At 40.3% G+C, this 121993-nt stretch overlaps 3 protein-coding genes and 1 long non-coding RNA gene across 16 annotated transcripts; 2 read left to right on the top strand and 2 right to left on the bottom strand.

The window, feature by feature from the left end:
* Positions 1–5845: 5845 nt before the first annotated feature.
* On the bottom strand, positions 5846–32710 carry CLTRN (collectrin, amino acid transport regulator). 8 transcript variants are annotated; one of them, XM_090125163.1, is made up of 7 exons: positions 32296–32710; positions 26241–26299; positions 24308–24347; positions 22062–22147; positions 15776–15892; positions 12769–12963; positions 5846–8625 (listed from the first exon to the last, which is right to left on the bottom strand). In XM_090125163.1, exons 1-7 carry the CDS (start codon positions 32326–32328, stop codon positions 8469–8471), a joined length of 687 nt encoding a protein of 228 aa, XP_089981289.1. In that variant the 5' UTR covers positions 32329–32710; the 3' UTR covers positions 5846–8468. The 8 variants fall into 8 exon arrangements, with proteins under 8 accessions (XP_089981289.1, XP_089981292.1, XP_089981297.1 ...); XM_090125166.1 differs by having other exon boundaries at positions 32520–32710; XM_090125171.1 differs by lacking the exon at positions 32296–32710 and adding an exon at positions 30351–30923.
* Positions 32711–32894: 184 nt separating this feature from the next.
* Positions 32895–49224, top strand: ZRSR2 (zinc finger CCCH-type, RNA binding motif and serine/arginine rich 2). Its single transcript, XM_090125155.1, has 11 exons — positions 32895–32994; positions 34770–34849; positions 34976–35072; positions 35349–35457; positions 35798–35884; positions 37983–38021; positions 39606–39721; positions 44552–44765; positions 47106–47161; positions 47344–47453; positions 48087–49224. Exons 1-11 carry the CDS (start codon positions 32948–32950, stop codon positions 48566–48568), a joined length of 1437 nt encoding a protein of 478 aa, XP_089981281.1. The 5' UTR covers positions 32895–32947; the 3' UTR covers positions 48569–49224.
* A 4222-nt stretch (positions 49225–53446) lies between these two features.
* AP1S2 (adaptor related protein complex 1 subunit sigma 2) lies at positions 53447–86683 on the bottom strand. Of its 6 annotated transcripts, none has more exons than XM_090125211.1 (6): positions 86494–86683; positions 85834–86000; positions 85179–85357; positions 76693–76801; positions 75637–75774; positions 53447–55419 (listed from the first exon to the last, which is right to left on the bottom strand). In XM_090125211.1, exons 3-6 carry the CDS (start codon positions 85355–85357, stop codon positions 55372–55374), a joined length of 474 nt encoding a protein of 157 aa, XP_089981337.1. In that variant the 5' UTR covers positions 85834–86000; positions 86494–86683; the 3' UTR covers positions 53447–55371. The 6 variants fall into 6 exon arrangements, with proteins under 6 accessions (XP_089981337.1, XP_089981343.1, XP_089981345.1 ...); XM_090125217.1 differs by having other exon boundaries at positions 85865–86000; XM_090125219.1 differs by lacking the exon at positions 85834–86000 and adding an exon at positions 66351–66445 and having other exon boundaries at positions 86494–86682.
* A 1402-nt stretch (positions 86684–88085) lies between these two features.
* On the top strand, positions 88086–93140 carry LOC149920005 (uncharacterized). Its single transcript, XR_016463360.1, has 3 exons — positions 88086–88440; positions 89993–90110; positions 90203–93140. It is a non-coding gene; the product is annotated as an uncharacterized LOC149920005 (long non-coding RNA).
* The last annotated feature ends 28853 nt before the right edge of the window (positions 93141–121993 follow it).

Below are 121993 nucleotides of genomic sequence, written 5' to 3'. Positions count from 1 at the left end.
TGGGATCATAGCCTCTGGTGTAGTGATCTAACCTTAACTATAAATCAACTGGATTTAAGTACTAAGATTACTAAGATGATTTCACTTAAATATCTAAATATCTTTGCTAATCTAGCTAGGAACTTAGTACTTACTGCAAATCAATGGGAAAATCGATGTATGAATTCGTTCTGTAAATGTAGCTTGGGTTGAGTGTTATTGATCAGACAGTACCTCAGTACTTCGTAAATTAGCCCATTTCTGTTCAGGATAATGCAGAGGGGGGTGGGAACACATTTTAAGATGTAGCTGCAGCCACATCCATGGGGTTGGTTTCTTGTTTCTCAGCAGAGCTTCTCTGAAAACATTGCAAGTCTGTAACACAGAGAAGCAGCAACCAGACGCTTCACTGCCAAATCTCTCCTGTCTGCACAGGGCTGAGCACAACGTGGCCTCATCAGGGCCACAACCGGCAGAGGCCCCAGCAAGCAAAGCCTCAAGGGATCAGCCCATCCAGATGTTTGCTGAGAACATGGATTATTCCTGAGTTCTCCTTTCAGAGTGTTACCTTAACCTCATCTCACAGACCTTTGACAAAGAGGAACTCATTGCTTTTCTTGGATCATTCATTCCAGTGTCTTTGCTGTCAGCTCAGTTTTTTTTTTCTTTTTTCTCAATATCTCCTGATACCCATGTCCAATGCACCAAGGATAAGTGATCTCTGTCATCTGTGCAGAATCTTCCAAGAATCTTCTTTTCCCAAAAGAAAGACAACAGCGTTCCTGCAGCCCTTCCTCAGTGGTCACGCTCTCTCGTTGCATGTTTTTCTTGCTGATGCCATTCAGACCCTCCACAATTTGTGCTTTTTCAGAGATGATTTCCAAAACTGATCATAACTGAAACCTTATCAGTCATCAGTACAAGGGTCACTGTCTGTGACTTACACGCTGTACCTTGCTGATACACCCTTCCTTTCTGGAAACAGCCAAAATTGACTCATATTCAGACTGTGAGTTACTTTCTAGTAGCTCTGTTCTCTGTCCAGCCCATCCTCTTTCTCTCTCTGTACACCTGGCACTAGGGCAGCACTAATTACAGCATTTCAGATTTGGCTGAAGTCCATCATGATGATTTCAGATCATTTTTCCAGTTTTTTATGATCATTTGGAATTGTAATCCTTCAAAAGACTCACACGTTGGCAATGCCTGCAAACCTATTACCAGGTTTTCTGTTCTCACATCCAGATCATACAGGATACAGCAAGACCCAGAGAAGCTATCAATTAAAACAGCCCATCTCCTTGACTGATGGGCTGGAGTTTGTTTTTTAGGTAATTATGTGCCTTTTGTGATTCTTGTCTGGCTCATCCTTCCTTAATTTGCTTGTGAGACTGTCATGTGGTGAAGTGTTGACAGTTTTTTTTTAATACCACTTTTGGCTGCTGTTTCTCCCTTACCCATGTGTCCCATTGTCTATTAGAGCAAAGAATGATGTCTATTACCTCGATGTGATTTCTTTTTCAATGGAGAACAGGGACTATGATGACTGTTTGCTTTAACTTTTTTCTTTTCTCTTTTATGCTGGTAAGGTAACTGCACGATCACTGAGCCCAGTACATTTTGGCATGCTAAAACCAGCCCATATGCTCAAAAAATCCAATTTTTCATGCAGGTGCTGTATTTGGATGCAGGACCATTTGTGCCGCAGCACAAAAAGAAACAGGAAACTGAGAAAATGAAGTTCAGTAGGGGCTGTGACGCAGCAGCCATTAGAAGAAAACAAACTGAGAGTTAAGCTCTGGTTGTTATACACAATTGTGGCTGGTCTAGTTGGTTTGTACTGAGACTGAGATATTGCCACCATTGCTGCGCAGAGGCTGAGGTTGCCCTGACATAACAGTATGTGCTCACTCTCCAGTTTGCCAGTCCTCCCCTCCACCCTGGGCTCTGCAGTGTGAGCTGTGGCCCCCAGCTGCTCCCAATCTGCTTAATGAGCTGCCCACCAATGTTTGATGTACCTCGGCTCTGACAGAGCTGCTTCTGCCTCACTATTCACAGTGCTGACTGAGCTGTGCTATGAAATGAGAGCTGTGATAAGAAAGAATTGCATTTAGGACATGCTTCAATAAGAAAGCAGTGCATTGTGCATTGGGCACCACACCCTTCAAATAGCTTAAAATACCATTATCAGGACAGTTTTCCCAGACAGGAGTACCACTTAAGCTCTGCTACTCTTTATCATTCTGCCTTTCTGCTCAGTGCATAAGAGTATTGCTCGGGAACTGATTTGCAGAGAGGGGCTCAGAAGGGACGCAGCTGCAGGGTGCCTGGCCTGGAGTATCCTCAGGAAGACCAAAAGCTATCCTATTGCCTGTGCAGGGCTGTAGCTGCCCTGCTTCTCTGCTGTTTGCTAAAGAGAGGTTCACATCAGTTAAATACCTGGCAGATCCTTGCTCTGACGGCTCCCTGTAAAATGGCTCTGCAGAGGCAGCGAAGGCCCAGGGGTTGCTCATTGCCCTGATGCAGTTCTGAGAGAGGGCTGCACTGCCTCAACTGCTCCTGGGCATCGCCGGGGGCAATCCCAAAGCCTCTCCCTCATCCTCGCACTCCAAACAGGGGCTGGGCAAACAGTCCTTCTAATCCCCAGAGCAGCCTGTTTCCCACATGAGTAACTCTTCGGCATGTGTGGTGTCTGACATTTCTCGGACACAGCCCCTGCGGCTGAGCCAGAGGCAGGATGCTGCATGGCTGCATTCCAGTGACTGGATCTTAGACCTAAAAAGAAGTTGTCACCTCTGCATTGCTCCTTTATGATCCAGGGGCTGACAGCTGCTCAAAGCTTGCTGAGCATCACCTAAGGGTCAAGCAAGTCATGGGCAGGAACAAACCCTGCACCTGAAAACAATACTGAAAGCTAAGGAAAGTTGCTGATAAGAGCGTGAAGCATCAGGAAACGGAAGTGTTTTTGCAAGGTTTAGGATAAAGCAGTGAAGCTGAGTGGTTTTCAGGAAGGCATAGAAGAGCATACAAGCAGGCAGGTTAGTATTATGAAGTGTCCTCATTTGTACTGGGGAAGGCCACTGTCAGTACAATACCTTATAATCATAGAATCACAGAATCTTGAAGGTTGGAAAAAACCTCCAAGATCATCTATCCTGTCAGCCCAACCCTACCATGCCCACTAACCATGTCCCTCAGTGCCACATCCACATGTTCCTTGAACACCTCCAGGGATGGTGACACCACCACCTCCCTGGGCAGCCTGTGCCACTGCATCACCACTCTTTCTGAGAAGAAATTTTTCCTAGTATTCATACTGAATCCTTACACTTTGCCCAATTATAAAGAGCCACTTTGCCCCAACAGCTAAGGGAAAGGTATTAATCTTGTGATATGCAGCTTTTCCTCCAGGCAACCAGCGTTTCACATTTCATGATCACTAAGGAGGCAGCAAGTGGTCTCATTTCATTTTCAAACAGCCTTGTATCCACATATCAGCCTCTGTAGCATTGTTCAGATCATGGAAGAACATAAGTCCAAAGTCTAAAATTCCTGCTGGTCCACAACTGATAAAGGCTGCATATGGTAATTTGTAGCAATTAAGATCTCAAAGATAGGAGAGCAGCAGAAGCTGATAGAGGGATAATGCCAGAAAAAAGCGGAGCTCGTGCCATTTCTCAAAAATTAAATGTTTTCTGTTTAGTTATTGCTGAAGCAAATAAGATGCTCTGACAGCTTCAAGTTGTCATCTCTAAGGAAAAGGGAAACAGAGCAGGAAGAAAGAGATGTGACTAACAAAACCAAACTCTTTTTTAATGATCCTGAGCAAAATCCAGTTCCCGCTGAAGCTCCTGCATTTGCTGAGAGCAAGGTTGAAGCTGTACTATAAAGCTGTAATTCCTCCACATCGTTTTGGGCAGAACTGCCAACATCAATCCAGCCACGAAATATCCAGCTGTAAATGCAAATGCATTATGGTAAGTGCATCTGCAGCAGTGCTTAGTGTATTCAAAAAACTGAATACACTGACAGATTTGTGCCAGCAAGTGTGTGTCACTGACCACTGTCAATGTTCTTCAGCTTTAAGCGATGTGAAAACTACCGAGTTTAGCCCTTCAAACTAGGCGTATCTAACAGTGCAAACTTTACCTTAGCAACTGCCCAGTAGCCTAGAAGCTGCAGCGTCACTCTATTGCACACATCTCTTCTTACACGCCACATTAAAGGGAAACAAAAACCACGAGAGGCCAAAAGAAACCGCTCATACAAAACCAAGCACAGATTGCTCATTGCTAATGGGTTGAGGACAGTTGAACAATGCATTTTCTATAAAAACCCAGCACATTTAAAACAGCTAATTTCATACGTTGCAGGTTATGAAGTGACCAAATGCCTGAGATGTATTTTTATGAGTATCTAGAAGCATAAGCACCAGCTTTTTACTGAGAGTTATTTTCAGTCTTTATTGCAGTTCTTTCCCAAGCTTTAAAGTAGGTATTTTATTTTCCCACATGTGGAAGGTTACACTTGAAAAACTCTTCAAGATATGGTAATGTTCCTTGCTTGGTCAAAAACAACACATGAGTTGTCAAACCAGAAGTTCGTATGCTAATACAGCGATTTGCATTCATTGGAGAATTATTTTATTCTAAGATGATGAAAGAACAAGATCTGAATTTTACCCTACGACTCCTTGTGCCTATTTCACCTTTCTTGTTTGTGAACAGCAGCAGAAACGGTGAAGTGCCTTCCGACGTATCTTCCCCCAAAATACAGAACAAATGAAGCCCTCTGTGAGGGCACAGCCCTCTTCATGGAGGTCAGTATGACCAGCAACTGTTCTACCCGGATGAACAAATAGGAGCATATGGCTGCAAGAGGGGCATGGGGTAACATCTCCAGGATCTTCAGCCCTTGCAGAGCCACAGGGGGAATATTCAGTTCAGGTCTGATTACTAGAATTCAAGAGGGGGTGCATTTAAAGGAGAGTGCTGCAGACAGGCCCCTCCTCCCAGGGATTTTTTCTGGAGGAGAAGAGAATGGTGATGTGACAGCACAGTTTTGTCCAACACACAGTGACATCAGATTGTAGAACAGTTAGATTGCCTTAAAGCAAGTGGCAGAATATGGGTCCAATAAGGTCGTTAGCATCTGCCCAGTTTGTCATCTTCCCTAAATTATAAAGTTATAAGTTAATTTATACAACCAGCCTGTGGTCAATGCAATGCTCAAGGTTCTGTACAGAAAGTGGTTGTGTCAAAATCTGTTCGGTCTGTAATTTAAGGGCAGCGTTTTAAAGTTCCCAGTGTTCTCCAATGCTAGAAGTGCGTAGATACTGAGCGGTAGTGTAAACAATTTACTTGTTCATGATTTGTGCTTATACTAATGCAGACATCAATACCCTCTCACAAGTAAGCAGAACAGAACTGCAGCATCCTTCCTGAAATGTTGACTCATGGGGAATGTGGAGCTGGTGATAAATGTTGCAGATCTTCAAACAGAACTTCTCTGTTTTTGCTGTTCTGTTTAATTGAATTTTCTTCTTTCCTCTCTCTTTTCTCAAAGGCAGCTCCTGAAAATGAAACAGTTCTGTCTCGAGCACACCATGTTCTTTTGCTGAAATTCATTGGCTCAGCACAAATACAACTGACTCATTGTATTAGGAAGTATTTTACTGTATATTCTGTCTCTTGTTTCTTACTTTCTTGTTATTATCAAGTCTTTTGATGGCAGGTGGTTTAGAGAAAAAAAGCAGAAATTACAAATGGTGAAAGTTACACAAAACATCTGGCCAGGTCCTCAACAGATATAAATTGTCTTTGTAACATTTGCAGGTGCTGGAGAACAGGCTTTACCAAATCAAAGCGCTCTTTGTTTTCTAATAGGTTTCTGCTACACAGAGAGACTGGAAAAGAGATTTATTTCCTCTGTAGCAGCATGCCCTTGATTAACCTCATTTGCAGCAGCTATTTCAATTAAAGAGCTAACACCAACACTGACTTCTAAGCGCTGCTAAGTGTGATACCTGTCTGCTCATGTATCATTTACTTCTCTCAAGCCATTTTCTGTCAGTACGGAGACAAGCAAGATGTATGCTGTGGGTGAGTCCCATATCATCATTAGCAGAAAATTACACCAAACTGCTGTAAAGTAATTACACTGCTGAGAGGTGAGCCAGGAGGAAGCCAGTGATTAAATACGTGCCACTAGTGCTAAGCCCACACCACACAGTGTTTTGCTCAGAGGCTTTCAATCTATTTTCCAATTGCTGGCCACTGCCACAGGCTGAATCAGACCTTCACTCAGGCCACGGAAGTATGCTCAGCCCTCTGTCATACTAAATGAATTTTATTCTGGTCTCATACAGCAGAATACAGAACCACGGTAGTTTTTATACAGTAGCTTGGGGTTGCTCTTGCACCATCAAGCTCTTCGTACTGAAATCTTTCACAGGCTATTGCAGAGGTGCTGCTGCTACAGCAGTCTATTGTGGTCGTGCCGCCGTGTAGCTATCTGTCATATAAAGAATGTGAAGAGTGCAAAGGTTTGGAAATGATGCGATCGGAATTACCAACATAAAACTCTGACTGAGTAAAAGACCTGGGAGCAAGGACTGAGGAAGCAATAATAAGACTGTACTCTGTATCTTCCCTCCAAATGATCTTAAACAATAGCAAGCTTAACCTTTGATGTACCTATGAGAAATATGTCTCTGTGTTGTTGAATGCTATTTGATGCAATGAGATGTTATCATCAGTAACTGAGAGGCGAGCAGTGCACCCTACAAAACATGGAGAAGTCACATTCCTTGTCCAGAGAGGCCCATCACTAGGACACAGAAGGAGATCAAGTGAGGCAAATGATTGGTGGGACCACAGTTTTATTTCATACTTTGCCCTCCTCCCCCTACCCTCACCCAGCTCTGCACTCCACTTGCTCAGTGTCCCTGCTTCACCCTGCTGTTTCCCCATTCCCCTCCCCATTCTGCTCACCCCATTCCCAAGAGCCAGAGCCAAGCCAAATGGATAGCCAAAGATGCCTGATACAGCCAAAATGCTAAAGAATTTGTACCTGAGGGCATGAGAAGCCTCCTTAACTTTCAGGACACTGGAAGGTCCTTTACAAAGAGCTTTTATCCTGATTTAACCTGTTCCTATGGGTGAAGGATCCAATTGCATAGAATAACTATAATAAGCAAACGAGTTTTCTAACATTGTCTCCAAACATGGTGCTGAAAATGTGATAGCTAATGGTCAGAACCTACCTCCAGTGATGTGGGCAGCCATTTGGTGACCACAGATGTCCTATTTTACTTCAACATGTTTATATCCTCTGTCTGCAATTACCCACACATGAAACTCTCCTTTACTCAGGCCCAATTCTTCTCAAATCAGCAAGAAATATATCACTGGTTTAAATAGGGAGAAGATTAGGGCATAGATAGCTTAGTCTGTATGTATGGCTGATGGCAAAGTAATCCAGCAACGAAATTTAGTGCCTGGTATCGTTTGATACCTCAGCCTCCAGCCACATACCTAGGAAACCCAGGTCTGAATGCTCTCTGCCCTCAGCCAGGCATGATGTATGAAAAACAGCAGCTGGTGTTTCAAGGGCTGAATGAGCTATCCAGCTGCCACATGAAGATTTCAGTTGACCTTAGGCTCAGGGTCATATAGCTTGGAAATCTGCTTTAGTTTTATTATTAAGAAATGTAAGGAGAATTTTTCAAACAAGTGAAATATGCTCTCAGAAATTCAATGAGAGTTGGGCCACTGGCCACAGGAGGCACCTGTGGAAAATCTCCCTTTCCTTTTAATTTAAAAAAAATCAAAATCTTGCCATTTTTGGTTTCCGGGTCATGTAATTTATGACTTTTTAACATGAAAAATACAGTTATTACAAAATTTTTGCTAGTCCTTAACACTGTAGATGGCCCAGCCACTTATTAACCTGCTTTTACAGAGGCTATCAGAGCTTTTATTCCCCCAAATAAACTAAAAGCTTCAGGCACTGATCACTATTCCATCCAAAAGCATACAGTGTATCAGCAAACAGAACTCAGCTTACAGAGAAAACTTTTGTATATGGCTTAAAAGAAAGCCCAGACAGAATTGACAATGATAGATGATCTCCCCTGTGACAGTCAAGAATAATGCAGTTTCATGTTTATATCAAGGGAAAACAACAATAGACATTTAAATAATCATTAAAATTAAATGCCTGACACAAGGCAGGTTTCAGCTCTGTTGTCACACATCTTTCTGAAATCTTAAATGGCTATAATGTGAGGTCTTCTCATTTGCTTTGCTCACAAACAAAAGCGTTGTAATGGAAGCTCCAGTGTATGTGTTATCAGTAAAAGGTTCTCTCAAGGGAAATTAAGTGAAAGGACATTTTTCTTGTCTTCATGTTTGACATTCAGCAGTAGAGACGAGATAAGGTAGGCACAGGAGTCTTTCAAAAGAGCACCAGATAGCAATGGCAGCATTTCATAAGGACGTGAACCGTTCATCATCTGCTGCAAAGACTCCATTAACGTGGCCTGCTTTTAAATCCAGTGTTTCGCAAGGAATCCCATTTTCTATTGTTATTGTCACTTCGCCTTTCTCTTCTAAATTTTCTCTCTCTGTTGACTCTTTATTCTTTCTAAAAACAAGGAAGAGAAAATTGTCTTATTCTATTGACCTGCAGCACTCCACCGAGATTTCACAGACAGAAAACTGCACACTTAGACAGAAGTTCACTGTAGGTTATGTACTGAAAGGCATAATCTGTCGCAGAGGCTCCCCAGCATTATTTACTCTTCTATTGACTTTAGCTGCATTAGCTCACGACCACCTACAAGTGCAAAAGCAGGCAGCCACGCTCAAAGCCTCCTTGCTGTTGTAAACACACCAACAAAGGTGGGAGGCTTTTCCTTCCTGGGGCAGGAAACTCGGGTTTAAGTGGTTTGAGATCAGGATTGGGAATCAGAAATCCTGGAGTAAAAATGTTGTAAACATACATATCACTTTGGCCCCTTGTTCTGTAAAATGACAGAAGGGTAAAGTTGGTGTAGGAGAAAAATGGAAAAAACCTATTCATCTGTTTTTGCTTGAAGTCAGAAAGGACTGCCCTACACATCTAGCCTGTTATGTATGTCAGAGATTTCAACCAACCTATTTGGATAAATTAAGATATACTTTTTAGAAACAGATCAGCTTTTGACTAAAGCCTCCAGTGATGGAGATCCAGGCACACTCAGACTCCCTGATGATCCGCTCCAAAAGTCAGGCACTCTTAGCACTGTAAATCTGCACTTCTAGTTCTAACTTCATTAACAGCCAGCTTCCAACGCAGTATCTTATTATACTTCTGTTTTCTAGATTAAACAATTGCATAGCTTTCATTTTTATGTGCCACAGTTCTCACAACCATATTAAAATAATAAAAAAAATTACCGAAAATGAAAACTACAAGAAGGCATTATACAGAAATATCAGTCAACATGTCACAGTGTTCCTTTAATTCCAGATTTATTCTAACCTTGAGATCTTCTAGTTCATAGTGGAAAAATGTTCTGTACTTTACAACCTGCAGCATCAGCGGTTTCAGAGGATAAGAAACTCAAAGGTCAGCTCTACTGCTTCTTCCTATCCCGCAACATATACTGTAACAATCTGACTCAGGACAATCATAACAACCTGACTCAGTATAATTGTTAATAACAGTGATATTAAGAATAATAAAATTTTATTGGCCTTTGGGAAATTCTTGGCATTACAAGCCTGCTAAAAATAAACTGTGGGGGTAATGGCAACCTCTGGCTGCCCCTTTTGCTCTTGCAGTGATGAAAGGAGGGTTCTTTAACAGAAAAAGTGTGGACAGAAAAACATAGAGACAGTACTAAGGTGCAGATTCAAAAGAAAAGAGAGGAGTAGAAGATGTGTGGAACTTGTTGCTGTAGTAATTCAGAGAAGCTAAGAATTGCTGAGTTCAAGAGGAGACTCAACAAGTCAAGGGAAGTGAAAACATTATGGGTTATTCAAGGCATACATATCAAATCCAGCTTAGGAGGGCTTTCAACTGCAAAACAGATACTTGGAGAGTAATAAAGGGAAGCCCCGCTGAAAATGGGAAGTAGGGGAAAAGGATATGCCTCACTTTAACCCAGCATAGCCAGTAATGAAGCAAAAGGAGGGGAAGGGAAGGGAAGGGAAGGGAAGGGAAGGGAAGGGAAGGGAAGGGAAGGGAAGGGAAGGGAAGGGAAGGGAAGGGAAGGGAAGGGAAGGGAAGGGAAGGGAAGGGAAGGGAAGGGAAGGGAAGGGAAGGGAAGGGAAGGGAAGGGAAGGGAAGGGAAGGGAAGGGAAGGGATCAGTTGGAAGGGCCCTACAAAGATTGCCACATTCAACTGCCTAATCACTTTGGGACTGAACCAAAAAACAGTCCTGCCCTGCCCATGTGCCAAATCTATTAGTAGAAAAGGAGGTGTCATATCACTGTTGCTAAAGGAGAACAAACATGAAATTGGGAGACAGTGTATCTGATCTAACTCACTGTAAAGTCAATAGCTATAATCACATGGAGCTCTGCTAATGACTTCACGCTGCAAGCAGCTGGGGCCTGGATTTTCACATGTTGGCAGTGATGCACAGTGAAAACCTATTAAGAAAATCTTCCAGTTCAAGAAATGATGCACAAGTCTAACTCATTACTGATACTCCATTAGAGGTCTATCATGTGCTTTCTTGCTAGCTGAGTATGAGCAGTCTGCAGCACATCCTTTAGTGCTTACTTCAGTTGAGTTATTTAACTGGTATTTTAAAGACCAGTAAAGACAAAATGCCAGATTTATGACAAATCAACACCGTCCTTCCAGTCCAGATTTCCAACACAGCTTATTAGGTAACATAGCTGTCAGCTCTGGTCAGGTTTCCAGGAAAACTCATTACCAATGTGCTGAAGACTTTTCACATCACATACTTTGGTACCTGAAAAAGTGATAAGCACTTTTGAAATTCTCCTCTCTTCTTTCAAAAAGCCAAATAGTCCAGACTGTCCCTCTTACCTTCCCAGTCTTTCCATGAGCAGAAGGAACAAATACATACTTGTTTTACCCTTTCTCTCTCTCAGCTCTTCCTGCAGATGCCATTGATTTGAAAGGAGTGTTAGAAATCAACTGTGGATGACTCTACCCTGAGCAAAGACTATGCATAAAGACAGAGTAAGGAAACAGAGAGGGGAGTGAAAGGAGTGTAACAAACTGTTCAAAACTCAGTTGAGCTGATTTGAAAACAGAAAGGGAAAATGCTATCTTTTAGCCTGGTATAAAGCATGAAGGATTATTTTATCTAGAAAAACAAAAATCATGGCTATTTAACATAATTTATTTATATTACACTCATGTGAAATGTTCAAAGACCCCCTTTGAGCTAGATGCTGCACAGAGTCACACAACCATGATACTACACAGGCACACAGAGGGCAGGTATGAGCTCCAGGAAGAAACATTATCGTCCAGTTTTACAGACAAGATTGCCTAGATTCAGGGGATGAAATAACTCAGCCCATATCACATCGAAGACTGCAACAGGACTCACGTGCCTGTCCAGTCTCTCTGCAACAGCAAAGGGGGTTCACAGATTCATGAAGCTCTTCCACATGCAAATAGAACTGAAAGGACTCAAACTATATCTCTCTCTCTGGGCGCTAGTTATTCCTCACAGTAAGTGCTGTTCTTCTGAGATCTTTTTCAGGATGATAACGAGGCAGAAAGGAGAAATCTCAGCAACATGTTTTTCACATGTAACTCCCTGATATATCTGGAGATACAGTTCACAATACATTCAATAATTTTAGTACCATCTAGTACTCAGTTGCTGAAGTCACAATTTTGCATTTAATCTAATCTTCATGGTAGCTGAAGACATGGTAGATCACTATTCATTCTGTAGAGAAGTAGCTCAACTACTACTCACTCCCAGGGCAGAATCTCACCTTAAGTGAGAAATTTCCATTCCTTATTCCCAGATCTGAGCCAACAGAGATGAAGGGATAAAAATATCACCTAATAACCTCTGGCCTGCTCCAACCTGCTCACAACAGGTTGGACTCACATTCACAAAAGGAATGAATGACTTTCTCTGTTTTGCCAGTGCTGTCACAAGGCAGAAACTGAGCAGAAACAAGTGAGTATCTCTTTCATACCCTACGGACATACCTAGGCTCACAGTGACGCATTTGTGAAGGTTCCTTAGGCTCATCAGCGTGACAATCGGGATTTGAGTGGTAGCTGAAATGATGCTCCATTTCACTGGGTAGGCCTTCTTCAGCCATACCTTAATCATTATTGTGTCTTCTACTTAGGCTTCTCAAACTATAGCAGCATCATTTTAGCCATGCCAAGTTTTGACACTACAGCCTTGGAAAGGAGCAGTCACTGACAGCCTGCTCTCCCTTGGTAGCTATTTGGCTAGTCTGTGAGAGGAGATTCACCTACAGCAGTTTAAACACTGAGAAACATGACAGCAAAAGTCTTTGAAAAGCTGTTGTCTCTACTTAGATAGCTGCTAGGATCAGGCTTTTATCCTCCTTGTTTTCTCAGTATACTTCAGCATTACTTAGGCATCTAGTTCACAGCTAATAAAACGTAAACCTTACCCTCAGCAAGGAGCACAAAGGCTCTTTAACTATGGATGGAGCAGGGATACATCAGGGATAAATCTGAGGTGGATTTGAAAAGCAAAACCACCCACCCTGACTTTACTTGCCAGTGTGCTGTTAAACCAGAAGAAAAGCTAAGTTGCTTACTTCTTGTGTTTCCGAATCCCTGAAACAACGAGGAAAACAATTCCAGCCACAATGAGAGAAAGAACAACACCAAATACAATAAGCCAGACAGGTGTGGAGGGCTCAACAGGAGGTGATAAGGTTGTGGATATCTTCAGGAACTGCAGTGTTTTGTCACTCAGCAGGAAGGCGCTGTTGATTCTGTTCCGGTTCATCCTTCATAGAAACACAAAAAAACCATCACAACTCTTTAAAAAGATATTTTATAAATAAAAAAGATAGGAGAAAAAAAAATACTTTCATGTATGTGCTGAAAGTCTGGCAGAGTTGAATTTAATCTAACATGATGTTGGTAGATTGCACAAACCTTCACTTTAGCATAGATTTTGTCAGTAATCCATAGACGAGTGTCTAATAGACAAAGTGCTTGAAAGCACATGCTTACAGGGTGTTGAACATCAGACTGGCACATGTATCTATCTGAAAAACTGGAAAACACTGATGCGATCTGAAGTAAACTAAACTAGTGGTTTCTGGTTTGGACTACATGCTGAAAACAATAATCTGTAATGGTGGCTGTGACAGCTTGTTCATACAGCATTCCACAATTGCATGGCATTGGTAGATCCACCATGCAATGCTCAGAAGATTTTACCACTTCATTTAGTTCCTCAAACAGAACCATACTAAATGTTATGGGCACATATATCTGCTCTTCCTGCTGGAGATTTTCTTAGATCTGTGAGGCACTAATTATGCTTTAGTTCAGAAGAATCCATCCCCACTGCCAAAATGTCTTTCTCTATAGGATGTACCTAAATGGATTTTGCACATTTTTTTCCATTATGAGAAACTGTAAATTTGAGAAATACACTTTTTCAAATGAGTAGTACAACTTCTACCCTTGAATGGGTATCTTCAGTATCTTCACCCACATTCACTACTTTGGAGCATTTGCACTAACTTCTAGGTCTGAATCTAAGCCTTGAAGGACTTTAGCAGTATCTTTCATTAGCTTTTGCGAAATGCTTCAAAGTTTTGATAAAATATATTACATATATTGGTCTTGAGAGATTTTGTTTGCAGCTATAAAATTCACCCTCTTTCTTGTATACAATTCAATCGATTTACTGCAGAACAAGTATTTCCTAAGAAATATTCCCTGTAAGATATAGGGGAAACAAAAGTACAATTCTTGCAAATTCCTTTCTTGGAAATCATAATGTTGGCTATCTTCTAAGCAGGAAGTTCTTACCCTTAATGGAAAGCTAGCACTCCTGGAGAGGGCTGAAAGCTATGGCATATTATAAAACTAATTATAAGGTAAGCTGCCTGTGATTTAAAGAGATTTTCATCCTTATTAATATAAATGATTCATTGTGAGCAGCTGAAGTAAGCATTATTAACCCTCATCTAATGGCTATAGTTACAGAATTATGCACTGAAACACATTCAGGTAACTACAGGTGCAGATGTGTTTGTATATTCATAAATATCTTGTGTATATTTATGCAAGATCTTGGGACTCGTACAGAGCTCTGAAAGGGTTGTTTTCTTTGTTCTTTGTTTCTGAAAGAAACTCATAAAACAAAATCCTGGTCTGTGGGTAGCATTCTTACATGATACTGTAGTATAAAGAATTAGAATAATGGTTTAGTATGGAAGCCTGCAATCAGAAGCAGTAGAATAAAAAAATGTAGCTTTATAGACTATTTTATTTCTTCTTTCTAAGTTAGATAGGATTTTTTGTTTGTTTGTTTTAAATAGCATCTTCTTCTTTATGGGATGAAAGACAACAGTTAGAAAAACAAACATGCTGTAACAGCATTCAATTTCTCCAGTAAACAGGGCATATAAAAGACTTAAATAAATCAGCTTATGCTTCTGAATGATTCAAAGAATAACAGAAATGCAAAAAAAAAAAAAAAAAAACAAAAAACCCTTGCATTCCAACACTCTTAGAGAGCTTCAGTGAATAAATAATCTGCTTCCTCCACTAATGCTATGAAGCTATTGTTTGGTGTCTCTGTAGGAAACAGTTTAATCTACTCATAAGCTTAAAAGTTAATCTTTCCAATAGAACGCATACTCATTCATCAGGAATTAGGCATTACACCTCTATGGAGGTAACATGAATTTTTGAGACAAAGTACAGAATGTCTTAAAACAAAGAGGTCTGTTTTCTACTTGGTGCTCAAGAAAGATACATGAGTTATGCTGCTAGTGGGAATCATCCTCATAAACCCCTTTTGTAGCTCTGATAGACCATTGGAGTCAGATTACCTCTTTTTCCCTCTTCAGCTCTACACTTCTGTTTTTATTGGCTAGAGAATGCAATACTGAGTAGAAAGTGAACTGGTTTGTATCACGTGGTATTTTGTGCAAGCAATGCTCAGCTACTATAGAGACTGGCATTCCAAAAAGTGCTGCAGAAAGTATGACAGCAATGTGAGTATAAGACTATTTAAGCCAAGCTGGGACACAGCCAGTTCTTTTCATGAATAGCTCATGTGCCCTTCTCATGGAAACGTTTATTTCTACATTAAATCTGAAAACTTGCATTTGACAAGCACTAAAGTGAGCCTGTGGTCACTAACCTTGGTATAGAAGTTCACATGGCATGCAGTGAACATGAAATAACATCAATCTAACCCCCCAAAGCTGGAATTCTGTCATCTAGGGAAGAAGGCTCTCTCACTAGGAAGTGTAGCAACTGGATGACAGCAGTGTTTCTGTATATGACAAAAAAATTACAGCCCCAGCTCCAGGAAAGGGCTAGCTTTCACCTAAAGCTCCAGTGTTAAGAAGGACACTTTCTATAGTTAGAATGCCAAAGCTCACTTACATTGAATTCCATGGAACTGTTACAAATCATGCTAGCCATGCATGCCTGAAAGAGTACTAACCCCTTGGTGTTTTAACTACTTAGGTTAGATTTTCCCTACAGAGGCAGAGAGCTCATTCGTGGCCAGAGAAAAATCATCCTCAGTAAGCAGGGAAGGAGAGACTGCAGGATTAGCAACTGTACCTGATGGCTGCCTCTACCTCACTTCCAGGAACAGTTGTTGTGTTTTTGGAGGAATCTGTGACCACAAACCAAAACGACACCCGATCCGTCACATTGCAGAGCAGCACGTTGGAAATTCTGCAGATGGTTGCAACAGAAATTATTGAAATATTTAGTAGCTTTCTACGGATGGAAAAAAGATAACCATTCATGCCCAAGAAAGAAACATCATCCACAGCATTTCTCATTTCTCAATACGACTGAAAAAATTTAAGCTTATTGAGACCAAATGTGAGTCTTCAAATGATTCTGAATTTACTACAAACTTGCTGGTCTTGGACGTACATTTAGTGCAATGAAATGAAAAAAAAAAAAAAAAAAAAAAAAGTATCTTAATCATCTGAGCTGTGAAAAAGGCCATATTTGCCTACTGGGCAAATGCATTAATAAAATAAGATTTTTTATTTTGCAACTAAGGAGCTAGACATGGGTGATGTCCCATACAATTTTCAAGTGAGTGCTGTCCTTCTATAGGAAACACCTTTATAGAGGAGGAGAGGAAACCAGCCAGGAGGGAAGAACATAGAAACTGACATTATTCTTTCTGACATCCTTCTGCACTGTCAGGTGCAGAGTGGAGCCAACAGGCTAAATATAAACATCATACTGGCACTGGCCTGTGCCCTCTGGTTTGTGCTACGACATATTTATCTCGTATGTTTCAAAAGAAGATTACTTGGTTTTATGTGAAGTTGACAGCAAAAGGCCACAGGCATGGAGCTTCTCATGGCATACTGTATAAAGAGAGAGCGGAATATCTTTAAGGTGTGTTTCTTTGGAATCTTATAAACTTGTAATTTATCACTAATACTAGTGAAAGATGGAAATATAATTAGAAATATCTCCCAGAATGACATCATCATAAGTATTTAGACTAAATAATTGAATACTAGTACAGGTGTAATATAAATAAATAGTGACTAAGGATAGATGGTGCCCTTACGTTCTTCTGTCTATTCCAATTTTACTCACACAACAAACAAACCAGCCAAACACATGTGATATACAGCAGCTGCTGTAAAGACACTATTTACTACAGCATGGTAAGGAATATAATTTGCATAATAGAAAGATATCCAAAGTGTTATCAACTGAAAAACAGAGAGCTAGAGCAGTAACAATGGGAAAAAAAAATACAAAATCATTCAATATAATTAACAAATAACCCAAAGACTTTGGCTCAGGATTTAGATTTACTGGCCGTATCCAAGTAGTGAGCAGATATTCTAATAGCCCATGACTCAGGATGAAGACCACTTTTGTTTCCAGAGAGCAGCCCAAACTTTGTTCAACTTTGCCCACCATCTGCCTGGCCACAAACACAATAAAGTTGCCCTGTCTTGTATCTTCTAATTAACTACAGGAGTGTTTGTAATGCCCATTAGCATCTTGGGTTTCAAGATTTGATTTGTCCATCACCAAAACGCAAGTTTTAACATTTCTTCTCCAGCTTCTGAGCCTTCCCAGGGTGACAAATTCCCTACTGCAAGCAGTGACCTGCCGCAGAGCTCTGTTGTGTAGTGCCATCTGCTGGCTAATTACAAACTTAATTAAATGACTGCTAACAGGACTTCAGTGATGTCCTGAAGAGCAGAAAGCACAAAGTAGGAAAGAATGTAAGACAGAAAATGTTACCCATAAATGCATAGTCTTCACTCAGAACAACGATAGCTGTTAAGGCAGGACAGGCATTGGCTTGTTCACAGTAGTTCACTCTTGATATTTTGTGGAAATACATTACCTATTACTACAAGGTTTTTTGGGTGGTGGTTCAGGTACCAGAGTATTTGGGAAGGGAAAACTTTCATTTACAGGAAAGGTATACATTCCACAGAGACATGCAATAAAATGGAAAGCAATGATTTTGCAGAGCTGAAATACCCACTTTTACCTCTCTGGAACATCAATTTTGCAAATACAGATAATTTTCCTAAATAAAAGAGCCATCCTCTGGGATTTTAAAAGATGTTCACATCAGTTCTTTGGCAACAGCCAGAAGATAAAAGTAGATTTATTCCTCTCAAAATAAAAGCAAAGCACAAAATTTACAGGAGGGGGAAAAAAGAGTCTACTTTTAGCTGGTGGCTGACAAACTCTTGCTGACTTCACAGAATATCTAAAATTGCATCTGCGGAGGAAGTTTTCCATCAGGAGAATTTATAACAGTAGGACCTAAATCTTCACACCGCTGCAGCTCTTAAAGCTGGAATTCCTGTGGTGCACTCAAAAACTGATCCAAGTAGAAAACAGGTGTGCGTATTCTTCTATAAGTGTTCTCAAAAAGTGGGGAGTAAACAGAGCTCATTCTCCCATCAGAAGGATGCATTTCGTATATAAGGAGTGGCAGAACATGCTGTAATTCTCTACAGCCTCAGAGACTCAAAGGGACTCTTAAGAATGAGGTCATCCCTACAGCACCCAGGCTTTCAGTATGACATAGAGCAGGCAGTCATCACTGGGACAGCGTGTCTGTCTCCAGAAGGAGCAGAACTGTCATGCCTAAAATCTTGCCTGATCAGCATCTAAAACCCAGCTTCACTGCCACTTTTCATCAGCAGAATCTGGATGCTGTAAATCCTTCCAGGCTCCAAAAAGAATAACACCATTCATAAGAAGTTCAAAGAGGATTGCATAAGCACCAAAATGGACTAGATCAACAAGCACCAATGGGATCACTCCTTTTCAGCAGGTATGCTTTTTTTTCCCATGCTATTTGAACATGGTTTTGATTCAAAGCTTGTTGAAGCGTTAGAAAACTGTACCTTTACATTGTTTAGGTTTGAAAAACTTGACTTTATCATGCACTTTGCAAATTAAGTGTATTTGTAAGCATACATATGGACATCTGTTTACTTCTTTAGCTGATTATAGACTTTCACCACAAGTGTTTTAGGATATTTGTAGTATCAAAATGACAGGATCCTGGTCCCAGTATTCCCAGCCCAAAATCGATCTCTTTTCCTATATGCAAGTGAGCACCATTGAGGAGAGGGCAGGAAACCCTGAAGAATCCTTGGCTTGAAACAGCATCATTGATCCTTATGGAGATTTAGAAGATTACTTAGGGATAAGGAGAGCTGCCAGAGACTCAAAGAGCACTGGGGACATATGGCAGCCATTAGCTGATGGAAAAGCACAGGCCCTGAGACCCCGGTGTATACTTCTGGCTCTCCAGAAAATGCCAAGCCTCTTCCCACCTAGTGCTGCACGTTCTCTCAAATATGCCTGTTTTCTTCCTTGTTAGGACCAGCAGCCATGAAGTCACCTTGACACAACAGCTTTATCTTTAGAAGTTTATTTCATTGTTCTAAGTGGTCAGAATATTTTTAAAGTATCAAAAATACCTATCTTAGGAGGACAGATAATGCTGATGAACTTCTGGTCACTCCATGATGAAAACTGCAGCTTTATTACTACAAAATGGGAGAAGATACACAAAAACAAATCCTTTCATTTAAATGTGAGTGATCACATTCTTTCTACTCTAAAGATTAACGAGTCTCAGACCCAAAAGAGATGCATATTATTTCAAATGAGTCACAGATTAGAGAAAGAAGAGTTAACAACAGGCTGTAGACGATCATCTTTTAACACTGATAGATCAAAGGTTGGCTTAGATAATTCCTGAATGTATGTGCTGAGAGTGAATTAAAAGGTCATACAGAGAGCAAGAAATAAAGGATTTGTATTTCTCAACTGCAAAATAAACTTTTATTTTATCTGCATTAATAATTACTGAGTAATTCAATGGATTGTGTCTTTTTCCTGTTTCACACAACCTTGACAATTCATCAAACCTTTCAAACATTAAACACAGCTCCATGATTTATTAAAGTTTAGTTTAGAAATTAACTTTAGAGAAACTGAGATACAGTGTGTATGATACTTTTATATCTCATGAAGAAAATCTGCTGGTATTTACCTATACAAGTGCCTGCAGCATAAACACAGTTCACTAGATTAAAAACTCCACCTAACCAGCAATGTAACAGAAAAACTTCTTAGTGACCAAAGATATAAGATTTCACTTGGTCTAAAGCATAGCAAGCCTCTTTGAGACCAAGTTTGAGTAGAGTCTGGGATTTACCTGCCTTGTGACTACGAGGAGTACCTGCCTCTTCTCTAAGTTCCCACTCCTGCTTCTCTCTTCACCATCTTTCCAGGTCCTGCCACTGTCCATACCAGTTATGTGAGAGTGCTGCTCTAGTAAGCTCTGCAAGCTGCTATTCCCTCCTGGATGATGAGTGCCCCCCCACTGCCATTCCCACTGCAAAGGGGTTGGAGATGGACCACGCTCTTTTCTCTGTACCCGGATGCCTCTTGCCAGCCACAGTGCTAGGAAAGAGCAGTGTTATTTCCAGTAATGCATACTGTTCAGGGTATACTGGGAGGTCAACAAGCTTTCACAGAAGGGAGACTCTGAGGTCTCATGAGATCTGGGAGAGACCTATGGGTAGGAAAATCTTCAGACTGCTGCCTAATAAGTTTTAGAAGACACCAGAGCTGCACAGCAGTACATTGGCTGTTTACATATGACCCTAAAGGTATCTGAAAGTCCTAGAAAAGCTATCAGTTTTACCTTCAAGATAAACCCTGGCAAATTGTACCCCATGAAGAAGTCCTGTACTGTGTTAGAAGCAGTAGTAAATGCCCTTACATATCTTTTTGCAAATATTGCATTGAGTTCTCCTTTGAAAAACTTAGTAGCAGGAAAGTGTGGATGCATGCAAGCCGACCTCCAAACCAGAGTAAGATTGCTATTATCGTAGTTGTCCATAGGAAAATTTGTCTTGGGAGGAGTTAAATGAGAACAAATGTTGTGACTTCCCAGAACACATAAATGAAACATCCATTAAAATTTTAACTCCTATCATTTTGGCTTAACTTTTTCCTATTTCTACACCAAACTTTCTAAAATTAGTTGAGTCTGCAGACAGCTGCAGTTCTTGAAGAGGGTAAAGTTCAGTGGCATGTGACATAGGATTTTGCCATGTAAAAGCATCATGGCTTTGAAGGAGGAGGAACAGAATAACAATTTTAGAAGGAGGACCTGAGACTAAAATGGATATACAGAAGCAAACTTTTATGGATCAGAGACTGAACAAAAACTCTCCTGAAAACCTGGAAAAAAAACCCCACAAAAAACAGCCCTACATAATAACCTTTAGCTGGTATCTTGATCTCATTTTTGCAGGTGTGCAGTGGAAATATACTTGACTATTTTTGTTAATCTTGGTGTAATGGCTCCTTGCTCAAATGAGACACCTTCCAAGGAATACAAATAAAACAGCAAGGAACCAAACACTTCTGTGACATGGAGCGGGGAGATTCTTTCTATTTAAGAGAAAATGCAGCAACCACAATAATCATCATATGACTAAAGATAACTAATGTCTTTGCAAATATGCAATATGCTTTATCTGATGCATTGATGGCCTGAAGCAGTTTTTTCAGAGACTAAATTGAAAACCTTATCCTCATTAGCCTACCAGAGCTATAAATCTTTCCTTTTAGATTGAAAAACAATGAAAAAATAAAAAGCCTCTAGGAATACACTCATGAGGTTTCTTGTTTAAGAAAGGAAAGAACATACTGAAGAAACAGCGTGCTAAATGGTCTGCTGATCTGGCATCTAATTTTGTAAGTTGCAATGATCAGAAGCCTGAGAAGAATATTCAAAGCCTTAGGGTAGGTTTAATCCCAAACCAATTAACAGCTGATCTATGTCTGAACTGCAACATATGAAACATTCTGATGTTAGGTAACTCAGCCACTGTAATATTAGAGATGGATATCCCTTAGCAGAACTCAGCACCAGCGCAGCTATCCACCTTTCAGCACTCTGAGTCAGCTTATCCTCAGCACACTGCTGAAGATGAACACCAAGTAAAAAGTGCACCAAAGCTGCTTATTCAAGGATCTGTACCGCATTGCTCAGCCTTGCTGATGGACCCCTGCTCCTCCTCTCAGCGTGGTTACCAGAAGGTAATTGTGTCTTATGGACAGATTCTGATAGAGTAAATTAGCACAACCCCGCTGAGAGCAGTAGAGGGGATACTAGTCCAAAGACTGAATGCTGCTTAAGATAGAGTGCAAAATTTAACATATAACTGGATGTTGAAGAAATACACTGGCACATTTGGCTTTTAGAAGCTGTAAATAACAATTTCTACATCTCAGTACAGCAGAGGATGGTCTGCTATGTGCAGCATTAATAGCTGTAACGCAAGTCAGAGTAGATGCTTACTGAGTTGTGCTCTTGCTGGAGTATCTTCTCATTGCAAAAGCCATCATTGCCTTGAAGAGGTACTCTTCATTTGCATCCCAGGCATACTGTAAAGGAAGATGGAAAATCATCAGTTTCGGCTCCTGTGCTGGCAGGACAGAGGGGGAAAAGAGTCACTGAACTTGAAATTCCATATAGATCAAGAAAAGTAATAAATTCAATGACTGTGCTATGAAAATAAATTCCTAACTAGTTGCCTAGAAGTAACTTTTTTTAATGTTTGTTGTAAAGTGCAATACAAAATGAACTTTTCCAAAAAAATGAATGAATTGAATGTTTCTGTACACTGGCCAAACTGGAAATGTAAAGCTTCTTACATCAAAGACCAGGCTTTTTACCAGAATTCTCCCAAAATAACTGCACCCATGGCTTTGCCTCTTCTGTGGATGAGCTGCATTGAAGAAGGTTTAAATCTACTCTCAAAGACCATTTAGTTCTGCCAGTAAACAAAAAAAGATAATGTTGAAGGCAGGCTCTGGGAAATGGATGTCAGGACACAAGGAAAAAAAACAAACAAACAGATTATGGCCCTATTGCTGCACGCTGTTCTTACAATATGAAGATAGACTCAACTATGAATTATGACATCAAATTTGAGACAAAAGATAGAAAAAAGCATCCTTTGTCCTTCAATAACAAGTAAAATGCAGGCTCCCAGAACTCTTCTGTGTTGTCTTGATGCCATCATTTCATGTTTCATGAGAAAGCTTCACTAGGTTCCCCTGGGCTTTCATTCCCATATTCAATTCTAATGACCAGCAAAAACTACACGTATTACATTTTTATAACAAGAGTCATGACCATGACACACTGATTGAATTTCTCCTTTTCAGCAGATTACAAAGATTAATAATTTGTTGGAATGATATTAGTGGAGGTTCGATGCAGTTTTCTTCAGTCAATCAGAACACAAATCTAATCTTTAACTTTCAGCATTAAAAAAAATCTGCACGGTAATCATCCAAACCAGAAACGCAATAATCTGGATACTTAACCCAGATGACAACTTGGGACTACTTTTTCATACTTTATAACACACTCAAAAAACAGGAGTAGACAAAGCAAACACAACTGAAAATGACAAATCTTAATTCTGCTCTTTAAATTCTGATTTTGGATGTATGGAACTGCTGCAGTTTCTCAGTAGAAACAAGGAGGGATCCAACTTCCAGACACCATCACACATCTTGCTTTGACATTCTGTAGACAGGGAACTGAATAGAGAAGGAGGCAGCCATTTAAAGGGCAAAAAGTCATGCTGATCATATTCATCATCCCTAAACAGATGAAGAAGGGAAGAAATAGGTAGAGATATGACCAGACAGGGACTACAGAGCTGAGCAATAGACTACTTAACTAGCATTAAAATCCATAGGCAGTTCTGGGAATCGTGGTTCTGACTCACCACTCCTGCCTTATGAAGGAAGAGAGGTAATTACACTGTGATGTGTGCCAGTCTAGGAGCTTAAACTGAAAGCAAAAGAGGGACAGTTTGAATAAAAATATTTAAAAGCTTGTGTTTTGATCCCATGTCAGTAAAAAAAAACATGACAGTAATGTCAGCAATAGTTTTAAAAGAAAAAGAGACAATGTAATAGAGGAAGAAAAAGAGCCATAAAACTATTTACCATAATTTTAAATGCATCTGTATTTAAATAGATGGATGATGAACAATGATGAAACGCGCTCTCTTTCATGCTTGCATGGACATAAATGCAATACAACATTATCAAGTATATGTACTCGGTATGTTCATGTTTAGTGCACTACATGTATATATGGGAAATACATCACACATGCTCCCTGTGGTTGTCTTTGGCCCATTTGAATTAACTGTCTACTGTTAATGCAACCAGTGACTAGCAGCCACTGTAGAAGCTACTAGTAAATTTAATACTATCCTCAGAGAGACACAGTCCCATAAATCATCTTCCCTTTGTTTAAGTTTACTCCCAATGCACAGCAAGCAATGTCTCTGCCGTGTAGATCCATTACTAACAAGTAACATGAAAACAGCTAGATGCTTACTGTATCTTAGCTGCTATTTCCATTCCACTGTTCCAAGAACAATATTAATACACCAAAAATGGCACTCCCTGCCTAAAAGTACAGCCCATCTTGTGAACAAATGAAAAATGGTGTCTGTCTGTGTTTGCATCACACCAAGTGCACACTATGCATTAAATCACTTGAAAAACTATACTAACCCATTTCCTATGCTCCTGAACCAGGGTAATCCTGCCAGTCCTACAGTGAAATGATCATGGATGGTATTAGGATCTTCTGCTATTATCTAGATCAAAGTGACTTGTAAAAGAATGAAACAGAATTAAACAGCAAAGCATTATACCAAGATATTCCAGGCTGATTCTCTCCTATTGTGATACTCTGAGAGATTTACCTACCCTATTATTTGCTAAAAATGAAAACAAAATCAAAGTTTACCATATTCTTAAACTGAAATGAATTTCAGTTTGACAACAGTTTCAGTTTTCAGTTTCAGTCATTTGCAAAGAAGACTGTGATGGCTCTGAAAAGGAACGATTAGCTGTGAAGTTAATAAATTCTTCATTATCTGCGGATAATTTTGTATGGCATCATAACTCCTTCAGCACGTTGTTCTAAAACATTGTTTAAGTTTTAGATTGTCTCATTCTTGAGTCTTACATACATTTTGTTAAATGAAATAAACTACTATCTATCTACCAAAAAACAATAAAAGGCTCCACAGTTATTGCTTTTTTTTTTTTCTTGTAATATAAAGTACTTTTAAGATTAATGATTTGTATCATACCCTTCTTGTGATGAAAAATAGAAAAATAGAAAAATTATAATGATCAAACAAATCTCCCTTCTTTTACTATGGTTGGAGAACTAAAAAACCACTAAAAAATAGCACTGTTGGGAACAACCGTTTTTATTATTTCCTAAGGTTTTAAACCAAGATTTTAAAAAAATATTAGTAGTTATTATAAGAAGTTTCATTAATGATTTTGCCATATTTTCAGCCACAGGATTACACTATTTTTAATTTATTTTTAATAAATTTTTAAACAATGCAGGCTTGCACAGTTTTTTAATTAAAATCTCTCACCCAAGAGGATTGACTTCAATATCAATTTCCATAGACAAGTACTTTAGTATCTTGATTATTTCTTTTAAATTTATCTGGTTTATAAAGTTCCCAGTGGAATTAGTACCCTGCTAATGTTAGTTTGAATTATCTAATATTTCAAGCTGGTTTTTGAACGGCTTCTGAGGTCAGAGGGTGATTCTCACACTTCCAGTCTCTTCTAACACCTAATCTATGGCATTTTATTTTCCAGGACTACTAACAATCAAACACTAGACTTCCAGTGCAGGTGACTGTCCAAGATATTTCATATCTAATTTTATGCAGAGCACTGTAACACACTGCAGATTTGTGGCAAGCATTCAATCCTGCAAATGAAATACTGCGTTCTTCTGCATCTCATAGCACTTTAGAACAGGAAGGACCATTTGGCCACCTAATTTCCCAAACTCCTGTGTATTACAGCTCCCTATTTTTCATCCCACCAGTTCTACATTAAGTGAAAGGACTCGAATTAAGACAAAGCGTTCAGTCCTCATGAGACTAACCTGTGCACCACAGGCAGAGAAGAAAGGGCACTATCTGAAACCTACATTAGCAGGGAATTGATCAGATATGCTTGAATGATCTCTACAGATCATGCTTGTCTGAGAGCCTGACATAAAATCCCATTTCATAAAGACCTAACAACCTTTTCTAGCTTATCTTCTCAGACATGCTTGACTTTACAACTAGCACTCTCAAGCAGAAGTGGTTTTCCCAAAATACAGACTTAGATTTACAGTGTCCCTCATGCACAAAGTGCAGCATCTCTACTGTTTTTCCAGGAGGGGAGAAAAAAAGGACTTTGACAGAAAATTATCTTCAAGAAAAGACAAGCTTTACACTTTATTAAAGAATGTCATCTTAAAGAGCAGGCTGGTCAAATGTCATGACTTGAGAAGCTATTACAATTAATACTTCAGAACAAATTGCTCGTGCTCGGCCTTCAGAAAATGTACAGTTCGTATTAGTTCTATTTTGACAGATATTTAGTTAGGAACAATATGTGAAGATACTTTACTTACTGCATTATCTCCCAAAGCTGTTTTGATACTAAGCCGTACTTTGAAAGCATTCTGTGCATCTGACACAAAGAGAAAAAAGGTAAATGTATTGATATTCAGACGAGATAGGATTTTAAATCATTTACTTCTCTAATTATTTTACTAAGCACAGCTTTTAAAGTTGCCCTAGCAGATTAACTGGTTAGAAGAACTAGAAGCTAATAGCATGAAACATGCAGCAGCCCTGCAGATTTTCAGTCAGGTTTACCACGGCCCCATTAGAATAGGTAAGAACAACATCTGCACTTCATTTGCAAACTCAGAAAACTGAATGCTCAGAGTTTCCGTATTCAAACTGGAGGCAACCAGCTAGATTAAAAACATAAGAAGCTGATCGCTATGCAGGGATACACTCAGAGCTAAATTTCCCTCAGGAGGGGTGTGAATCAGCAGCTTGAAAACTCACCTGGCTTGCAGAGCTCAGCAGAAGCAACAGAAACTACAGAGAAAGCAAGCAGCAAAACTCCTAACATCCTTTCAGTATGGAAAAGTTGAGGCTAAAAGAAGTAAGTCTCCGGTGCAAAGCACTCTTAAACTTTCTGTGACCCAGGATTAAAGCATCAGCAGCACAAGTAAGCAACCAAGCAAAAGGTTTAATAATTAACCCCCGTTATTTTAGATAATCGGGCGCTAGAAACAAATGTCTTCTTTTCATTACTTCATTACTTACTGTAGTAAAAAAAAAAAAAAAAAAAAAAAAAAAAAAAAAAGCTGTAATAGGTTTTTAATTCTCCCTTTTCGGAATAATGCAAAGCATTACACAGTGATATGTTCCTGTTTTCTCCCCAGGCACATGCACTTAAATGTCTGAGCCACCCAACACCAGATACAGCTCTGGTGGCTACATAGCACACATAGCACACACTACCCATAGCACACATGGTTCAGTCGCTCCCGCACTGTACCAACAAAATCAGCTTCTGAGACATCACTTTGAGCTAACATCAATTATAAATACAGAGAATTGCTTTCTTCCTGTTGGAGAATCATGACAGTAACAACTGGAATGTGAGAATGCACAACAGAAGGACTACGTAGGGAAGCAGGTATGCATAGTTCATAAAGACATAGTCTAGTTTTTGTTTACACAATATGCTGTGTATACATATGCTCACATGTGTATGGCAATATATTAATGATGCATATTACACTTTCAACGAAACGTATTCAAAGACAAAGAAGGTCGTGCAGAGGAGGAAGAATTCAGCAACTGAAATAAGTGAAACTCACAAATACTTGAACAGCCTTTGCCATCTGGGCAGCAAGTCAGGATTATTTTATTCCACTCTGCTGCTGCATGTCCTCCCTTGTAGCCATTCTGATTAATGGCTAGTTCCTAAATTGAAGATTTCTTTAAAATTACTTTCAGTCGGCCTTTTAGCACAGAGAAGTGTGTCTTGAGACTGCAAACCCAAAGACCTTCACAAGAATGACTACTGGTGGGAACATTTTATGTAACTGTGGGACTGAATTTATGGAAAACAATAATCAGTATTTACCACATAAGGTATTTGGACTTTCAGGTAATTGAGAATTTACTGTTTCACTAATTTAGTCTTATTTTTAGAAGTCACTGTTAAAGGAATTGATACCTCACTTTTAAAAGTCATTAAATCAAGCTGATTCCTGGATGGCTGTTTACTCACTCTAGACAACCAGCTCCGAGTACAAAACTATTGGATTTGTTATCTGCTTAGATGCGCAATCAATGTCTATGAAAACAAAAAAGTGACGTACTCATTTTTAATGATGGCTCAAATTAACATGCAACAAATGGAGACCAGACCACTAAAAAACATACAGATGAAGGAAAGACTACCAGTTTTCTGTAGAATTTGTAAGCTAAAAAGACTGTGAGCATTATCAACCTCATGCTAAATTCATTGCTTCAATAAAGAGTGTTTGAACTCCATTGTACCTCTGGGGGACATATTGCAGTACATTGGAAAACGGGGGAAAAGCAAAGCACTGTTTTCCCACAAGCAAATGAAAATGATTGCAGTTGGAATGCGTTGTCATCCCTCCCCACTGGAAATCAGTCCTTATAAACACATGGAGCCAGTGTCAAAGTACACAGTGGGCACAAAGCGCTCAGCAGGAACAGCCTTGGAGCGTACAGCTGGATTCCCTGGCCATGGCTACTGATGTCCATCCAGGATGGTGGATTTCACTGATTTGTCACACTGTCACAGAGCTAGACTGATGATTTTCCTGGTGGCGAGGGGAGGGACCAGGGGAAGGAGGAATGTGATAAACACCTCAGTTCAGAGCTCATAGGGATAGTGTTCTGCAATTGCTATGTATGTGAGTAGCAACCTTGATGTGTGCCAAAGGCACCCAACTGGCTGCCCACTTTTTTAATATTGTCATAAAAAGCACTGTAACTTTTCAGATAGAGAATATATTAGCACAAAATAGAAGATGTACATTTTGCCACCTTGTTTTCACTAACAAACCTACATGCATGCATAACTTTTGGCCAAGCCTTTTTTTCATCCATTTTGGCTGGAAATGTAGCGCTACTTGAGAATGCCTGAATTTGCCACTGGTTGATCAGTAGATGTCAATTTGCTTCAACAAACGACAATCTACATGCTTAAAGAGTATATCTTCAATTCAGAATTTTGACCTTCTTGATTTTGAATAGCTTCTCTTTTAAAATAACTTTGTTTTTCCCAACTACTGTTGAGCCACAGGTGACAGCCATGGAGATTCGCAGAATCATTAGTGCTCGAAAAGGCCACTAAGGCCATCTGGCCCAACCACCATGCCCACTAATCACGTACCTCAGTGCCACATCCACACAGTTCTTGAATACTTCCAGAGACAGTGACTCCACCAACTCCCTGGGCAGCCTGATCCAATACCTCACCACTCTAAGAAGAATTTTTTTCCTAATATCCAACCTCACCTGGTACAACATAAAGCAAATACCTATAGAATCCTATGCACAATCATCAATTTTAAAATATCATTGAATTACTGCAAAGAACTATTTCTCTTCTTGTACTCAACAAATTTGCCTGCTGAGTGAAAATAACAGTATATTTTTTTCAGTGCTTGTGACCTCCAGAAGTTCATCTATAGGCTGTATGTGTATATTTAACAGCATACCGTAATTCAAACTCCTAAACAAATTAAGAAAGGACTGAGACTTAAAGACCATCTCACTTGGTAAAACAAAACCCTTCCATCCTCTCAGTCCTATTAGAAATGTACTTTTCTGCTGCTTTCAATGTCTTCAAAATGGAAAAATCCCAGGAAAGTAAAATATTGATAGCCATCATATAAGTTAATTAACAGCTATGGCCAAACTTACCCTCAGTTTTCAAATTTGACAAATTAACAGTTTTAAACTCTGAGGAAGTTAATCTTTAGTCTTAAATAGTTGTGTTCAACTCTTATGAGGAAAGAGTCAATGTGCTACTGTCAGCATTAGTCACTCATGGAAATCTACCTAGAGAAATGTAGTTCTGGTTGTACAACAGCTTTGCAGTTCCTCGAGTACAATGCTGTGCAATCTGCTGAAGATTTCAGAAGCTGGTGAGATAAGCATCTACAAGAATATCAGCAGCATCAAAAAGATTAGTGCTGGCTTTTATAGGTGCAGTCTAAGTCTTAAAATGGGAGTTTTTTGTTAACTTTGAGGGGAATTCGGAGTAGAATGGGGCCCATAATCACTGTAATATTGGAAAAGTAGTTTACAGTATTTTACAGTGTTTACAGAGTTTTTATCACTGCTCACAGAAGTAGATAATGTAGCCATTTGCTAGCAGGCGCAGGAAGGATTCGCTCTCTAGATTTTTCATATATTGCCTTCAAACAGGCACTTTGCAGTGAAAAGCACTGAGGATCACCCGCAGTAGTGCTAGCACTGGGAATAAGCAACTTCCAGTGCAGTGGGGAAGGATGGAAAGGCTGACAGATCTGGGAATGTTCAGCCTGGAGAAGACTGAAGGAGGGCCTTATCAGTGCTTATATATATCTGAAGGGAATGTGGTATTCAAATTGAGGTTGTATGAGAAATGTTTCTCTACTGCATGAAGTATAATCAGAGTATTTCATATCTACCTTCTCATGATGGAGTATATATATATATATATATACACAAAAATGATCAGAGGTGGAAGACCTTCCCTATGAGCCCAGGTTGAGAGAGCTGGGGCTGTGCAGCCTGGAAAAGAGAAGGCTCTGGGGGCAACTGAGAGCAGCCTTTCAGTGTCTAAGGGGGGACTAAGAAGGAAGGGGACAGACTCTTCAGCAGAATCTGTTGTGACAGAACAAGGGGCAATGGTTCCAAACTAAAAGAGGGGAGATTTAGATTGGGCATAAGGAAGTTTTTTACAGTAAGGGTGGTGAGGCACAGGCACAGGTTGCCCAGAGAGGTGGTAGAAGCCCCGTCCCTGCAGACACTCAAGGTCAGGCTGGATGGGGCTCTGAGCACTCTGATGGAGCTGTAGGTGTCCCTGTTCACTGCAGGGGAGTTGGACAAGATGGCCTTTTAGTGTCCCTTCTAATTCAAAAGATTCTATGATCATATGGTGTAGGAATATTTTTCTTTGGGAAACATGGAAGAGTAAGTTCTGCGAACATTATTTTACACAAAAATATGTGAAGAGGTGTCTGTTCTACAACCCCAGTATAGGGGCTAACAATTACTGGCCAGAAATCTACATTATTTTGCACACATAAATGGATCTAGCCAACCTGGAATGGTAGTATTTGTATCTTTCTGACAAAAAAAAACTTTCACTGCACTGCGTCAATAAAGTTGCATGGAACTCTGCACCTGCTTTTGAATAGCAAGCAGTTGCTACATCTGTAAATTCAGGAGGATAAACAAAATGGAGACAAAATGAAATTATTTTAAGCTTTTTTCCAGAATCATTATGAAGGTCTGTTATAGATTATGCTTTTTGCCTTGCCTTAAAAAGAGATTCTCCTTTTCACTGTTCAAACACAAAACGTTAAGACAGCTATTTCCCCAAGTATACTGGGAAAATGCCATAATGAAATGTATGGTATTACTGAAAGAAATGACTGAACATCTCAATATTGAGTTAGAGACAGTTTTAAGAAAAGTTGTTATAGTACTTACTCTACTAAAAGGATGAGGAAGAGTTGTAGTTGTAAGTCCTAAACAAAATATGATTTTTTGAAATAATTGTTTTTTCAAAACATTCATGGATATGTATGGTTCATCAGTTCTAAAATGCACAATACTGCCATCTTCTGTATCTAAAGCTGCAAATTATGTGTTGTTTTACATGTGGATTCTGCACAAGTAAACACTAAAGTAATAGCATTGTCAACTCCATTTTAAAAGGCAATCTACAACCAACATGGTGAAGTACCCACTAGAAAGGTCATCGTCTGAATATTCCTTGATCAATGGGTAAGCAGAGCTGCTGACTATAATAGTCACAATATCTTTGAGTTTCAGAATAAATAATAAGATACTCATTATGCTGTTAATGAAGAGCGCAATTAGTCTGCACTGGCAGGCTTCTCCATCAGCAGCTTGGATTGTCCATGCAATATACTACCTCTAGGATACACAAAGAAAGTTCCTGTACTGTGGTTTATGACAATAATTTAGGTATTAATCAACAATATACATTATTAATGGTTATGCAAAGCACGAACAAATAAAATCTATATTGTTGCCTCTGAATGCTGCAATCTGTCATGTTTGTCACCAAAAGCTGATTACAGATAACCTGAATGTTTTGGCAACGTGACTCTCTATGCATTATAATTGATATTTGGGTCCAGGAGCAGAGAGGATGCTGCAAAGCAGCTCACCAGTTACAAGAACCAGACTAGAGTGGAAGGGATTGCATGTGATGGACAGGGGAGGGTCAAGCTGGATATCAGGATAAGGTTCTTCACCAGAATATGGTTGGGCCCTGAAACAGGCTCCTCAAGGCAGTGGGCATAGCCCCAAGCCACCAGTGTTCCAGAAGCATCTGGACAATGCCCTCAGACACATGGCCTGATTTTTGGGTAGTCCTGCCTGGAGCCAGGAGTTGGACTCATCAATCCTCATGGAATATTCTCAGGATATTCTGCGATTGTGTAATTCTGTGATATGTGTTTATATTCAAGATGGATAGAGTAGCTCAGCACTAATAGCAAGAAGGCATCAGTGGTGTCAGTTACATTCAGCAGTACACTTGTCTGGTGTGTCCCAGCCTCACCGGACCTCTGACTTCACTCAATTCTTCAGGTTAATCGTACCATGGCAGGTTACCATCAGCCAAAGACAAGCTGAAAGCTCACCCGGCAGCAGGCATCACACAATTGTATTTCACATCTACATCTCAGTGTAACCAGGGCAAGGCACACATTATAATCCATAACCCAGGCAGTTACTGCAGCTGTAGGTTATCAGCACAACCTGACGGGCAGCCCAGCCGTGAAGCACAACACGTACTTCACTCGGCAGGGCTCAGTCAATCTCCTTTCCCCTTGAGCCCTTCTGTAAACCGAAATGCGAATCACTGCTTTTCAAGCCACTCTGCCGCACGCCCACAACGAGCTCCACCTCCGCCCACAACTGCCGCTAATGGGCACCTGGCGCGCACCAATCGCAGTCGCTCGGGTACCGGAAGGGATTTTGCGCCCTTCCGCCGCGGGGTCACGTGACATCCCGTCGGTAACGCAAGATGGCGGCGCCCATGTTGCTGCCCGAGTCCCCTCTGGGGAAGCTGAGGTGAGGACGGGGTTGAGGCCCGCGCCGGGCCTCCCCATCGCATCTAGGAAGAAGGGAAGAGCCTTGGGATGCCTATGGAGGGCCGAGGCCCAATTCCAGAAGAGGTCGCCCGGCTGCGCGGTAGGCCGGGTCGAGGCCGCCTCGCGGCCGGGCCTGGGAGTGGCGCAGCTACGTGCCGCCATGGCCGCCCCGCCGCCTCCGCCGCCGCCGCGCGCTGGGGTGAACCGGCGGCGCTGTCCATGAGGGAAACGGGGGAGGGGGTGCCGCCGAGCTGGGGTGAGGCCGGAACGGGGAGTGTGGGATGACAGGTGATGTCTGGGTCGCTTTCTGTATCCCTCCCGCCCGCCCGTTCGCCGGGGAAGGGAGGCATCAGGCGGGGGACTCGGGTCCGGCAAGTACCTGAGCTGGATGTGTATTGGGGCGGCCTCGTCTGGCAGTGCCTCTTAGCCTGAGTGGCTTTTCTTGTCGCACTCGGTGGCGTGCTTGCAAACTTGGGTGCAGCTGTGCAGTAGCAGCGTTGAGAGTTGCTCTTTCCTGTAATCCTTGAGCATCAGCAGCTGCTGAGAAAGCCTGAGAGCAGGAGAGGTGCTCTTGTGTCAGTCTTAGGCATCTGTTTAAGTGGGGGAGAACTGTCCCTGGTGGTGGTCATTACAGAAGATAATGGGCTTTTGTGAGTCAAGGCAGAAGGCTGAGCATGTTGTGAGGCATCTGTCAGGCACTCAGCTTTCTGGGTAACTATCACAGCACTATGAGTGGCATGCAGTGTTGTTCAGGTGGTGAAGTTGCAAATAGCCATGAGCAGAAGGATGAGTTTTTGATTCTGAGTTACATATCTGGATTTTTTTAAAAAATTGCATGCTCTGAAATGGCAGGCTTCTGGTCTGCTGTTACTATTGGTCATGGCAGTGGGAAGAGTTGAAGATCATCCTTCCCGCTGCCAACTGACTAGAAAGAATGGAGCTAGAAAGAAAAGAGAACAGAGAAGGGGTGGTATGAGAAGATTTTTAGTTATGTGAAGTGATACTAAGTATAATGAGAACAAGGTGCTGCTTCCTGGTAGCCACACAGAGCTGTCAGGTAAACTGACACGCTAAGCATGAGTGTGGCCAAGATCCTGTAATGGAAAAGAGAGACTGAGAATTATATGGCCAGGCTGGATGGGGCTTTGAGCAACCTGGTCTAGAGGGAGCTGTCCCTGCCTGTAGCAAGGGGGTTGGAACTACATGATTTTGAAGGTCCCGTTCAACCCAAATCATTCTATGATTCTGTGATCTCTAGCAACTGTTGTGTGTGTTTGTAGTATCTATGCATTAAAACTGCTGGCTGTAAAGAATATGTAGGTAGAAGGGCAAAGATGTGGAATTTCATACCATGGATAGAGAACAAAAAACTAACTTTTGCTGGAAGGCATGCCAGAACTGCCGAGTAGGATATGCCTATTTTTTTTTTTTTCTGCCAGATCTTACCTGGTGGCCAAAGTTCAGTATCTAGGGGAGCTTTCATGGAGCTGATGATGATGAGTGCTGCAGAGCTCAACAAGGAGAAGATCCTCTGTGTTGGGTCCAAGCATTGTCATTATTGCTGGCAACACGCAGCTCTAAAAGCGCAGTTGCAGATCTTATTGCCATGTCAGATATTCCTGTAGTGTTATGTTTCATATAAATACGTTTATTTTGCAATTGTGGGGCTTTATGCTGATGATGTAATTGAGTGCATATATGACACTAAAACTTCTTTGTTAGGCTGTGGTAGCATAAATAATTTCTCATCTTCAGCCATCAGAAATATAGAGCCATTCTGAAGAAAGAAAAGCGGAAAAAAAAGCGGCAGGCACTTGCCAAACTGAGAGACTCAGGTAAGTGCAAAGGATTTTGTATTTCTTCTTGTGATTTTTTTTTTTTAACAAAGATATAAGTTTGCATGCATTTGGTGACTGTAACATCCACTTACTTGGATGCATTTTTTCTTTGTCTTTTCTCAGAAGCTACAGAAAAAGATGAATCGGTGTCTGAGGAGGAAGACGAGGAGCTTGAAGAAGAAGAAGATGAGGAAGAGGAAAAAAAACTTGAGGCAGAAAGGTAAAAAAGCTAGAAAGCAGCACATGTCAAATGCATGTTCATCCTTTGAAAAGTATTAATATATTCTGTGTTTAAAATAGAATCTTCCATCTATATTCCATGTTTCACAGGAGTTTTCTAGAGTGTGAATGATTGCCATAGAATTTTTTATTTTAAAGAATATTAAATAAACTGTAGATAATGCTGAGCTAACAAATTTAGTTATATGCACGATAACTGCATCTGCTATGGGTAATCATTAAAATTTGCCTGAGAGGTATATGGTTTCATTGGTAGACAAAAACTACACGAACAGTGGTTGCTGAGGGAAGAAAAGGCTCAAGAAGAGTTCAAGCTTAAGAAAGAAAAAGAAGAGGCTGCAAGAAAACGTCAAGAGGAAGAAGAGGTGATATATAAACTTAGTGTTATAGTTACATCTGGTAATAAGGAAGACTTAGTTAAACTTTGTTTAACATCTTCTGCTGTAGTGTACCAAGTTTTGTTGATGTTGATGTCTAAAAATGTAAGTTCTTTTCTTCATTTCATTCTAGAAGAGCAAAATTAAAAATACACTAAAATACTCATGTAATGGGTTTTTATTAAGAGATACGGTGTCTTATGACTGAGTGATAATGGTCAAGGAGTTAAAATACAGCATGATTGTTTTGAATTTGATTTTAGTGATTATAAAGTATTTATTTGTTTCGTTGAGTAACTTTTTTTTTTTTTTTTTTTTAATCATAAAGAGAAAGATCAAAGAAGAATGGGAAGAGCAGCAAAGAAAAGAGAGAGAAGTGGCACAGCAGAAGCAACAGGAGAAGAGAGAAAGAGAGGTGATTCCTGGCAGTGGGAGGATAAACATACTACATATCCTCTTGCATTATCTGATGCACCAATCTCTGCATGTTGAAAAAGGATTTTATTCTATAAGTGCATGAATCTGTTAATTACTTCTCTTTGTTCTAAGTTGCTGAAATTATACTTCACTGTTGAAGAAGATGTAACTCCATTTACCCAGAAGGATAACTGATTCTAATGCATTTCTATGTGCTTTTTTACACCGGTTAAACACAGAGGCACACAATGAATGCAGTTTCTGGTATTTGCACTTTTTACATTTTACGGTAAAGATAGTCCTTATTTAATGTCCCAGTTGAACATGGTGGTGAAGAAAATTCCCAGTGAGGATATAGAGTTATATTTCTGCTGTTCCTTAACAGAGTTCTTAATCTAAAGATACATTACAGCTCTTCTTTACCTGACTCATCCAACAGGACGTATCTTTTTTTTTTCAGAGTACCTTAAATGGACAAAAAAGTTATGCTGAACATGCTAGTAATGTATAACATTTCTTTTAAGTATACATTCTTTTTAAGTGTTAGAAATTGAATAACCTGGTTGTAAGATGCCCTGAACACAAATAAAAAACGAGGACTGGCCTTTTGCCAGTAAAGGGCAATTGCAGCTGTGACATATCAGCTTCTCCACGTTAGGAAAAGATTCAAGTTCAGCACCACTGCTGGAAGGTGTCTTGATGCTGTGTCTTGTGACTACAGTTGGGGAATAGATATGAGCAAGTGGTATTGTCTCCTGCATTTAATAGTTGATTGCTTCACTGGTTACATAACATAGCCATGATGAAGGAAGAAGAACAGCAATTGTATTTCTTCTTCTTGTGTTACATGTCCTTTCCTTTCCTTGCAGAGTAGGGAGAGAAATGATGGTCTCATCCTTTATTGAAGATTGAGATACAGTTCTCTTAGTACTATGTCATGGTATCAGCAGGGTTTTGTGCCTTTCCTTTTCTTGTGGCTAAGTTTGCTCAGTCCTGTTGGTTTCCTGAACTAGCTGGAAACTGTTTTTTTCTTTCTTTTTTCTTTTTTTTTTTTACTAATTTGTTTTCTTTCTGGATTACTATTTTACATTAGCTATGTTGGCTCAAAGAGGGCGCTGACAATCGCCCACAGGGAAACTGTGTTCAGCATTGAGTGGAGCTACACATTTTGGCAGTGGAAAGTTAGTGCATTGATTTGGCCTCTCTCTTCAGACAGGATTTTATTCAAATTTTGACTTACTGACCGATAGAAAAGATGGCATTTTTTTTCATGCTGAATTACATTTTTTCCTAACTTTCTGTTCCTCTTTTTAAATTTATTATTTTATTATGCCTAATGAGCCTGCTTTGGCAGAAGGGTTGGACTAGATGATCTCTAGAGGTCCCTTCCAGCCCCTACAATTCTGTGATTCTGTGATGTTCCAAATTAGAATAACACCAGTGTATTTTTCTTATATTGGTTATGTCTCAATGTCTTTATATTTAAACTTCCTAGAATAATTTGTGAAGACTAATTTCTAGTTTGTCTTGGAACATGACTGTTTCTTTGCTTACCCCACTTAGAGGAAAAGGAAAGAATATTCTCATTGTTTTACTCTATTTAAAAGATTAGATACAGCAAAGCTTAACAGGTTTCTGAATTTAACGCTTAACAGTTACAGAGTTGAGTTTAACAAGGACTTACTAAACAACATGCTTTTCTGTGTTGCATAGAATATTCTAAGACAAAAAACTTAGTGCAAATAAATGATTATGAATTCAACTGTAACTAAATTTAGTCCTAGATGAAAAGATGAATTTGAGTGTTCAGTAGTTCAGTTATAGTTTTGATAAAGAAAATGAAAATTTTGAAGCTGTCTAGTATTCTGATTAGAAAATCATCCACATAAAAGTTTAGTCTGATGTATCATTTAACGGCTTTGTAACATGTGAATTCCTACAAAGCAAAAATAAAACTTACAGTTTTCAAGCAAGCCCCATCAAACATTCACTGTGCATAATCGTGGGGTATTGTAAATTAGGTTCTTAACTAAAGAAACCAGATGTTTTGCGTGTCCATGGGATTTTCACTAGTCCTGTGTTTGCACCATTTATAGGCGGCTGTGCAGAAGATGCTGGATCAAGCTGAAAGCCAGGTATGTTCCATCTTTTTCAAAAAAGAACTGAAAAATAATTGAATTGCTATCTAGTGTTTGCCTCATAGCGTGTTGTCCGTCTGCTGTCAAGAACCTAATGGCTGTAATAAATTTAATATGTAGTGGTTTGCATGAGCTGTAAACAATTCTTTACTGGATGGAACATAATTAAGTGTATTTCTGACTGGTTGATGGCAGTGCAGTTGTGCATGCTTATTCTTATTCAGGGGATGTGAGTCAAGAATGAATCTGGAAAAAACAGCAAGAGAAACTAGTAACAGTGTACTTGTGGATTAAATTTCTAAACAAAGCTGTCAGTCCTTTCAGCTGCGAGACAAACTTGGTTTTTGAGCAGATGGTCGACTCTAAATAAACCATTCAGCAGCATAGGAAAGCACAGATCCTGAAGAGAAAAAAACAGTCTGGGGAGAACCTGACTGCTGGGATTCCTGGAATAGCGTGCGTCTCACGCTGGCAGCTTGTAGTAAGGGAAATTAAGTCTTCATTTGAACCTTAGAGGGTATGAATTTGGTCTTTCCTATTTCCTTAGAAAATAACCTGACTTTTTATGCCTGTATACATGGATATACTATTCACTACTTTTGAATAGTCATATTCTGCTTAAAATTCTGCGTAAATCTGAAATTTAAGCTTTAACTTAGTGTTACCCATTGAGTGTGATTGCCACTAACTGCTTTGGAGTAGGATTCAGCTCTGAATTGCATTCAAATGGGTTTTTTAGGTTGGCAATCTGACTCTTTATTTTGGAATATGAACAGAAAAATGCTTTGAGCTGTTATCTGCCCAGCACTTCAGATGTGTTAACATCCATTTCTGCAAGGGAATAGACAGAAATGTGTGTTAGACTCTTTGCATGGTATCAGTCAGTTCAGAGTTCTGCTACTTCCATGCAGTTGAAGTGATGATGCTGTTTTGTTGAGAAGAAATTACAGCTGAGAGTCATGAGTAGAACTGGTGGCAGGGTCAAATCTTGCTTGTATCTGAACAGTTTTCAGTTGATCTAAAATGACAATTTTTGGCTGGTTGGCTTCACGGATCTTTTGGCTAAGAAAATGAAAATTCATTTCTTAAAATGTGCTTTATTGATAGTCAGCTCATGCCTGTAAATTGATTATCCCAATCTGAATTTTAAAAATCTTAATTTGATCGCCTGAGATGAGCAGTATGGAGGCTTTTAGTTCCAGTACTGTGAATTTAATTGTTTTTAATTCTAGCCTATGACAGGTTACTTTTATATTAGCATTTCCTAACTGCATAAAAAGTGACAGTTATAAAATTACTGAGCTTTGAGCTGTTGCAAAGATTGGCAAGTAAGTAAGTCCTTTATTTTTATCTGCCAGATGTAAAAAGGGCTGCTCAGTGTATATTGGCATGAAGTAGCAAGCAGGCTTAGCTGAATGGAAAGAGCCTGTCAAAATATTCATTATTCTTGTGGATTGCAAGTGAAATTGTTGACCGAGGAGCAAATTATTACTACAATTCTTTGTGTTATAAAATCTTAAGACACTTTGATTAGCAGAAGAAAACATTTCATAATTTTGTTTCAATGCTTTTTTTTCACAGCTGGAGAATGGTGTGACCTGGCATAACCCAGAGCCCCCGGAGAACATAGGAACAGAGAAGGATAGAGCAAATTGCCCATTCTATATCAAAACAGGTTCCTGCCGATTTGGAGACAGGTAATCAATTGAATATTAGCAGCACATAAATATTTTAGAGAGGTGAAGGGCAGGCAGCTTCATTAGCTCGTGCGCAAACTGAAAAAATCTTGATCTTGCTTTATAAAGGATGCCTTTTCTGTGAGGCAGTTGTCTCCAGGGTGAATATGTTCCATGCCAAAGCAAGGGACCTGTCAGGGAGCAGCTGGTGGGGCCATTAACCTTCCTCTGGTGGGGGTGGGGCAGGAGCAGTGCGGTCACCCTCTGTAGATACAAAAGGGTGACTACCTTAAAAAGTACAACCAAAGATTAAAGTCATGACTGGTGCCACTAAAAAAAAAGCAAAGGAGAGGCATCTTCTTTGCTGAGGGGCACTGAGGCATCCATCCGCCACCTGGATGACCTCTCTAGAGGGGTTGGCTGGGAGCCACACCTGGGACATCAAGAAAAAGATAACAGATATGACAAAGTCAGATGACTGCTATGCTCTGCTGGTCTTTCAAGCTGGATTGCATGAGGCTGTGATCAGGAAGTTAAAAAATATCAAAGACTACTTTATATTCTCTTGGGAAGATGTTGAAGGGATCAGGAATGCAGGTAGTGTTCTCCTCAGTCCTGCTAGCTGGAGGCTGGGATCTGGGAGAAGGAGGAGAACAGATCAGTTGAATGACTGGCTGCGTGGATGGCGTCGCTTCGAAGGCTGTGGGTTCCATGACCTTGGATGGACCTTTGACAAACACAAATGTTGACATGGGACAGGACACAGCTGACCAGGAGGGACAAGAATATACTTGGTAACAATCTGGCTGCACTCATCACCGAGACTTTAAACTAGAGCTCAAATTTGTCCCAGGTGTTTGTGGGAGGGCTCCTCTAGAAAGTTAATGTGTTCGAAAGCCCAGCTGAAGTGCCTCTATATCAGTGCTTGCAGGATGAGAAATAAGCAGCAGGAGTTGGAAAACAGGTGCAATTTGAAAACTATGATCTTATTGCTATCACAGAAACGTGGTGGGATGGCTCACGTAATTGGAATACTATGATTGAGGGCTGCGAGCTTTTTAGAAGGGATAGGTAAGGCAGGAGGGGTGGAGAAGTTGCTGTGTATATTTAAAAAGTGGATAGACTGCAAGGAACTATCTTCTGAGTAACAGAGGACAGGTTAAGAGCCTGCGGGTTAAGTTTAGAGATGGGACTAATAAAGGACAGTTGGAGGTCAGGGTCTACTATAGGCCACCTGATCTAGAGGAGCCTGCTGAGGAGGCCTTCTTGCTTCAGCTGAAAGAAGTGTCACACTCACAGACTCTCATCCTGATAGGGGATTTCAATCATCCGGATATCTGCTGGGAAAATAACACGGTGAGATGCAAGTGATCTGGGAGACTCCTGCAGTCCATCAACGATAACTTTACGGTTCATTTATTGGAAAGACTGACCAGGGGTGAAGTGTTGCTGGACCTCGTGCTCACTAATATGGAGATTGTTAAAGACATTAAGATTGGAGGCAGCCTGGGCTGCATTGGCCATGCCCTGGTTGAGTTCATGATCTTGAGGAACGTGGATCTGGCAAAGAGTGGAGTCAGGAGCCTGAATTTGAAGAGTGCGAACTTCAGGCTATTCAAGGAATTTTAGGATGAGATCCCCCAGAAAACTGGGGGAGTGGAGCAAAGCTGCCTACTTCTTAAGGATGCCTTTGTGAGAGTGCAAGAGCTCTCTGTTCCCAAGTACAGGAAATCAGGCAGAGGAAGCAAGAAACAACCGTAGCTCAACAAGGACGTGGTGGTCAAACTGAGGGGAAAGAAGGGCAAGTACAGACAATAGAAACAAGGATGTGTCACCTGGGAAGAATACAGGGATGCTATCCAGACGTGCAGAGATAGGATTAGGAAAGCCAAGGCACAGATGGAACTGAATATGGCAAGCAATATTTAAAGCAAGAAGGAATTTCATAGGTGCATTGATCAGAAGAAATAGGCCAGAGAGTATTCCTCTGATAAATAAGAAAGGAGAATTGGCTACAGCAGATATGGAGAGGAATAAGGTACTCACTGAGTTGTTTGTTTCGGTTTTCACTGGCAACAAGGATTCTCATATTTCTTGCATCCCTGAATCTTACATCCAGGCACCTCTTGGTGGGAACTAGGGGAGCAAACTGCCTTGCCCCCCTTCCCTCCATTCTCACCTCATGAGACTGAACGTGTACAAGTGTATGGAACTGGATGACATGTATCCCATAGTCCAAAGGGTGCTGGCTGATGTGGTTGCTGAGCTGCTCTCCATCATATCTGAAAAGTCATGGCTGTCAGTCAAAGTCCCCAGTGACTGGAAAAAGGGAAACATCACTCCCATTTATAAGAAGAGGAGGAAGGAGGACCTAGGGAACTACAGCCTGTTGAGTTTCACCTCTGTGCCTGGGAAGATCATGGAACAGATCCTCCTGAAAGACATGTTAAGGCACATGAGGGATAAGCAGGTAATTCAAGACGGAAAGCATGGCTTCACCAAGTTGTGCCTGACCAATCTGGTGGCCTTCTATGATGGATTAATGGCATTGGTGGAGAAAGGGAAGGTAACTGATGTCATCTACCTGGACTTGTGCAAGACCTTTGACATGGTCCTCTATCATGTCCTTATATCTAAATTTTAGATATATGGATTCAAAAAGTGGACTATTTGGTGGATAAGGAATTGGTTGAAAGGTCGCAGACAGGGTTGTGGTCAAGGGCTCTTTATCCAGGTGGAGGTCGGTGATGAGTGGTGTCCCTCAGGCATCTGTCTTGGGACTGGTACTCTTTAACATTTTCATCAATAACATAAATGATAGGATCAACAGCACCCTCAGCAAGATTGCTGATTACATCAAGCTGAGCAGTACAGTTGATGCAGCAGGAGGAAGAGATGCCATCCAGAAGGACTTTGATACACTTGCAAGGTGGGCCCATGTGAACCTAATGAGGTACAACAAAGTGAAGTGCAAGGTTTTGCACCTGGATCAAGGCAATCCCAGGTATGTATACAGACTGGGGGAAGAACTTGAAAGTAGTCCTGTGGAGAAGGACGTAGCAGTCTGGTAGATGCAAAATTTAATACGAACCAGTAGGGTGCACTTGCAGACCAGAAGGCTCCAGGGCTGTATCAGAAGAGGGGTGGCCAGCAGGGAGAGGAAGGTGATTGTTCCCCTCTGCTCTGACCTTTTGAGTCCCCTTCTGGAGTACTGTGTCCAAGTCTGGGACCCCCATCACGTAAAAGATGTGGAGCTTTTGGAGATAGTCCAGAGGAGGTCCATGAAGATGACTGACTGAAGGAGCTGAACTTATTTGGTCTGGAGAAAAGAAGGCTGTGTGGAGACCTCATTATGGCCTTCTAGTATTTAAGGACAGATTATAAACAGTAATAAAATAAACTTTTTACACAGGTAGATAATGATAGAACAAGGAGGAATGGTTTTAAACTGAAGAAGATTTACGTTAGATCTCAGGGGGAAGTTTTGTGAGAGCGTGGTGAGGTGGTGGAATATGTTGCCCGGAGAGGTTGTGGTTGCCTCATCCCTGGAGGTGTTCAAGGCCAGGTTGGTTGGGACCCTGGGCAGCTTGATCTAGTACTTGATCTAGCAGTTGGGAACTCACTGTGGCAAGGGGGTTGGAACTTGATGATCCTTGAGGTCTCTTCCAACCCAAGTCATTTTATGATTTTATGATAAATTATTTCTATTTATTTGGATGGGTTTCTGTTATTCATGATGGTACTAGACAGAACTGTTGCCTGGCTGGAATTGATGCACTAACTGTTACAGAACATTACTGATGATACATTCTGGTTCTGTTGGTTAAAGTGACTTCTACCTTAGCTCTGGCAGATGCACAAATATATTTGGGCAGAATACATTTGATTTCTTCTTTTAGTGCAGGTCTGGCTTGTCAGATGTTGTTTTTCATCTTGATTAGTTTACATATGCTGCATCTTTGAAAAATAAAATAAAAATTCTCTTCCAGAATTCTCTTCTTTGTGTACTGTTAAGTCCGTGCTAATTTCATTCTTGATTCCTGTATATTTCTGTGGGTGCTTTGTATTGGAAATGTGGTAAAAGGCAAGGACAGAGAAGGACGACAAAATTATCAGAAATGAAGAACAGCTTTGGTAGGAGGAATGGCTAGCCTAGACATTTCACTTTCAAAGAGATGATGGAAGAAGGCTATAGTAAATGGACATTTTGGTTGAACATGAGCTAGGAGGGTTGCTGGTTTCAAGACCTGGTCTCTTCCCCTAGTTTGTCTGTTGCTTTGCCGCTGCTAGATATGAGAGTAGACTAATCTTGACAGTCATTCTGATCATGTCATGAAAAGGCGAAGTGTGTTCTTCTAGTCTGTGAAGTGTCTGAAACAGCAATCATTAAGTACACTGAAGTAACATGGAGGCTACCATCCATGATCTCAGCGAATCAAAAGGTTTGTGGGGGAGAACTGCATTTCAGCATGTGAGGAAGGCAGCCTGAAGATGATGCACAGTAAGGGAGGTCCAGTACTTATGTGGCTGCCAAGATGCAGATTTAAGACAGAGCTAATTATAATAAGTTTTCTAAGTGGAAAAAGTCAGTCTCATCCAACTATGAGTCTAGACATACTTTTGTTTCATCACCCCTCTCTCAACAATCTCCTCTTCCCTGTTTGTTGAGAACACCACCAGTAAAAGTCCTTCTTCCTAAAGATCTGTTTTAATACTTGAAATATGTTGATCTTCTACTAGTGATTTTTTTTTGTAGTAGTAGCTTTTTCAAAATGGTGAGTGTTCGAAGTTTCAAGTGCTTCTTCTGCAGAAAGTGCAAATATTTTTTCTTCCTTCTCTACAATTTTCCAGGTGTTCCCGCAAGCATAACTATCCAACATCCAGTAAGACGCTGCTTGTCCGAGGGATGTTCATTACTTTTGGCATGGAGCAGTGTCGAAGGGATGACTACGACACCGATGCAAGTCTCGAGTACAGTGACGAGGAGACCTACCAGCAGTTCCTAGAGTTCTACGAGGACGTGCTCCCTGAGTTTCAGAATGTGGGGAAGGTTGTTCAATTCAAGGTATGCATATGAGTCTAACAGCTTGTGAATTCTGAACATACAACATGTCAGTTGTGTTTTACTAGCCTTTAGAGAATTCTGTGCAGTATAGTCTAGGTAAACCCCATGTACTTCAGAGATCTATATGATGTCTACTCCAACTGTGCATCTCTCGTGACACCTGTAAACTTGTCAGTGCTTCTGCAGAGCATTCTGGGTGAATCTTTTCTCCCATTCTCTTGAGTTGTTACAAAAGCTTGTGCTTTTTTACTGCCAGATATTTATACAAAGCAAGAGTCCGTGTTACTCTCAGTGCCTCTCTACTTAGTGTGTGATAATCCCAGAGGGCTCATGGATTAAGACTGTTACACGATGTAAAGATGTATGGGCTGCTATTGCCACTTACTGTCACTGTGCCACTTAGAACTGTGCCAAAGGAATGATGATAATGTATTTGGAGTATACACCCAAGCAGTGTCATTGTAGATTGTCAACAGTTGTCATTGTTGCAATAAAATAAACTCAACAATGAACTGAAAAGGTAGTATGTACTTCAGCAGCAGGAATTAATTTGAACTGGCCATCTTGTAAAGATGCTATTTAAATGGTGTTGAGGTTTGTCATCTACTCTTAATTTCTGCATCTGGTTTCCTGATATATATACACACGCATATATATATATATTTCTTTTCCTTATAAAGATTATAATTTCTAGTGAGGAAAAATGAGGAACCTGTAAATATAGACCTCGAGATGAATGATGCCTTGTTATACTAAAATGTACAGCTTGGATGGTGGAATCTCCTTTTAATAGAACTTGTGGAAGCATCCCTTTCTGCTTCCCATTGCCAAGTGATTTTCTGTAGTGACCAGGAGGCATGAAGTACCTTTTCTCTTTTTGTTTCCCTGTATTGACAACTGCCTCAGGACAGAGACTATACTAGCATCTCAAGCATGAGGAAAGTTAAGTAAAATCAGTGAATTCTCAGTGACCTTTGTAAGAAAGAAACCTTCACTTATTTGGATGAGAATCCCCACACACACTCTCATACCTTGACTCAAGGGATATTAGCAAGGAGTGCTCCCTTCTAGAAGATGGAATGCAGATTCTCAATGGAGAATGCTTTGAAACAGTCTTACCATCAAACTCACATCCTTAAGGTAACATCTTGGTTGTGTTACATGCAGCTATCTGCTAAGTTGCATGTACTTGGGTCCCTGTGGCTAATAGTGAGTTAATAGCTTCTACTCTAGGGTTTCTTAGCTTTTGAAGCAATTGTGCAACTCTGATTTGATTTTTCAGGTGTTCTTGTTTTATTAGAGATGCTTAGGAATTAGGTGTTAACTGCTAGGATCTTAACTGTGATTTAATTGAGTCTCTGCTACCACTTAGACTCATGTTACGCACATCCCTCTTTCAACTGACTTCCATTTCCAACATGGCCTAAGGTTTTATTCTTACTGTTCTTTCTGGGAAACTAGTCCAGAATCTGGCAGGTCTTGACAAGACACGCTTCTTCTCTTTTCCCACCCAAACGTGCCTGTTGTGATGTCATTCTTACTTGTTCTTGCACTGACCTTGTTATTTATCTTGAATAAGATGACTGTTTATGCTGTAATATTTAACTATATAGCTGCTTGCTGTTGTCTCTGAAGCTCTTGCCTAATCCAGCACACACAGGCATTATTCCTTCAGGGTCAGTCAGGCACAGTGATGGAAGAAGCTGCTTGTCTCACTTGGAGCAGATACTAGAAGAGGCCTGGAGGCAAAAGAGGCTGGTCCTTGAGGCCTGGCAAACTGGATTCTTGCCTGATTGGGGCCACTTGTCCCAGAATCCTGAGAGACCAGTAACAGGCTTTGGGGAGGTCAAATTGCATATTTTTGAATGCTAAATTATCATGAAAAATTGTGTTTCTGAAATGTGAAAGTGAGTGATTTCAACTTTTATAACTCATCTCACTCTCAGAGAGGTTGTGAAGGTAGACTGATCTAAAGATTCTTTTACCCCACATTTCCTTACAGAGGTACTACTGGTTATTTTCAGAGCAGTATTTGGCTGTTGCGGAGTAGCACTGACCCAGACTTCAGTGCAAGACAACTGAGTACAAGCTGTCTTGTAGACTGGAACAGAGGTCACAGTGTCAATCAGAGCAAAATGCTGGAAACATGCAAAAATAAAGCAGAAGACCTTTTTGTTTTCTAAACCTTGTATTTGACTAAAACTGTGTTCAGAAGAAAATAATGTGCAAGTTTACACTGATGTGCTGTCATAAATCAGAATGGCTGCCAATTCAACATGTGTGAGTTGCTGTATAGCATGAGGCTTCCACTGCCCTAATGTAATGTTTCAATCTCTTTAGGTCAGCTGCAACTATGAGCCTCACCTACGAGGGAACGTGTACGTCCAGTATCAGACGTGAGTATTCAGTCTTACCAAGCTGCAGAACTGCAAAATCCAGTAATGAAAATGGTGTAATCCAAATGATTTGTTCTCATACTGTAATGACATCCTAAAACTGGGAAATAACATCCGAAACGATCGTACAACGACAATACTGCATGTTTGGCTATGTTGGGTATTTTTTTTCCTTTTTACAGGGAAAAGGACTGTCAGGCAGCTCTTGCTCTGTTCAGTGGCCGATGGTACGCAGGCCGGCAGCTTCATTGTGAATTTTGTCCTGTGACAAGATGGAAGACTGCTATTTGTGGTGAGTTGCATAAACACTCAGGAAATAGAATGTGTGTTACTCAAAGAGTTTGTTTAGAAGTGAAAAAGAGGAAGTTAAGTGATTGCTTTCTCTCAGTGCTCCAATTCACATTCATTTCTATTTCAAAGACAAATGTGCCTATTTGCTTCTGTAGATTTAGGAAGGAAAGGGAATATCTCTGCCATATGATATATGCATTCATATCATCCTAGTAGCTCTGCCATGGACTGGAAAATTTGGATCCCAGCTTTCAAAATAACGATGATTATAAGGTGGAAGTGCAGAAAATAGCAATTTATCTCTTTCAAAAACAACAATAGTGTCTCAACCATCAACAGTTCTTAGCAGTTATTATTTCACTTGACTTCTCTACACATACGTTCTTTGAAAGTTTAGGCTAATAAAAGTATTTATAAAATTGTTCTATGCTAAAGAATAGCCATCTTAAACATATGTTAAAAAGTTAATTCCAAGAAAAGTACATATAAAAGTAATCTTGGGTAAAATAGGTGTTCATGTACATGTTTTTCTGTTCAAAGAAGCAGAATTCAGTTCAGTAACTTTCTTTCCAGTAACTGAATAATGCAGTTTTAACAGGTCTGGTTCATAAAAAGCAACCCTAATCTGTTGCAGGCTTATTTGAAAGGCAGAAGTGTCCAAGAGGGAAACACTGCAACTTTCTTCATGTGTTCAAAAATCCAAACAATGAGTTCTGGGAGGCCAATAGAGACATACGCGTTTCTCCAGAACGGACTAATCAGTTGTCTAAAAACTCTGAAAGGAGAAACAGATCGAGCCATCGTGATGACTATTACAGCCGGTCAAGGAGAAGGGGCAGCCCAAGCCCAGATCATTCTTACAGGAGAAATGGGGAATCTGAAAGAAAAAAGAATCGCCGCAAAAACAAGAGAAGGCGCCGATCTGGCAGGTCGAGAAGTCGAGAAAGGAGGAGGTCGCGCAGCAGAGGGAGAAAGAGGAGGGGACGCAGTCGCAGCAGAAGTTACAGTCGAACACGTAGTCGGAGCAGAAGTCGGAGTTCCTCTCGATCCAGGAGTAGGGGCAAAAAGAGGTCAAGCAGCAGAGGAAGAAACAGTGAAACTCCCAAAACGAAGTGAGAAATAATTTCAGAAATTGCTAATTGATCAAATGTAGAGCTGACAAAGAAACCTTTCCAATAGGGCAGCAGATACATTTGAGTCACAAATAAAGTGTTCTTGCACATTAAAATGTTTCTTCCTAATAAAGGACCCTAGTTTACTGTGTGCTAAGCTTCAGAAAATTAAAAGTCCTATATAAGGTGTAAATGTCAAGTACTCTAGCTACTCTGTCCCTCTGAACTACTGCAACATTTGGATGCATACTGAGTACAAAATAGAAAGAAGTAAAGCTTTTTTGGTATATGCTTATGCCTGTGTTATGTGTGTGTTAAGTGTTTACTGTCCCTGTAAGGAGTTAGTACAGAACAGCTAGTGTGCTGTAAATTCGCACAACAGCATACTGCAAATTGAAGTCTGTGTAAAAGAGAGCCATTTATGTTTACTGAATGTTTATCGGAATTTCCTTTCTAGACAAAGTAATATAATCAGCTTATGCTTGGAGAAAAGGGATCTAAAAAGACTTCACAGTTTGATTGTACAATAGTTGCCCAGTAGGAGCTTTGTGGTCGTAAGTGTTGGATTTTTCTCTCCTGTGACTGAGCTGCTGAGCTAATTGCCTGTAAGGATTGCAGTAGACTAAAACCAAGTAGGAATTACACCAAAAAAAAAAACAATCAACTTATTCAGTACCCTAATCTCCAAGTAAGAGGGGAGACCGTGCACTTGTAATTCTGGAGCAAAGACAGAAAATAGTTTGCATACCTCTTAGTTGCATGCCATTTGTAGTTGAAAACCTCCTGCCTAACCTATGGTGGAGTGGTAGGAAAGGTGTAAATCTGGTCACCAAACATGCAGATGTAGTTGTAAAGGCTCGAGATGACTGCAGAGATGTTGCAGAGTGGCTAAAGAAACTGAGAAGGTTTATACCTGAAATAATACTTCAGGGTTTGTTGGGTTTTTTTTTGTGTTTTTTTTTTTCCTGAGATGAGGACTTGATTTGAAGCCCTTTTTAGGCTTGTATTACAAGCAGTTTAAGGCACCCTACTGCCTAGCTCCCCTACAGCCATGGCAGAGAGTAGGGTACATAAAAATGAAGTTACCAGGATAAAGCTTTCTTGAAATGACAGCCGTGTTAGCAAAGTACTTGCAATTAGCAAAGTCCTTCTAAATACTTCTCTTTTAAATGAAAGATTTGTGCTGTTAAATGGACACCCAGCTTAACTTTAGGTATTTAGCTTAGGCTCTTATGGCATTGTGTGTACACGGAGAGAGCAGCTCATGGTACATAAGATGCAGGTGCCCTGATCTGTGTGCAGAGATATTTCTCTCTCTTCAGCCTCTCCAGAGAGTTTGGGACTCCTGCCTTCAGGGGGCAGCTCTAAATTGATAGAAGCCTAAAGCAGACATGAAATGCTCCCAGATAGATATTTGTTATCATTCAACAATACAGTGTAGAGTCCCATCAAAAATCTGGACATCCAAACTCACTATAGCATTCCTCACAGCATTTTTTTTTTTTCCCCAGGATAGTTAAGAGTGGATGAACATTTCTTCTGGTTATTATATATATATATATATGTTAAAAATTATTATTTTTTTTCTTTTCTGAACGCATATTGCACCTAGCATGCTGATGATCCTTTTTTCTTCTTTCATGTATAACTCTTGTCCACTATGGAGTAATTCAACAGAAGTGCTATATATTGTTGTTCAGTTCAAATCCAACTTTTTCACTATATGTTGTCATAACTGTAGACAGAACGGTAGCTTAGTTAATTTGATTAGATGTTTTAGTTGTTAACAGATGTAGGAATTGTAATTTAATGGCATAACTTTTGAAGTAATGATAACTTCACCTGAAAGGCATATTTCAGTGGATAACACTAAGTTTTAGATTATATTGGGGAAATTTGAGACAACAGGTTTCTCACAATGTATTTTTTCTGACTACACTGTACATTTTCCCCAGGGTTTCTATTTTTTCATGGATGCTCACTTGTCTAGTTGGGGTATGTATGCAGAAAGTGGCAAACTCACACAGCTGAGTGGCATTTCCTGCTTGCTGAGACTCATCACTAGCAGGCCAGTATGATCCTCACATCACTGGTGCTGCCTTGCTTCCCACAACTGGAATTCTGCTGAACCAGCCTGCTGGTTGAGGCTCTTGAATAGAAAAGATTTACTCTTATCTGTAGTGTGTTGTATAGCCTGTGCCATGCGGCAGGCTGTTGCTGAGGGTTATCTGAGGGAAATAAATTACCAAGCTCAACCAGAAGTGAGGCAGGTGTGGTGGGATGCTGATTTTGTGAAATCTGTGACAAGCCAGGTGAAATAAGTGAAGTGGACCTCTGTAGGATTAGAAACCATGCACCAACTAAGACCCACGTGAGAATTCCACAGGTAATAAGGCTCGCTGTCCCCACACTTTTGTAATGGGATCTGGGAAGCTGAGCAGCTGTATTTTTTTAAAAAAAGTTCTTATGATAATAATAATAATAAAAAAAAACTTGCTCAGAGATGCATGTAAAATTTAAATGTACTTTATTTCTGCTACTCTAATAGCCAAACCTTCAGCTGCTTTTCTTGAGATCTGGATCCAAACACCCTGGCTGTACCTGTGTGCTGTAGGACTGGTAGCTGTAACTATTCAGTTTCACATCTTGTCTGCTTATTGCACCAAAACAAATGACGTAGATCTGACGTTTTGTTTGCTTTTGTTAGCATGAAACCTGGAATTCAACCAGTTTTCAAAAGTTCATATATTTCAGTGTTGTTTCCCTACTTCATAATCTTAAGTAGTATCGTATGCATGGTTTTGTTTCCTTATTAGCTAAGTGAGCTATTTACTCTGAAGTGACAAGGCAACTGAAATTCCTAAACATTAAGCTTCCTTCTCTAAAAGGGAAAAGCCCAGAACAACTTAGGATGGATATAGTTTTGCAAGGAATAGCTTGTTCTCACTTTGTGCTATTCTGTCTAATCCACATAGAAGGACCACAAAAAGTGAATTAACAGTGGTCCAGCTTTATGTATGCTTTTATTTTTTGAATGACTGCTTAAAGCAGCTGCTTTCAAACTTTATTATGAAGTTTGTAAATATCACTGAAGTGCTTTGGATTGATTATGAAAGCATTATTTATACAAGAGCTGCATGAAGGGGGTTAGAGCAGCAGCTGGGCCCTCCTGGAAGGTCCAGCCAGCTGTGGAGGTCAGGATTGGTAACAGGTGCTGCTCTGACCATTCTCCTGTGGAGAGGAGTAAGTTATCTGAGCAGGAACTTGAATGCTGAAGTCCAGCTACTTCATAGAAATTGTCCAACTCCAGGTGCTTACCCAAAATGTTTCGAGACAGTAAGGCAGCAGGTGTCCTGCAGCAGCAGAGGGGGCAGGAGCTACCTTAAGCACCAGCAGTATGAATACTTAATGGTACATAGGCACCTGGGAAGGCAGCATGCCTTCAGGTTTGTGCTGGTGACTGTTTTGAAGTCTTTTCCCTTTCCAGCATAGTTGCTTGCTGAGTAGCCATTGTCACATGGGTGTCAGGAGGATGTGCCCACACTCGTATGCTAGATGCAAGGCATCCACTTTCATGAAGAGGCAACAAGCACAGATGAAGGTCTTTCCCTTGCTGATGGAAACAGACAGTCTGAAATGTATTCTAAGTAACTTCTTCAGCATTACATCCTTCAGCAGGATGTCTTTCTCAGATTCAGCTGCACATTACCACATTCAGTGTATTTATATACCTGTACCAGTAGCAGCATCCTTGGGATACTTAAAGTAATGGCTTTCAGAAGAAATGCAAGAGCCTGCTCAGAGATGCTCTTACTTCCTCCCTGAATCAGCACCACTTACAAAATGTGCAACTCTATGCTAGTCAAAAAATTAAATGATATAGGAAAGTAAATTGCGCTTATAAAGAGTGCCACTGATTTTGCTTTCACTGTAAGCTTGCTGTAATTAAAATAACTCCCTATTATTCCATCCATCCTTTTATTCAGCTCTGATGCATCAGCTGAGTGCAGCATCTGTCACTGATAAATAAATAAAAGGTAACTGACAAATTACAGTTCAGAAAACTATGAGACTGATTGGAAGGCAAGTTGTACAGGCACAGCCCATGAACACACTAAATTGACAAAGGCAGCCACAGCATGACCATCATTTCCATGTTGACTCAAAGGGAACAGGAGACAGTTAGGAAGGCCTCTTCAACAAAGATTCCATGATTGCACTGAAGACACTCAAGCCAACAATCCTTTACCTAAACAATCCAGAAATTCTAACAGATGCTTTTCGCTTCTTTTTTTTTTGTTTGACTCCTGGTAAGGCAGGAAATTCAAGAAACAAAATTTTACTTTCACATTTGACTGATGGAATGCCCTAAGGTACTAAACTTTCCCATGCTTTTGCTGGTTACATCAAGGAGTTCAGTTTTTCTAGAAAGCTGGAAAGCAGATTACAGATTAGCCAAGAGAAATTTGGGGCTGAAATGAGGATTGTAAGATTGTAATGCTGCACGGCCATGCTCATAATTCCATTGGAGGAGCTGACTAGCGAGACTGTATCATCATCATCTAGAACCCCCTCTCAATCTGTACGTGGTTCAGTTTCAAATGAAATGGGACTACCGCATCACTTTACCATCCTTTCTAATAAATTCCATGTTTAATGTGATAAGCCTTCCAAAGAACTTGCTAATTTATTGCTTTCTGTAGAATTTAAATGGATGTAAATAACTAATCTTGGACACAGTATTCTCGCACATTTTTTAATAAAGTGCTCAAGAGCAAGTTAAGCACTGTAATAAAATTCCCCTTTTTTTAAACTAGCAATGAGTAGCCTTTTTTTTCCCCCTCTGCAGAAGATCAGAACTAATTACATATAAGCACAAAGCAACGGTGTAAAAATGGACATTTATTACAACTAAACCAATGGGACAGTACGACAAAGGTCAAACAGTTTATTTGTCACAATCACAACAAAGCTTAACCCAGCCAAGCACATACAAGTGACAGTGTAAACTTCAAAAATGTTTAATACATAGGAAATCGCTTCAGGTTTGACTTAAGGTAATTTCACAACTTCAGTCTCACACCAAGGGTCATTCTAACACCACTTGAACCTCATCTATCCCTGCTCTTGTGCACCGGGAAAATACTAACGACTGCTTTTGTGTGCCTTCCATTAAACATGAGTAATCTGGTATATTTAAATCCCAGAAATGGCTTAACTGGACAAATTTGCACACTGCAGATTCTTAGGCTCCACTGTGGCACAGCCACTGAAGCTGCAGCCCCAAGACCCAGCCTACCTCTGCCCTGGTCAGTCCCTTTGCTGCCACCACACCACTACTGGGATCTGGATCAGGGAATGAGTCAGTGCCAGCCTTTTGCTGGTGGGTTACATTTAATCTAGATCAGATTGAGCCACAGCTGGCTGTGTAACTGCTTGTGCTAGCACCACACGACTGCTTCCAGCAACAATGTCAAAACTAAGTTTTGTGAAAACATACATGGCACTACTTACTTGAATTCTACAGTGAAGTTCCTGGGATGGGAGGAGAAAGAAAGCTGAACATTCTCAGGGACCACGCACGCGCACAGTAGCACTGCTACTCCAAAGTGTGCTACTACCTTCCCAGAACTCAAAAGCATACATCAAACAAATTTCTTCAAGTGAAACAGTTCTAGTGTACAACTTCTGAGAGTCTGCAAAAAATGTTGAACTATTACTTCATTTCACTTTACCCAATTTGCAGTGAATGTAGTGTACAAAATTCTCACTGCAAATTAGTTGGTTCTACTGCACAGTATTTATGGGATGTGCCACATGTGAAAGCAGTAAGTCAAGAAAAGTAGTCAAAATTAAGCTGATGCTTTTTCTTAAAGGTGCTCATACACCCATTAAAGCGTAACTACAAAACACGAATAAATACAAATTAATTTCTAGAGTTCAAAAGAAAATCATAAAAACTCCCTTTTGTAAAGCTCCCATGTTCAAAAGTATCCTATTTTCATTACGTACCTCTCTATACAGTCAAAAAGGCTACCTCCTTTTTTTGTGTCTATGTTCAGAGCAAGCCAGTACTGGTTTAAAAATAGTTTCCCCATTTTGATATTTTTTTCTGTCTTTTTTTTTAAACTACATGCATTCCCTTTTTAACATAGTAACTTGCACAGTTTTCATCAAGATAATTACATGTAAATACACTTTCACTGCTAGTAAATGATCAGTTTGCAGTTGTCTTGCAAAAAGCAATGCCACCTTAACAGTTTTAACCAGTTGGATATGCAGATCCTACCAGGATTCTTTGGTATAATGGCAAATTCAGAAGTAAACAGTTATTTCCAATTGTAACGCGTTAACTGAACAAAAGCAGAATTACGGCAACTATTGACTAAAAATGCAGATGAACAAAAAGTCTTTGGTTGCATAAACACAATTTCTACAACATTTCATACTTGAAGGTGTCCATGTATTCTTTTCATTTAGATATGTCAATGATACATTTATTTCCTGAAGTCATTTGCTTATAAAAACAGTACACTTATTGAAATTAAATGCAATTTTTTTTCTATAAATGCAGTGAGAAGAGACACTGAGTCAATTTAAATCAAATTCCCTTTCATTTATGACTTTTGGCCTTTAATTTCTTGTTCCCTTTTCAAAGGAGTATTTCCCTTATAGGCCTGAATGAAGCAGCTTAGCAAAACAGTAATACTGACAAACAGCATCTTACACCATTAGCTAAACATTACAATGAAGGCAGTGAACATTTACAGTATGAAACACTGAGATGTCATCAGCTGAAGTGAAGACTTATGTCAATCCAATTTCTTCAAGTACACTACGTGGGGTCTCTGCTTCCTATGGAGGGAAAATTTGAGACAGTGGTGAATGGATCCTGCACATCTACTGAACGGTACCATACATGACAGTTAGTATGAAAGATGCTTAATTAAAAAAGAGAAGTTGAAAGACATGGAAGTATAAAAGCACTGTGGTTTGCAAACATGGCATTAGCTGCACTTTTCAAAGTGCTGCTAATTAGATTGTCATGGTTCACAGGAATAGCTGGCAGATTTTATTGCCCTGAAGCATAATAAAAAGAAGCAATTCAGATGCACCAGCAGGGATCAAATCACAACCCAGTAATAGAGATATGAACTGGGGGAAGGATGGGGAAGCATCTTGCAATGGAGTTTGTCAGTTTATGGTAAATTGTTTCATGGGTCTCTGGTAGGGAAGAATGAATAAACAGACAAATGAAATGACTGATGCTACTTAGATACAGTATCCCTCAAGATCTTTATGAATAGCAAAGACTTTTTACGCTGGCCCCATGCTTCATTTATATAAAACCAAGTCAAGGTACCGTGGTACAGCTGGTGCCAATAAACTGACCAGAGTGGAGGAATTGGCAGGATTGAAATTGAATTCTTCTACAGCAGGTAGAATACAAAATTTTAGGTTAATTCTAGTCTTAGAAAGTTTTGTTTATAGTCAGAGCAAGTTTCATACACAATTCCAAAGAGTTATCATTGGTTTTGTATTCATTAAACCTACAGCATCTTGGAAAAAAAAGTACTTTGGTATCTTAGATGGCACATTTCAATAATTATTAACAGTATGATAGTATATAAAAAAGGGATACTGTGTCTTTATGGAAATGTAAGTAGTTTTAATATCCAAAGTATGAATAAACTTACTTTAGCATCCTAAAACAAGACATGTCATGAAGCAGGAAGAAGGCAGATAGCAGTTAAAGCAGCAAACAAATTATATTTCAATTCTTTCCTAAATATTTTTAACAATAATTTGTCAGTAAAATACATAATTAAAAGCCTTAAATCTTGTAAACACCAGAACTTAGTCTCTACCAATTTTGACTACGTAGCACAATATGATCACACACATAATTCTCATTACATTCAATTAATATGTAAGACTACTTAACATTGAAGGAAAAATGATACTACGTTAAAGCAAATTCACTTGTAAATAAGTCAGTGCTTGGAAAAGGCTGCTGCTGCTGAGCACTTGGAGGTGGCTTCCAAATAAACTCCAAGAAAAAAAAAAAGTAATTTAAATCTGGTCACAAAGTACTCAGTATTAAGGATGTAGAGTTTTCTCACTGATGCAATATTTAAATATGCTTAGAACACAGTGACCTTGATGAAGACAGACAGTATGGCAGGCTTAAAGATTTACTTGTGCATTTTAAAAGAAATCTCCCTGAAGGAGACACTGCTTGAAGGAAAGGCTCTCTTACTTTTTTTCTGTTCATTTTAAAGGATATGCCTCTCCCCTTTCCAATAATTTCAAGAATTTTGCTCCAGAAAAACCTCTAGATTTTTAACCAATTACAGCAACAGAATACAAAAGGAAAAAAAAAAACCCAAGATTTAACTTCAAGGATTTCAGGTCTTGAAAGTATTTGTAATAAAACATTATTTCCAAGTTTTAAACTGATAAAACAAGAGTGAAAGTTGACCATTAGCCAGTGGTGATGCAGTGTATTTATGAAATTACACCAAAAAAAGCCGCCCAATCACTCTGAAGAAATACTGTACACCACTGCTACAGTCTTTAAAACAGTTCAGCATTATCATCCCTGCTGCCCGGTGGAAGTTGCAGTAATTTTCACCAGGCATATACTTAAATCAAGATTAAGTTTCTTCAAATAAATCAAGGTCCTCAGCTGACAGTGAATGTAAAGCAACATATTTCAAGGACATTGGCTACTTGCCCACAGGTATTCCTCACTGGCAAAACTCAGTAAGATGTTACTGGTTTAGTACTACAGCCTTAGCATTGAGGCAGACATGTCCTCTTATGTGCACACTGACAATATTATTTCAATGGTAACATCTAAAAGCTAGTGTGTTTGGCTAGAATAATTTCATTAATTATGACTTTTAAGAAACAAATGAAATGGATTATATTTTGTCTGTGTTACTTAGAAGTGTCAAACATTTTATGCAATTGTTGTGGAATACATTCTGCAGTATTATACCCTACCTGCAGCTCAGAACCACCCAAGGCAAACGATGCAAATATGAAATATATCACAACACAGATGAGGAAAAAAGCCATTCACGTGAGACAAAAGTGCATGCAATATTTTTATTTCAAACATGCCAGGAAAGCTAATTCATTACCTAGTCATTTAGAAGCAAGCAGCTGTATACAGGTAACAAGAAAAACAGCATCTCATTACAGCTCAATGCACAGCATTTTAAGCCAACAGGCATGAAATAATGCAGGCTAAAGCAGCATTAACCAGACATTTAGACACACTGTTAATGTCTTAGGAAAAAAAAAAAAGGCAAACTTGGAAATGGAAAACCACTCCTATGATCTTGTCTTCTACAACTTCAGAATGCTGCATGTCTAACCCAAGCTTTTGTCCCATCCCCTAAATAACCCATCTTTATGTCAGTTTAATATTTGAAATGTAGTGCATTACCACATACAGGATGCAGAGCTAGCTACTTACAGTCAACTTCAGTAGCCACCTCTTTGCTCATTACCTTTCAGGAATTTTCAAAAATAGTACTAGTTTTGGGTCACAAAATATTCTCTTCTACTAGCCAAACAGAGGGTGCAATATATGCTCTCCCCATTCTGATCACTCTTTTTAACTGGAAGTTCATCATATTTACGCATGTGGCAGTTTGCTAACACATACTGTACTTGCATTTAAAACTGCAAGCATCAACTGAAGGAGACATATTTCAAGTATTAAAAATCCTTCCCATCCTAACCACCTGTAAGGTCTCCCTCAGTAACAGGAACTGTGTACTGACACCATTGTTTTGAACACTGAAATACAAATGTAATTTCCACAAGTCACTTTTATTGCCCTAACAATTTCATCTTCCCTCTCCTGGAGGCTAAGGCACGCTATTGTACCAGCTTCAGAAAAGGATACTGCTATGAGCATCTTACTCAAGATGCAAGGACTATGTAGAATTATGTACAATGTTTAATACTTGTGTATACATAAGTATCAGTTCCACATACCACTACTCCTTCACTAATTTTTCTGTAAATATCTTCCAATTTTAATGGTATATTTAAATACCACCAAAACTCACTTAAAAGGATATTACATGATTCTATGAACACAGGTCAAGTAGTGTTACAGTACAGGTGTTGCAGTATATAGATGTTTAGTTCATACAATACTACAGAACTTTTAAGCATAAGAATTCAAGCTTACAAACACAATAAAAAAAGTTAAACCATATGCTGACAAGCACAAGTTTTGTTGAAATGAGACACGTGAAGAGACAACACTGTAAAACAGAAGGGGAGGAGGAAAGTACAACAGCAGAGAATGGTTGTGGTATTCTATTAGATGTAAGATGACTGGATTCACCAAGCTGATGATAATGTTCTGTCATGAGTAAGGCACAGGTCTATCTCCTCTGAAATTCTGCATGCATGATGAATGAAGCCATTTAGTACACTGGGACATTAAAGTATTCATGACGTGGCTACAAAAGAAATGTACATATTCTTACACATAACAGAAAGGTAGACAAATATGCAAGGAAAAAAAAGATTCTCTCCTGTATTCCTGACATGAAAGGACATTTTATACAAAAATAAAATACTGTATTTTTGACAAGCCTAAGGGGGGAAAATAATGGTTTTATCCCCCCTCCCCCATAATTGTATGATGGCAGCACCAACATACAGAACTTCACATTGTAATTACTGTATTACAAAAGTCCAATGATTCTTCTCAACCAAAAATTGTTTAAAGCTGAGTTCCAGAGATGGCTTACCCTACTGCTACATTCTAGCCCCTTTGGCAGATACCAACTGCTGGCTGCTATCAGAGGCAGGGCAGCATACTGCAGGAGCTCTTGACATCACCTACCATATTCCCTCTCACAGACACACAACTACTAACAGGCCTCCAGAATGCAACCGTGAGGAGCACCATGCAAAGCAGCAGGGGGGACTACTCGATATAAAAACTACTGTTCTTTTCAAGATTGCCTGTTTAAAAAATGGGAGGAATCTGAGACACCTATCACAACAGGCAAAGTTCTCTGCTTTTTAATTATGCCACTGAACTTAATACCCCAACTCTCATTTTATCTGCATGAAAGTTAGTACACAATTTGTTGAAAGATGAGTTACAAATCACACAATACTCAACATTTTTCATACATAAACCAGTGCTCTGAAGATAGATTTTATGCAATCACTTTTATGCTATTCAGAAGTATATATTCTGGGTATGCCAATTAAGCATCTTCCGGGAGCAAAAACCACTCTGGTATTAGCTACCATCTTTCATTCTGTATCAATTAAAAGCTTCAAACTAATTTAGCACCACACCCTGAAAATAAAAGGAACCTCAGGAAAAAAAAGTTCCCATTACTTCTCAACCTATTTCTTCTGTCTCATATATTTCAAAGCAGTATTGTCATCTCAGTTGATCCACAAAACATACGAGCTCAAATGTCATGAAGTTATCTCCAATTTGACCCCCCCCCCCCCCCCAAAAAAAAATATATATACTAGAAGGTTCACAGGATTTATACTGCTTTTTCAGTATCAGTAATATGAACATTATTTCATACTAGGTATTTAAAATCATTATAAACAAGCCAAATACAAATCCAGCAGTTCTCAAATGACAGCTGCAAACAAATTATATGAGGCCTCCTGTGATTTGGGGTAGAACTCTGTGTACAGCAGTGAATTACAAATGGAATTCCAACTCTCAAAACCTCTTACTAAAGAGAAGAGACAGATTACAGTAAAAATCAAAATGCAGGAGAATTTAGGCATATTTTTAACTGAAAAAGAAAACTTCAAACTGACAGTATACAGCACTAATCCCAATGTGTAGGAGCTCTGAGCCACCAGAGTAACATCAGAACTGATGAAGTCTCCAGAGATAAAACATTCCTAAAGATTATTTTGGAGAACTTCTGCTTTCCTCACACTGTTAGCATGACATGGCTTCATGAAGACAACTGAAATCCAGGCATGCTGTAGCAATCTAAAATGCCAAATTGTTACAAGTTTGTATTTTCAGATTTTACCTATCAGTTCTACACTGACAAAGACACGGAAGTGTTCCTTTCCTTTTTGTTTATTCACTTGGTTACTTCTCAGTTTCAGCACTTTTCAAACTACTGCACAAGTTTATCTTGACTATTCCAACCCCCTTCGCGCACCCCCCAGGTGTTCTCCACCCAATTCCTATTTTCAATTGTTTATAGCTCAAAGAATGAAATCTCTTTGATGTGAAATCCCCAGTACACAAAATTAGATGACTGACTCAAATTACTCTTGGAGGATTAGTGCCTCATCCTGACAGAAATTTATTGTCTACTGATAAGGCAAGACAGGTTGTTAGATAACAACAGGAAGAAAATGGTCATTTCACTCCTGCCAGCTTTTTAGCCTATGGAACATATGAACACCACCTGCAACTAGTCTAGCAATAAACTGACATTGTAGAGGTGAACCTGAGAGATGAAATGGAAGACAACAGTAACTGAGAAACAAAATGATATCAGCAAAACTGTGAAATAGAAAACACCGCAGTTTTAGTGAGATCTTTGTATCCCACTGAGGACATCCTAGAACATTACTACAGAGGCAGAATGGTGCTGTGGCAGCCTGATAAACAACACAAAGGAAAAATAAAATTGACCAACTATTTCTAGTCAGAGAGAAGCTTGACACAGCCAGCACTGTGCATTTGCAGCCCAGAAGGCCAAGTGCATCCTAGGCTGCATCAGAAGACAGGGGATTGTTACTGTCTACTCTGCCCTCATGAGGACCTGTCATGAGAACTGCATCCAGTATCAGGGCTCCCCAGCACAGGAAGGATGTGGTGCTGTTGGAGCAGGTCCAGAGGAGGCCAAAAAGACAGAGGGCTGGAGTAAGAAAGACTATGGAAGCTGGGGTTGCTCAGCCTGGAGAAAAGAAGGCTCTGGGGAGACCTCACTGTGTCCTTCCAGTACCTGCAGGGGACATACAGGAAAGCTGAAGAGGAACTCCATCAGGGAATGTAGTAATAAGACAAAAGGTGATGGCTTTAAACTAAAAGATGGGAGATTAAGATTAGATACTAGGAGGAAATTCCCACATGCTTCACAGCTATGATCTGTTAAATTTATTACAGCATTTCCTTCCATACAGTCTCTAGAGAAGTGAAGGTCTGAATACCAGAAAACCCACTTGTGGGGAGGAAAGAACAGATGTCAACTTCTGCAACCAGCATCTAGATTACATTGCCTTCCTCGTATGGGACTGCACAGACCTCAGGCTACACCTGAACCTCTGAAGAATGTCCTCAGACCCAGGCAGCAATCTGTTCTAATGACTTTCTAAGTCTATCTAGCAGCTGCAGAAGAGGGTCTTACAACACAAACTACCAACAAAATACTACCTCTAAAACATTCATCACTTGTTTTAAAAATCTGAATGTACACTGCTTATTTGACTTAAACGCAGTTTTGAGATTCTAATTACTATCCTTTTCAAAAAGGTTATCTGCATTTGCAAGCTGCTTTAAAAGTTAGTCAGAACTCTGAAATTTTCAGCCCAAGTTCTCAGAGACTTTTAAATTAGAAAAATTGTAGTATTTGAGTCACAGATCTATCTAGCTAGCCCAATTCTACTGACATTTTTCTCAACCAATTTTGTCATGACTAAACATAATTAAAAAAATTAGTCATAATAAAATTAGAAGGGACTTCACTTAATCCAGCCCTCCAAACAGCATACCTGTAACATTATGCAGAGGTATTTAATCTGTTAAAAAGTTTCCATTGCTGAATGCCTTTAATGTCCTCCAGGCAATCTACGCCAATTATTATCATCACTGAATTTTTTCTAATTTCTATTCGAATTTATTTTTTAGCCACAATTCAAGTTATTTTGTGTCTGCAGTGGATAAGAAAACACTCTTTCCTTTAGGCAATAAAGAAACAAAAAACAATTTAAGCTTAAACCAAGCTTCCTCAAGCTCAGTGTTTTGCACTGCTGACAATTTCTTGTGTGAACGCTTCACACCGTGAAACAGACTTCATACTTGGCATGCTTCCTTTGTCAGGTAAAGTTTGCATAAGTTTTACTTTCAGCCTTTTTCTAATCAAGACCCAGCACACATCCAATAAGGTAAGCCATGCTAACACACAGGCAAAACAATATAGCAGCTATCTTTTGATAAAGACTTGGTGATTTGTTGTTTTTTGTTCGTTGTTTTTCCGCCTCCTAGCATCTAAAATAACAACAGACAAAACTGCATCATGGAATGCTCTGCAGTTTGGGAATTATTCTGTTTAAAAACACAAAACTTTACAGTAGGAAAAAGATTAACACTAGCAAGCACTTGTTTAGAAAGAGTGTGAAAGTAATTGCTGAGTCTTTATTAAGAAATATTTCTAATGAGAAGCTGCTTTAGAAAATTGCTATTGTTCACTTGAAGTTTCAAGGATTTCAAAATAGTAGAGCACCTGTATCCCAACCTTTGCTTAGTTAAGTATTCAGAAGCTGCAATTACATAGTTATTGGGAAAGGTCTGCTCTCCTTTGTGAGTAATGCGTTTCCACAGAGCGCCTAGAAAAACCCATGAAATCTTGCAAGTGTTCAACTATCAGCTATGATACTGCTGAAAAACAAAGTACAATCCTACACCAGCGCCAACTCCAAGTCAAGATTCTTGCCTGCAATTTCCTATACTCAGAAGATTTAAACAAAAAACATTCAGGACTGACACAAATTAGTCGTTACAACACTGTTTGAAGCAGCTGTCATCATGCAAGTCTTTCTCAGGAAAACGTTCTATCATATGCACACTGTTTGCGTCCAAAGCATTACCTCAACAGCGGATACAACATCAGATCAGCAGTGACCTGTCTGCCTCCCTCTCAAAAGCAGGAGTAAAAATACCCACGGAAACTTCATGAACTGTAACTGGATAAGGCTGGCTGCCTCCCGCTCCTTACTTGCTATTTCTGATCTGCTGGATCAGAGGTGATAATCGCTCAGGGAGGCAGTGCATTATCTCTGCCAATCGGCTGCTACAAAGTGAGCTACAAAGAATTAACAGTTTAATCTTTAAGGAAGGACGATTCTAAACATCCACTGGAGGCTCTGCTACCCCAACACAGGAACACAGACGTTTTAAGCAAACACTGCTGCTGAATGATCTGTACTGTAGCCAAAGTTCTAACAAGTCACTGAGTTTTCCTCTACCAGTGTCTGCATGTTTGGCAGGTTGCCACACTTCACACATTAAGATTCATTAGTGTTTTCTTCCATTTTCTTCCAGTCCTGCACTGCAACTAGAGACTTACATTACTTATTCCCCTATGCTTAAGGAAAGCATTTCTTAAACTGCTGGGCTGAATTTCTGAAGGGATGACCAGAATACATTCTCATAAGAGACATGTCACATCCCGTATCACTCAGATTCCCTGGTAACACCGCTTAAGCAGTTTCACTCCTTATTGTTCCTGCAGCACTTTTCTCTCTTATGGCTCTTCAAACAAATATTTGCAGGGCTAATTTGTTAACAAGGAAAACAAAAGCTGCTATGTTTTCATAAACGAACAATTTAAGTAGATTCAGTTTGATCTGAAATCCAGTTATAGCATGGCCATGAAAATAGTTTATTGGGTGTATAATAAATAGGAAGAGGAAGAACTGCTGAAAACTCCAAGTCCACTGCTGCTGAAGCTCCTTAACGCACTCCCGTGACTTCAGACAATAACAGGGCAGTATAAGTAAATTGGAACTTAACTACACTGACCTCAGGGTGCATAGCAGACAGGAGTCAAGACAAAACATCTGGGGAACACTGGCCTTTTACAACACAGGCACACAGACCATTGTTACAAAATGGTAAAATCTAGCCGAACTCTGTATGGAATAGACTATTTCTGAATGTGTTATAACACTTGCAATAACTTAGCAGCGGCAGAATTCAAAACCCTAGGAAATCTTTCTGAAATAACCCTCAAAAACCCGAGTTCTACTCTTTTAGTGTGTGTTTATGCTGGACAGAGTAATACAGATTAAGTACACTGAACCTGTATAACCTCTTAGTTAAGTATCAGGATAATCCGTGCACAGAAGCTTTATGAATCAAAGGCTCGTCTTGCCCACAGCCTACCTTCTTTATCTCAGGGTATTTTTCTTTACTGCTGAACACTCTCAACTGAATACACAAGCAGCAGTAACTTCCAGCACACAAACTATTCCTGTCATTATATGCATTCATCTACCTGTTCACCTCTCCATTCACCATAGCAGACACCATTCCCATTTGCCCAACTGTAGAGTCATTACAGGTAGAAATCATGCTCAGTACACAGTGATTACCACTTTGCTTCTTTCAGGAAAGAGTATAGGCCAGGAAGAAGCATTCTATGAGAAACTGTTAAGAACACTGTTTAAATCAATAGGGACAAAACATATCTGGACAGCTAAAACCACACCTGTACACAGAATCCATCCAGGACATATTCTGTAGATAAAACTCAGGTCTCCCAGCATTCTATAAGCTTGAGCCTGCATGTTCCAGAATTAGTCTCTGTGGCAGTCTAAGTCAACAAAATAGATCAGCACTTTTAAGTAAAACCTCTATGCTTAGCATAGGTCTAAACCAACTTATCTATTCCAAGTCACAAATTTTTACGTTTGCACAATCAATACCAACCTCACTATGAAAATCACCCCTTACGTACAAACTTGGTACCATGAAGGAGAGGGAAAACAATAATTGTACAGAGAAAGATGTGGGAAGAAATCAATTTTTATCATTCAGGTTTTCTGAAAGTTTTAGATTATGTTCAGATACACGTAAGTAATTCTATTTTGAACAAGTGACTCTTGCTGGCTGCCATAATACTACTGATCTAATATGCTATCATATTAGTTAATCCCTAAACCCCAACACTGATCAATTGCAGTATATACTAAGTAACTTTAAAATGACAAAGCTATCCATACAACAGTGAATTTGATTTTGAACATGTTACCAAAACATTAGTCAATTACAGTATTTTCTCTGGTCTGTAAACTAAACTCTGGTATTTATAAAGCTGCACATGAAATTGTATCTATTCCTACAGTTCCATATTACAAAAAACAATTTGTTTACTGAACTACTTGTACATCATGGTATCAAAGAAGCACCAAACTAATTAAGTTTTCCTCCAGCAAATCATTTTCATGTTTTTGAAACTTGCCTTATTTAAGATAAAATCTTACCTTTATTAGTAGGACTGCCACAATGTATTCCACTTTTGCTTTGGACAAAAATATGTTGCAATGCACTATATATGCAAATAAGCTTTGTTTTGTCATGCAGCATCCGGCACTTGATATACAGTCAATTGCAGCAGCACCCAGTCTTTTTAGGGCCTACTTTCTTTGCACAGCAGATGTAAACAGCTCATTTTCCAGTAAAGACACTTTTGCATGGGTTGATTGTAAGTAAATAAAGCCAAACTCAGTTTAGTTATTAGTTTTGGTATCCATTTCACTAACTTGCATTATCCCATTAATTATCAACACCAAAAGAAAGCTAGTAGAAGTCAGATGCTTCGAGTTGATGCAGTTAGTACAAAAAAGGAAAATAAACAGGGAACACTCAAAGCACTCTTCAGAGACCATCATGCAAGTGTTGCAGAAGGTTAAGCCCATCACCCATTTTTGTTTATCCTTGCAAGGATTTAATTACACGTGCAACAGTCTTTGCATAGCACCCATTTAATCCATGCCACCAAAATGGTAAACTTCGTAGTTACCAATCGTCTAGATGGGGGTCAAAAGGGCTAATGTCTTAGATTGCTCTTAATCATAAGATATCCTCAGACAAACCTCCCCAGTCTTCATTCTGGCTCTACAAACACAAAATCGAGCAAGAAAATGTAATACCATCTACTTTAAAAACAAAAACAAACTATTTACAGCTTATTTCCGTTTAAAATAAAAGTTAGAAAAATACTCTGCACTATATGCAAAAATAAATTCAGTTAGTTAACTTAGATTTACTTCAGCTATAGTTATTCATTAATACAATTTTATTAGGTCCTACTAACAGTTCACTGTTAAGCAAACAAATGCATCAATAAAGAACATATGTTCAAGGCTTCCAAGACGATGCATTAAAAAAGTGCATTAGTTTATATTTCATTTCTTAACAAGCTAAAGGATATAAATACCTTGGAGAATAAGCTCTATAGTTATTTAGGAAGGTTGACCTGTGCTTGATGAGAACTTAAAATCAGGTAATTAGCGCAACCTTAACAGATTTGAGAACATAATAGCACAGGATGATATCAAATTAACACATATTTAATCCAGTGACCATTTCACATAGTGTAACTAGCATTGGTATCCAAGTAAGATATGCTCCACAGAAGGAGATAAAAGATTCTATTTATCTACCATACTTTAATGTAAACAACTTAATTCAAGAGCCATGTAATGGCATTTCCTCCTCTAACAGTTGCCATCATTACCTGCCAAGTTGTATGTGATAACCCTGTCATTTTCACGAGGTAATGAGTGGTGCAAGAATTTGAACATTTTCACATTAATCCATACATTAATCAAATGTACTTAGTCCAAGAAGGCCTACAGTCTACAAGTTTGTTTTGAGAAATCTTCTTTCCTCCATTTCAAATCAAATTTTCAGTATAAGATTACAACATGCACACATCCAACACATCTTGATAGCCAGTACCGCTAGCCTTCTCAGACTGGCAATAGAAAGCGGAGCTCCCCTACACACCAACAACACACCTAACATTTAAAATGCACACAGCCAGACACACAAAAATCAGAACTTAAAACTGAACTCCATGAGATCCCTCCTGTGGGCATCCATACTTTTTTTTATCTACTACTCTGTGGAGCTCTAAAAACATCTCCACCGGTTATGAGAGTTTTAGTGCAGGACAGTAGTACTGCAACATAACACATCTCACATACCAGAGTAAAATGGAATTTCTTCCTCACTACCACAAGGTTCATACATTTAGCTTCGCTCTTTCCAGCACTCTGAGAGAATTAGAAAACACGTTCTATTAAAATGGAAGTTTATGTGCCCATTTAAAAGGGGCACTGAATTCTGAAGACAAAATACTACTTACTGTCAAGAAATCTTGTTCAGTTGTTCTCTGAATTTCCTGTTTATTGACTGAATGCACGTGACAAAGCTCCTGAAAACAACTATGGCTTATTCAGCAGAGCTAAAATTTTCATATCGCCATGATGCACTGCTTCTACAGAAAAGTGATAGAAAACTATTTCTGGAAAAATCTATCAGGAGTTCAGCGCACAGAGATAATAATCATATCCTTAATAGAACTATTAAGTATCAGTTCAGCATACTGTTAATACATCTTTAACCGTTTTATAAGAATTGCTTATATCAACAAATAATCAACTCCACAGAAAGCTGTGTGAAGGAGATATTGTTTAATAGTATTGGAATTCATATCAGAGAGCATATTGAATATCTACCAGAAACAGCAGGAACTCAACTTGTAATAATTCATCATACTAATAACTGTTCATAGCATTTCAATTTGCAAAACAAACTGAATGCACACACTACACTTACATGGAAGATGCCATCCTCACAATATTCTAAACAACTTCTGATTTTTAAAAAAAAAAAGATCACTCACATCTCACATGCACACACCCCAAAGAATAAAAAGGAAACAAAGGAAAAAAAAGCAATATGGAGATAGATTTATTAAAATAAGATGTTAAAGGTCCACACAAAAAAGGAAGTGCAGACTGACATCTATCATTTTCAAATCAAAGTGAAGGACAGATTATGATCTGACCATGTTTCTGGAAAGACAACTGGATTTCTAGAACATTAAGAAATCAAAGCCTGCAAACCTATGATAATGAAGCCCTAAGCTTCTTGACATCCCAAAAAGTGAGAAATTTCCAAGAATGTAACTGCATTTATATTAAAAAAGGCAAAGAAAAAAGACAAATCACACACCCTCTTACACAAATTGTTATTTAAAGTTACCAGAGAAAAAAAAAAAGCAGTCTAAGAATGGTAAGGGGATGAAGTATGATATCTTATGTTGCTCTGAAAGTAATGTGTCCCTTTTATTCCCAAGGAAACTGTAGCAGAGCACAGTATAACTGTGTGATAAAGCATATCCTCAGCACTCTTTCAATAGTCACTACCCATGAACTATGGATTTTCACCAGCAATGAACAAGAAAAAGTCTGCATACAGAAAAACCTGCATCAGCAGAGGTGACCCACTGTTGCCACTGCTGAAACACACCATCTACCTGTTACTGTGCTCACATCCACTGTCTGGTCTCCAGAAGTGTTCACCAACCATCAGCAAATGTGGGTGCCATTTTTTCCTCACACAGAGGAGTTTAATTTCACATCTTTACTTCATATGCACTTCCACGTCAGATGCCATTTGTATCAGACTGCCCTTCTGTTGCCATCTGTTATACAGCAATAAAATGTAATGGAATATCAGTGGGAAGGTTCAACCTCTACTGCCATATCACCATCTGTCTCTGACATCATGGGCCAACATAATAAAATAGGAGGCATTACTTTCAGAGCAGCCCTTGTATGACAACTGCTTGGATATTCAATGCCACTTTTTCAAGAACACATTTGAAACTGAGAAAAGAGGTTAGCTACTTTTTTCCCAAATAGGAGTGAGAGGTGGAGCAGAGCTGCAGGTTCTACTATTCATTTTTTGGACAAACTCCTAATGCTTTAAACAAAATGCTATCATTTGTAAGTATTTGCAGGAAAGTCTATTTTACAGCACCAAGAGGACAGCTGAAAACTATGTATTGTATGTAAGGAAGCACCTCTGCTATCAAAGGCTACAGGACTTTCTGCAACTATTAAAATAACAAGTTAGAGTACTCAGAGGCTTGTTAGGATTTTGTTTCCTATGATTTATTATGCATATTCTTTGAGCTCATTCCACCTGACGTCCAGCTTACTTTATATTAAATATATCAGAAACTACAAAGACATTTTCAAAAACAGTTGGCGGTTTTCATAAGTGCTTGTCACCAGCTTAAAATCTAAACAGTTATAAACAGATCTTTATAGGAATTCGGTAATGCAGTTTGTAACCATTACAAGCAACTTTTTACTTAAATAGAATGCTAGAGAGTGGAAATAGTTAACAGAAAACAGACAAAGATGATAAAGCAACAAGATCTGGAAGTTAAACTGATATATTCATATTCATGGCTAGATAGTGATAGGACAAGGGGGAATGGTTTTAAACTGAGAAAGGAGATTTAGGTTAGATATTAGGAGGAAGTTTTTCACACAGAGGATGATGACACACTGGAACAGGCTGCCCAAGGAGGTTGTGGATGCCCCATCCCTGGAGGCATTCAAGGCCAGGCTGGATGTGGCTCTGGGCAGCCTGGTCTGGTGGTTGGCGACCCTGCATGTAGCAGGGGGGTTGAAACTAGATGATCATTGTGGTCCTTTTCAACGCAGGCCATTCTATGATTTCTACAATTCTACGATATTCATAAATGCCAGACTTTAACAATTCCACTTATTGAAGTTACAAAATATTTCATTATATTCTTGCTTTGCATCCTGCAAACTCTGAATTTAAGAAGCAGGCTAGTTTTCATGACAGTAAGAATAATTCGTAATTATTCAAATTGATAAACATGTTTTCCTAAGACAAAGTACAAATGAGTTTTTCCCATTTGAAACATATTATATGTACAATAATGTATATATGTTTGACTATAGTGATGTTCTGTAATAGTTACTTTTCTGAATGAAGTAAACATCTGTTCAACACAAAAAAGCAATTGGCCATTTACATATGGTTTTGAATCATATGCACAGGGACAAGCAAGCTATGCTAGACTTCAACAACAAGCAAACAAACTTTTTACTTCCAAAACTGTGAAGAAAAAGAAGAAGAATCTGTCAAGGCCAAAGAATCTAAAAAGAAAAAAAAAGCCTTTTTCTACATGCATGCATCTTTTTATGCATCTTTTCACCTACTATTTTACAAGCACTTAAATTTTAAACAGCACATTTTAAACATGCAGTACCTGAAGAAGGTGGTAAATTCCTGAATGAGAACACTTTTCTAACATACTTTTCTAAGACACCTGTCAACCTATTTTACATATCTCATGAACAACATGATTTCTCACACCAATCACACAAAACCAGAAAGTGTTTCACTATAGGTTGTTAAATACTGTCTCTAATCAGCAGACATACAAGATCACTTCTTTTTTGATCAATATATGAAGAGTAAAGAACTTTTACAGAAGCAGACAAGGCACACACTTCATATGCAAGTCAAAAGATCAGACAACCTAACTGCATGACTAACTCAGCCCTGCCATAAATCAAACACTCTTCTGGGATTGAAACCTCAACTTCATTTTAGAAAAACTACCAGAATCCTACCACAACTTCTTCCTAAAGAAGAGAGAGATTCAACATAGAGTTTGAGTACTTCCCATTCCTTATATCATCAACTAACAGTATATCTTTTCTCAATCACAGTACCTGCCATACAGTTCCCTACAAACATCTTTAAAAATTAGAGACCATTATTTATTAATAAAAAATCAAGCACGTGTTCTAAGAACTGCAGTCTTAAGCTGACCAAGCTGTCCACTTAGAACTGAGTCAGAAGTTACTTAGAACTGAGACAATTAAGGCAGTCAGATCTCCATTGTAATAATGGTTTCATTATATACTCTTGTTTCATGCTGAGAGGCACACAGGTATGGCCAAAGCACAAAACATCACTGCCAACATAGGAAGGAAATCTCTTTCAGTAGTTCATATTAAAAAGCTAATATTAAGACTACATTAATAACATTGATTATGGTAAGATGCTCAGAAGAATCGTAAGGAACAGGTACTTTGATTCCCAAAGCAGACTAAAAAAGCCTTGCACTCCCAACTCGCTGAGGGCTTGTCAGTGCCAATGCTAACATTCCTACATTTTTTCATATTCCAAGAACAACCTAATACACTTTGCACTGCCTTCAAGCCTACAGTTTCCAACCAGCACATTTCATCCCCAAGTACAACGTTTTTGGGACCAAATTTTCAATGTCAAAGATGCTCATTCTAATACTAAATCTACATAGCAAGTCTAAGCATCTTTCACAATTCAGCCATTATTAACAGACTAAGCACCATTCTGTATACAGGATGAGGTAAGGGCTTAAAACAGTGAAGTGAGGCTGATATATAGTGTAACTACTATTCTTCATGTGGAAGGAATCCCCTTGGCAGGACAAGGAGAAATGGTTTTAAGTTGAAGATGGGAAGATTTAGGTTGGATGTCGGGGAAATTCTTTACAGAGAGAGTGGTGAGGTGCTGGAACAGGCTGCCCAGAGAGGCTGTGGATGCCCCATCCTTAGAGGTATCCAAGGACAGGTTGGATGGGGCCCTGGGCAGCCTGGTCCAGTACTAAATGGGGAGGTTGGTGGCCCTGCATGTGGCAGTGGGGTTGGAGATTCATGATCCTTGAGGTCCCTTCCAACCCTGGCCATTCTGTGATTCTGTGATTAGCGGACATTGTCAGAAGACAAACTACAAGAGCCTAGCAAAAATGTTCACACAGCTTCTACACTTTCAACTGTTAGTAAAGCAGCGATGAAGAAGTGAATAGATGCACTGACTTTTTCATTGAAATCTTCAAAAATAAACCTTTTTTTTTTTTCTTTTAATATTTTAGGTGTTCTGCAATCAATTACTGAAAACACAGAAAAAAACTGTGAAAAAGAAAATTCTGAAATAATTCTATCAAAAATTATATGAGAAATGTACCAAAATGAATTTTCACTAATGTTTAGGAACTTGCACCTACTTCAAACGAAGATCAGCAATTTTGTGCAAGTTCAATTGCCTGGTTTATATATTAGAATATTACCAAATATTACTATTTTAGCGCAATTCTAAGCACTATTTTAGTTTTACCTGCCGGTCGAAGTAAACACAGCAAATAAACTTTTAAAGTGGAAAAGGAACGGATCCTTTCCGTAAAAGCACTGTGTCAAGTTTCATGCATTAAAAATGTTAAGTATTATGAAATCAAGCATGTTTTAGCTCTTCCAAAGACCACATGTACACATCTCACACACAGCTATACCCCGCACGCAAATATTCTTCTCCTGGCATAAATGAGTTGACTTCATGAAATACCACCTTTTCAGAACCACTTGTCTCTGTAATCCCCAGTTAAGCATGTAGAATTTCTACATCAAAAGATCAATTATCAAACAAGACACACAACAGCAATGTTTTCAAAAGATGCACTCCCAGCAACAGATTTCCAATGAAGCACACAAGCACTGGAATACTTTTTACTATCATTCACAGGGTAACACTGTCAGTATTAATGACTGACTATTGGTAAGTTATATCAGGTGCTAATAAATAGGAGGTAGGGAACAAATACCTGAACTGATTGCAATACTAAGAGCTAACAAGAAACTGAAGGTGGAAAAAGGCTTAAAAACTTAGCATTTTTCAATCACGTGAAGCCAAGCATTAAGTGGACTGCACAGCATCAAGAAACTTAATTGTACACTGAAGTAGGTGCTCAGAAACAGAAACACACCCTGGAGAAATGCCACAAGAATACAAGCAGGCAAGATATTAAGAACTGATTCACTATTCAGCAATTTATGCCTCTGCATTTTCTTTTAACATTACTCAAACAGGCACTTAATGTATTTGTAATGATTTTCCTTTGTGTAAGTATTCTGTACAGCTTTTGATGTGTAAGGTGCTTCATACATTAATGTATGCATCATTACTAATTAATAACGCTGCGTATTCAACAATAATTTTTAAATTAGGCAATATGACTTTTCAGGTCCAAATAAAAGTCCTTTTGTTGCACATAATTACAATGTGAGATGGTCAAAAGCAAACACACCATAACCCTGCAAGAAAAGGTTTGCATTTGAATCAAAACACATTTCACTCCAGTAGCTTTGGGGTATTCTGGGAAGCAAAATTAAATAGAAATACAAAAAGTCTCCAGTTGTGGAAAACTATTATTTTAACAATCGTCTTCTTTAGACTCAGCATGCACATAGTAGCAGTTAATACAAAAAAAAGTCATCCGCAAAACAAGTCTAACCTTATTGGAAGCTCATTTTAAATACATACTCAGGCCTTCACAGTTCTTATAAGCTAAAAAGCATATATAAGGAGTAGTTTTATACTTGACTGACAGTCAGTGTAACTCTACTAAGAATGAAAAAAATCAATTAGCTTACAAAAAAATCAAACAAAGCAATACAGTGGATCCATGGTCAACTGCTGAATTCCAATTTATTCAGAAAATAGTTAATAAAACTTGATAGAACAAAGAAAATCTAAGAGATAAGGAAGAGTAAAGAGTCTCAGAAGTAAAGGGCATCAAGGTAATGCTATCACAGCTAGGGAAAAGTCACCAGTTGAAAAAGTGATACTTCCATTTGAGTGCACATTTTTAACTTGAAATTATATTCTGTAAGTCTAAAAAGAGAATGCAAATTGCTCAAGCTTAGTAATTAATTCCTAGTCTTTGCTTTAGAAGAGCCCTAAGAAAACGCTGAAAATACTTTTATGGGCTCTGAAGTTTAAGAAAATGCAGTACCTTCAATTTATACGTAATTACCTGCTCTGCATTTGCTAATAGGTTAGTTACCTATTCCAATGTGATGTTATACAGAGAACAGCAAAAGATTTTAAGGTAAAATTGAGAGTTTGTCCGTCCGTCCCCCCCTCCCTGTAAACTGAAAACAAGACTTCCTGTTAAGATAATTCCTTTTAAGTGTTAGAAAAGGACAGACTGAAACTTTTTGAGAATACAAACCGTATGTCCGTGCAAGTATTTCCTTCCTAGAAAAAGATGCTAACAAATCTGTGTAATGCTGGCTCTATTCATAACACTAACTAGCTGCTGACAGATGAGAACTTCAACATGTCCTGGATTTGTCTGTACTCTGAAAAGGATTACAGATACAACTACCAAGATAAAAAACTTTGTGTTTCCCCAGTCTAATAATTCAACATTCAACAAGCAGAAAACAGAACATTCACAAGAGAATTAAACAATAAACAGGGCAAGTGAACAAATGAAGGTTCATATTAACTGTAATAATAAAGCAGCTAACATTTATATGGTACCTTGTAAGAGAAGCTTAGTATGTTTAAAATATGATTCATCATCTCTGCTAAACCATGTTTCACTGACTCTCATATAAAGAGACTGATAATTTCTTCAGCCTACTAGAATTTAATGAATTTCATTCAGACGTTTAGGCATTAATGCTGACCTCAAAGCTACAGCAATTAACTACAAAGAAAAGTACAAAATGGAGAAACAAGAGGGATATGTTATTAAGTTTTGTGTCATTGAACTCGTCCCCATTAAATATTTTTGAAAGAAAAAAAATGCAATCTATATTTCTTCAAAGTTAGTAACAGACAAAAGCATTTAAGGTGAAAACCCAGACGTTTTTGTACTTCATTCTGTGTGTTTCTACAGCAATACTATTACTGTTTTGTCAACTTTAAAGTTAGAAATGTGCCACAGTAAGCAACCTACAGCAGAAAAGAAGGTCTTTAGAATCTAAAGAACTATACCTGAATGAGTGTCAAAGAAGAGAGTCTAGCTTCTGGATTTCAGCAATGAAACAGTAAAGAAGTGAACATGCATCAGGTATGACAAAAAAACTAATTGCTGATTAATCAAAAAAATAAATAAAAGACGTGAACAAAACTAAATTAAAGCTACATAATCTGTAATTATCTAGACATACACATACAAACAGCCACTTACATTTCTAGCAGAACACAAAACCACAGCAGGTTACAATACATTCATGCCAAACAAGATGGAAAGAGCAGATAATGCAGTAGTATTGCACAATTAGAACAACTAAGCAGTAACTACATGCTAAGCATGCCAGAAAATACCTTCCACAAGCTCAAAGAAATGGTAGCTTTTTCTAACCACAATCCAGCATGCTGATACCTTGTCCAGATAAGTTTAAATTGCTTACCTCCTGTAGAAGATCTGCCTGTTCAATGGCTTTGAGAACATTTTTCTTGGAAGTCTCCTGGACTTCCCCTCCCAAGAGGAACTCATCCAGAATAAAATAGGCTTTTTCAAAATTGAAGATGATATCAAGTTCACATACCTGAAAAGATCAAGTATTACTGCAAAGTGCGAGGATACTCTGAGGATACTCTCAGAAAACTTAACTTACAGCTTCAACAAACTTCACCAAATCAAGACACTGGCCTCAAGCTATAACATTAAGTAGGGCAACAACAACAACATTGAAGCCAAGATGATTTTTTTTTTTTGCTCAAGTTAAACTATTATAGCAGCCTCTTTTAAAAGCTTTTTCACTGTTTAACAAAAAGTGCTCAATTCACAGCTATCAGTCTGACACGGCTTTTCATGAAGCAATAGAACATTGCTACAGTTCTCCTTCTCCCTGAAGCATCCAGAGGCAGACGATGCAATTTTATAGAAATTTTTTTTAACAATCAATTTCTTATTCACCCTGTGTGTATCCTAGTCAAAAGGAGTAGGAAAGCAAAAGAATAAGCAGTTTTCCTGGAAGTGCAAATGCACATGCTTCTGTTCTGTTTGTTTGGTTTTGCTATCTGGGAAAGCAGATGTCTTCTTTTCTTACCCTTCTTGCTAGTTCACAACCAACTGCCTCTTTTGAAAGAAGACTTAAGAAGTGCTGGGGGAGGGCAGAATGCACATACATAAGAGCGCTGCCAGACAGAAGAGAAAGTAGAAGCCCGGACAAAAAGCTATGGATAAGATTTTATCTAACCTCAAGCAAGACCACTAAGAAAATAAATACAGGTAATTAACATCAGATTAAGAACTGTTCTCCAAATTCTTAGTTTAGTTTTACATTGTAGGCATTATATAGGCAGCTGTCAGTTTAGTTTGGCCAGGTAAGCAACAGAGAATCTGCTATGATACACCTCTTTAACAGCTAGTTTGTGTTCTTAAAAAGGCTGTGTGAAAATAAAACAACACAATACAGACAGTGAATCCATAAAAATTAACCAGAAGGAAGTTACTAACTCACACTGCCAAAATACTTGTCAAGAAGTTCTACATAACGATGAATTATTTCCAGAGTTATTAGTTCATTGTCCTGATCTTCAATGGCACAGCAGAAATAGAGGCTTGCATATCTGTAATAACAAAGTAATCCTTGTGTTAGCAAAATGATGAGTAAAATGAATGCATTTCAGAGGTATTAAATGCTCTGTAGTCCTTCAAACTCAAGTTTACAGTACTGATACTCTATATCAACAGCCATGCAAGTTCCATCAAAGAACAGCTTGGAGACCACCAGACATGCATGTGGGCACAAAAGGATCTGTCTGAGTTGAGCAAGACTTCAGTCTTTAATATCCTTTAGTTGATGGAATTAAGTTAGCTTAAGTGGTGGTTGGAAAAGGAAATACATTTAATTATTTGGCCTCCTGGAAGTTTTGAGGCAAGATGTTTACTCTACTTGCAACATCCAAGCAATGGTATACTAATCAACAGATTAAATGTTAATTTATATCACACAAGTCAGCATGTAGGTATTAACATCTAATTAAAATGTCCTGGGAAAAATAAACTGAACTAGTAATTTAGGATTTGGTCTTTAGAGAATACAACTAATGCCAAAAAATTTTAAGATTAAGGTCATATACTCCAGTCACTGTTAAGTCAACAACTTGATTACTACCAACAGTTCTGGTGTCAGGAGAGGCTGTAGCTTGACTGTAGCATTTACTTCCACCTTCAAATACAAGGAATTATTTACCTCTGATATGATCTTGAGCTCCACTTTAACAAAGACCATCCCATTCTATTGTGCATTACCATAGAGTTGTTCAGTTTCTGCTTAAAAACAGCTGATGGAAAACCAAAACAGAAAAACCTCCTCATCCTTTAGAAAAGTGCAAAACCATATGCTACACAAATACATGTGTATTTGTGTGCAGAAATGAAATCTCAAGTAAGACCTGTTTTAATTGATATTTTTTGTGAATGAGGAGCTGCTTTGGTTTGCCTGTTTTGAGAGAATAAGTGGCAGCATTAAATAAAGAAACCAATCCAGTTAAAAAAAATCATTAAGATTTAAATGCTAAGTTTAAGATACATATTCTTTTCCTGTGCACAGAAATCAATACAAATTTTTAACACTACACAGAAATTTTACCAGCTGGGACTCCGTAAGTTCCAAAAGAAACTGCCACAGGTTTCATTTAGGATTCACATAAAAATTATTTTATAGTACATTTAAATTTGTCTCACAGTCACTAAGTCACCATCCATGACAATGCTGCAAGTCCCAATCCCTCTCTCTTGCCAAGTCAGATTGCCATGGCTTACTTCACCATGAACACCTCGTCAGAAACACTTTCATTTGAAAGTTCTGAACTCTTATTAAAAAAAAAAAAAGGTATTCCACAAAACCTAACTCAGGGTGATGAGGGTGAAGGCACTTCCAGTGAAACACTTCACACTAATCATTCTTTCATATCTCTACCACAGTGACTTGTCAGTCAGCTCATCTAAAGTCCTATCTGAGAACAGTTCTTTTGATTTTACACTGCTATGCTGTTCCTTCTCATTAATACTTCAAGGACATTTACAGCATTGTGGTAGCTTACAAGATGTTATCTGTTTAAGACATCTTTCAGACAAAGCTGTTTAAAAGAAAAGTATTGGAGAGTTATGCTGTAAAGAAAAAAAAAGTTTTCAAGCCTCCAGAGTATTTTTTTTAATTTTTATTTATTTGTTTTGAGTCTAGCTCCATGTTAAACTATGAGCTTGCTTCGTTGACATTTACACTCACTACCTGCACCTAGGTCAAATTCATCTACACAAAACTTCCTTCATATTCAGATGAGCATGGGTAAACCATTCCCTTTCAGTGCTTAAACAAGTTGAATTATATACTGATAAATCTTATTAAATTTGACCTAAATATCTGATATTCCTCCACAAAGGAGACTTCTTGTGTTTCTCTATTACTTGAGAGTCTCTTTTGATGCACAGAATTATTTTATCTGAGTGCAAAAAAGAAGGGGAGAGAAAAAAAAAAACTTTACTTTGCATAGAACACTTTCCAGGAAAGCTGTCTGCTCTCAGTGTTCTCATTTAAAAGGAAATGAAACATACTTTTGAAAGACTTCATTTGGCAGCTATTAAGCAGAGTATACTTTCAAGCTCTGCCAACTGCAGTTTTGGAGAAAGAATCTCAAGAAACAAAAACTACTCATCGTAACACAAAATGGAGTCTTGGGTATCTATCAAAATATGCAGAGAACATTTTCCAAAGACGTTTTTTGTTTGTTTGTTTTTTTAAGTATTAACTGTCAAATGCAGATTCACTATACCTACTCCGCAACCAGTATAATACACATCAGTCACCACTACTAAGAATATGTTGAAACCACAAAAATATAAGTTTCTTCAGATTCAAATTTTTAAAGGTATTAGTTTGTTCTCATTTTTTCCCTTCGTAGTCCATGGCTTCAGGGAAAAAAAAAAAGGGTGTCCAGATATTAAATTGGATAAACAAGCTTTTCTGCCAAATGGATAAGCTTACATGGAGAATAACCATACAAAGATGAACAAATTTCTGTATGCAAGCAGAAAACGTTAACTACCTTACAGAAGTACAGCTTCTTCTTAATGAGTCTGTCAGAAAACTCAAAGGTGCACCCAACAAAGGAAAATTCTGAAAACAGCATAAGCCATACACCACAATAAAGAGCAAATATGGCCCAACCTGTAAAACACATTCTGCCATATTCATTCCTATTGCAGTTCATGCTGTTTTTTGTTTTTTTTTCCCCATCTCAGTAGAATCCTCAGTCCTAAAATAAGTTGGTTATAAGTGTTTAGGGAAATACTTTATGATAAGCATCCTTCACCTGTCAGAAAACGGGCACTAATTCAGAAGGATCCAGAACAGTTTGAAAATATCACTTGAACATAACACAGAATGGAAGAGCAAAAAGGAACTGCAAACAATACAAACACTCAAATTTCTGCTTTTATATAAGTGGCTTTTATAGATGTTTATTTTTGAGAAAGGAACCAAATTCATGAACATCCTCCAACAGCTACACTAGTTCAATAGTGGGAAGCCTGAAAACTGGCAGATAATCCTCCAGCCAAGTGCTCCTCTATGCTCACTATTTCTACTGAGGTATCAGGTCACTACAGGTACAGCATAACTTGCAAATCCTACCATTTTAATGGTGTTCTATTAGATCAGAGAACATGCACTCAAGACATCACTGGAAAGTTTGTAAAGTTGCTAGCTGAAAACATTCAGCATCTAAGTTGTTTTGCAGGTAAATTCTAACTACAGACATTTAAGGCCTACAGAGCTTGGAAGGAACAGAATTCAATTGGAAGAACATGGAACTAACGGATGGACCATTCCATGGACAAGGAATCAGTTGCAAGATCATACCCAGAGAGTGCTGGTTAATAGCTCAGTGTCCGGTTGGAGATAGCGATGAGTGGTGTCCCTCAAAGGTCAGCACATAGGACCAGTGCTGTTTAATATCTTCATTAATTGTATCAACAGTAGAATCAAGTGCACCCTGAGCAAGTCTGCAGATCACACCAAGCTGTGTGGTAAGGTTGGCACACCTGCAGGATGGGATGCCATTCAGAGAGACCTAGGCAAGCTTAAGCCCAGGAGAACCTCACAAAGTTCAACAAAGCCAAGTGCAAAGTCTTGCACCAGGGTCATGGCAACTCCCACTATCAGTACAGGCTGATGTACAGATGTAAAGATGGAGCATAGCCCTGACAAAAAGGACCTGCAGTACTGGTGGACAGCAAGATAAACAAGTACCAGCAACATGCCTTCACAGCCCAGAAAGCCAACCGTATCCTGGACTGCATCAAAAGAAGTGTGGCCAGCAGGGTGAGGGAGGTGATCCTGCCCCTCTACTCTGTGCTGGTGAGACATCACTTGGAGTACTGCATCCAGATGTGGAGTCCTCAATACAGGAGAGACATGGAGTTGTTGGAGTGCATCCAGAGGAAGGCCACAAAAATGATCCAAGGGATGGAACTCCCCACTGTGAAGACAGGCTGAGAGAGCTGGGACTGTGCAGCCTGCAGAAGGCTGCGAGGTAACCTGATAGCAACCTTTCAGTATCTAATGGGGGGACAAAAAGAAGGAAGGGAACAGACTCCTCAGCAGGGTCTGTTGTGATAAGACAAGGGAAAATGGTTTCAAACTAGAAGAGTGGAGACTTGGATTGGATAGAAGAAAAAAGTTTTTTTACAATAAGGATATTGAAGCACTGGCACAGGTTGCCAAGACATGTGTTGGAAGTCCTGTCCCTGGAGACACTCAAGGTCAGACTGGACAAAGCCCTGAGCACCCTGATGTAGCTGAAGGTGTCCCTGTTCACTGCAGGGGAGTTGCACTAGATGGCCTTTAAACATCCCTTCCAACTCAAACAATTCTGTGATTCTGTAAATGAAAGACACCACAACACCACCTCTAACATGTAAACAGGTGCTTCAAGCAGCCTGAGAGTTTTGGATTTGGTGACAGGTTATCACAGTTGACCAGTGAAAGTTCTAATCATTAAAATTCTCCTTGGGAAAAGATTTTTTTCCTCTTTCAAAGAAATTACATATTTTTTACTGGAAGTTCTGAGATTCTAGAACAGGCAGAGCAGTCACAATTTAATTAAGATACAGAAATAAGCAACAGTCATAATGCTACACAAGATTTATCTTGCAGTTTCCAATTTCAGCAGGCTCCAGTAGTTTAAGAAATGTGCAAAAAACTTGGTACTAGTAAACCTCTGTAAGATAAAGATGCTGCCTCTACTTGGATGTATGCAGAGGTCCTCCTAGTACCACATGAACGAGAATACTGCACAGAGATCAAGTTAAACTACCAAACCTAATTAACTATTATCATTACTACCATTTAGTTTTATAGTCACCTACTCAACCCTGTAGTTATATTTTAACAGATTCAATTGGCAATTAGATGCACACAAGGAAAGATACTGATCATGTCCCGCTGCTGGGCTTGTGCCCCTCACCCCCTGACAGCATCATGAGATGATCAGAATGCTTTGAGTGGAGGTGCACACTACTTGCAGAACGTGCCTTTTCTTATAGAGCAGGAGATTAGAGTTTCAAAATTTATTTTTCTGTAAAGTTTTAAAGTAACCTGTGATTAAGCTTATTTTGCAGTAACAGATGACTGTCACATTAAAGGCAGTACAGACTGTGCCAATTTAAAACCATATAACATAAATACAATCCCAAACTGTCACATAAAAGTCACATTTCTTAATCACATTACCTATCAATGATAACCAAGTCCTACAATCTCAGTATACCAAATGCTAATAAGGAAAATTTACATCAAGAACTTATTCTGCTTTTTCCTAGAGTGCAATATACTGCAAAAATGAAAATAAATAACACTGTCAGAAGCTAAAGCAGTAAATAGTTGAGATCTTTAAAGAAAAAAAAAACATCCTATTTTAAGGTCCTTTTTCTAAAATACTAGAAATTATAACATTTAATATTGATTTATCTGCCAAAAGGGGAAAGCTGCATGAACTTCTATCGTATATGATCCAATACAACTAGTTAAAAAAAATGACAAAATGAAGAGCGAACATTAACAGTATTCGCTAAGTTTCTAATCAGCTGTCTGCAGCCAATTCCCTCTCTATTGTCATAAAGCACAACTGTTAATGGATTCCCATATTTCAATTTTCCATCCACCAAGCCGCTACAAATCTGTCTCTTGAAATCAGAAGTTCAGATTCTTTTTAAGTCTTCTGGTGCCTACCAGCCTGAAAATCTCTCTTCCAAACCAACTACAGAACATATCCAACCCAATTCACAAGCTATGTCAAAAACAGGGCACACTTCCACATGCATTTTCAGATCTCTAAAGAACTTGTTTCTCTAATGAAAAAAATGCAGGTAACAATGACTGACCTAGTTTTGCAGTTTTTGTATGTATCAATGCTACATACATGGAACTAAGAAATAAAAGCAAAATATTCACATGGATTTTAAAGACCCTTGTAGTTCCATCATCTTGAAAATTCATCCAAAAAGCATTCCATTTGAATGATAAGAATGAAATAAAACAGAGCTAAGGAGGCTAATCAAAATTGTCCAGCCTTCCTGATAAATGTTAAATATAAGAAAGCAGCAAAAGCTACCAGCTTGTCAATTTTGCATTTGAGCTGGTTTTGCTCTTGAAAAAAAGGTACATCAATGAGACTCTAGAGTATACTTTTAATAATGCCAACCATTCTTTGAGTTGCAATATCTAGGTCAACTCTCTCTAATACCTGAAAAGTTGACAGTTAATACACTCTAAAAGCAATCATAGCACAAATTTCAGCAATTTCAGACTCATAATAGCAATGCGTACATAATGTACAACAGCAATATGAACAGCTTATACTGAAAAACATTTGCACTGGGAGGTTCAGATATTTCCCAATACTAAACCAGATAAGAATAGATCTTAGGAGAGATGTGCAGGAATCTTTTGTCTGCAAACAAACGTATGAACCTTGTACAATTCTACAAACCATGCAAAGTTTCTGTTACACGTCTTGCTCTTTTAGCTGACTGCTGTTCAGGAAGTATTGGACCTTGACTACTGTAGCTGTCAGTATTACTGTCTGCTTCTGAGCTAACAGATCTGTCTTCTCAAAGAGATTACAGTAGTTGGGACTCATCAACTTTAGTTACAGTAAGATGACTGGAAAAAGTCTTTCCACAGAGACACAAAAGCAGTTACTGTTACCAAGCACAGGATTTTCAACTCACTATCCAGTCATTCTGGTGATGTTTTAGCTTCGCTAATAAAGCAAAAGTAGAGCAGAAACTGAGATATTAACTAGCTTGATACAAGCTAATCTTAAGCAATTTCATAGGCTAACTCTGTCTGATTGGTTTGCAGACAGCAAAATTGCTACTGCAGTCAGCTGTGCACACCAGCAGTCTAGCAGATGGACTGCAGTCTACACATACACAGCAGCCAAGCGCTACCTTGACCACAGACCCCACAGCACATTACCGAGATACACAAACACCACAACTGACAGTAACCCAAAAAGCCATACCCAGATTTCTATCAGCCTTCTAGGCCGGAAAAAAAAAAAAAAAAACCAAAAAAAACCCACAAAGTAGTTGCTAACAGTAGTAAAGAAACAGAGAGAAAACAGTTGTGGAGTGAACTTACCACCAGAAGAGCTACCACTGTGCAAGGCTAGGCAGGAAGGGGAACAGCCTTGCCTATGCATTCCCAGTTTTTCTGATCTAGTCCATTAAAAGCCAAGTGATAATGCATGCAAGTGCTTTTTCAGCTAGAGGGAACGCACAAAGCATTTCAGCAACTTTGTTTGCATGTATACGCAAGAAGTTTTGTGAGGAAATTAAAAGGCAGAAAACACGTATGCTTCCTTAAGCACAGTCTTATGCATTGGTCCTCCTCTTCCCTCCTCCTAGTGTTCCAGAGTAACATCAGATACATGCTAGTCTTCAGGTGTACGATATTACACACACAGATGTATACATGAGAGCAAAACCTAGAACATCTAATACTTTTTTTTTTAAATTCTACTCAGTTGGCTCATCGCAGAAGTTAGAAACGCTTTGTTTCAGCTCCGCCTTTCCTAAAGACAACTCGTAACAATACTGTCAAGCATTGAAATTATTTACCACTATGAAGAAAATTAGAATGTATAAACCTATTGAAGTTTCTAAATAACTAGGGAAGGGAGTTAATTCAAGGTTCCGTAGCTCTACCTTTAGATGGAAGAGATGCAGTCTACCAAACTGCAATGAGAATTACTGTTATTTGCAGGGACAATTATTTTTACACCTCTTCATTGTCATACATGCTAAACACCAGCATAAAGCTAAGAAAACTCTTGTCACACACTCTAGAACGTTAGTGAACAACTGTGAAAGGAAAACACTGCCAAAGAGAATCATACTGTACTTTCACCAAAAGAAAAACACTGCCTGTGATTTTTTTAAGCTGGAAAAATGCTTTTGCGTTCATAGCAAAATAACATTCTATGTACTCTGAAACAAGAAAAAGTTTCTCTTATTTCTGTGACAGCCTTCAAAAGCAAGTTATATTCACAAGTTTATGAAGTCACTGCCTGAGGTAAATGTTTATAAAATTTAGTTTTTCTTTATTGTACTTATTAAACCCTACGTGCCTTATATTTCTATGCATTTATTTACTACAGTCTTCTAAACAACTGAAAACCACCACTCCTCATGAAAGAAGAAGGAAACCTCATCTCTTCAGCACATTTCTAAACGCATGAATGACTTTCTACACATGAATGATTCCTACTTGGTTATCAAATTAGATTCAAGGGAAGTCAGTCTCCTCCATAGCCAGTAGAGGGAAGAAAAAAAGGATAAATTAAGAAAAAAAAAAATCAACCATCATTATTTTCTTGCTACTTATTACACTGTTTCTGATGTATGTCAATTACGAGGTTAGTGAGAAAGAACAACCTTTTGTAGACAATCTTCAGGTCTCTCCATTCCAGGAAGCTGCACATTTTCGGTTTGCGGGCTAATACTGTTTGAACAAGTTCCCTTGTGATTTTCTTCTTTTCTTTGTCAGATAGTGGGACATACCACTTCTGGAGTCTCAGTTTCCCCTGGCGACTAAAAAGCAACATAAACTGCATCTGTTGAATTAGAAGGGGAAAAAAAGGATTATTCTCAGTCTCTTAGTTCTAAGAAGATTTCTATGAGGAAAACCAAGCAGGAAGCAAGATAGCCATCCAAAAGCCTATCTACACGATGTATTTCTACAACGGTGGCAGATGTTACACAAGATTCGGAAGCACCAATAAACACAAAGGATTCAGCTGAACAAGGTCAGTCAGAGCAGAGATAGTAGGAAGCACGCACAACTTTCAGAACCGCGAGTCAGAGCCAGCAGGCAGCGACTACACCCGGAATTCTGGCAAACCACGTCCAGCATTGGTATGGTTGCGTTTGCATTTACTACAGAAAACGACAGAAAGCAGCACACCCGTCTCCTCCAATACCCAACCTCATTTCCAATTCACAGGATTAGAGCCTTACAGCAGGAGCAATTTGCGCTTAAGATCTTTCTGAAAAGCCTTAAAAATACTTTAAGAGGCATTAAATCTCCCACCGGAGAGTCCTACGGCATCGAACAGCCTTGCCTTCTCTCGCACTGCACAAAAGGAGTAGAGATTAAGTGCTTTCCCTGCGGTCCTACGTTCCAGGTTTCGCTTCCTCTACAGGAGTGATGTTGCAATTATATCTTTAGAGGAACTTGTCGGCTGTGTTTTCCAGCGGCTGTAACATTAAAGGAAATAGCTTTTTTTTTTTTTTTTTTCCTCCCCCTTTTCGCTCGAAGTTATGTCGGTCTGAGGAAGTTTCCCAGGCGATACGGCAGACGTGAAATCCCACGGAGAAGCCCAGCCCGCTCCCGGCTGACAGTCCGACGCGGGCGGGAGGCGGCAGCCCGGAGCCCCCGCACGGGCAGCCCCGCAGCCGCCCTCCCTCCGGCCGCCGCCGCCGCACCCCCCCGCCTCCAGAGGACCCTCCCGGAGCCCCGAGCGGCTGCCAGAGGGCACAGAGCCGCGGGCACACGGAGCAACGGGCCGGGCCCGCCCCGCTCGGGGCAGCCGCCGCCCGTCCCAACGCGGCCGTGCGAGCGGGATGAGCGGAGAGCCGGCGGCCGCTCTTCCCGCAGCCGTCAGCGGCGTTGCGGAGAGCAGCGGGTCCCGCAGCGCGGGGCAGGAGGGCGCTGAAGGAGGCGAGTCCGTCCCCGCGCGGCGGTGCTCACCGTGCCCCGGAGGGGAGAGCGAGGACGAAGAGCAGGAGGAGGCGGCACCGCTCCCGAGCTTGCTGCTGCCGCCACGGCCGCCGCGCGGGACTGAGGGACGAGAAGGGAGACGCCGTCGGCTCGAGCCCGGCGCCAGCGCGCGCGCGCCTCAACGGCCGCCTCCACCCCCCCCCCTCCCGCCGCCTCGCTCGGGCTGGCCGGGGCGGGGCCGGACTCGCGGACGCCGCTCCCGGGCGAGGGGCGGGAAAAAGAGGGGGGCGGGGCCAGCAGGGGACGGACACAACTTCGCTCACCGCCTAGAGGGAGGGGCCGGCTCGGGGAGCGCGGCGCATGTGCTGTGCGGGAAGGCTGAGGAGCAAGGGGAGCTCGCTGCCGCCCAATTGGAGAGCGCGGCGCGGCGGAGGGATGGACGAGGAAGGAGGCGGGGTTAAAGGGCTTAATCCTCGTGGCCCGAATTAGGATAGGACAACAGCCGCCGCGGCAACAACCAATCAGAAGGCGCGATGCAGATAGCGGTTCTCAAGCCACCAATGGGCCGGCGAGGCTCGGAGTTGGGGTAGTGACATCAGTCAATCAGGCGCCCGGAGACAGAGGCTCCTCCTTCCTTCTCCCTGTCCCCGGGGGTGGCAGTTAGGGGTGTAGAGATGGGGTGGCGGTGCTGCGCGTGCGCGTGGCTGTGTTTCCTTCTAGCACGTGCGTGCCCCGCGTGGCGGCGGGGCGGAGCGGGGCGGAGCCATTAGGCGGCGGGGAGGGGCGGTTAGGGCTGAGGGCGGCGTGCTGCTTCTGCGGCTGTCCGGCGGTAGCGGCGGCGGCGGGGGGGGGGAAGGGGAGTTGGGGGATGTGCTGAGGGGTCTGTGCTTTGTCAGAAAGCTTTTTCCCGAAGTCGTTGCTGGCCCTAATTAGAGCCGTCGGGTTGACCACGGTCGTCTGTAGGGGGGGTTGAGTTTCGCAGATGAGACTTTGAGGTGGTCTGATGGTGTAACGCGGTGATTGGCAGCGAGGGGAAGAGCGTGCTCCTCTCTGCGCCTCTGCTGGGAGGCACTGCAGTCGCGTTGGGCCGCGTTTTGTTTTTATCGCTTCTTATTATTGGCGCTTAAGAGAAATAAATCTTTTCTTCTGGCCACGAAATAGCTGTGGCAGCGGAAAGCGGGGCCGGAAAGGCTTTTGCGTGGAGATGTGGGTGGTTAGGAGAGCCAATTTTCTGGCTTTTCGGGGAATGCTTTCAGCTTCTGTATTTGAGGAAAGCTGCAGATACGCCGCTTTGCCTGTCTTACAGCTGCAAGGGAAAGAAAACACGCATGGGATTGTGCGGACGAGGCAGTTCTGGTGTCACACAGAAAGTGGGAGCTGCTGCTGTAGGTGCTCCTGCCTGTCCTCTTCGGGCTGTGGGACTGTTCGGTGCTCTAGAGAACCCTTTTATCACTAGAGTACCTCCTTCCTAATTGTCCTTTTGCTGTTCTTGAATCTAGCATCCTATATCCCACGAATTCTCCACACTCAAAGTGTTTCTGGATCATCTGAATCATCATTTAAGCCGGCAGCCTACTCGTGTTTCACTTAATCTCAACTACTTCCAGCGCGCTAGCTGGCAGGGAGAGCTCAGAAATGTCAGGCGTGGTGGGAGCAGTCCAGTCAGGCCAGTCTTGGCCTGCTCCTGTCTCCTTATCACCATTTCAGCTGGAGGATGTGATTCTGTCAGGCTTGCTGGTATTGCCGTCTGTGCGATCAGTCTTTAACTCATTTCTCTCAAAATGAGCTGGCTTATTTTAAGCAGCTTAAGGTGCGATTCTGTGGTGTTTTCAGATGATCTAAATCCCAGCGTTTCCCGCCTCCTCTTCGCATTCCCAGCTCCACACGTTCCCATCGCTGTTCCCATCCGTGAGAGCTTGTGCTGCCTCTCTTTTCAGCAGCAAGGCATTGCCAACAAGGCTTATTTGAGCTGTACAGGTGAGTCTGTCTCGAGGTCCAGCACCTGTGTCAGGAGGGTGGTGACAAGCAGAGGTAATGCTGTCCTTTCTGCTTGTGCTGTTCCTTTCAGGAACTTCAGACTACTTACTCTTGGCAGTTGTTTTCTTTTTTTTTTTTTTTTTTTCCAGTGTTGTGGTTTGTAATAATTACCCCTCTTTATAACCTACTTCATTGTTCATCCCTGTAAGAAATTATCCTGTCACTTAGCCATTGAACCAGCAATATACTGAACCAGCTGTAATTAGCAAATTGATAAAGATACATACGATGTTTAAACCAATAATATAATAGCCTCCACGTTTTCCATAAACCCGTGACAATGCAAATGTCATGCATTCTAATTTTAGACAGACACTGCATCTTCTTTTCATTAGCCTTTGCTTATTGTCTTATGGCCTGCCTTAACAAGATGGATTTTAAAGAATGACCTCAGAATTTTGATTTCTAAGATGTGAGTGATAACAGTTTGCATTATTAAGGGATGGATTTTGTAACTGCTGTAGTTAGAAAATCCTTTGCATTCTGTTTTAGACGTAAGGCAGTTCTTCAGGGGATGTGTCTGTTGACCATAAAATATTTGGGATCTCCAGCCAAGACTTTGCTCTCTAGATTATTTCCAGCATGACTGGAGGCACAGAAGAGAACTGCCTGGAGCTGGGGAGAGAGACAGGGAAGGAGAGATGAAGGAAGCTTACACAAAATAAGATTACATTTGCTTGATTTTGCCTGATACAGTTTTATGTCAGTTGTTGAGTTTTGATATTCATTTATTTATAAATTAACTAGAACATTGTGGATTTGTCTGGAATATGGATCTTGTATCAAAATGAATAAGGTCAGCATCCTGACATTTGGCGCTTTGTGCAGTGTTTTAGTGCCTAAACTGAAGTCCCTAGTAGCATTTTGTTTTGTTTTCTGTGTTAGCCAAAAAGATGGTTAAACCAAGTGGCTTTTAAAAAACTGTTTATTAATTCCAGTGGAATATTTGTTTATTAAATTTAAACAGGGTTCCTGTTTTTTTTTTTTGTTGGCTTTTTTTTTTTTTTTCAGACATGCAAACCCATACTTAGAAAAGAAAGTCTTTGCTTCTGCCTCCCTTTTCACTGTCTTCATCTTCCTAAAGAGGAGACAGCACGCTTTAAAAGCACATTCTATATCTTTGCCAGTCTCCACTAGAGTAGTCAGTGGATGTATCAGTGAGACTCATTTTATTGTTAATTTATCTTCTTGATGCACAATATCAGACTCCATTTTCATTGACTGAATAACTGTGGAGTCATTATGAAGGCAATAAGAACTGAGTTACTAGCCTTGGAAGTGATTACCGGTAGATTTTTGCCTCTTAGGTCTCTAAACAGGATGTTGCATTATTACATGCAATTCTCTTCCCTGATGTACTGTCTGAGCATTGGCCAGACTATCATGTACCACTGATTCATACGGAACACTTAATCTCAGTGGAGCCGAAGTAAGTATACATGAGATCGTAAATGACAGTTTTCATTGCAATCTTTTTTTTTTTTTTTTTTAGTATGGAGCTCTCTGTCTTGATGAAATACTATTTAACACATCTAGTAGTCTGATTGCTGGATGGATGCTAGTAAGTCATCAGATCCTGCCTGGAACACTTATCTGCTTGTTTTTCCAGGGTAGGTGTTACAGGTTTGTAAGAGAGACTTCTGGTCATTGAAATCCTCTTAAATATGATTGGTTTCAAACAGCTGTGTATCTTCTCCTTTAGGGACATGGATGTCAGGCCACATGTGTGGTAGGCAAGGCCACAAAATGAGCATCAGGGATGTGCATCCCTGAAGTTGAATTTCGCAGCTGGAGGAGTAGTTTGAAGATGAGGTGATGGTATTCCAGCACGGTTATGTGAATTTCAGAACCTAAACCATGGCTTACACAAGTCATTTTCCTTAGAAAATAAATACCTGCTTTTGAAAATATCTGAATGTGCAGAAATGAAGTAAGGAAATGTGGTAGTTGCCAGTCAGCCAGGGCTTTCCCTCATTTACTGTGTTCATCAGCCTGAACCTGGTGCGAGGCACAGCAGCCATTTGAATACAACATGCATGAGCCAGCTGGCAGCATTGTGTCTGTTAGGCTAGTCAGCAGCAGGATTCTCTCTTTTACTTAGGTGACGCTCTGATCTTTTTTCAGTGTTTATATTGGAGCAGTTCTCAGAGGCCCTAGAGATGAAGCAGAAATGATCTGCTCCAGAGATTTATGAAGAAATTATCACGACTCTTACTGCCCCTTCCTGCTTCACTGGTACAAACTGGGCCACAGAGCAGCAAAGAATTGAATCTTTTCAAAAGCAGGTGCATGAGGAAAGCTGGCTTTTCAGCCTCATAGAGTACTTGCTTGGGAGAGAAGGAAAGAGGGAGAGGGAGAAAAGGAAAGATGGAGCCTGGGATTTGTAAGACTATATCAGTACTTGAAGGAATCATTGAGTAAAGCACCTCACATACATCTTGTTCATCCTCTGGCACTCCTAACAAAGCAGTAGCTGTGACTGCGGTATGTGAAGTGGCTGATGCTGCAGGTTAAGCAGTAAGTACTTACTGGGTCTTGCTCCTCAGAGAAAGATGTACTTGAGCAGGCTTCTGCAGGCTGCTCAGTTTTGCCCAGGAATAGAATTTTTTTAAATGTATGTACCAGTATTGCTCTTTTGTATAAAAATACACTGTGTTGGTTTTCTGAACATAGTTTGATCATCATAAATCCACTGAAGTTCTCATTTAGTCATGTATGTCCACCTATTCTCACTCTTAGTGGATTTCAGAACACGCATCCAGTTGATGATCCTGCAAGACCACTTGATCCTACTCTGGTCTCGAGATAGCTCAAAAGATGCTGCCTTTTGCACCAAGGAAGCAATCCATTTGCCAACTTCTGATGTTCCCAGATTGGCATGCTGCTTTGTGCAACCAGGATAGAAGATAGAGGCTTGCACAGCATGTGTCCTAATTATGCAGCAGATAGAATATTTCATGGGAACATGAAAAGTGGTCTAAATCTGAAATAGTAACCTAAAACTAAAGTGTTCAGTGTCATAATCAGGCTCCCAAGTCTTCCAAGCTTCCACACTGATCCTACAGTACTATGCTGAGCTTTCATTTCATATCCTTCTGGATAACTCAGTCCAACTTCTTCCATCGGTCTATAAAGAAAATGCATTGCATGACCTGCCTAGTTCTTGAGGGTAACGTAAGGGAATGGCATATGCTTATGGCCTTCATTTATTGCCATCTTCACAGAATCATAGAATCACAGAATGGCCTGGGCTGAAAAGGACCTCAAAGATCATCTAGTTTCAACCCCCCTGCTACATGCAGGGTCGCCAACCAGCAGACCAGGCTGCCCAGAGCCACATCCAGCCTGGCCTTGAATGCCTCCAGGGATGGGAGGAGGCAACCTCCTTGGGCAACCTGTTCCAGTGCATCACCACCCTCTGAGTGAAAAATATCTAGTATCTCTTAACCTAATCTTCTTTTTGGGTGAACTGTTTTCAGAGTACGAAACTGGGGCAGCCAAAGGCCTGTAACTTACTTCTTATTTTGAAGACTTGAGAATGATTTAAATGATGCATAGATTTTGTTCTGGCTTTGTCCACACCTGGTAAAGTTTTATCTGTGTGGATTATAGTTCATCAAGCTGTTTAGAACCCCCACTGTTGCCTTTGCTTACTAGGGCCTAGCTTTGTGGTGCCACCTTTGTCCTACCTTAGGTTGCTGAAGAGCAATCACAGTAAACATCTCTGCCAGGGGGATGTGTGCATCAGTTGCAAGTGTGTACTTGTGCTCTTTAGGTTTTGCAGGAAGAACAAAAGAGCATAGGAAATGAGTGTAATACAATTCACTGTGATATGCTGTGAAAAAGGAATGCAGCTTTATAAACAAAATCTTCATACCATTGGCTTTACGCTTTCTGACCCACATACCCAGAAGTGCCTAAATATGTCTGTCCAAATGGGCTGGCCAAGATCATACACAGGAGGAGAATGTTCTCTGTTACATCTTCATTGTTTCTCTGGGTTTCTTCTTGATTGGCAACTTGAAGTGACATTAGATTTGCTTTTTTAATCTTTGGGAGGAGGTGATGTTTGGGATACAGTGCCTCACTGTGTAAATACATTGTATTTATTTGGGTATTTTATGTCTCTGGACTCCTTCTTCATCTTGTCTGATGCTCTATCTTTAGGTCATCTTGTTCCTTTTCAATACATGTTCTGCTGCTGCTTCTGGTGCTTTCACACGTGTACACACACTGCCACCCACACTCTGTCAATACCATTTTTAATATCAGTTAGAAATCACTGCAAGAGAACCAAATAGTTCCTCCTTCTCTGAACACTTTGTTCCTCAAATGCAAGCCTTACTTTTTATTTCCATCTCTGCTGTAGCATATGAAATATTGTTGTAAGCATGTCCCAGTAAGAACAGCCTATTTACTCTCTGACTTTAGAATTCTGCCTTGTTCCAATGGGTCATTAGTGGAACAAAGCCAGAAGGAGATTCAATTGTTTGTGCGAGTCTGAAAGGCCAGTGTTTCAAAACTGCAGTGTGTGCTATCAACAAGGATGAATCCTTTGGCAGTGCATTCTTTCTACTGCAAAATACTTGCTGTGTGGAACCTAAGACCCTTATTACAAATTCATGAGTGATTTTAATCCATTCTGGCAGCTTTCATAAGCATTGCAGTCATCTGGAAGCAAAAAAGATCATTGGTTTGTGTGAAATAATGCAGCTAAGCTCATATTTGATCTTGCTCTCTAGTGAGAGAGGAATACTTAAACTTTTTTAAAAAATTAATCAAGATAGGTTTCTACTGTGTTAGATTTAACAAATGTATTTAGAAGTCATGTTCAATAAGACATAATAACTCAATGTAGAGCATCAACAAAAGAAAAAAGGATATCTTGGGAGAAGGCCCTTGATATGCTAGAGGTGTTTTAAAATTATGTAAAACTTAACTACCAGTTGTCAGAAAGTAACCAACAGGATAATCTGGATATCAAGACCTTATTTCTCTCATCATCATTTTTAAATACTTTCCGCAAAATGTGACTTTCCCTTTGAGTGCTCTTAACCTTGAGGCACTGTTTGTTGCAGAGACAAAACTGTCAGAAAGGAAATCATATTTGAGAGCAAGCAGCTTTTATTTCCCTGGGGCACTATGGTACAAAATGACAGCAACAGTCGACAGGTAGCATTTAATGTGGTAAATGCTTGAAGAAGTATCCAACAGCTGTTTTTAGTACAATTTTCATAATATTATTTTTCTCAGTGAGCACCTGTTGTAGAAACAAACAAGATATTCTGTGATCACAAGTCAGAGACAAAGTTTGCGTGGGAGAGGATGCATTGAAATGAGTGGTATTCCAGGGCTGTTGTGATTCTTCAATCCAGTCAACTCTGATGTAAGTCCAAAACTAAAGAGTCGACTTTTAAAATCCCAGCTTTTATTTCTACAGAACACTAAGCATGGCTGAGCTTTAGTCAAGGCTCATAAATGCTATGAAGTCTCTAACTTCAGTAGAGATCAGTAGAATAAGTTTGTCCCACTTGCTCAGATTTGCAAAAGGAATTCATGTGAAGGAAGCTTGTAATTCATCTTTCTTCCCAGTCTGTCATGAAGAAATTACAGTTTAACATCTTGCTTTGCCACTGAATAATCAGAATTAGGCATCTTTTCTCTCTATTCAGTCATGAATAATTAGTGTTGAGTGGTACCAAAGAACAGTGTAATGAAATCACCCCCAGGCAACCAAAGATTCTGAAGAAATAGACAGTTCATAAACTCCATCTAGACAAGAAAAGAAGAAAGAGAAAAGGGGTAAGGAAAGGAAGAAACAGAGAAAAAGAAGAAAAAGAGGAAATGAAAATGAGAAAAAGAAAAAAAGGAAAAAAGGAAAAGAGATTCAGGCCTGAAACAGAGCAGCAAACCAGGGCATATTTAGATTAGTTTATATTTATTTACAAACGATGGTAGCAGATGGTTACCAACATTTCATCATTATGTCTTTTTAAGCAAACTAAAAAGCTGTAAGAAACAGCCCTATTTATATAGCAACTCGCCTTCTTTAGCCCACTCTTAACTTGCATTATCCAGAACAAATTCCATTACAATTCATCACACAGCTAAGTAGCTCAAAAAAGGAAATAGATACAAGCGTAAAACCAAGAAAAGTGGCATAGTTATCCAAAACTAGAGATCAGTTGTTTCTCCACCATGGATGCCTGCTTTACTGATACTGGTTCTGTACACAAAGGAGCATTTTCAGAAGATTTCTTTCTCTCCCAAATATGGAATGTGCCTTGGTTATTATAGATGCTATAGAAGCAGACAGTACCGGAGGAGATAGAGACCTAATTTATCTCACTGCTCTCTTTGTAAATGAGCATATTTAGCAGACAAATCGAGCTAGGCCACTCTTTTCCCACATTACCCTTTTATTTCCATGCAACACACTAGCTGCCTGAGATAAGGTGATGACTGACAGATGATGGTGGCTAGTCAAATGGATGTCTGTCATAAACATTTGCTAAAAAATGCTGCATGAAGAAAATAAAATAAATAGAAATAAATTCAAGTGAATTTTCCCAAAAGAATGCCTCACATCTAAGAGTTGTCATACTGGACAGATAATAGTTTTTAACTTCCTCTGAAACAGTTTGATTCAGCTGGGCTCCACTCTCTCTTGAATATCTAATTCATTCAGAAATTCAAGAAGAAAGATTATATTTTCATGGACAGCTGGAAGGAACTGCTTGTGATACCAAAGTGGAGATGGAAGAAAACATCAATTAAATCACCATAAATGGGATGAGCAATATAATGAGCAAACAGTGATTTAAAAATGGAAACACGAATGTTGGCTCTGTAAATATTTAGACTGGAGCTGAATTTCCTGTTCCTGTTCTAACTAGTGGCAAGGGACAGGGTCATCACTTGTTAAAATGGGTATCACTACAGGTGGTCCAGAGAACTGGATACCACCACCACTTCCCTGTCTGACTCGGCCTCACAGTCTGCCATGGTACAGAAACCTCTGTTCGGCATGAGCCCAAAGCGTGTGTCTATGTGTGTGAGCCTATCTGTATAAAAGAATGAAAGCTATACACTTATAAATCAAAAGAATTACCAAATACACTCTTTTGTTCCTTGCTGGGAAAATCCTTTGTACAGTGGCAAAGTAACCTCATAAAAAGCAAATGAAGTCTTAACTGAAAGGGGATTTAGAATGCGCTGATTTAACTGATTACATTAAAAATAATCAGCAGGAAAAAAACACATCCTATCTCATTTATATGTAGTAAATGCTCAAAACAACTTTTATGAGTGAGCATTTACTTAATTAGAAGTGGCGTGCTTTCAAAATATTCTTTCTGCGTGATTCGACACATCACACAGCAAGTTTCACTTAGACTAAGGCATGCATATTTAGATGCAATGCTTGTAGGCTATAAGCCTGCTATATTTATTCACTGAGGACCTGCGTCAAGAGTTATGCAGGCCCCGGCTTACACATTAGCCCATTGCATGAACATTTCTATGCCAAGGTCTGAACGATGCTCTCATTCCCTCATTGTTTCTGCACCACCCTTGGGCATTGGAGCACAGAGCTGGCTGCGCTCTGCTTGCTGCAACCCATCCTTGTGCCACCCTAGCACGTGCAGGGTGGCAGAGATGGGGACAGAGATGCAGGGCTGACAGCACCTTGGTTTTTCTCTGCCCTCACTGCCAATCAGCCCAGTCCTAGAAACAGATGGGCACTAAAGCAGTTTGGGGCTTGGAAGCAGTGCCAGGCTGAAACTACCAGCCTGAAGAGTGGATGATGGATGGGGGCAGACTAGGAACTGGCTGGGAGCCCTGTATCTCTCTGCAGTTTCAACATCACTGCACTGGAGCAGACTTTGGCAGCATCCAGTGGTCGCTGAATCATCCTGCTCAGCTGGGCTGAGGCTGCCCTGCCAAGGGACTGTGCCCAGCTGGGATTGGGGCAAAGTCTGGGGCTGGGAATGCTCCTGGTTTCCTAGTGCAGCCACAGCCACCTGCTGACGGCAGATGCATCTGGTTCAACCCCATGAAACAGGCAGATTCACTGGGCCCCAGGTCAGCAGATTTATGGAGTTGATGTTTTCCCCTTTGTGCCATAGAGTGGAGCTGGAGCCTTTCCATCTCTTGGGAAGCGGAAACTCAGGGCCTGGCTGGTGGTGGATGCAACCACTGCCATTGGACTCATCTTAAAAGTCGCTAGTAATGACATATTTAGGCTACAGCAGCTCACATTTTCATTAGTGATGCTGCTTCTGGAGAGGAATGCTGAGTAGTAATCATTATTATTGCTTTAGCAGATTGTATCTGTGCACTGCTGCCACCTGCCACTCTGTACCACTCTGCAGAAGCAGCCCTGGCTTTAAATCTTAGTGGGTGACCTTATTATCAGCTCCATGTTTTCAAAACCTACGGGAAGCTGGCCCCAAATTATATGTCTTGACTTAGAAATAAATATATTGGAGGAGGCTTCCTTTTCATTGCTGCTAAGCTCCTAGATCTTTAGCATCCACACAGGTCTTTTTTCATTATTCTGTCTGCAGCAGGCTAAGATTTTAGGCGAGAAAAAGAAGGAGGCAGAGGAGAGGGAAGTGCAGAAGGAAAGGAGGAAATGGAAGGAGGGAAGGGAAGAGGGAGGAAAAAAGGAGAAGAATAGCAAGCAAGCAAGGAGAAAAGGAGAAAAAGAATTCTTGCAAAACTGCACCAGGAACTGTAATTTGAAGATAAGTAGCAGGTTCAGTAATGCACATATAAGCAGAGATAATGGCACCACCAAGACTTGGTTCACTGAACTAAAGTGAAAAGCAGAGTATGTTAACATGTTGTACCTACCAACAGCTTACCAGCTGAACATTATCTGTGTAGAGCCATTCCATTCTCTTCCCATAAATTGTCCAGTGAGAATTGGTGAAGTTGAGTTTTCTTGTCCTCTTTTCTTGTCCTGGGTTCTAACCCACAGCAGCCTAGCCAGTGGACTACCTGCGTGCTGAAGTTTAGTTTATTTTTTGAAGTGAGAGTGCTGGGATTTCAGGCTATTCACTTGAGTGCTCTCTTTTACTTTCTAAGCTATTGGAAATGTGGTGCAGAAGGACAAAGTAATTCAGGGTATCTGACTTCCCTTGCTGACTGAGTGTCACAGAGATGATAAATCAGAAGAGTATGTATCAGAAGGGGAGTTAAGTTAGAGGGGTACGCAGAAATAATTGCTCAGATGGCACTACATATAGAAGTGCAATATGACTGTAATGGAAGCGCGATGCTTTGGGTGAGTGGCCAGCTGCTCCAAGGCCTATCCATGCAGTCATCTGGGCCAACACCAAAGACAGCACTGTTCTGGGTTGTTTGAGAGGATCCTTTTGCTGCATAAATCCCTGTGTTCACCAATTCAATAGAGATGCAGAAGTTCACACCATGGCAAGTTTGGCCATAACTTTAATTTATAATTCAAATTCTTTCTCTCAAATCTGGAGAAGTTGACTCCAAAATGTGATTCTATACACTGTGAACAGTGTCATTTAAATGCAAACTGTGCCTTGGCTTTGGTCAAAGGTTTGTGGTATGCATTGTTTCCATTTTAAGTATGTGTAGAAAGAATGAAATTTGTAGCTGAAAGCCTGATAATGCGGTTATCCTTGTTCAATTTTTCAGCACCATCTGTTCTTTCCAAGTAAGAATTCCTGACAAATCATATGAGCAAAAACTTACTTTATTTCTCCATGCAACAGACTAACCATTAAAGTTACGGAAATCTGGTTGGGCAAAGAAATATGTTTATAAAATGATTGGTTTAAGTCTTTGTTGTCTGAGAAAATGACTTTTTAATGTACTGACAGCTGTCTCCCTCTGGCATGTTTTCAGTTTAACAGTTTATGTTGGAACCAGATCATTTGTTTCATAACTGGCTGCCGCATAACAAACAGCACTTTTAAATCTCCAATCAGCCCACGTATCGCATAAATGCTAGCTGTCCCCGTTGGGATACCTTCTCAATCACTACTTTTTCTTAATCGTGCCTGAAAAATACGTAAGTAATATGGCCACATCGTAATCCTCTTTTAAGTCACACAGATAAAAACGTGACTTGCCTGTAACATTTAGGTATTTTAATAGGTTATCATAGTTGAGAGTTGAGGCAGCAACCCAGCACATTAGTGCATACTTATTTATTTGCTAAAATAGTTCTATGGTGCTTATTTAAATCCTATCTAGAAAACAAATCTTATTTTCTGTTCCCTAGAGCCTGTTTTTAAAACCCACTGTGCTGGGCATGGTGCAGTCCTCGTGCTCACAGGCTTTGCCAGGGGTTCATTCAGCTGTCTTCAGACCTCACTTTCAGATGCAGGAGCTCTGGGCTTTGTCTCTCTCCATCTGTGTCCACTGGTGTCCAGCTGGATCAGGCTGGCTTTGTGTGGGCAAGGACAAAGCTCTGCATGGAGCCTGATATGAGCCTTCCCATCCTCTGTGCGCCATGCAGGACATCTTCACCACCGCTTTGGAGCAGCACCTGTACCTTTGGTTGAGAACTGCAGCTTGAACCCAGAAATCAATTTGTAGTAGGTGCAGCTGGAAGTGGCACAGCAGGAAGTTTTCTTCATTTCCATCTAAAATGGTTGTTGCAAACCAAACAGTGAACGATACCCATCCCTGGTGTATTTCTGTGGTGCATTCTGTGTCTGTGATCTGTCCTTAGGCTATGTGCACTCTGAACTGGAACATTTATTTTGTGTCAAAATAATGTGCTTACGGATCATGTACAAACAAAATAAATGTTAAAAACTTTGCAAGCTTTACGCCACCAATGAATAGATACACAAGGAAAGAAAAATATAAACTTCCTGCAGAAATAAGTATCCAGATAAAACATCTGCAGAGGAAATATGTCTGGATAATGCTTTTTAAAATGAAAAATAAAGAAGCCCCAGTAAGCATTAAATAAGCAAGCATTTGCTGGCAGGCTGCCTGAAGCTGCAGCTGTAGGTTGGAAGGTGTCTTCTGACCTATGGCCTCAAGGATTTTCTCCGTGATCTCTGACAGTACAACACAATGGGACACAGTGTGGCAGGAATGTGAAATCTGGAGCTGCATGGGCAGCATTACCAAGTTTTTATTGACAGGACATTGTGTGGCTTCCTTTCCCTATGGTGACTGGGGAATCTAAATTAACCCTGATCCAGGCTAAGGCTTGGGCATCATGTCTGCTTTGGAGCCTGGCTGATCCCATTTAACACAGTATTAATTGGAGCTGATCACAGTCCTAGCACAGATTGAGCCATTTTGAGCCATGTGCTGTGTTTTAGGAAAAAAAGTGGAAGGCTGTTTTGGTAGAAGGGATGATGAATGAGAACAGCATTCAAGCACAGAATTTGTCATGTCAAATTAGGCTGACCTTCAGTGGCAACTAAATCTTCGTGGTCAGAAGGGAAGTTGTGGGACTTGTGTGAATATCTTGGATGATCCAGTTCCAGCTTGGAGGAATACTAAACAAGGGAGTACATTTTGCCTTTGTGGTTTCATTTGTCTGCCTCTTCTCTTCACATTAGAAAGGTCCACTCATTCTGGAATCTGAGAAGCCCGCATATATCATATGCTACCTACATCACATATTTTTCAGACTATTGCTGAAACTCTGGGAGAACCTACTTTTAAGCTATTTAATCTGAAGCTTATCTTTGTGCCTTTGGGTACCTGAGAGGAGGAGAGGAAAGAGGCCAGTTCACATTTGGTTCTTGTTCTGATTCAAGTCCCATCGCTCTGGACTGCTCCCAGATTTGGTATCAGAGCTAAGACTGGGGGAATCTTCAAATCTAAACAGTTTTGTTGTGAAGTCCCAGCTCTCAGGTGCAAGCAGAAGACCTGGTCCCCAGACCAGACTGGATGGAAAGATCTCAAATCTGGGTCAGTCTTGCTCCCTCACTGACTGCAGGAGCTTGTAGCTGTGGTAAGCAAGCAAAGCAGTCATGTCTGCCTTTGTAGTATTCAGTTTTTGGGAGCCAAAAATTTCCCAAATTCTGGAGCTGCTGGCACAGTGGCATTCAAGGTGGGCTTTTCTCCAGGCGCAGCAGAGGATATCAGTAGCTTTCCTGGGTGCAAACAGCACAGAGGAGAAAAGCTGAAATTGCTGCAATAATAGAAACAAAATATTAGTTGTTCTCAGCATAGATTTCTTAGCAATGTTTATTAAAAAAGAAAAAAAAAAAAACCAGCTAAATTCTGTCTTTTAAATTGTCGACACTCTTGCAAGATACTCTCAGATCTGAAGTGTGTCCTACAGTATATTTTTTGCAGCAATTCAGACAGTAGTGAAGTGTCAGAAATGCTATATCAGGTGTGTGTGGATATGTAATAGCATTCATGGGCTTCTGTGATGACACAAGCTTTGTCGAAGCTCTCTGACTATAACAGATCTCAAATAAGTGATTGTTCTGAATAAATTGTCTACACCATTGTTTTCCTACTGCAAACAGAACAGAGCCATTTTTAAACAGGCTGCATAAAAATGACACAGAATTCACTGTGTGAAAGGAAAGGACAATTCCAATTATATCTTCCCTGCTATTTTCTGAACACTTCTTATAATTTTTTTATTTTTATTTTTATTTTTTTTTACTTCACAATTCTTTTGGTTCATAAACAGATGAGGCTTTGGAAAGTGTCACCTCCCACTAATAAACATGGGAGTTGCACACAGTCATTTGCTTAATGTTGTGGAACAAGGAGTCTCTTATACAGCTACACAAGGGGCAGAGCTTGGGAAAACTTTGATATGGCATTCCTCCAAGCCGCAGCTGAAGAGGGCTGTGCTTTTGTTTCTTAGATTTCAGATGCTAATTGCAGCAGAATATTTGTCCAGCGCTTTAGTGAAAGCCTTCAATAAGACAGAAGTGCCGCAGCAGTCAATATTCATGGGTCAGTGATGAGCTGAAGCCTTAGTATTGTGCCAGTGCTGTCTTCCTCTTAGGCCCTTGCAGTGGGCTTGTGACCTCTCACAGTCATTTCAAACTCCATGTCCAATTCTGTAAGAGGGTGGCTGTCAATCCAATGCGGATGATAGCAGCTTGTCTCCTGAAACTCGCACTGCAGCTTCAGTGGAATGCAGCATTTTTGCTGTCTTAGGTCATGATTTACAGAAGGTTTACAGGATATTTTACTTTGGAAGCAGCAGAGCAGCGGCAGCGAAGCAGCAGAGTGCCGGGCAGCATGCCCAAGAGGAGCAGCCTTTAGACAGGCCCTACTTTGCAAGGCACTCCCTTCCAAATGCACTGATGCTTTGGGAATGTCATGGTCTACTGCTCCTCCTGGCAGCACATCATTCAGCCTGCTCACCCCGCTGCCCTGCGCTCAGGGCTGTCCATAGCCCCAGAACAACTCAGGCCAAGAGGGAGATGTCAGCTGCCTCCAGCTAGAAGGCAAAGCGTTCATCCCTGCTGCATCCCTTCTGCCAAGTTCAAACCCTGGCTGAGACCTCAGGGCATGGCCACCCAAGTCAGGGCACTCAGGGAATGGGCATCTGTAGGGCTGGAGAAGGTCCTCGCCCCATGTCAACTCCTTCCTTCATGTAGTGCTTTGAGACCAAAAAGGTACCACCTAATAGGGCACATAAGAAATAAGAGAAATTTCATGTCAAAAGCTTTCTGTTTTAAACAGCAGTGTCAGCTGAAATGGGCATATTTTTTAATTTAGCTTTCATACTACATCAATTCCAGACAGTCACATTTTCCCCGTGGTAATATTTACCAAAGCAATGCTTAGCTGAATTCACATCACTCTTAGATAACTGGAAACATACCATAAGTATTAGGTGTGTACTGGAAATGAAGAATTACAGAAAACAGCGGCCTCACCCTTGAAAATGACAAAGTATTTTCCCATCAAGAAAATCAGTGAGACTATCTTATATTGTCATTCTCAAATCCGCTGCAGTGATCAGCTTCCTCTTTAAAAGCCTCCAAGTGCCCGCATTACACTCGTGATGGTTTCTGATTTTTGCTGTTGTTTAATTACAGCAATTAAAGCATGAGGACAACATTTCCATCAGGAGCCATGAATAGGGGACCCGCAGGGCGAGAAGAAAATGAGCTCATTGCTCCTTGCTTTGCTTCTGCCATCCCACCCCGCGCTGGGCAGTGCTGTGAGCTCCTGTTCTGCCCAGAGTGGGTTCGTGTTACAGAGATGCCCACCGCTGCCTCATGTTCTTTTCAGGAAGACTTCTGCCCGTTTCTGTGAGAACAAGATGCCATCTAGCGGTCGGATTTTCATCTCACAGGCTTGAGCTTGCTTTTCTCAGAAGCTTGGGGATGCTAAATAACTAACGCAGCGTTTTCAATTTTCAGTATAAACCCAGGTCCTCCACTAATACCCAAAAGCTTTTAAAGTAAAATGGTCTACTTTTAATCATAGCCCAGAAACCGGCATTTGGAGATCATAATCATTTATGAATTTATGAAAGGAAAATGCTGATATACGCAATTTATTTCTCCGAAGCCAAGCAAACATATTAATTTTGCAAAGTGTAATGATTTTGTGCAACTGCTTGGAAAAAGGTAGTGCAAGCATTATTCGGGGGAAAGTCTGTGATTCCCATAATTTAGGTTGATATAAATAGCTTTTAGGACTGCCTCATCTGTTTTCCACATTTCCTTATTTCTCAACCTCAGGTACAAAGCCAAGTGATAAGAATACTAACATGTAAAATCTGATTGGAGTGCAAAGCTTATAGAATTTGGGTGCACTTAGATGTGAATTTTTTCCCCCTTGCTTATTCAAAGATTACCTGTGATTAAGAGTCAAACTATTGCTTTTGATAGGCCATTTCCAATGATTGGCTATGTTTTGTGCAACATAAAGATCCACTAAGAATCACAGAATATCCCAGATTGGATGGATGCACAGTGATCATTGAGTCCAACTTCTGGCCCCACACAGGACCACCCAAAAACCAAACCCTATGCCTGAGAGTGTTATTAAGACGTTTTTTGAACTCTGCCAAGTTTGGTGCCATAAATGCTTCTCTGGGGAACATGTTCTAGGGCCTGACCACTCTCTGGTGAAGAACTTTATCTTGCTATCCAAGCTGACCTTCTCCTGAACCTCCACTTCGCTTAGTCCAGGCTCTTCAGTAAATGATGGGGAAGTCAAGAGTGTGGTTGCAGAAATATGTTAGCAACAGAGGATAACTGCTGTCAAGGTTCCCTTGCTGGAGCTGCCCCACATGTTCTGGTAGAGGGCACGTTATAGGTGGGGCAGCAAAGCTCTGAGTATTTTGGAAACAGCTCCAGCTCCTGGACCAGCTCGGAAGTGAAAGCAATAAAGTGGATATGGAGCTGTTCTCCCTCCCACCCCTTTGGGGCTGCTTTCAAAAATCAGTGCCTGCATCTGTAGGACCTGCTCTCTGTGGATGGCTGTGTGCTGCCTGCCTTCAGGCACTGGACATCTTTGCTGTATTGACTCACAGCATGCTGGCTGTGGCTGTACATCTGTCCTCACAAACTATGTGAGTCCCTCATCCCTGACTGCATGCATAGCCCCTGTGCTGCTGCATCCTTGCTGATCAGCTATCAGTTTTTGTGGGCCCAGGCACACAAAGTATCTGCCCCTAAGTTTCTCCCTGAGCCACGTTTTGATGCTGCCCAAGAGCAATGTCCAGGCCAGCCCCATAGCATTTCCATTCAGCAGGTGTTGCCATGTCCAAACTGGTGTCAGTTTGTGAAATAGTGTAATATAGCAAAAGGTGTGAGTCCAAGCATGGGATACAGGGAAAAGAAAGCTTCTGTACCACTGCCAATTGATTTTAATTTTTGGCAACAGAGAGGCTTTTATTCTCACTGCATTGCAATGAGGGCTTAATAGTTCATTTAAGTGCCTCTTTGCCTTTCTTTCACTCTGCACTGCAGCTGGCATGCCCAAGAAAGCCAGCTTGCTCTGAACACACATTAAACATCAGCCAACGTCTGTAAAACAGAAGTGGCACATTACTGTTTCACAGCCAGGAGGCACTGGGATGGCAGAAGAAAGCCAGGGAGGGGGGATTATGTTCCTGTCCAACGTAACCTACCTGCAGCAGCAGAGGCATAGCAGTTAGTGCTCTGGGCTCAGACCTGCCCAAATGGATGGAGCTGAGCAAAAGGACAGCTGCCAGAGCAAGCGACCCACTTCCTTACAGCTGCTTCTGCCAGCGTAGGCAGGATTTCTCTCCATCCACACATTATTTTGAAGATTTAAGCAAGTAATCATGAAATTCTGCACCAAATGTTGTCATTTTTTATTTCTGTCCCATTTTTTTTAATCATCTGTGATGCTGATTGACACTAAGAAACAACAACAACAACAACAAAAAAGCAGGGAAAAATTCAATAAAAGTGATTCATTTGCCTTCTCCCTCCATCTGCCAGCAATGACAAGAAGCAAATAGAGCAGCACCGCATCCTGCCCTGGGTCAGGTCAGCACCGCATTCTGCTGCAGAGTCAGCATGACCAGGAACCAAAATATCTGTAAATGTCAGGTGTGCCTTGCACAGACGGCAGAGGTGAAAGGAACCCCTGCGCTCAGGCACTCTGCTCTTCTGTATAAACAGGATATGGAGATGTTCTCTGCAGCTGGATGACAGCCAGCTCAGAAAGACACAATTTCATTTTAAGAGCCTGTGCAATTCCCCTGGTAAAGCATTCCAGATGCTGCTTTCCTTACTTCAAGGAAACTGTGTCCTGTGTAGAGGCTGAGTTTACATACACAGAGTTCTGTTTCCAGCTAGCAAGCATTGGTCAGCTGCTGCCTTCAGGATGGAGAACCAGGGCTGGAGGCAGCTCTCAATGGGAGAAGACGGGAGACCTGTGCTTGTTGCTCCTCTATCAGCCCCTAACAGTGCTGGCAATGAGCTGCAACCATACTAATGTCCACATCCTCCCCATTCCCCATGTATTCATGGCTGCAAAAGCAGCCCCAGTGCCAGCATTTTTTCACCTGTGTATCTAAAATGATTGCAAGGTATTTTCAGGAGCACAATGAAGGACTTAGTGCCTCTACATGCTGAATAACTTGATCCCTCTGCATCACAGGAATCCCCTCCCCATTCTGCATCATAGTTTGTGGTCCCCCATGAATTCCCTCCCTTCTACATCCTTCCTATACATGGGTTATTCTAGCAACAGTGTGACAACTGCTGCATACAGAGGTGAGACTGTTTTCCTGCCCTAGCCCTCTTTATTGTGTTGATTTTTCCATTTTATCATGATCATCAAACCCTTCCCTTCATTGCTTTCTGTCACCAGCAGTCCACATCCTCAGCTGACACAGGTCTATGGGTGTGTTTCCAACAGGATGGCTAAGAAGTCCTCAAAAGAACTGGCTGTGCCTGCAGGCCATGGGTGCAGGTGGTCTAATCAATCAAGTCAGATGTTCTTCCTGAAGTTCGAGTTTCTGCTTCTCTCTGAATCCTAATAATCCTTCCCTTATTACCAGTTTAAACTTACCTGGAGTCTCCTCCTCTGGAGGTATTCAAACCCCCCTGGACATTTTCCTGTGAACCTACTTAGGGAACCTGCTTTAGCAGGGGGTTGGACTCAATGATCTTCAGAGGTCCTTTCCAACCTCTAGTGTTCTGTTATTATGTGATATTATGAAAAATTACATGACCCATATTTAGTTACCTAGGAAGCATTTAGCAGCCCCAAATCAGAGAGAAGTACTTAAAACTGGGTGCCACCAGGGCATTGCAGCCTGGAGAACTGCCAGGCTCTGGCACCCAGCCACCAACCACCACATCTAAGCAGCAAAATAATCGCCTGAATACAGTGACTGAGCTTTTACCAGAGCCAGCTCTGGTCACAGTTGAGTTTGTATAGCTGGTTACAATTATTCTCTAACAATGTGGATGATGTGAATAAGAGACAGTCACAGCATCTCAGTAACTCAGTGTGAAAAGACACCTGCAGAAAGATTAAAAGATTAATTGAAAATTCACAAGGTCCTCATCAGCCTCCCAGGCCAGAACTTGCCTCTTGTTCCCACTAGCTGTATTTCCTGGTAAATAGCCATCAGAAACTACTTTTCAGGCTTTATGGCCAAGTGAAATTGAAGATGTTTATTTGTAAAAGAAAAAAAAAAAAAAAGGATGTTCAGTAATCTTTATCAGCAGTATTTCATAACTACCAAATGTGAGATCAGTGCTAAGAACTGAGAAAAAAAAAAAAAAAAAAAAAAAAAAAGCCTTTATTTCAATTTACTTTATGTTCTGAGTAAAAAAATCTGACAATTTAGAATATCAAATAGACATCCACTTTCCTGCCTTCAGCTCAAAGGTGTCGGAAAATATTACGCTGTCAGTTCCACTCAGACCCAACAGGAAGGGATTGCCTCTCACAATATATCTGCTCACAGTCTAGGCTAATCCTTCTGTAGCACTTGTCTGTTAATATTTAACAGACTCCAACGTGCTCAGATTCAGTGGCCAAAACCCTCGCTTATGAAGTAATCCTGTAGCAGGATGCCTATTTACTTTCTAAAATTTGATCTTTGTGAAATATTTTTGATTGCTTAGAAATTCTGACATGACCTTAATACATCTCCAATAAAGCATTACTGCACAAGTGACAAGTTAATTTCATAGTGCAAAGTATGAGAACAGCAGTAATATATTTTTGGTAGAATTTAGTAAGAAATACGAAATAATTTTTCTACTGATATCAACAGAATTTTGTCTCTTCAGTTAGTATTAACTTCTTTAATTTGCAGTTTTTCAATTATTTTGTGTGTATTTAATTATTGCATTCCCATAACTGCTATATTAAATATAATATATATTATCTATAAATAAAATATTATCTATATTCAACAATTAAGGGAAAGCAGCACCATTAGGATTGTAAATAATTGAACAGTAAAATTTATTTCTTACAATGAGCCATGAACTAAAGCTTAGGTAAAGAAAGTCTCAGGCTCGCTTCCTAATTTTGGATAGTCTTAAACAGTGTGTCCCTATCAAGCATGCGTCATCTTTATTAATTCTCAGTCATCCATTGTAAAAATGGTAATCTCAGTAAATTCACTTGATAATACTGTAGAATCCTTTGCATATGGTACAGCATAGGAATTGCTTAGTATTCAAAATGAAAAAACAAAAGCAAATTGTTCTGCTCTTCAGTGCGAGTTTTTCAAAAACAAAAGACATTTTATCTCTTTGTCATTTGTGTTCTATGTTAAAAAAGAAAGGCTAATTAACTATGTAAAACATCTGTCTATAGGTTTTTTATGGAACCAATGCCTGTGAAATCTGTTTCCCTACTCTGTACCACAGCCTTTCACCAATTTCGGAAGTGAATGAATTGAAGAGGTAATATAGATACACCTAAATTACCTTAAGAGTAATAGAAGAAAGACTTCAGTGCAAGAACCCATTCCCCAACCTACTACTGACAGGGAGGGTGAGTTATCAGTGTAGCCCCTAAGATGGAGGACACTCACAATAATTGCATGTTATCTCTCTTCTTCTACCCTCCTGTCTTCCACCCATGGTATTTATGGACCTTGCACAAGGTGGGAAGGGTGAGATTCCCATTGCAGGATAAATGGGCAACAGAAAAAAATGTGCTAGATGTTGTGAGGCCTTCCTGACCGCCACTGCTGCCAGCTCCTGCCATCTGGGCAGAAACTGCCACAGATAGCAGTTTTCCATCTGTGGGAAACCCATGTCACTTTGGGATCCTATCTGATTGCTGTCGCTATCAAGAACTACCTTCATCCAAGGAAGATAAGCAAGATGAAAGTGCCCTCAGGAAGATGTGTGGTAAAATCAAGAAGGGGAAAACAGCAGTGGAAAGCTTAAATTGCTCAGAATGTACCTGGTACTGCAGAGAGGTTCTTGGGGCCACCTGTGTCTGGATTCGAGTCCAGGAGATCACTAGCAGGGATGTAGCAGTGCAGCAGTGAACTTATGACTAGATCACTGAAGCAATGTATGCCAAGGATGAAAAGACAGCTTATATTATGTCGGGAGCTGAATGTTGTGGTTGGCACAACCAGCAGCATGATGTGTTGCAGTGGGGTGTGAGAATCAACAGCCTAATCCTGAGATAAGATACTTATCAGATTAGGTGCGAGTTTGAGGAAACTGGATTTTCCTTTCAGCCTGATGAGAAGCCTTCTTTTAAAGCATCTTTCCCAAGTCACCCTCTCTTTCCCTACTTAGCTGAATTAGTAACATTTTTTGAAGCAAAATCAGTCAATTTAGGAAAAATACAAACACCGCTGACAGCTGACACTTGAATCTCAATAGCTGTGAAAAGGTTGCTCAGTAAGAGCAGATATTATATTGCTCATTATTCTTCCATGCCCCGGCTCCCTGATCCATTCACGAGGGCAAAAGTTATTTAATACACTAACTAGAACCTCTGCCAGGTTTTGGACTGATATGATTTGTGGCCAATGAACTCTTGTAGTCCATCATTAAATTCCCTAATAGGTTCTTTAACAAGCTGCTGTGGAGGAAAGCTTGCCAAGTCTGAACGATTTTTGCTTAGGGCTTTTCCATATGCTTCTAAAGCCCTGGGTGAAGCCTGAGAGGTTAACAGAGAGACCTCACAAAATACTTTTTATTTCTCAGTAGACATCTTCTGCATGGTGTCTTCCTGGCTTACCTGTGCTCCCCTGCTCGATGAAACTATCGAAATGTAAGGTCCAGCTGATTTGAAATAACTCATGGTAGAAGAAACTGTACACTACAGTTATGAATTGAGGTAAAAAAAAATGCTATTAGCTACAGTGGTGAATTTCCCAACTTGACTGAAGCTATTTATTTTCTTTTAAATTAGTCTTTCGTTATTAAACCTGTTTGATATCAGATTGGGGATTGCAGTATTTCTGCACTGAAGTCAGGCGAACTTCTTGCTACTATAGCTGGAGGCAAAATATGGAGGATGTGAATAATGACAGAAGTAAATGCTTTTCTAGAAACTTTTCCTAGAAATAAAGGGCTATTCACCAAGTGATATTTGTCTAGATATGTTACTAGAAGTGATACCAAGATTTCCAAGAGGCACAGTCATTCGTAGCCTCTCTCTTTCTCCCAAGAGTTCCTTTAGCTCTGGTCACATCATGAAGAGTTCCTTAGGCTGTGACTTACTGGTCCCTTACTGTTTAATGTCTTCCAGGATGAACTTAGTCTTGTCTTAATAACATATAAACTTAAAACAGCAAATTTATTTTAGAAATAGGAATGACTGGGTTATTTCATTTCAGAAATCAGAACTGGAAACAAAAGAGCAAAAAAATAAATCTCTGAAGTGCAGTTCTCCACAGTGCTTAGCAATTACAGCTGGTCCTACATCTCCAAAAACCTGAGGACTTGACAGTGCGATCCCCCCACACCAAGGTGCATGCTCTCTGAGTTTATTTTCTCTTCTTTTTCGACCAAAATAAAGCCTTCCGTATCAGCCTTGTCAGTCAGCAGAGTGCCTTAACCATCTCTTCTTCAGTTTGACAGCACAGCTTCAGTGTGGCTGGGCCCTTTCATCTCACCTAACAGTGGCCATTTGTGATTCTTCCATCCTCCCTCCTCAGCAGAGAGCCCTATGCTCCTCTCCCCTTCCCTGGAACAGTTCTGATACTCAAGCTACAAAGGCCTTAAATGGGATGTTTCCAGGTCCCAGGAGTTCCTGTGAACATGAACTGATATTGCAGCCCTTACTGAGCAGCGTATGTCTAGCTTAAACAGTCTTTCTGCTATTCATATTCTTTTCAGAATTGCTACAGAGCTTTAAAAACCTTGTGCTTTAAGGTTCACAGTGCTGATACATGATTATACCCACTGCTTCAGGCTCAGCGGTAATGCCAAGACCACAGGTGACTAATTAATGACCAGGGTGACACACTTGGAACTGAAATCCTACTTTTCCAGCATATCCCTTTTCCCCCTTCATCTTTTATTGTTTTTTAGGCTCCTACTTACATTTCATAAATGGACAACATAAGCTCAGCTGCACTAGCTGGGCAGAGAAGGACTAGCGCTCTGTGGCACTGGAAATGTGTTTATGCATTGAAATTGCTGTCTGCTGCCAAAATCACTGCTAGGAAGCAGGTTCTCAGAGGTGCAAAGCCCCACGCTGTCAGAAAGGGGAGTTCCTTACATCAAGAGAAGTGTGACCAACAGGTCAAGGGAGGTGATTCTGCCCCTCTACTCCACTCTTGTGAGATCCCACTTGGAGTACTGTGTCCAGTTCTGGGGCTCCCAACACAAGAAGGACATGGAACTGTTGGAGCAGATCCAGAGGAGGGCCATGAAGATGATCAGAGGGCTGGAGCACCTCCACTATGAGGACAGGCTGAAAGAGTTGGGGCTCTTCAGCCTGGAGAAGAGAAAGCTCTGGGGGGACTTTATAGTGGCCTTCCAGTACCTGAAGGGGGCTGACGGGAAAGCTGGAGAGGAACTTTTTATAAAGTTCATGTAGCAACAGGACAAGGGAAAACAGTTTTAAGTGGAAGAGGGTAGATTCAGACTAGATATTAGGAAGAAATAATTTACTATGAGGGTGGTGAGACAATGGAACAGGTTGCCCAGAGGGCTTGTGAATGCGCCCTCCCTGGAAGCATTCAAGGCCAGGCTGGATGGGGTTTTGAGCAACCTGGTCTAGAGGGAGGTATCCCTGCCTATTCCAACCTAGGGGGTTGGAACTAGATGATCTTAAAGGTCCCTTCCATCCAAAACCATTCTATATTCCAATAAGTCCTGCTGTCAGTTTTGGCCCCACATGGGGAAGTTTTGTGCACTGCAGAATTCCATGCAAGGTGTACTCAAGGAACCAGGGACTCTCTGAATGTGATACTCAGCTGCCATGAGAAACAGAAAGGCTTCTTGACTAGTTTTGACATAGCACTCACAAGATTTCTGCTGGAACAGCAAGTTCCTGGAGGCTTTCTGAAAATGCGACAGTGGATATTGTTCATTCAGGTTGCAGCTTACATTCAGCATATGCTATCTACCTCAAATCTTTCTCAACCTCTATCTCTGAGTGTTCACCTTAATTGCCTTCAGCACCAACTGGTGCTCTGGGGAGAGGTTGGCATCTGCCTCCTTTTTGAAATTGTTTGATCCACAGAGATTAATAAGCAGGAAGGATGCTGTATCCAGCAGACGCCTATGAAAAGCTGAGGACAAGTTGTGCAAATCTCGTGTCCCCAAACAAATTAGCCAAGAGGAGAGCAGCTGTAAAGTCAACTGGTCTCACATTGTCAAGATGTCCTGGCAAGAGCTGCCAGGGAACACACCAGCTGCAGAGCAGCAATCCAGCTTTATTCAGCATGGAGGAGAGCTCTGAGATGGAAGAATATGCATCTTCAGTGGGGGGTTAGAAGTCCACTTCTCAGGGGAGAAAAGAATTCACTCTGCCCTCAGTGAATAATTCAACTGAAGAGTTTTGCTTTGGGCAACTTGTGAAAGTAGCAGAGCTTCATGTATAAAATTGTATTTCAGAAAGCATTACCCATTAATTTAACATGGCCCAACTCAATTTCATCCTTCCTTATGCAATACAGTCCGTCTTCTGCTTTGCTAGTCAGGACTGATATATTCCTCTGAGGTGTGAAGTGTGCCAGCTTCATGCAGCAGGTCTCAATAACTCTCTTCCATGGAAAAGCAAAAGGGGATCTTTAGAACCACAAAGGAAGTCATACAGAATTTCCAATGTATTCAGCAATTTCTTATTCATTCTGTGCTATGCACCATTCGTTTGTGGATAAAGCTTTATAAGGGCCATTTAAATATATGATTGTAATAAATATTCATAACTCCTTTTGCAAGATTTTTAAAAAAATATACAGAAAACTAGCAAAGGTGTTTCAGCATTTCCTTTCTCCATGTAATTCTAAAGGTATTAAAGTCTGTGAAAAGCAAGGGTCAAAAGGGACTGCATAATCATGAGTACATAACCATGTTATCTAATGCTTGTTCAAAATGGATTTTATAGCGTGTATACTGGAATGCAGAACACATGTGCAAATATATCAGGTAAACTGGGGCTTGTGTTTGAAGAAATGTAATCTTTTTTTAGCTAAGTTCAGCATATTGTTGGTAGATATACTTTAGACACCTTAACATCATTATATTAATACCGGGATCTTCAGTACCAAAATAGGAAAAGACTCATAGAAATCTGCTGGAAGAGTAATTCTAGGAAAAAGAAAATGGATTCTGTAAGATCCAGGATCTATTGCAGCTTTTTGGCTGCCATGGGTGTTATGCTGTGACTCCACTGCTCTTTGTGTATAACTTCATTGTTGAGTTCAGTGTTGGCAGGCTGGTGAGGTCTGTGAGCTTGGTGTGTTCCATAGGCGGAGGAGTGGGACCTTGGAGGAAAGAAAGTTTCATAAAAGTGATCTGGCTATTTTCAGGGATGAAATTATAGAACACAATCCTGTGAATACAGTGTAATGACAGTATTAAATCTTTCAGCCTATTTATCTTAACTAAAAGTAAATTCAGAGGTGATATGATTTCAGTGATTTTCATAAGAAAGAAATACTAGGCACCAAAGTGGTCTTTCATCCATGAAAGGTTCAGTGGTGTATTGTAACAATGTTGTAGGAAGTTGGATTCAAATAAAAATTTTTTTTTTTTTTAAAGGCAATGGTGTAGATAAAGGAAGCACAACAAATTCCTGGAACAAATTTCTTAAGGATACCATCATTTAGACTTCTTTTGACATCTTATCCAGGCTTGCTGTCTCTTAAGTGTCTGCTTTGACCTCTGCAGTATTTGGGGCTTAATTTATTTTTCAGGTGACAGTCTATAGCTAGTTTTATTTAGTAAATTAGGTGTAAAACTTCCTTTTAGATCTTTTAGTCTTGAACTCCTTGGATATGCAAAATGGAAAAATGATAATGACAGGATGAAGACTGGAGCTAAGCAGGAAGAAAGGAGTAAGGAAAAAGGAATGGATGAAGGATCAAGAAGGGGAGGGAAAATGTTGGAAAGAGGGAGAAAGAACTCAGCTGTGCAACTGAATTATTAGATCATAAACCAGAGGGAACCCAGCTAGACCATGCAGCCTGAGACTTCCCAGAAGCTGTCATTATTTAAGCTGCTGTTTCTTCTTTTAGGAACAGAAAGGTCCCCATATGAACCTGTTTTTATCATTTCCAGTAACTGAGAAGCACCTCATCTATTGGCATATGTTACCGTGACTGAGGACATGTAGCTAAGAGAAAGGGATACTGTTTCTCATCAAAAGTGCTTAATCCCTTGTTATATTAAATATTAAGAACAGATATATTGTCTGTAAAAATGCGATCTGGAATGTTAAATTTGCGGTCTATTTGCTAGGTTATTCTATTTTCTTTTCTAAAATATTCCTTTTATGATTTAGTGAAGTAATGAATACTTAAAGAATGGCAAACCTTGTCTTCAGTTTTACTGCCTTGAGCTTGCTATTAAAAGGAAATCATCAGTAATTTTTTTCAGTTTCCTCAAAGCATGATTCCCTTTCTCGAGGGTCTGTTTCTGTAGAGAAGCTTTTCGTATTATTTCTCACATTTGAAGATCCCATTAAAAAAATAGCCTAAAAAATTCAGTTCCCCAGCACTTCATTTGTGAACATCATTTCTGCACAACTAAGCACATGACATTTCATCCTACCAGTACCAATCTTCAAATCTGTCTTTCTTCTAAAACATCATCTGCACTGTTAGGGAATGGCAAATAAATGATGAGACAAATGGTAGACAAGTCAGGTTTGAAATATCAAATGTAGGGACGGTACCAGCAGAGGGCAATAAATAGACACCATCCCTGACAGCCAGCCTTACAACAGCCTGGAAGCTGGAAGCTCAAAGCCTTCTGGTTAGCCCATCATTTTTTGAAAAGCCGTTTTTGATTCCTCCATTAAATTACAAGAACAAAAGTGAAAGAAAAATGGCTTCATTTTCAAAATCAGTTAGACTGTAATGTAGTCCTTTGATGGAAAGCATTTCCTAAGTACTCATAGCCATCCATATTGAAGAAAAATAATTAATATGTAGAATGAAATCCATAAACCAAAGAGTCCCTGGTTGAAGGCATTCATGCCTACATGTGTACATGTGATACAGTAGATGTTCTGTTGGCAGCTCTAGAAAAGCTGCTTGATACCTTGATTTACAGCACCTCCTTCTCCTTTTAATAAGAGGAAATGATTTTAGACAATGGAATGAATAGCAATGGAGGCTAGATAAAACTCTGTATTTTCCATCCATTGACATATGAAAGTCTTCATGGTCTTCAGCATGTTTTCTTTAAAAAAAACTTTTAGACTGAAATGCCTTTTTTTTTGTTACCAGTTTTTAACTTTTAACTTGCACACTTTATTTTCTGTTTAGAAGGCCAGAATAAAGGCGGGGGGGGGGGGGGGGGGGGAAGTATTTCTGTCCTAACTGTCCTACTAAGGCAGAAAACACTACTGGAGTTCCCTGGGAATCTTGTAAGATAATTAACTGCCTTAGGCTAATCAACATCACCAAACTTTTCAGCACTTAAATTATTTACAGGTAGTTAAGACCAAATATTTCATTCACTATCAGCTGAGATGCTGTTTTGTGTATCTCAAGGCTATTTTGAGGCAGATTCATTAATCTAGCAAGACTAGCAAAGAGAAATAAAATGTACTTCTTTCCCTCATTCTGGGCCATGCAAGCCCTGTGGGTTATTCCTGCTTGGATAATGCAGATCAGAGCCAGAGCTGATATTCAAGGATGTCAGATGATAGAAAAATATTTCTGCTCTAGGTGTCTTCCACGAAAATATTGTCATTCTCAAACGGATGTTTTAACAATGCATTTTATTTCACTGATATGGACTCTGACAGCAGAAATAATTTCAGTTGCTGCATTTAAAACAGTTTTACTGGATCTTCATTTGAAAGTTTTGCAAGTTAAGTAACTCTTGAGTTGTTACATCTTCTGTAATATTAATAGTTCTCTTCTTTTCAAGGATACAGTTGTAGCCATTAGATGAAAATCAAGCACCGTTCTTGCACAGTTCTGGTTTAATAAGTATAGTACAAACTCATACAATCACAGAATCATTGAGGCTGGAAAAGACCTCTAAGATCACAATTCCAGAAGTCACCCCTTCACCACCATGCCCACTAACCGTGTTCCTTGGTGGCACACCTACACAGTACTTGGCAGCAGGGAAGCAGAATGAGTTAGCACTGATGTAGGACTCCAGATGGGAGTCAGACTCTTTGAGAAATTGAAAGCATATGCACGCTACTTAGAAAAAAATGAACTGCAGTGCTGTTCTATAGTAACAAGGACATGCACAACTTGACATTGTCATTGCTAAGGACTGTGGCAGTGGGATTGTATGGAGCTGAACCTTTATTCTGTCTAAACCAATATTTTGAAGCTAGAAATAGCCAAGTGGTGCTCTCTGTGCTCTAAAAGTACAAGGGCAGAATATGACAGATACCTACAAGAAATGCGATTTCTTAGGGAGAAAAAGGAAAGGCATTTTCTCACAGGCACCTAAGTTTGTGCACATGGGTTACAAAAAGAGAGAGAAGCAGGAGAGGGATGTCCTAGCAGCTCATTAGTATTCTGCTCTCTCTCCCTTCGGCTGAAGGAAGAATTAGCTGTGTCTCCCTCTCCAAAGGATCACGCACACTGCTGTGTGCCTGTAAAAGTGCAGGGGGTGAGGTACTGCAAAGAAGAACCATTCCACCTCCTGCCTTAAAAAGAGCACATTTTTTGGAAAGAAAAAAAGAAAAGCCATTTGAGCATTGGCTGAAATTATTTGCAAGTTCTAGCCAAACTGGCAGAATCACTTAGAGTGCTGGAAAAGCAAAAGGTAAAAACATTAGAAGCATTTTTGGCTATTAAACAAAATACTGATTTTTCATTTCAAAGTAAAATTGTATTTCAACTACATTTAAATGTGATTTCAAAATGGCTTTAGCACCCCGGAATCTAAAATAATATGGTTTTTTTCTTTCTTTTCAGACCTTTAGATCAGAAACTCTTTGATTATAGGTGACAAGGCACATTTTGGCAGCTGCTTTCTTTGTTCTCACAATCCAAGACTTCTTATGTTTTAGCATTTGACAGCTCTCTTTGTGTTTGCTACCAGTGAGAAACAGAGGTTTATATTACTGGACAGATGATGGAAGATGCAAAAAAAAAAACAAAAAAACTAGAAAGTCTAGGAAGCAGATCTCTCTCTGAGCTCGGAGTTCAGGGCTTTAAATACAAAGTTCAGGAGATGTACGAACTGCTAGTTCTTCCAGCAGCAAAAATCTATGGAAGTCAATTGTGGGATAGCTCTGGGGGTGTGAGACAGATTCGGTACTGAGCACTTCAAAATGTGCTAAACACAGGCAATATTAGGAAGGTCTCATCACCTCAGAAGTTACACAGAACTCTCCTGCCTCCATGAGTAAATATGGAGTATAGAAGAGACTGTGATAATGATGCTATTCTGTGCTAACTGGACATCCTGTTCTTTGTATCGCCAGACTGTTATACCCTGAGCCTGCTCCTCAGAAAGCAATCATGTTGCTGCAAGTAAGTGATATATCCAGCTTCCTAGGAGTTCTTTCTGTGCTAAGCATTCCAAATGATTGCTATGCAAACAAAGGGTTAGACTAGCTATCAATTTATACTATGTATTCATACCTCACCTCAAGTTTCAGATTTGCAGAGACAATTTAACAAGAGTACAGTATCACACACAGTTCTGAAATGCTCAATAAAGGCTGCTTCTTGCTTTTAGGTATCCACATGCCTTTAAAAGTTTCATTCTCAGATGTTGCCCTACGTCTTTATACCTCCTCCTCTTTTTCCATACATGCCAGTTATCTTTTTATTTTATGAAGAAAATTCTTCACATCTGCTTCCCATCCTGGTAGCTCATTATATCCCACAGGTTTGAGAGCTGCTTAACCAAGTTTTTTTCTCATCTGAGTCTTAGAAAATTTGTTCAAACCCTTAGCCCACCATTGCATAAGCTGTGTGGGCTGATACCTCTGTCTTTCACAAGGGAAGAATTTTTTCCACTACTCTGATTTTCCTTTTTGCACCACTCTGATGTCTGTTTTGGTTGTTTGGGTGATTTTTGTTTGTTTGTTGTTTATTGATGTTGTTGTTGTTTGGCGCTGTGGGGAGCCAGTGGCAGCAGAAGGGTCCATGTAGCTTTATGAAAACTGGAAAGGAGGAGTGGTGTCTTCTCATCCCTGGTGGTTTGCCTCTCCTGAGGCCATGCTGACTCAAGATCACCTGGATAAAAAGTTACCTGATCCAGCAGCGAGCCCAGGTTACCAAGAAGGCCAATTGGCTTATATCAGAAAAAATGCAGCCAGCAGGAGCAGGGAGTTGATCGTCCCTCTGTACTCAGTCCTGGTGAGGCTGCACCTTATGTGCCATGTTCAGTTTTGGGCTCCTCATTACAAGAAAGACATTGAGGCCCTAGAGCATATCCAGAGAAGGGCAACAGAACTGTGAAGGGTCTGGAGCACAAGTCTTATGGGGAGCAGTTGAGGAACTGGAATTATTCAGTCTGAAGAAGAGGAGGCTCAGGGAAGACTTCATTGCTCTCTACAACTGCCTGAAGAGAGGTTTTGGCGAGGTGGGGATTACCTCTTCTCCCAGGTAACAGTGGTAGGATGAGAGGGAATGGCTTCAAGTTACACCATGGGAAGTTCAGGTAGGATATTAGGAAAAATATTCTCCAAAAGAGTGCTGAGGCACTGGAACAGGCTTCTCAGGGTTGTGATGGAGTCACCGTCCCTGAAGGTGTTCAAGAAATTGTAGAATAGAATCATAGAATCACAAGGTTGGAAACGACCTATAAGATCATCTAGTTCAACTGTCTTCACACTCCCACTGCTACCATAAGCTACTAAACCATATCTTGCAGCTCCTCGTCCAGACGACTCTTGAACACTGCCAGGGATGGTGACTCCACCAAATCCCTTGGCAGGCCATTCCAGTGCCTGACCACTCTCTGAGAGAAGAAGTTCTTCCTTAAGTCTAACCTAAACCTCTTCTGGTACAACTTGCAGCCATTTCCCTGGGTCCTGTTCGTTGCCTGGGAGAAGAGGCCAAACCCCTCTTCACCACAACCTCCCTTCAGGAAGTTGTAGAGTGCAATGAAGTCTCCCCTGAGCCTCCTCTTCTCCAAACTAAACAATCCCAGCTCCCTCAGCCGCTCCTCATAGGACTTGTGCTCCAGACCCCTCACCAGTTTCATTGCCCTTCTCTGGACACGCTCCAGGGCCTCAATGTCTTTCCTGTAGTGAGGGGCCCAAATGTGGATGTATATATGTGGAAATATGGATGAGAAGCTGGACGTGAGCCAGCAGTGTGTACTTGCAGCCTGGGAGGTCAACTGTGTTCTGGGCTGCATTAAAAAGGGGTGGCCAGCAGGGAAATGAAGGTGATTGTCCCCCTCTACTCAGCTCTTGTGAGGCCCCATCTGCAGTACTCCGTCCAGGCCTGGGGTCCCCAGTACAGGAAGGATGTGGAGCTCTTAGAGCAGGTCCAGAGGAGTGCCAATAAGATGATCAGAGGGCTGGAGCACCTCTCCTGTGAGGAAAGGTTGAGCGAACTGGACTTGTTTACCTTGGAGAAGAGAAGGCTCCGGGAGATCTCAGTGTGGCCTTCCAATACTTGAAGAGAGTGTATAAACAGGAGGGGGTATGACATTTTACAAGGATGGATAGCAATAGGACAAGGGGGAATGATCTTAAACTGAGACAGGGGAGGTTTAGAGTTAGATATTAGGTGGAAGTTTTTCACACAGAGGGTGGTGAGGCACTGGAACAGGTTGCCCAAGGAGGTTGTGGATGCCCCATTCCTGGAGGCATTCAAGGCCAGGCTGGATGTGGCTCTGGGAAGCCTGGTTTGGTGGTTGGTGACCCTGCACATAGCAGAGGGGTTGAAACTAGATGATCATTATGGTTGTTTTCAACCCAGGCCACTCTATGATTCTATGATTCTAAGAAATGTGCAGACATGACACCGAGGGCATGGCTAGTAGGCATGGTGTGGTAGGTCGGATGACCTTAGAGGTCTTTTCCAACCTTAATGATTCTTAATGATTGAGTGATTCTACCATTCTCAGGACAGAATCACTGATGCTGTGGGGATCCTTGTGTTCCCACTTGCACAATACAGCATGTGGTATTATAATAAATGTACACCTTTCTATTTGACTGCTTTACCAGATCATTCAGACCTCATGCTGTAACAGCGACCTAGCAATGCCCTTATTTTTGTCACCTGCAAACACCAACAGCACTTTATGATTAATGGGCATTTTCATTTTTTTTCCTGCTGTGTGACTCATCAGTCTTTATGAAAGGCATGTTGTCAGTGCACTATATTTCAGATATGCTAGTGAAATATTTAAAGACAAGACAGGAAGAATTTGCTATGTTGCCAGATGAAAGAAAAGACTCACAAACTCAGGATACCTCCCCACTTCTAGAAGGGGAAGGAAGGGAGGAGGAGAAAGAGGAGAAAGGAAAAAAGGGGAAGGATGCCAGTAGTGAAAAAAAAACAATCCCCTTCTCCTTAAAGAGGTTTAGGCCTCCTGATTTTACGAGGGCTGCTCTGAAAGAAATGTGTCCTGTTTTATTATGTTGGCCCACAATGTCAGAGGTGGATATTGGTATGGAAGTAGAGGTTGAACCTTCCCACCAATATCCAGTCATATGTTTATGCCATGTGGCACATGGTAGAGGGGGACAGTCTGGCAAAATGACATCTAACATGGAAGGATGGATGAGGAAGTGGGGTGTCATTGAATTCCTCTGCAGAAAAAATGGTTTGTACTGACATTCACTGATGCTTGCTGAACATCTGTGGAGACCAAACAGTGGATGTAAGCACAGTGAGGCAGTGGGTGGTTTGTTTCAGCGGTGGCAACAGCAACAGTGGGTCACCATTGCTGGTGCAAATTTTTATGAGCATGGCATGCAGAATCCTGTTCATCACTGACAAAAGTTCATAGTTAATAGTGGTGACTATATTGAAAAATAGTGTTTTGTAGCTGAGAATTTGCTCTATCAGTGTTATTGTATGCTTTATATCTGTTGTAGTTTCCATGGTAATAAATAGGAAGCATTACTTTTGGAGCAACCTACATATTTATACCATTTTATACACAACACAATGTGACAGACCTCAGTGGAATAGCAGTTTTGTACTGTAGTGGAAGTAAGAGGAGAAACACAAATAAGGAAAACTACCTGACAATTTCTGGGTGAACACCTGGCACTGTGGTGAAGAGAAATAGGCATGCTTACAAGCAACTCATCTCAATCTGAAAGACTTTTAGACATCAAAGGACACTAACCTAAAGCAGATGACAAAAGATCTGAAGGGACTAAACTAGGAGAAATGGATCCCACTTTTAATGATCAATATACAGATAACCGTTGATTGATGACTCTTCATGTTGCAGGTGATGAAGGAAGCTTGGTCATACTTAGCAGGTTGCAAAGTTCTGACACATAAAACATTAAGGTGATCTGTTGGATCCAAAGGAAATGTATTCAGCTTCCTGCTTTATTTTGCACGAGTAGCTGGAGGCTGTGCACTCTGCAGTGGGGTTTCGTTTGAGGCCAAGCGCATGGCACTGTGTGGCCAGGAGAGGGCCACCCAGCCCTGACAGTTTGGTTTGCTCTTTACCAAACGAACATCTTTTGTTAAAGATTAATTGCAAAGCCATCGATATTTGTGGACGTCTAACGCCAGGGAAACGACTGCATGCTTTCGTATAGGAGAGCAATAAAAGAGAGACATTCCTTCAGATCTGCTGAAAGCGTTGCTTTTAGGAGAAGGAATCAAAGAAAAGGAGATGAAAAGTTCAATTAAAAATTCAGGGCTCTTTGCCTTTCCCTCTGGCAGCCTCTGTCTGATAAGTGTCCAAAAGCCACAGGGCTGCTAATTTACAACTACAGTTGTCCCACAGATCAAGTGGAATCACACCATACTCCTGTCTCCCTGCCTCCCTGCCACAGAAGCCCCTTTGCCGCCCTGACTTAGTCCTCCTGATAGAGCGCTGTTGAGAACCAGTTTCCTTTTCAGCATGTCACTACATTATGTTGCTCTCATTCTGAGCACTCAGGTGGAGAGGTCTCCCTCGGTCCAAGCAGGATGGAGATGAACCTGATTAGCAGGAAGCAGTGCTTTGAGGGGCTGTCTTTCCCTTTCACATAAAGTACTAACTACTTCTTTCTCAAGATGATGAACGCTGTGTTTAACCTTTGAGCTAGATATAAACAGCACAGCACTTCCAATCATTTTCTTTTCTTTTCCTCCAAATTTACCTCATTTTCTGGGTTCTTATGCTTTAATCTTATTTAATGAAGTTTCTAGTTTGTGAAGTTTGTAGCTTGAATGAGATCTGTTCCTTTAAACAGTCAAAAATGTCTGAAAAAACTACCTTTTCTGCTAAGCTCCAAGACATCTTTACCAAAACAGGCAAGCTTATCCATGCTAACAACC

Source organism: Phasianus colchicus, chromosome 1 (genome assembly GCF_987193195.1).
Source record: "Phasianus colchicus chromosome 1, bPhaCol1.hap1.1, whole genome shotgun sequence".
In the NCBI taxonomy this organism is placed as follows: domain Eukaryota; kingdom Metazoa; phylum Chordata; class Aves; order Galliformes; family Phasianidae; genus Phasianus; species Phasianus colchicus.
This window is presented reverse-complemented; position numbering and strand designations above follow the sequence as displayed.

What these genes read in the sequence shown, in the direction of transcription:
- AP1S2 (XM_090125211.1), bottom strand. Translation starts at nt 85,357, where the DNA reads ATGCAGTTTATGTTGCTTTTTAGTCGCCAGGGGAAACTGAGACTCCAG. An exon ending in CTGAAGATTGTCTACAAAAG is followed by an intron (nt 76,802 to 85,178) that starts GTTGTTCTTTCT and finishes TTGTTATTACAG; the next exon opens with ATATGCAAGCCTCTATTTCT. An exon ending in TTGACAAGTATTTTGGCAGT is followed by an intron (nt 75,775 to 76,692) that starts GTGAGTTAGTAA and finishes TGATCTTTTCAG; the next exon opens with GTATGTGAACTTGATATCAT.
- CLTRN (XM_090125163.1), bottom strand. Translation starts at nt 32,328, where the DNA reads ATGAGGATTGATGAGTCCAACTCCTGGCTCCAG. An exon ending in TCCAGCAAGAGCACAACTCA is followed by an intron (nt 15,893 to 22,061) that starts GTAAGCATCTAC and finishes AACCATCTGCAG; the next exon opens with AATTTCCAACGTGCTGCTCT. An exon ending in GGGATTCGGAAACACAAGAA is followed by an intron (nt 8,626 to 12,768) that starts GTAAGCAACTTA and finishes CCTTGTTTTTAG; the next exon opens with AAAGAATAAAGAGTCAACAG.
- ZRSR2 (XM_090125155.1), top strand. Translation starts at nt 32,948, where the DNA reads ATGGCGGCGCCCATGTTGCTGCCCGAGTCCCCTCTGGGGAAGCTGAG. An exon ending in AACGTCAAGAGGAAGAAGAG is followed by an intron (nt 35,458 to 35,797) that starts GTGATATATAAA and finishes TTAATCATAAAG; the next exon opens with AGAAAGATCAAAGAAGAATG. An exon ending in GGAAGGTTGTTCAATTCAAG is followed by an intron (nt 44,766 to 47,105) that starts GTATGCATATGA and finishes CAATCTCTTTAG; the next exon opens with GTCAGCTGCAACTATGAGCC.